General features: G+C 42.6%; 3 protein-coding genes across 11 annotated transcripts; 2 read left to right on the top strand and 1 right to left on the bottom strand.

Annotated features, from left to right (window-relative positions):
• On the top strand, positions 15764–77617 carry GPR1 (G protein-coupled receptor 1). 8 transcript variants are annotated; one of them, XM_013984415.2, is made up of 6 exons: positions 15764–16712; positions 19639–19694; positions 23579–23731; positions 44426–44510; positions 65953–66025; positions 75959–77617. In XM_013984415.2, the coding sequence occupies exon 6, from the start codon at positions 75987–75989 to the stop codon at positions 77052–77054; it is 1068 nt and encodes a 355-aa protein (XP_013839869.1). In that variant the 5' UTR covers positions 15764–16712; positions 19639–19694; positions 23579–23731; positions 44426–44510; positions 65953–66025; positions 75959–75986; the 3' UTR covers positions 77055–77617.
• On the bottom strand, positions 89166–92794 carry EEF1B2 (eukaryotic translation elongation factor 1 beta 2). Its single transcript, NM_001243524.1, has 6 exons — positions 92348–92794; positions 91737–91859; positions 90353–90479; positions 90014–90080; positions 89478–89603; positions 89166–89365 (listed from the first exon to the last, which is right to left on the bottom strand). The coding sequence occupies exons 1-6, from the start codon at positions 92425–92427 to the stop codon at positions 89211–89213; spliced, it is 678 nt and encodes a 225-aa protein (NP_001230453.1). The 5' UTR covers positions 92428–92794; the 3' UTR covers positions 89166–89210.
• NDUFS1 (NADH:ubiquinone oxidoreductase core subunit S1) lies at positions 92882–130969 on the top strand. 2 transcript variants are annotated; one of them, XM_003133603.5, is made up of 19 exons: positions 92882–93089; positions 96190–96254; positions 97473–97564; positions 99765–99872; positions 101627–101703; positions 102859–102940; positions 103032–103162; positions 103611–103796; positions 105451–105585; positions 106694–106808; positions 107805–107950; positions 108156–108284; positions 113262–113391; positions 116465–116625; positions 123565–123719; positions 126711–126886; positions 127653–127787; positions 128860–128932; positions 130584–130969. In XM_003133603.5, exons 2-19 carry the CDS (start codon positions 96194–96196, stop codon positions 130673–130675), a joined length of 2184 nt encoding a protein of 727 aa, XP_003133651.1. In that variant the 5' UTR covers positions 92882–93089; positions 96190–96193; the 3' UTR covers positions 130676–130969. The 2 variants fall into 2 exon arrangements, with proteins under 2 accessions (XP_003133651.1, XP_005672173.1); XM_005672116.3 differs by having other exon boundaries at positions 92895–93089; positions 96193–96254.

Raw genomic sequence — 131767 nt, 5'->3', positions numbered from 1 at the left:
TGATGAGCTATAAAAATGATTGGGGGAGTTCCCATCGTGGCGCAGTGGTTAACGAATCCGACTAGGAACCATGAGGTTGCGGGTTCGGTCCCTGCCCTTGCTCAGTGGGTTAACGATCCGGCATTGCCGTGAGCTGTGGTGTAGGTTGCAGACGCGGCTCGGATCCCGCGTTGCTGTGGCTCTGGCGTAGGCCGGTGGCTACAGCTCCGATTCAACCCCTAGCCTGGGAACCTCCATATGCTGCAGGAGTGGCTCAAGAAATAGCAACAACAACAACAACAAAAAGACAAAAGACAAAAAAAAAAAAAAAAAAAAAGAAATGATTGGCCCTGCATTCTACTCCAAGGACAAGGCAGGATTTTCTCTAGTTTGTTTCCCCTGGTGCTGGTCCTGTTATGTCAGCCACTACAAACCAAATGATCACACATGCCAGTGACTGTCTTAGGCAGATCAGTTTATAGGCTTCCTTGCCTAAGCCAGGGCCACAGCAACGCAGGATCCAAGCCGAGTCTGCAACCTACACCACAGCTCACAGCAATGCCAGATCCTTAATCCACTGAGTGAGGCCAGGGATCAAACCCGCAACCTCATGGTTCCTAGTAAGATTTGTTAACCACTGTGCCACAATGGGAACTCCAATGCTTACTTGCTTTTCATTCCATCTTTATAACCACACAGTGAGGTAGATCCTCAGAGTTTTTTGTTTGTTTCAAAACAAAGTTAACCCAGGTTACCTCACACAATGAGACTTTATTGTAGGTATAATGATACTTTGAATGATGAAGTTGTCATTGGATATAATTTTTCAAGAATTTTAGCAGAGTGTGGTGTATATAAGTTACAGTTTGGTTTGGCAGCATACCATAACAGCAGACTCAAACTAATAGTGACTTAAACACATAAAGGCAGCTGATATCTCTAAGAAACAATAAGCTTGGAGGTGGAAGATGATTGGCACTCGGTGCCTCAAAAAATTCAAACCTGAGGTCTCTAGGAGTCTAGGCTTTTTGTAACATCTCTCCTGCACCATTCATTCCCTGATAGGAGTTCCTGTCATGGCACAGTGGAGACAAATCTGACCAGGAACCATGAGGTTGCGGGTTCGATCCCTGTCCTCGCTCAGTGGGTTAAGAATCAGGTGTTGCCGTGAGCTGTGATGTGGGTTGCAGACGAGGCTCGGATCCCAAGTTGCTCTGGCTGTGGCGTAGGCTGGCGGCTACAGCTCTGATTAGGCCCCTAGCCTGGGAACCTCCATATGCCACAGGTGGGGCCCTAAGAGGACAAAAGACAAAAAAATAAAAAAAAAAATTCATTCCCTGATAGTTGCAAAAGCACTGCTGACACTGCAGTCATCTTGTCCACCTTCCAAGGCATGCCTCCAAAGCCAAGCCAGCTTTCCTTGAAGCTCCAGACTGTGTTTACCACGTCCATCTTAGTGGCCATTCTCAGCATCTAGGGAAGCTGCAAAATACAGTGTTTTATCAGGATACAACAAGACTATTTATTTCCTAAATAAAATTGTGGTTCTGATGATAAGAAAGAAAGAAGGAATGGATTTTGAGGAGGCAATTGTGGGCCCTGGCACAGATGAATAGGAAATAATAGCACTCAGTACAGTAACAGATAGTGTAAGTGAAAAGCACTGTGAGCAATTCATGGTAGGTAATACTAATACAAATACTACTAATACTACTAATGTCTTTATTAAGACTGTCTTTTTTTTTTTTTTTGTCTTTTCTAGGGCTGCACCCATGGCATATGGAGGTTCCCAGGCTAGGGGTCTAATCAGAGCTGTAGCCGCCAGCCTACGCCACAACCACAGCAACTCAGGATTCGAACCGCGTCTGCGACCTACACCACAGCTCATGGCAACGCCGGATCATTAACCCACTGAGCAAGGCCAGGGATCGAACCCGCAACCTCATGATTCCTAGTCGGATTCGTTAACCACTGCGCCACGACGGGAACTCTGAGACTGTCTTCTTGATGTGCTTTACATATACTATATTATTGAAACCTTACAACCACACTGTGATGTAAATAATATCATTATCCCTCTTCTCCAGATAAGGAAATCAGGGCTCGGCCATAAAAAATAATGAAATAATGCCATTTACAATAACATGGATGCGACTAGAGATTCCCATACTAATGTAACCAAGCCGGGCACTGTGGGACTCCTGGGCACAAAAACCTTTCTGTGTCCCCCATTTCTTGGAGTCCTCATTCAGCCACCACGACCTTCCATGAGTTCCTAGGGACAGGTTTAGAGTTGCTAATCAGGGAAGGAAGGGAACACAAAAACAAGGGAGGAACAAAACCAACAATAGCCTAGCCTTGGGGCAGGATCCTGGTTCCCTCCCAAGGAATATACATAATAATATAGGCATCTTGTATGCCTAAGAGAAAAGTTGTTCCTTATACTTCTTTTAGAAATGAATGCTTTGTGTGTGTGTGTGTGTCTTTTTCAGGGCCACGCCCATGGCTTCTGGAGGTTCCCAGGCTAGGGGTTGAATTCGAACTGCAGCTGCAGGGCTGCATCACAGCCATACCAACGCCAGGTCCGAGCTCTGTCTGCAAACTGCATGCACCGCAGCTCACGATTCTTAACCAACTGAGCGGTGCCAGGGATCGAACCTGTGACCTTGTCAATACTCAGGTTTGTTACCACTGAGCCACAATGGGAACTCCTAGAAATGATTACTTTCAAGTTGAACAGCTTAGAGTCCTTCCCTGTCCTTCTCCCTGGCTTAATTGCACCCTGAACACAATCACGCACAAGTTAAAGATTAGGTACCCTGAGCCCAATTGCTTGTAGGTTAAATATTATTGGCACATGATGCTTTTCAGGAACTTTCCTCGATTGCTATAATCTCTGATCTATATGCTCTTACTCCAAGTGAAACTAGCCCACCGGATCCTCAGGGCAGAGCTTCCGTGTCTGCCCACCTGCATTTCTCACAAGCGTCCTATCCTAATAAATCTATTTCTTGCTTGTTACTTTGCTCTCACTGAATTCCTTCTGCGCAGAGGCATGGAGAACCTGAACTTCAGTAAGTCCAGACATAGGGTGAGTGATTCTAATTTAAAACCATGGGTTCAAGTCCCAAAGTGGGTATAGGCTGGGTTTGAGTCCTGGCACATGGGTTCAAGTCCCAATCTGTGTTCTGGCTAGGTTCAGGCTGTTAGTGCTGTCAGGTTCAGCTGGCGGACCACGAAGGGACAGATATAAGGCAAGACAATGTTCAGAGTTAGGTCTTGGTCCTCTCTACATTCCTCCTTGATTCTGAGGGTTTTCCCCTGCTCTATTACTTTCTCCCATTAACCCACTTTTTATTGCCCAGCCCTTGTGGGTGCTAACACTTTATTCGCAGCTTGCAGCCAGACCAAATCCCTCCTGTCGGGGACACTGTCGGGGACACCTTCTGTCGGCAATTTCTCGGGCCCTAATACCTGGTTAGGAAACTACCTCAGAAGAGCTAACATCTGAAATAGTTAAGTGCAAATTGACCAAATTGTGTGGTGTATTTTGAATTTGGATAACACAGGAGTTAGAGGCATCACCTCAGGGTTGGGTCTGAAACGGGTCAGGCTGCATCAATCCCACTCAATACCCCTCTGGACAGTGAGACCCCAAAGGCCTCACTTAAGGCATATGTATCTTGGAGGGATAATTCTGATACAAACACAGAAGACATTTTAACTGACCCAGCTTATGAGGCCGTCCAAAGGTCAGCCCCTCCTGAGGAGGCGCTGTGGCCCAGGTGGACGTCTCCATGTCAACAGAAGCTGTGGAAGCCCCTCCTCCAGCTGAGGCTATTGTCCCAAGGGAGGATGGAGCAAGGGATGGAAAGAGGCTCCCTCCATATTCAGGAACCTCTTCTTTGTACCCTGAGTTACCCAAGGGGCCCATCCTTAGCCCAGCTAGCACTTGCAGTGGTTTAAATTACCACAACTGCCCCTGTGGATATGCCTCTGAGAGAAGTTCCTGATGGAACTCAGGGAGCCGTTAGAATCCATGTGCCTTTCTCAATGTCTGATCTAAGTATGGCAGAGGACAAGTTGGGAAGTTTTTCTGAGGATCCTGAATGATTTGTAAAGGGGTTTATGTGACTAGTGAGATCTTTTCATCTCAGCTGGGGGAATTTACAGATCTGACTCTCCCAATGCGGCACCCCTGAGGAGAAGCAGCATATAATACTGGCAGCCAGAGCCCCTGAAGACCAATGGCAGACCAATGGCAGCCTGGGCCTGATAGGGCCATGCAGTGCACTGGGTGGGGAATGATGCTGTTCCTGAGGCAGATCCACCAGGTGAATTCTGTTGATAAAGACAGGATCATATGATTAACTGTTTAATAGAGGCTGTGAAGAAACTTACAGTAAAACCTGTAAATTATGAGAAGGTCCAACAGAGACAGGATGAAAATCCTGCAGTCTTCCAAGGGAGACGAGTGCAGGCTTTTAGGAAGTGTAAAATGTGGATCTTTCCTTCCCTGAGGGACAGGCCCTTTTGGCTATGCATTCCATAGCCTGGTCTGCCCTGGATATCAGACGCAAATTTCAGAAAGCAACTGCTGGTCCTCAGACTCCAATGAACAGTTTACTCCAACTGGCTTATTTGGTTTTCAGTAACAGGGATGAAATGGCTGAAATGCACCCAGAGAAATATGCAGAAGGATACTGGTGCAGCCTTCTCGATCTTAACCCAAAGGATTGGAAACCTTGGTAATCATAAGGAGTATGTAATCATGAGGACTGTCAGGGAAGAGGCAAGGGCGCACTTTCCTGGAGCCCGGAACGTCAATGGACAGCTGCTTTTGCATTTTTTTCTGTTCGTGCCTGATTGTCCTCTCCTTTTATTGGGAAGAGATTAATTAACCAAGTTGGGGGTCACTCTCTTTCTCACGGAGTAAGGGACCCACCCTCATCAGGAACTGATTGAATCTGAAGCTGAGGTAGAAGCCTTAGTGGACCCTGGAGTGTGGAATATCAAGGGTCCAGGCTTGGCCAAAGATATCCAGTTGAGACCTGGGCAGGAATATACCTGCAAAGAGCGGTACCCCTTAAAATCAGAGGCAGAGGGGACTACTGCTAAGGCCCTAACTTGTTTATGGAGAGAGGGTTCCCCAAAGGCGAGGTGCCACCCACAGACCAGGAAACCATGGGAGTCGAGGGACCCAAAGAAGACAATGGTGCACCTGGTCCCCAAGGTTTCCAAGCGCCTCCTCCCCCCCCCCCCCCCCCGGTGAGCCTAGCACCTCAGGTCCCATGTGTCCCTGTGGTTCCCCTGACAACCCCCCCCTCCTTGGCAAGAGTGGTAAAGCTGGAAAGCTTGGAAGCCCTGGTGAAAATGGAGCTCCTGGTCAAATGGGCCCCCATAGTGAGAAATCACACTGGACCCCCTGGCCTTGCTGGTGCTTATGGAAATGATGATGCTATTGGTGCTGCTAGACCCCTCATCCCATGGGTGCCAGTGGTCCTTCTGGCTTCCCTAGTGCTGTTGGGGACATGGCTCAGATGGTCAGTGTTGAAAAATGAGAGGCATGAACAGGGGGAGATCTTGACAAGGCTCTTTACTTCTGCAGAAGGGCGCAGGTGCTCAAAAAGCAAACACAAAGAAGAAAAGACCCTCCCTATTGATCCCTAACGCAGGCGATGTACCTGTCCCCTTCCCATCGGTCAGGTCAGGGCTCACATTCTTCTCCGGTGGCTAATTTGAAACAAATGGTTACTGGGAGAAGAGGGAAAGAGGAGGGGGGTCTCAGGAGGGCATTTCAGCCGAAACCAGAGCAAAATGGAGTCACCAAGATTTCCATTGATGGAAAAGGCATTATGTTACTTCCCACAGTTCTAAGTGTGAAGTTGGTCTCTGAGGAGCCCCTCTGGACTTTTAGCACTAGCGGCCCCCCTGGTCCCAGGGGCAACAGCATTGACCCTGAGTGCTCCTGGCAGCAAAGGAGAGCCTGGCCCCACTGGTATTCAAGGCCCCCTGGCCCTGCTGGAGAAGAGGGCAAGAGAGGAGTCCAAGGTGAACCTGGACCTACTGGCCTGCCTGGACTCCCTGGCGAGTGTTGTGGACCGGGTGCTGCTGGAGAGCCTGGCAAAACTGGAGAGCGAGGTGTTCCTGGACCTCCGGCACTGTCGGTCCTGCTGGCAAAGATGGAGAAGCTGGAGGTCAGGGACCCCCTGGACTTACAAGCCCCACTGCAGGCAAACCCAGTGACCCTGGTGCTCCTGGCCCCTGTGGAGCAAGAGGCAAGAGAGGTTTCCCCAGCGAGCATGGTGAGCCTGAGCTCCCTGGCCCAGCTGGCTTCGCTGCCCCCCCCCCCCCCCCCCCGGTGCTAATGACCAACCTGGTGCTGAAGGTTATCCTGGCACTGCTGGTGCTAAAGGCGATGCTGGGCCCTCTGGCCCATGCTCCTGGACCCAAAGATGCACATAGACGTGCTGGTCCGATGTGCTGGTCCTCCTGGCGCTACTGGTTTCGCCATACGGTGTTTAATCTCTGAGGTGATTGGGAAAATCATGTTAACCAGAGCAGCATTGGCTTTCAGCCCTCCCAACAGAAAAGGGACAGTTAGCCCGGTGTTTTACTCCTTCCCTAGGCAGGCCTACGCCCTGTCTCAGCAGGAAGTAGTTACCGAAGGGTCACCACCCCATATCCCCTTTAGGCATAAAGGGGTAAAACACCTGGAGGGGGGAATGATAGGGATGGAGTAGGCCAGTAGTTGTAGAAGTCCCAATAAAGGATCATAGATAGAAGAAAATCTAGGGGACTTTGGGAGAATGCTGTAAGTTAAGAAATTGCTCAAAAAAGCCATCAGAACAAGGCAGGATTGCTGAGTGGAAGTGCGAGAATTACCTCGAGTCAGGTCGGGGTGGGATGAGGCCTGCATTCAGGTTCAGACCAAGGGCAGGAATTTGAGGACCACCCTTCTGCTAATTTGAATACATACCTTACCGGATACTTAGGAGAATCTGCTACTCCCAGAAAGGAAGAGGTGGGCTTTTCCAATCCCTACTCCCCCTGGATGATAGAACTGTAGCCCACCGGATCCTTGGGGCAGAGCTTCCGCACCTGTCCGCTTGCATCTCTCGCAAGCGTCCTATCTGAATAAATCTATTTCTTGCCTATCAATCACTTTGTCTCTTGCTGAACTGATTCTGTGCAGAGGCATGAAGAACCTGAACCTCAGTAAGTCCAGACACAGGGTGAGTGATTCTAATTTAAAACTGTGGGTTTGGGAGTTCCCATCGTGGCTCCATGGTGAATGAATCTGACTAGGAACAATGAGGTTGCCGGTTCGATCCCTGGCCTCACTCAGTGGGTTAAGGATCCGGTGTCGCTGTGAGGTGTGGTGTAGGTCATAGACCTGGCTTGGATCCCGCGTTGCTGTGGCTCTGGCATAGCCCGGTGGCTATAGCTCCGATTAGACCCCTAGCCTGGGAACCTCCATATGCCACAAGTTCGGCCCTAGAAAAGACAAAAAGTTTATAAATTAATAAATTAATTAATTAATTAAATGGTGGGTTTAAGTCCCAATGTGGGTTTAGGCTGAGTTTGAGTCCTGGCACATGGGTTCAAGTCCCAATCTGGGTTCTGGATAGGCCTAGGCCGTTAGTGCTGTCGGTTTCACAAGTGCTGTCATTCTAGGCAATGACCCAGCTGACCACCATCATGATGCTGCCAAGATCCCTGAGGTCAGCTTTGATGACCAAGATTCCCCCAAAGAATGCATGCCTGCCCCAATCCTGATTCCTATCTGAAAACCTGTTTTTCTCCTTTTTCCTATAAAACTCCCTGAAATTCTTCCCAAAGGAGGGCACAGTCTTAGCCTGTGTGACCCTCCTTTGCCTGGAAAAGCAATAAAAACTATCTTTTTCTCCTTTACCCAAAACTCTGTCTCTCCATTTCAGAATTCAGCACTGGTAGACAGAAACTGAATTTTGGCAACAAATTTGGGGAGCTCATCCAGGATCTGCCTGTGGGTAGGTGGCCCCGCAGGGCTCTCAGCTTGATCAGACACTCTAAGGTTTCTCTCCATGCCAGTCTCCCTTGGGGCGAGGGGAGTGGTGGAGCACTCTTCTCTGAGGCCAGATCGCTGAGTTTCCTGCCGCAGGGCGGAGCTGGGTGCTGAGCAGACCTGACTGGCCATCTCGGATGTTGGAACTCCTGGAAAAGTGGTCGGAAGGCAAGGGCCACCCCAGTAGCTGCTGAGGGTCCACTGGCCTTGGGGGAACTCCTTCTTTTCCCTCTGCTCCTGCTGACCAGAACTTCCCACTTCCAGAAGCCTTTTTGGGAAGGAGAAAAATAGTGTCTGGGACATTGTGACTCCTCTGCCAGCATCTGGGTAACTCCCCCGGGGTGCACTCCAAGGCCCCTTGGACCTTGTCCATCTGGGGAACCTTTGGCTCCCGTTTGGGGATTTTCCTTTTGGGAGATAGATCCCACTTGTAATTTTCTGGCTCCCCTTTGGCTGGCGAGGATTCGGGTTTTGCTTCAGGTTTTGTGCACGCATATTTAATCCATCTGATGATACCCTAGGAGAGGTTTTAATAGAGTTCCTAGCCTAACCCTCAGTTTTATGAGCTAAGGAAAAACAAAGCCAATCTGGGGAACATCTCTGAAATTCCATTAGGCAGTCCTCTGGGGAAGATCATAGGCGACTATATCTGGGAACCAATGACTAAGATACCACAGCTTTCTTGGTTGAAGATACTGAGGGGTCTGGGCTGAGTGTTTAGGTAAGAGACTGATCTGACACTTTTCCTCAATTCTGCTGTCTTGATGGAATTTGTCAGGGTGAAGATGAAAGTATTACATTCCTGTCCCCGAAGAAAAGGGACAAGGAGTTCCCGTCGTGGCTTAGTGGTTAACAAGTCTGACTAGGAACCATGAGGTTGCAGGTTCGATCCCTGGCCTTGCTCAGCGGGTTAAGGATCTGGCATTGACATGAGCTGTGGTGTAGGTCGCAGACGTGGCTCAGATCCCGCGTTGCTGTGGCTTTGGCATCGGCCGGTGGCTACTAATCCAAATTAGACCACCTTGCCTGGGAACCTCCATTTACCGCAGGAGTGGCCCTAGAAAAGGCAAAAAAAAAAAAAAAAAAGGGACAAGGCTCCTTCTGGCCGGTTATCATTTTCTGAGTTGACTGAGAAATTTAATGGGGGTGGTGGAGGCCGAGTCCTCACGCTGTGCAGTGGTCTCATAGGGAAAAACCCACTCTTTAATTAAAACCTGCTAAACTGGGAATTCAAATAAGAACTGGCCATTCAGCGAGCTGAGCACCTGTGGTGTCCTAGATGCCACTGGGAGACCCGAGACACTCTCAGTAAAAGGGAGCTGAAGCAACTCTGGGCTAAATCCTAGAGGAACTAAGCTCTGAAGCAGCATTGTCCCACTGCATAATGTCATTAGTAAACTTTATCCCTGACAAACTCAACTTTAAAATAGGAAATAAGAGTTCGCATTGTAGCACAGCAGAAATGAATCCAGCTAATATCCATGAGGATGCTGGTTCAATCCCTCGCCTCACTCAGTGGGTTAAGGATCCATCATTGCCTGAGCTGTGGTGTATGTAGATTACAGGTGCAGCTCATATCTGGCATTGCTGTGGCTGTGGTATAGGCTGGTACAGCTCTGATTGGACTCCTAGCCTGGGAACTTCCATATGCCACAGGTGCAGCCCTAAAAAGCAAAATAAATAAATAAAATGGGAAATAGAGTCTCAAACAGAAAAATGAGGAGATCCAGAAATCCATCTTCCAACTAACACCTCAGCCAGATTTATGTATGTACAAAACTTATACTTGCAAGTATCCACTTAATTGAGTATTAAAGGAAAAAGTTTTACCCTAAAATTAGTCAGGAGTTGCCATTGTAGCTCAGCAGTAACGAATCTGACTAGCATCCGTGAGGATGCATATTTGATCCCTGGCCTTGCTCAGTGGTTTAAGGATTCAGCATTGCTGCAAGCTGCAGCATAGATTGCAGACAAGGCTCAGGTCCCGTGTTGCTGTGGCTGTGGTGTAGGCCAGCAGATACAGCTCTGATTCAAGCCCTAGTCTGGGAACTTCCATATGCTGCTGATGTGGCCCTAAAAAAAAAAAAAAAAAAAAAAAAAAATCAAAATAGTCAAAATGGGCTGTTTTATTTCATATGCAGTTATTAGAGAAAACTACCTTGGGAAAAAAAAAACTTTTCAGAATTCTCAACTCTGGTGGGATATCCCTTCTTTGCCTTGACTGACATCCCAACCACTCAGGGTTCTTGAGGACCTGGGTCACCCGCCAACAGACCAGACTCAGCGGCCACAACTGGGACCTGGTCCCCCCGATATATGGAGTGCTGGCCAGAGTGCCCCGAATGGGTAAGGAACAAGAGATTCGTTGAACTTTCCCCTTCCCTCTCCCTTTCCTCTTTTCAAACTCAAGCTGGCCTCTTTTCCTCTCTTTGAAACCTTTGAAGACCCAAGATATTTCTTGTTTCCTGTGTTTATTAGTACTTGGACCTGAAGGTTCCATATCTCTGTAGGTTTTCTGATAGACTGCAACCTTGGATTAAAAGAAGTGTCTGATTAGGACGGCCATGCCTGTGTGAATTGTACTTTATGGGGTTTTTTCATTTGTTTTTTTTTTGTTTTTGTTTTTGTTTTTTGCTTTTTAGGGCCGTACCCGTGGCACATGGAGGTTCCCAGGCTAGGGGTCTAATTGGAGCTGTAGCCACCAGCCACAGCCATAGCTACAGCAATGAGGGATCCAAGCCGCATCTATGACTTAAACCACAGCTCATGGCAACGCCGGATCCTTAACCCACTGAGCGAGGCCAGGGATCGAACCCACAACCTCGTGATTCCTAGTCAGATTCGTTTCCACTGCACCCTGATGGGAACTCCAGGATGTGTGTTTTCAGTAAAGAGGAATAAAGAATGGAATTGCATTTTTTTTTTTTTTTTTGGTCTTTTTAGGACTGCTCTCATGGCACATGGAAGTTCCCAGGCTAGGGGTCAAATTGGCGCTACAGCTGCTGGCCTGTACTACAGCCAGAGAAGTCTGGGATCTGAGCCACATCTGTGACCTACACCACAGCTCATAGCAACGCCAGATCCCCGACCCAGGGATTGAGCCTGCATCCTCATGGATACTAGTCAGATTCATTTCTGCTGCACCATAATGGGACTCCCTGGAATTGCATTTGATTGAGAGAAGAGGAAGTAAGTCTGCCGTATAGCTTATTGTTTTGAATGGAAAAATAGGTATAGAATAATATGGATATAGAAAGTGATGGAAAGTTTATGGGAAGTGGACACTGAGAAAATTGTTTTGTGCATGGTCAGGACTAATCGAGTAAATTAATTCTATTTATTTATTTATTTTTATTGCTTTTTAGGGTAACATCCCAGGCACATGGAAGTTCCCAGTTAGGGGATGAATCAGAGCTATAGCTGCTGGTCTATGCCACAGCCACAGGCCAGAGCAACTTGGGATCTGAGCCGTATCTGTGACCCATACTACAGCTCACGACAAGGGGAATATTCATACTGAAAAAGATGTAACTTAAAAGGGCTGTTTCCAGGCTAGAAGGAAGCCCCTCAGTGGGTTAAGGATCCAGTGTTGCCATGAACTGTGGTGTAGGACACAGATGCAGCTTGGATCTGGCATTGCTGTGACTGTGGCATAGACTGGCAGCTGCAGCTCTGATTCCACCCCTATCCTGGGAACTTCCATAGGCTGCAATATGCCTAAATTAAAAAAAAGAAAAAAGAAAAAAGATAGAATAGATAAACAATGAGGTGCTACTGTGTAGTGCAGGGAACTATATCTAGTCTCTTAGGATAGACCATGATGAAAGATAATATAAGAAGGGAGGGAGGGAGAGAGAGAGGGAGAAAGAAAGAATGAAAGAAAGGAAGAGGAGTTTCATCATGGCTCAGCAGAAATGAATCTGACTAGCATCCCTGAGGATGCAGGTTCGATCCCTATCCTCGCTCATTGGGTTAAGGATAAAGGGTTGCCTTGAGCTGTGGTGTGGGTCACAGATGCTGCTCAGGCCCTCATAGCTATGGCTGTGGTGTAGGCCAGCAGCTACAGCTCTAAGGCCTAGGCTGGGAACTTACAATGCGGCAGATGCAGCCCTAAAAAGACCAGGAAAAGATGTAAGAAAGAAAGAAGGGAGGGAGGGAGGAGAGAGAAAGAGAGAGAGAGAAAGAACGAAAAAAAAGAAAACCAGGGCTTGAAGAATTTTAGAAACTTGCTTAATTTAGCCTGTCAGTGAGGGAGCATTTGGAATTAGAATCTAGGTTCTCCCAAAGCCCAATATTTTACAGTCAGTATGTGGTAGATTCCACTCTTCCTCTGAAATGGGCATCTAATGACAAAATTGAGAGTCTGTCCTAGAGAAGAAAGACTTCTAGGGCACATGTAGTCATACCCTTCTTGGGCCCTTTATTTCTCTCTCTCTCTTTTTTTTTTGTTTTTTGTTTTTTTTTTGTTTGTTTGTTTGTTTATTTTTAGGGCTGCACCTGTGGCTTGGCAAGTTCCTAGGCTAAGGATCTAATCAGAGCTATAGGTGCTGGCCTACATTACAACCACAGCAACTCGGGATCCAAGCTGCATCTGCAACCTACACCACAGACCAAGGCAAAACCGGATCCTTAACCTAGTGAGCAAGGCCAGGGATTGAACCCATGTCTTCATGAATACTAGTCCGGTTCCTTACCACAGAGCCACAACAGGAACTCCTGGGTCCCTTTATCTCCATGTGCGATGTTAATCAATCTAACTCTGCTTTTTGTGCCATTGAGTAATTTCTTCAATGCCATTTAGACTTTCTGTTTTGGTCATAAATGTTTTCATCTTTGTTTTTTGGGTTTTTTTTTTTTTTGCTTTTTAGGGCCGCACCTGCGGCATATGGAGGTTCCCAGGGTAGGGGTCCAATCAGAGCTACAGCTGCCGGCCTACACCACAGCTGTAGCAATGTGGCATGTGGCATCTGAGCTGCATCTTCGACCTACACCACAGCTCATGACAACGCGGGATCCTTAACCCACGGAGCGAGGCCAGGGATCAAACCCGAATCCTCACAGTTCCTAGTCGGATTCATTTCCACTGCACCACAACAGGAAGTCCTGCTTTCATCTTTGTATTTATCATCCTTATGAGCATTGGTACCATAATAACTTGTTTCTGGTTTTGTTTTTTTCAGGTAACTTTCCAAGTGTGATATTTATTGTGACGTTTTAATAAAGAAAATAAAAAACATTGAATATGCTTTTAAAATTATGCTTTCGGAGTTCCCGTCGTGGCGCAGTGGTTAACGAATCTGACGAGGAACCACGAGGTTGCGGGTTCGGTCCCTGTCCTTGCTCAGTGGGTTAATGATCCGGCGTTGCCGTGAGCTGTGGTGTAGGTTGCAGACGCGGCTCGGATCCCGCGTGGCTGTGGCTCTGGCGTAGGCCGGTGGCTGCAGCTCCGATTCAACCCCTAGCCTGGGAACCTCTATATGCCGCGGGAGGGGCCCAAGAAATAGCAACAACAACAACAACAACAACAAAAAGACAAAAGACAAAAAAAAAAAAAAAAAAAGCATAAGTGATAAAACATTGAAAAAAATAAAATAAAATAAAATTATGCTTTCGAATGCCATAAATTTGTGTCCATTTGGAGAAGGCTCACGGACTCTAACTGAAGCTATAAACGTGCAACTCTTGCCAGCTGACTCTGAAGGATGTAAGAGAATATTTTCTTTTTCCATTTCACTATGCTTATAATTCAACATTTCTCCCCATTTTTCTTCTTGAGTTTCATAACATTTAATTGGAAAATATTAACTGGCTTAATAACTGGGCCCCACCAAATAGCATGCTTGGCATGACTTAACGTTTTTAAAGTCTCATTATATTAAATGTCTCATTATTGTAATTACACTGCTACAAATGTAGTGGATAGCACATAACATCATTATTTAATTTTAGGGAAAAGCTTTCTAAGTTGTTTATTGACAATACCGGATGCTGTTTATATTTGCCTAAATTGCAGCCTGTAGTAGAGTTTTATATTTCACTTTCATATTTCTTAAAATGTGCTTATCTTTGGGACCCATATTCATACACTTCATTTCAGCCTAAGATGTACCAGGAATTGCCTTGAAGACACGTTTGACAGAACTGCAACTTTTGTGTTCTAGAATGGCAATAAACTTGCCATTTTTTTAAATGCCTGAAAGAGCATTTGTAGAATGTGCTATTATGAGGTCATTTAAAAAGCATGTTTTTAAATAACCTACAGTAACATGAAAAAATCCTCATGGTGGAAACAAAATAAGCAGGTTATAAAATTGCAAGTGCATATAACCACTATGGAAAACAGTATAGAGATATCTCAGAAAACTGAAAATAGAACTACCGTATGATCCAGCAATCGCACTCCTGGGCAAATATCCAGACAAGACTTTCATTCAAAAAGATTCATGCACCTCTGTTCATTGCAGCACTATTCACAATAGCGAAGACAAACAACCAACCTAAATGTCCATCCACAGATGAATGGATTAAGAAGATGTGATATATATACACAATGGAATACTACTTAGCCATTAAAAAGAACAAAATAACAGCATCTGCAGCAACATAGATGGAACTATAGACTCATACTAAGTGAAGTGAGTCAGAAAGAAAAAGACAAATATCATATGATATCACTTATATCTGGAATCTAATATGCTGCACAAATGAACCTATCTACAGATAAACAAATTCATGGACATAGAGACCAGACGTGGTTGCCAAGGGGGATGGGGAGGGAGTGGGATGGACTGGGAGTCTGGGATTAGTAGATGCAAACTATTGCAATTGGAGTGGATAAGCAAAGAGGTTCTGCTGTATAGCACAGGGAACTATATCCAGTCACTTGTCACTTGTGATGGAATATGATGGAAGATATTACGAGAAAAAGAATGTATATGTGCGTATGACTGTGTCACTTTGCTATACAGCAGAAATTGACATAACGTTGTAAATCATCTATAATTTTTAAATTGCAAGTACAATCTATTCTAACATATACATATTTTTGTCTTTTTAGGGCCGCACCTGTGGCGTATGGAGGTTCCCAGGCTAAGGGTTGAATTGGAGCTGTAGCCGCCGGCCTACGCCACAGCCACAGCAACTCGGGATCCGAGCCATGTCTGCGACCTACACCACAGCTCACGGCACCGCCAGATCCTTTAACCCAGTGAGCGAGGCCAGGGATCGAACCCGCATCCTCATGGTTCCTAGTCAGATTCATTAACCACTGAGCCACAACGGGAACTCTTCTCTTCTCCCTTTAAATAAACACTTAATGCCCTCAGTACCCTCAGTCTCTCTGCCAAATTCTTTCTCCAAAGGGACAAAGTGCTGGGGACTTACATCAAGGAGTTAAAGTTCAGCATTCTGCCCCCACGGCTACCCGAGAACATGCAGAGGCCGCATTTCGGCAACTGGAGGAGTAATCATCACTGATGTCTAGAATTGCTGACGCACAGCAATCACACACAAAAAAGAAGGCTTTCGCTGGTCTTATTATTGGTGCTAAGTTCCCCAAAGACAGTGCACTCCCTTATTGCCTGCACGGGCAGATCTCTCATTGCTCCTCCTTTCATGCATCAGCGTTCCATAGTTAAGCTGGTCAAAGCTGGTTTCGTTCATTTAATCATTTTATAATGCATTCAGGTTTTATGAGGGAAGCCTTGGGGATTCATATTTTTTAAGTGACCAAACTTAAAACTCCTTATGCAAGAAAAATGATTGCCCAATGACTTATCTTTCCGTTTACGCAGTTGTCCTAACTTCAAGAAACTCAACAGGAAAAGAATTAGAGAGGGACCTCAAGATTATAAGTGCAAACTCCCTGAGGGTCCATATGGAAGTGGTCCATGAGTGAGGAAGATGGAGAGCGCAGTGTGGGTGAAAGATGTCAAAATGGAAAGAAATGCCTGCCAGAAGTGGCCAGGTGGCACTGGGAGCAGCCAATACTCAGCCTCCTCCAAGGATATACTCAGTATATCCTTGTAGGGCACAGGCCCATTGCCACTCGGATCTGGCAGTTTTTCCCTAGGGAGCCAACACTCCGATGTCTATAGAAGGTCCCCTGATTTTTAAATGATGGAAATTAAATCAAACTCTAGAAAATACTTCATCGCAAACAAAACACATCCACAGCTGCAGTACGCCCGCCTTTTCCTAATGAAAAATGTAAGCAGTGATGGAACCAATTACAGGAGTCAAGAAAATACGCTTTATTCCCCAATCCCTTCCTTTTCTCCAAATGTGACATTTTACAAAAATCCAGATACACTTACATCATATCCATAGTCTGCAGTTTAACTGAGAAAGGCAGCATAATTAGGATAAATAGTTGGGAGTGGCCTGAACTCCAGAGCCCTCCTTTCTCTTGAGTCAGGCCCAAGTATAGTGTCACCCAGATGCCTGTTGCCTAAGTGATATATACCAGATTTATTTAACCATGGGCAAACCACATTTTTTTTCCTAGGGCAGTTACTTAAAAGACTATTTACCTCCCTTAGTTACAAAAGAGGAAATACTTCTTCCAAGACTCAGAGTAGCCGCAGCCAGTGCTCCCGGAGAAATTATGAACCACAAAGATTCCGAGCCCTGAAGCCTTTGCCCACCCACCTCCCTGCAGCTGAACGGCACAGACACATTCAGAGAGGTGAGTGTTTGCCTAGCCCTCCAAAACTTTCAGGCCCTGAGCATCTTAGATCATTTGTTAAGAACACCATTCTAAATCCCTATATGTAGATCTCTTCTGATTTGGCTTTTGGCATATCAAAAGAGCAGGGTTTTTTGAATGAAAGAAAACCTTAAAAGCTGTTCTCCCCCAATTCCACGGGTAATTAGATCTTTGTGTATTTTCGTTGAAAAGCTCTATGCTAAATCCTCTAACAGATTTATAGACAATCCTCAAGGCTCAGTTCCTGCAGTGGCCATATAGAAAGTGAAGCAAGAATTTGGAGAAGGGAGTTCCCACTGTGGTGCAAGGGGATCGGCAGCATCTTAGGAGCACCAGGACGCAGGTTTGATCCCCAATCCCTGGCCCGGGACAGTGGGTTAAGAATCTGGCATTGCTGCAGCTGTGGCTTAGATGGCAGCTATAGCTCCGATCTGATCCCTGGCCTTGGAACTTCATATTCTGAGGGGCAGTCAAAAAAATGAAAAAGTTTTTTGGAGAAGGCTTTGTCCTCTGGTTTAAGGGGCATGGAGGTGGCCCTATACAACCAGGCTGGCATGGCTCCTTGGTGTGACCTCCCAGAGGCCCCAAGTCTGCCACTGTGAGTCCCTAGGAAAGGCTTTGCATGGGTCCAGACCTCTGTTGATTCCACTGAAGTTCTAGCCTCCAACTCTGCTTACCCCGAAGAGACGGACCCAAGAAGGGCATTTACACAAGCCGACAACCATCTTCCTGCACGACAAGAGGAAAAAAACAGTCTTTCCCTTTTTCACGATTCAGCCACTTTTAAAAGAAAATGTCCATCTGTATCATATTATCTCTTTTCCAATGGTTATGTTCTGTGCCAGTTCTTTTTCTTTTTTTGCTCCTGTTCATGCTCCTGTTCCTGCTGCTTCTCCTCCTCACAAACAATAACGAAAAGATTAGAAATAATCAGTAACAAAACTCAAAATGATCCTATTGGATTATTGGATTCTGCCAAGTAGCTACTTCTGAAATTTCTTTCTTTTTTTCATTCTTTCTTTTTTTTTTTTTTTTTTTTTTTTTTTGCTTTTCAGGGCCACACTCTTGGCATATGGAAGTTCCCAAGCTAGGGGTTGAATCGGAGCTACAGCTGCCGGCCTATGCCACAGCCACAGCAGTACAGCATCCAAGCCATGTCGACCTATACCACACGGCAATGACAGATCCTTAACCCACTGAGTGAGGCCGGGGATCGAACCCACATCCACATGGATGCTAGTCCAGTTCATAACCTGCCTGTTGAGCCAGAATGGGATCTTCTGAAATTTCTATCACCAGAGTATTCAGGTGTTTGGGGCAAGTATGCTGTTTTAACATCAAACGAGAAAGGAAAAGAATAAGGAATTTCTTTTTTTTTTTTCCTTGCCTTTTCTAGGGCCACTCCCGCAGCATATGGACATTCCCAGGCAAGGGGTTGAATCTGAGCTATAGCTGCTGGCCTACGCCACAGCCACTCAGGATCCGAGCCGAGTCTGTGACCTACACCATAGCTCACGGCAATACCAGATCCTTAACCCACTGAGCAAGGCCAGGGATCGAACCCACAACCTCATGCTTCCTAGTCGGATTTGTTAACCACTGAGCCACAACGGGAACTCCAAGAATTTCTTGATCATATCAAAAGATGGGAAGCCAGGTTGCTGACCCCAATTTTTTGTGGAGGAGTTGAGGTGGGAGAGGAGATCTTAACATCATCCAATGTATTCTAACTCTTAGAATAGAATCTCTTTGAAAGAACAATTGTCTAACAGTGAAATTTCTAGCATCAGCGGAGGAAAGCTATTTTTATTTAATTTATTTACACATTTATTGGACGGGAGTTCCCATCATGGCTCAGGGGAAACGAATCTGCCTAGGAACCATGAGGTTACCAGTTCCATCCCTGGCCCCTCTCAGTGGGTTAAGGATCTGGCATTGCCGTGAGCTGTGGTGTAAGTGACAGATGTGGCTTGGATCCTGAGTTGCTGTGGCTGTGGTGTAGGCCGGCGGCTACAGTTCCAATTCGACCCCTAGCCTGGGAACCTCCATATGCCGCGAGGGTGGCCCTAAAAAGACAAAAGACAAAAAAAAAAAAAAAAAAAAAAAATTTACACATTTACTTTTGGCCACAGCATGTAGCAGCTTGATGTGGGATCTCAGTTCCCAGGCCAGGGATCAAACATGGGCTGAAGCCTGAAAATGCCCAGTCCTAGCTACTAACCTACCAAGGAACTCTCCAAGAAAAGCTATTTTTTTTTTTTTAAAAAAGACCCCATTTCCCAAAACACTATGATAGAGACGCTATGTATCTTCTGCTCCAAGCCCAGTTGGCTCTACAGATCTGCTTATACACACATGCCTCCCTCCCTCTCTCTCTCTCCCCCTTGAAACCCTAACCACAACAAGCTTCAGAGAACTTACAGTGATTTAGAAAGTGCAGGAACTCTCCTGAAAGCACTTTTTCCAGCAGAAGTCATTCCTCCTAGCCACTCAATTCTGGAAACATCTCTTCTCATGGAAAGATGGATAGTTTAATGATTTTTTATTTTTATTTATTTGTTTGTTTATTTTTGGTCTTTTGCATTTTTAGGGCCTCACCCACGGCATATGGAGGTTCCCAGGCTAGGGATCGAACCAGAGCTGTAGCTGCCAACCTACACCACAGCCAAAGCAACTCGGGATCAGAGCCACGTCTTTAACCTATACCCCAGCTCACGGCAATGCCAGATCCTTAACCCACTGAGGGAGGCCAGGGATCGAACCCACGTCCTCATGAATACTAGTTGGGTTTGTTAACCACTCAGCCAAGATGAGAACTCCTGGGTAACTAATGATTAAATGTCTTAAGAGCATGGTGTTAGGAATCAGAACACCTGTGACTAAACTCCTACTCTGCAATTTACAGGAGAGTCTCTCTTAACAGATCTCCAGTGAACTGACTCACCAGCTTCCCCAGTGCAGGTAAGTTATGTCAAAAGTAGTTAAAGCACTCCAGGGAGTTCCCATCGTGGCGCAGTGCTTAATGAATCCAACTAGGAACCATGAGGTTGCGGGTTCGATCCCTGGCCTTGCTCAGCGGGTTAAGGATCCGGCATCGCCGTGAGCTGTGGTGTGTGTCACAGACTCGGCTCAGATCCTGGGTGGCTGTGGCATAGGCCAGCAGCTATAGCTCCGATTCAACCCCTAGCCTGGGAACCTCCACATAGCGCATTTAACTGCTTTTGAATAAAGGTCAACCATAAGGCAAGTCTTAGGATGTGGAAGGGGAGCTCCTCAGACATACATCAACTATAGGGCCGATTAGGAGAGAGATTTTATGTACTGTCCTTGATTTGTGGGGACCAGTTTCAATGCTAAGTAAGCATGTGTTACAATTCTGTTGTTTTAGGTGGTAGCTAAAACTTAAAAATAAAAAGGCTGACACTTTCCTGGATTTCAGTGTGAGCTGTGCTTAAACTCTGCTTGACATACGGGTAAATTCTTAAGAAATGTCATTTCTCTTGTCTTTTTTCTCTGCCCTTTGTTACTCAATGCTTCACACGCTAAACCAGGTAAAATAACCAGAACTTCCTGAAATTCCCTTCAAAAATGTCTTTTGTGGATGAAATTATACTTTGTGTGATTATAGAAGACAGCATTAGTATAGGAACATAGCTAATGCCAAGGGGTGGGAACTGGTGACTGGATATCTTCTCTAGCAGATGGGTTACTATGACCTCACCAAGTGACCTACACTCAGATGACAGTGACAAGAAATATGCCAAGATGAGGAGTTCCCACCGTGGCTCAGTGGTTAACGAATCCGACTAGGAACCATGAGGTTGTGGGTTCGATCTCTGGCCTTGCTCAGTGGGTTAAGGATCCCGCGTTGCTGTGGCTGCGGTGTAGGCCAGCGGCTACAGGTCCAATTCGACCCTTAACCTGGGAACTTCCAAATGCGGCAGGTGTGGCCCTGAAAAGATACAAGACAAAAAAAAAAAAAAGTTGTGAATTATATTCCATCCTGAGCTAAGCAAAGGGACAGGGCCGGGGGGGTTAAAGGTCGAGAGAGGCAATTCACGGAAAGTAAAAGAGGAAATATTTGGTAAACACAGGTGGTCAGGCAGCTGAGCCTCTCAGAGGAAAAAGTGTAATAGCAGCATCCCGTGCCTCGGGCCCCCTTTCTAATGTAAATTTCCTTTACAGAAGTAAGATTTTCCTTACAAATGGTAACTTTGCCTCTGTCCACAGCTTCTGTATCCGCCCTTCCTCAAAATAAACAGCTCAAATTTCTTTCTCTCCAGAGAGGCTTATTTTGAGGTGGCATATTCTGCTAAGCCTTCAGCCTTCACAGCAGCCAAATACAAACTGGGGGTTCCTCTAGCAGTTTCATCTAACAGTTGTTCAATGAGTTGGCCTCATCATGTTTTATGATCTAACAAGGTTTGGCTCTCATATCACATGGCTAAGCTGATATTAGACTTTAGGAAGATCTGGTTAGCTCCGCAGAGGGAAAGCTGACCACCCCAAGGCTGCCTCCACACGTCTCAAGAGTTTCTGAATTCTGTGCCCTGCATCAGGTACTTCCCCACATGTGCCCTCATCTGCCAGGGTCACACTTGAGATGAGAGAGGAAAATCAAACCTTTCATGTCCCCAAAGCCTGGAAAATTCTCTCTCAATCCACCTAAGTGTCGACTTAAAAAAAAAAAAGCACAAACTGAAAGTTGAGAGTGAAGTTTTATCTGGGGGGAAATTAAGACTTAAGCCCAGGAGGTAGCATCTCAGGTAGCCCTGAGAAACCACTCCGAGGATGTGAGGGGGGAAGCTAGGATATATGAGTGTTTGCAGCAAAGAGAAGGTAGGGAGTTCCTGTCATGGCTCAGTGGTTAACGAATCCGACTGGGAACCATGAGGTTGCGGGTTCGATCCCTGGCCTTGCTCAGTGGGTTAAGGATCCAGTGTTGCCGTGAACTGTGGTGTAGGTCCCAGATGCAGCTTGGATCCCGCATGGCTGTGGCTGTGGTGTAGGCCCGTGGCTACCTGGGAAGCTCCAAATGCTGCCCTTGAGGCCCTGGAAAAGACAAAAAACAAAAACAGCAAAAACCAAAGGGAAGGTAGTAGAACAAAAGATTTACAGATATCCGGATTTACAGAAAATCAGTTTCTGTAGGAAGATGTAAAGGTCTGGACTTGCTGGAATCTCTCCTTTGATATGCACGGCAACTGGGGGCCAGTCTCCTTTGTTTCTTTCCTGAGTTCCCTCCGGGCTCACTGGCCCACCCTTGGGAGTGGCTGTTCTCACAGATGACCATGATAGCTTTTGTTTTGTTCATTAACTACAGCCAGGAAAGGGGAAAAATCAAGATCTAAGTCTTAAAGGTGAAGGGGAAGTGCATGCAGCCATCCACCCATTTTACAGATGTTTGCTGCTGGTCTTATGAAGGTTACTACTAGTCATGACATCACCATGAAGGGTTTTCAGAGTTTTTCTAGATATGAGGAGATGCAAGAATTGGGCGCATAAAATCTTCTCCTAGGAGTTCCCGTCGTGGCGCAGTGGTTAACGAATCCGACTAGGAACCATGAGGTTGCGGGTTCGATCCCTGGCCTTACTCAGTGGGTTAAGGATCCAGCAATGCCGTGAGCTGTGGTGTGGGTCACAGATGCGGCTCGGGTCCCAGGTTGCTGTGGCTCTGGTGTAGGCCGGGGGCTATAGCTCCAATTGGACCCCAAGCCTGGGAACCTCTGTATGCCACGGGAAGCGGCCCTAGAAAAGGCAAAAAGACAAAAAAAAAAAAAAAAAAATCTTCTAAAAACACCTAACTATCTGAACATCTATTCTTCCAGTTTTCCTAGAGCACAGAGTGCCTCACTCCTGGTCTTCATCCAGAGCTCCGCTCCAGGGGTGCTGCGGGTCGGCAGCTGCAGTGGCTCATGTTTTACTCCATGTAGAGGCTAATGGCAAGTGCCAAACTTCAGTTCCCATAAATAAAGAAATAAAGGAGTTCCCTAGTGGCCTAGTGGGTTAAGAACCCAACCTCGTCACTGCAGCGCCTCGGGTCACTGCTGTGGCGTGGGTTCAATCCCTGGCCTGGGAACTTCCGGGTGCTGCAGAGGAGGCCAAAAAATAAAATAAAATAAAATTAAGATACATATTTATTTATTTATTTATTTTTGCCTTTCCTAGGGCTGCTCCCACGGTATGGAGGTTCCCAGGCTAGGGGTCTAATCAGAGCTGCAGCTGCCGGCCTACACCACAGCCACAGCCATAGCCACACAGGATCCTAGCCGGGTCTGCAACTTACACCACAGCTCAACGCCGGATCCTCAACCCACTGAGCAAGGCCAGGGATCGAACCTGCAACCTTATGGTTCCCAGTCGGATTCGTTAACCACCAAGCCACGACGGGAACTCCAGATACATACTTATTTAATAGGAAGTTCCAATTCCTCTGTGTTGGAAATACACTGAAATCCAGGAAATAAAATCTCTCTCTCTCGATGAGCCTTCTAGTTGCACTTGAAGAGTTCTCCTTTGACATTCTAAGGTTCTTTGCATCCCACCCCGTTGACAGGCAATTTAATTTGACTTTTCTTAAGTGAAAGCCAAACAAAGGAGGGATTGGTGCCTCCCCCATCACTGGTTTACAGCCTGCGGTGCTCAGCCAGCCGCTATGATTACCGTTCAAAAAAACAAACCTCCGTCACACACGTGTACACGCTGAGCTGAGCAAAAGAATTAATTTGTGCCGCGTGTTCCTTGCTTACTTTTCTCCTGCACTACATGGGGAATTTGTATGCAGGGGCGGGGAGGGAAGGAAGAGCCACATTCACGTGAAACCCAACATCATTCCCCCTCTACAGTCTCCTTTCAATAGCCAGATAAAAGCCAAATGAGGAGGCTGGGAAAAGAGTGTCCAACGTAGCTGCCCTGAAAACCATCCTCCATTTCATTCTGGAGCGGGGAGGTTACACCCAGACATCACAGAGGCTTCTCTCCCCACCGAGGATGAACTGGTAAGTGCTTTCGTCTTTGTTTTCCTTGCACTGACACGTTTGCAGCCGACCTGAGGAGGAGGCCTGATGCTGATTTTCTTACATAGCCAAGTGTTTGGACTAACTACCAGCTGGCAGAAAAAAAGGAAAAGGACTCCTGATAGTTTAGAAAAAGTGCTCTGAGCAGATTCCTATTCTTGGTCCTGTCAAGTGTTTGGGAAGCGAGTTGGCGACAGCTGTGATTAAATCGAAAACCCTCAAAGAGAGACCTCAAAGAGAGAGACTAGGAGGAGGTTGCGAGGGTGGGGGTAGGGTGTGCGTTTACCCTGGAAAATGACAGCTCACAAATGTAGTCAGCCCTCGGAAATGTCAAACATCATTAGAGGGAAGCCCGCTGCAGCAAAATGGGGTGGCAGGAAGTGGTCCTCCGAGGTGGCAATTGATTTTGCCCTCCTTCGATGGCAGAGTGGGAAGAAAGTTCTAAACTGAGTTGTAACGTGGTTGGTTTCTTTCCTTCTCTCTTTGAAAGATGAATAATAGCCTGTGGTTCTTCAAAACAAACATTTTTGGTGGTTGCCGCACTTTTGAAATCTGTCCGAGTAACTGGCCTCCGGGCTGGTCTAATGAAGCACCAGTGGCTAATTGAAACGGAAGCCTGTGGGAGAAAAGGTTCAGCTAAGGTGACTGTGCCTTTGGTAGTCAGATGACTGAGAGCCAGTTTTTGTTGGTGGTTATCTAATAGTTGATCGTTTCCTCCACATGAAAACTAAGGAAAAACAAATGAAAATCTGATAACAGATCTTTCACCAGCAAATATGCGCTGAAACTGGCCCTTCGCACTGGAAAGAAACTCATTTTCCCAAGCGTCTACAAACTTATTGCTAAATTAATCCGCTTGGATTTTTTGTTTTGTTCTGTGAAAAAGCCAAAGAACCTCTCTTCAATCTCAGATTACCTAGGTCAACTCATTCCTCTGAGTAATTCTCATCAGGCTTGCACATCTTCCAGACACTAAATGATTTTTAAGTTTTTTCATGGCTTTTATTTATGATTTTACCTAAGGCTTAAGCCCTTTAGTTTATAAAAGAATGTCATACATTCTGTAACTTTAACTGTCATCTCCCCAAAATAGATATTTAACCCAACATGCCCCTTTCAAAGTCTACAGAAATTAAAGCTAACACACATGTAATTTTCAAAGGAGAAAAGTTTTATGCTAAAAGATTTTTTTTTCTGAATTGGTTGTAGTTGAAAAAAATCAAAATCAATCTAAACATCCAGTAGTAAGAAACTAATCAAGAAACTTCTTACATAGTATCTCAATGAAATATTTTGCAGTCATTAGGAAATCGTTAATTTGGAGGCTTGTATAGCGTCATGGATGAATGCTCATATTATGTCAACAATTATAGTTATGTTATTATCTGTATGTTATAAAAGTATTTACTTTTGTAACATATAAGATTATATGTTACAAAAGTAAATACAGTTGGAGTTCCCGTCGTGGCCCAGTGGTTAGCGAACCAGACCAGCATCCTTGAGGATGCAGGTTCGAGATCCCTGGCCTCACTCAACAGGTTAAGGATCTTGTGTTGCTGTGAGCTGACAAAAGACCAACCAAAACAACAAAAAAGAGTAAATACAGTTGAAAAAAAAATTGGAAAAAAATATGCAAAATTGAAAATAGTTGTGTTACGTTGGTAGCGAGCTTATGGTGTGCTCATAGTGAACTGTGTGTCAGGGAGGAAAACCTTTTGCTCTACCCTCTTAAATTCAGTTTCTGAGGGCTTGCACATTAAACTGACGAGTGACAGATTAGCAAGAGATAATACGAAATTGAATCATGTGTTTTTGAAATTGAATCATGTGTTTTTGTTAACCATCCATGTGAGGGTTCATAGAAAAATGAGACTCAAAGGGATGGCTTAGAATTGGGGGCTTGTATACCATCTTAAGGGGAAGGGAAGCAAGAAAATGACACAGGAAAACTGGTGACTTCTTAATAAGGGAAGGGGGAGAATGGGCATTTGTGGGAAAACAAATGACTTTTTAGAAAGATAAATGGACCTTTCGGAGAATAGATGGGCGACATGACAGTTTTTGTGACAATATCTGTTTAGGTCCATTTCTTTGTTGTTGTTGTTGTTGTTGCTATTTCTTGCATTTCTTTTTATTTTATTTAATTAACTAATGTATTTATTTTTGTCTTTTTTTTAGAGCTGCACCCGCCGCATATGAAGGTTCCCAGGCTAGGGGTCGAATCAGAGCTGTAGATGCTGGCCTACACCACAGACACAGCAACGCCAGATCCGAGCCATGTCTGTGATCTTCAGCACAGCTCATGACAATACCGGACCCTTAACCCACTGAGCGAGGCCAGGGATTGAATCTGCGTCCTAATGGCTGCTAGTCAGATATTCATTTCCAACATCTAAGTCTAATGTGGAGACTTTAATCTCTGGTAATAAAAGTCAATGTTTCCTTGTTGATCCTGCAGAGATTTATGACAATTGAGTTCTTTTGGGACTTCAAATGCCATCTGCTCCAGATAATTTTTTTTTTTTTTTTTTGCTTCTTAGGGCCACACCTGCAGAATATGGAGTTTCCCAGGCTAGGGGTCAAATCGGAGCTACAGCTGCCAACCTATGCCACAGCCACAGCAACGCCAGATCCAAGCCATGTCTGTGACCTACACCACAGGTCATGGCAATGCTGGATCCTTAGCCCACTGAGTTAGGCCAAGGAGTGAACCTGCAACCTCATGGTTCCTAGTGGGATTCGTTTCCACTGCGCCACGACAGGAACTGCCTGCTCAAAATAATTTTTATACCACAGTGGCATATGCTGGACCCCTTAAGGTGATATGTCCCTTCTTCTTCCCCAGACTTTCTCTAACAGTCTATTACTTGCATAAATTTTTTTTTTTTTTGTCTTTTTGCCTTTTCTAGGGCCGCTTCTGTGGCATATGGAGGTTCCCAGGCTAGGGGTTGAGTCAGCTGTAGCCACCAGCCTATGCCAGAGCCACAGCAACCTGCAACCTACACCACAGCTCATGGTAACGCCGGATCCTTAACCCACTGAGCAAGGCCAGGGATCGAACCCTCAACCTCATGGTTCCTAGTTGGATTCGTTAACCACTGCGCCACGACGGGAACTCCTACTTGCATAATTTTAAAACTTTATAATATTGAAAATTCCCATCTATTTTTTCTTCCTGTCTCAATTTTCATAAAAGCCCCCAAAAGTTAAACCCTTCAATCTGATGAGGGCTCCTCAGTTTTTTTGCCCGGTTTCTTTGGTGACATTAACTTTAGTAAAGGTTTCTGCCTCATAAAACTTCTCATGAATGTAGTGGAAGCCAAGACCACAGTAAAAACTGATAGTATGGAGTTCCCATCGTGGCACAGTGGAAACGAATCCGACTAGGAACCATGAGGTTGCGGGTTCGATCCCTGGCCTCACTCAGTGGGTTAAGGATCTGGCTTTGCCACGAGCTGTGGTGTAGGTCGCAGACATGGCTCGGATCCCATGTTGCCATGGCTCTGGTGAAGGCCGGCGGCTGCAGCTCCGTCCGATTAGACCCCTAGCCTGGAAACCTCCATATCCCACAGGTGTGGGCCAAAAAGACCAAAAAAAAAAAAATTAAAAATTAAAAAAAATAAAAACCGATAGTATGAAGGTGTTCAAGATAGAATAAGCATAACTGGCTGATGAAGATTAATAACACAGCATTGTTTTAAATTGGACAGTTTTTAAGCTTGCCCCAAATCTGTGGTTGCACAATATACTTGCTGTTTTTATTTTGTTTGTCACTCCAGAGTTTAATCCTAACTCAGCCTTTAACTTGTTTCATGGCTTGGGACAGAGCAAACTTTCTCTCTCTCTCTCTCTCTCTTTTTTTTTTTGCTGCACCTGCGGCATATGCAAGTTCCTGGGCCAGGGCTTGAACCCTCACTGCTGTCATGGCCTGTGCCAAAGCTGAGGCAACTCAGGATCCCTAACCTGCTACACATCAAGGGAATTTCCTTCTTTTAGTTTTAAATAAATCTGATGGGCTAGGTTCCTTCCAGCACTCTAATCTTCCCATTTCTGCTCTTTTTTTTGGGCTTTTTAGGGCCACACCCGAAGCATATGGAGGTCCCCAGGCTAAGGGTCAAATTGGAGCTGTAGCTGCCGGCTTATGCCACACCATAGCATCGAAGGATCCAAGCCATGTCTTCAATCTGCACCACAGCTCCCAGCAATGCCGGATCATTAATCCAGTGGGAAGGCCAGGGTTCATACCCCATGGATACTAGTCCGATTCATTTCCACTGAGCCACAACGGGAACTCCATTTCTGCCCATTTTTAAACCAACTTCTGCTTATTAAGTCATTGCTCAGTGTGGCATATGTAATGGATTTCTAACACATGCAGGGGACACCTAATAAATATTTGATGAGACACATCTTTTGACTTTTTTTTCTGTCTTTATTATGGCAGCACCTGCGGCATATGGAAGTTCCCAGGCTAGGGCTGGAATTGGAGCTGCAACTGCCAGCCTACACCACGCCAGATCCTTAACCCACTGAGCAAGGCCAGGGATTGAACAATGTTCTTCATTGTTCTTGCTCAAGAAAATGGTGTCAGTAGGAACAAAGTGAACAGGAGGTAGGCACAAACTTTTTGCTAGAAATTATGCTGTTCTTCCTTAGCCTAGTGAATATAATTGGCCAGATGATGAGTTAGAGGGTAGAAGGGGTTAAATGGGGCCTGGCTTTGCCGTGGAAGCTTTTCTCGCTGTGTACAGCATATTGACCCAGGAAAGAGCCAAGCTTAGTCTCGCTAGTTCAGCCCCTAGTTCAGCGAACACAATCAACTAGCCCATGTGAGCTTGAGTGTGTGAAACACTGCATACGGCAGCAGTTCTTTGCAGGATGAGTGCAGCTAAAACTTGGCTTGTGATAAAGGAATTTATCGCATCGAATAAATAAGGTATGTTAAGACTTTCTGAAGGGTTTACACTTTTTTGTTTTGTTTTCCTCTTAATTTTAAGCAAAGGAAGATGGGAATTGGAAAATTTGGTTGCTTATTTGAAATTGTGCTATTTTCTGTTTTTGCGGGGAGGTGAAGGAGGTTGTTTGTTTATCATTAACTAAGAGAAGCCATCTGACATGTCACATTCAATCAAGCAAATATTGACTGAGCCTTTGGAGGGTTTGGTGGGAGAGGACGCAAGGATTTTAATGGAAGTTCCTCACCCTCAGTAAGTTTAGAGTTCTGCTGCCTGGAAGACAGAATTAAGTTACTAAACTAAACATATATATATATAGTCTTTTTAGGGCCTCATTGTGGCATATGGAGGTTCCCAGGCTAGGGGTCTAATCAGAGCTGTAGCTGATGGCTTCTGCCAGATCCACAGCAATGCGGGATCCAAGCTGCATCTTCCACCTGCACCACAGCTCACAGCAGTGCTGGATCCTTAACCCACTGAGTGAGGCCAGGGATTGAACCTGTGTCTTCGTGAGTGCTGGTCAGTTTCGTTAACTGCTGAGCCACAACAGGAACTCCTAAACTAAAAAGTTTTAAAAGTGCGTCGTGCCTACTGGAGTTCAGAAAAGGGAGGGAGGGATGTGGATGGGAGTATGCAAGTTATCAGTTCACGTAGGAGGTGTGACAGTGAGAGAGGGGGTACTGGTGTCCTATCATGGGTCAATCAGAAGTCAAAGTGAGATGGCAAGATGGGCTGTTCCCACCGGAAGTCCTCCTTGGCCTGAGGAGGCGTGTGGAAGAACTGCTAGCAGCGTACAATTAAAAATGCACAACAGAAAAAAAAAAAAAAAAAAAAAAAAAGGAGTTCCCGTCGTGGCGCAGTGGTTAACGAATCCGACTAGGAACCATGAGGTTGCGGGTTCGGTCCCTGCCCTTGCTCAGTGGGTTAACGATCCGGCGTTGCCGTGAGCTGTGGTGTAGGTTGCAGATTTGGCTCGGATCCCGCGTTGCTGTGGCTCTGGTGTAGGCCGGTGGCTACAGCTCCGATTGGACCCCTAGCCTGGGAACCTCCATATGCCGCAGGAGCGGCCCAAGAAATAGCAACAACAACAACAACAACAACAACAACAACAACAAAAAAAATGCAGACCTGAAGTTCCCTGGTGGCCTCGAGGTTAAGGATCTGGCATTGTTGCTGCTGTGGCTTGGATCAGTTCTGTAGCTCAGGTTCGATCCCTGGCCCAGGAACTCCCGCTTGCTGTGGGCATGCAGCCAAAAAAAAAAAAAAAAAAAAAAAAAAAGGTGAGTCGTTTCCACTAAAATATCAGAGCACAATCAGTCCTATTTGGAGCCTCCACTAATAAAAAAACATATAATGGAAAGAATTCTCTGGCCCACTACCCTTATTTCATCCCAAAGCTCTCCCCAGCTTTGACAGGGCAAGTAGCCCAGCACTTTAGCAGCACACCTGATGGAGTCTAGGGGCCCAAGAGGAGAAACTTGTACACAAACATGTAATTCACCTTCTGGAGGCCCCGGAAATACTTCTCAGTGACCTCTTCTCAAGTATGACCTCTTTATTGCACAGTGAGTATTGTATCAGCCAGTGGGGACACCCTAATAAATCCTGAATTAAAACTCTAAATGCTACCTCATTTGTGCCCACTGTCAACCGGCCATACTTTCAAGCTAGAGTAAAAATATATTTATATGGCACTTTACATTTTTCACTGTGCTTTTTTGGACCACACTGTGACCTCTATTCTCTAGGAAATCCACGGCTAATTAAATTCCGCAGTGAAAGTTCTCAAGTTCTGAAAACCCATAATACCAGTGTTGCTGATATACGTACAATATGTCCGAATTCAACAAAGCCAGATAAAACAGGGGTACTCAATGCCAGGCTAACCCAATTTGGTTTTGTTCATTTATTTTTTTCTTTTTAGGGCTGCACCCTGCGGCATACGGAGGTTCCCAGGCTAGGGGTCCAATCAGAGCTACAGCTGCCAGCCTTCACCACAGCCACAGCAATGCGGGATCTAGGCCGCATCTGTGACCTACACCACAGCTCACAGCAATGCCAGATCCTTAACCCACTGAGCAAGGCCAGGGATCAAACCCTCATCCTCATGGATACTCGTCGGGAACTTCCAGGCTGACCCAGTTTGCATCAGGAAATTCCCAAGTGGACCTTGCTTGGGGTGTAGTTTTTATTTATTTTGGGGGAGAGTGTAGTTTTTCAATCAAGGATTGAGGTAGAGTAGAAAAATATTCTGGCTCACCAGTTTGTTCTTAGAACACCCAAACCAGGAGACTTGCTGGTTGGTATTGCTGGCAAAAAAGCGACCACTAACTAGATGACAACATTCAAAGCATGGTGGAGCCAAGAAAATAATTTATTTCATGAAGTTTAGCATATAAAGAGTCCGATGAGGAGAGGACATAGTCTTCTCTCAAGCGCACCATGCAGAAGCAAAGCTTATTATGTGCTCTTTAAGGGCCTCAAGGGTTACTCTCTGAAGTTCCAATTTTGTGTTTCTTTTTATGCAAGAAACAAAAATGTTATTTAAGAACCGTCCATGGTCAACCAGCCAGTCGCTTAGTATAATTGAATCAGTTGGGTACTTTTTTTTTTGTCTGCACCCATGGCATGTAGAAATTCCTGGGCCAGGGATTGAACCCATACCACAGCAGTGGCCTGAGCCACTGAAGTGACAGCACTGGTCCTTAACCCACTGCTCCATAAGGGAACTCCCCAGTTGGGTATGCTAAGGTAGAAAACCTTTCCCTTTTAAGTTCTTCGGTTGGTCTAATAATTTATTTCTTCTTATAATTAAATTGGCATAAAACAGACTAACAGGAGAAAAACAAATTTAATATTATATGGGTGGCAGTCCATGTAATGTGAGATTCAAAGAAGTAACCAAGACAAGCAGCTTTTATCTTTTAAACAAAGAAATAAAAAGTTTGTGAAGATTGACAATACAAAGAAGTTTGCATTTGGGGTAGTAAATTAGTAAAGAAGTAACAAACTTTGTTTATACAGCTTCTTGGCCCTAAGTTCTCCATTTCTGGTGATAAGGGTAACTTCTACCTTCCTGGCACAAGAAGGGTACCTTTCATGTAGGAGATTTCTTTTTTGCTTTCAGAAGGACAGAGGAGGGACAGAGTACCTTTCTTGTACGAACCCTTTCACAAGTAACTTAAATTCAAAATAATCGACATGGGAGTTCCCTGGTTGCCTAGCAGTTAAGGATCCAGGCTTGCCACTACTGTGGCTCCGGTCACTCTTGTGGGGCAGGTTCAGTCCCTGGCTTGAGAACTTCCACATGCCACAGGCATGGCCCAAAAAAAACCTAAAACAAAACAAAAATAAATCAGTATACAAAGTGGCATTTTGGGGGGTGGCATACTCTGCTCCCCTTCTGTATATTTCCTTCATTTTAAATGCTTTACACAATTGCTTATAACAGACCCCAATATCCAACAAAAAGTGATTGTTATAAACACATGTAATATAATCATTACAAAAGTATTTGAGGAACACTAGGGGGTGCATCAGGGCTTGGGATAAAAGAGATAATACTAAAAACGGAGGACTTCATTGAAAAGGACTTTTGCAAGGAAGTATGCAAGCTGGCAGCTTGGAAAAGACAAAATCCAAGCTGACTCTAATAAAATGTACTGGGTTGAATTTTCATCAGGTCCTAAGGGAATGCATGATAATTTGTATAGGAAATTAGATCATTAGACTTAGAAGAAAGTACTCATAGATATGACATCCTTAATTTTTCACAAAACTGTCTTTGGCAGTTTATAAAAATAAACCTCTATTTGAGTGGAAAACATCTGGTAATAGAGTATTCTACGTAATTATGTAAGAGTTGACATAGTTTGTTTTTGTTGTTGTTGTCCTTTTGTGGGGGGGCCATACCTGTAGCATATGGAAGTTCTCAGGCTAGGGGGTCAAATCAGAGCTACAGCTGCCAGCCTACACCACAGCCACAGCAACGCAAGATCTGAGCTGCATCTGCAACCTACACCACAGCTCACGGCAACACTGGATCCTCAACCCACTAAACGAGGCCAGGGATTGAACCCACATCCTCATGGATGCTAGTCAGATTCATTTCTGCTGAGCCAGGAAGGGAACTCCTGTTTTGTTTTTTTATTTTTTATTTATTTATTTTTGTCTTTTTGCCTTTTTCTAGGGCCGCTCCCGCGGCATATGGAGGTTCCCAGGCTAGGGGTCGAATCGGAGCTGTATTCTCCGGCCTACACCACAGCCACGGCAACCCAGGATTCAAGCCGCGTCTGCAACCTACACCACAGGTTTTGTTTTTTTAAAATCAGGTTGTACTGTTGCAGGAAGGGGGACCCGAGAATGAACTCGTGCCTAACACTTGTAAAAAGCAAAAGACTTTATTGGAAAGGGGCACCGGGTGGAGAGCAGCAGGGTAAAGGAACCCAGAACTGCTCTGGGGAGTTCCCGTCATGGCGCAGTGGTTAACGAATCCAACTAGGAACCGTGAGGTTGCGGGTTCGATCCCTGGCCTTGCTCAGTGGGTTAAGGATCCAGCGTTGCCGTGAGCTGTGGTGTAGGTCGCAGACATGGCTCGGATCCCGCGTTGCCATGGCTCTGGAGTAGGCCAGCGGCTACAGCTCTGATTAGACCCCTAGCCTGGGAACCTCCCTATGCCGTGGGGGCGGCCCTAGAAAAGGCAAAAAGACAAAAAAAAAAAAAAAAAATCTGCTCTGCCATGTGGCTCTCATGCAGTCTCAGGTTTAAACCATGGGACTGGGGTTAGTTTCTGGGTTGTCTCTGGCTGGTCGGCTCATGCTTGGTCTGTCTCAGGGCCCTTCTTGGTGAGGACATCTCTCAGCCAAGATGGATTCTGGCACCAAGGATCCTGGGAGGTTGGTCATCTCCTCCCTCGTATTGGCCCCTCCCAGATCCTCCTGGTTAGTCTTCAGGGCAGCACCATGTTCCTTACTGGGGCCTCCTGTTGGGAGACAACTCCTGCAAGCAGCGATTATCATGCCTGGCCAAGGTGGGCAGTTTCAGTCAATGGTCCCCTACAGTACGATGTAAAAGTGCTGTTATTTGACATTGAGCATTTTTGACCTAACAAAATGGCAACGTCTTATGCCTCAATGTAAAGTATGGATTACTAATTCAATAAACATAGTAAGATATCCTTATCTATATTATTTGTTTTCATATAGAAATTCTTGTTAAATGTGTGCATTTTATTTATGCACGTTAAAATAGTTAATATGTTTAACATTAAAACTATACTAAACACACTAGAGTTTTGAGGCTTGAGAAAGCACTTCCTACTAAACTTTTGTTGAATACCTATTATGTTCTTTTTTTGCTTTTTTATTATTACTCAATGAATTTTATTGTATTTATAGTTGTACAACAGTTATCACTCCCCAGTTTTATAGCATTTCCATCCCAAACTCCCAGTGCATTCCCCCACCCCTCAACCTGCCTCATGTGGAAACCATGTTTTTCAAAGTCTGTGAGTCAGTATCTGTTCTGCAAAGAAGTTCATTGTGTTCTTTCCACACGTAAGTGATAGCATATGATCTTGGTGTCTCACTGTCTGACTGACTTCACTTAGGATGATAATTTCTAAGTCCTTCCATGTTGCTGAAAATGCTGGTATTTCTTTCCTTTAACGGCTGAGTAATAGTCCATTGTGTATATGTACCGCATCCTCTTTATCCATTCATCTGTCTGTCAATGGACATTTAGGTTGTTTGTACGTCTTGGTTATTGTGAATATTGCTGCAGTGAACATAGAGGTGCATGAATCTTTTTGAATGAAAGTTTTATCCAGGAGTGGGATTGCTGGATCATATGGTAGTTCTATTTTTACCTTTCTGAGGTACCTCTATACCGTTTTCCATAGTGGTTGTATGGACTTGCAATTTTATAACCTGCTCATTTTGCTTTTTTCTGGGGTGGCGGTGGGGGGAGGGTCACGCTTGTGGCATATGGAAGTTCCCAGGCTGGGGTTTGGATAGGAGCTGTAGACGCTGGCCTACGCCACAGCCACAGAAATATCGGATCCTTAACCCACTGAGCAAGGCCAGGGATCGAACTTGCGTCCTCATGGATGCCATGCCGGGAACTCCTTGCAACCTATTATGTTCTTGCCCTCTGCTCTGTACTTGAGATAGAAGGAAGAGTAAAACTTAGTCCTTGCCCTTGAAGCTATCATCATTTAGCAAGACCATAAACACATTAATAGATGATTACTACAGAAAAGTTGTGTATAAGCGTTGAGAAGGAAGTCCCTGTGGTCACACAGATCCAGAAGTCTTATCTGGGCTTCATCACTTTTGCTAATTGCCCAACCTCTCTTGGCCTCATAGAAATAATAGTAGTATTTCATAGGGTTGTTGTGAGAATTAAATGTGAAAATGCATGTGAAGTTGCTTGGCCCTGCAGCAGTTTAACAAGCACTCGGTATTACTGTTTGTGTTAAATGGTATTACATAATTAGGTATGCTTGGTATTTGCCTTTATTTGTTTTTGTTGTTGTTGTTGTTGTTTGTTTTGTCTTTTGCCTTTTCTTTAGCTGCTCCCTTGGCATATAGAGGTTCCCAGGCTAGGGGTCTAATCAGAGCTGTAGCCACCAGCCTACACCAGAGCCACAGCAACGCAGGATCTGAGCCACGTCTGTGACCCACACCACAGCTCACGGCAACGCCAGATCTTTAACCCGCTGAGCAAGGCAAGGGATCGAACCTGCAACCTCATGGTTCCTAGCCAGATTTGTTAACCACGGTGCCACGACGGGAACTCCGGTATTTGCTTTTAGAATGTAGTTAGGTGAACTGGTTTTAATTATAAACACGACATTAGACAACTGGTTTATAGTGAAGTAGTTTGCTCCTGATAACAATTTGGAGAAAAGTCTTGTCATCTTTCCCTGGAAATGGGACCTGTTGTCAATCAAAAGTCTCAGTCTAATGAAGTGTCCAGAGAGATTTAACACAACTCTGAAGAGTGAGAGTCAACATTCTTTTAACACCTTTAATATGAAAAAGGAACTGAGAACAGGAACTAATGGATTCGATAGTAATTAAGAACTTAAAATCCCTTCTCAAACTTACCTTTGCCTTCTGAGACAAATATGTTAGTTTGTTGCCAAAATGCCCATGGGCATGCATGCCTTTTATCAAAATCCACTGAATAGTCATCTGCCAGTCAGTAAATATTATTAAGTTCTATTCTTTGCCTGACAACTGTGCTAGGTTCTGGGGTATGAAGGTAAGCAATACTACAGTCTGGGAGTTTCTGCTGTGGCACAGTGAGTTAGGTGCGGGTTCAATCCCCACTCCAGCTACTGCTGGGATTCAGTCCCTTGCCTGGGAAATTCTGTATGCCATGGGTGCAGTCATAAAAACGAAACAAAACAGGAGTTCTCGTGGTGGCTCAGTGGACTAGGATCCATGAGGACAGGGATTCCATCCCTGGCCTCGCTCAGTGGATTAAGGATCCAGCTTTGCCATGAGCTGTGGCGTATACCGGCAGCTGCAACTCTGATTTGACCTCTAGCCTGGGAATTTATAAGTCTTGGGTGTGGCTCTAAAAAGACAACAAAACAACCAAACAAAAACTACAGCTGCTGGGGGAGACACATTCATCAAATAAGCATTCAAATATATAACTAAAATTTCTAAGTGAAGAATATAGAGCAGGGACCGTGATTTAGGTTGGGGGGTAGGCTTGTGGAGGTCAGGGAAGAGTGCATTTAGAAAGTAATATCTAAAAACACAGCTTGTGGAGTTCCCATCGTGGCGCAGCGGAAGTGAATCCAACTAGGAACCATGAGGTTTCAGGTTCGATTCCTGGCCTTGCTCAGTGGGTTAAGGACCCGGAGTTGCCGTGAGCTGTGGCATAGGTCGCAGATTTGGCTCAGATCCCATGTTGGTGTAGGCCGGCGGCTACAGCTCCAATTGGACCCCTAGCCTGGGAACCTCCATATGCTGCTGGTGTGGCCCTGAAAAGACAAAAAGACAAATAAAGAAAGAAAGAAAGAAAAATAGTAATAATAATAAAAAAAAACCCCACAGCTTACTCTTTAGAGGAACTGGTGATTTTCTCCTTAATTCCAAACCATCAGCAAGTTCAGAAAATAAGAGCTTGATCAAATCAATTGTTTGGTTACCTTGTGGGAAATATGAAGTTTATATAAATTGTTTATTCTGTTACCCAATTATATAGATAATACTAAATATGACTTTTCTTGTTGATTGTCATTTGGCCTGATATGGGCTTTCACTTCATTTAACTGTATTCAAAATACAAGCACTCCTCTGGGGTGCTTTTATCATTATCAACACACTCACACACAAAATGTGTACTTTTTTTTTGTCTTTTTAGGGTTGCTCCCACGGTATATGGAGGTCCTTAAGCTAAGGGTCAAATCAGAGCCACAGCAATGCTGGATCCAAGCCGCATCTGCAACCTACACCACAGCTTACGACAGCGCTGGATCCTTAACCCACTGAGCGAGGCCAGGGATCAAACTCACCTCCTCAAGGATGCTAGTCAGATTTGTTTTCACGGAGCCACGATGGGAACTCCCAAAATGCATACTTAATTCAATTCTTCACAAGCACCAACCGTGCAGATGGGAAAATGTAGACAATAGTAAAATGACTAAGGTCTTCCTCCCTTATCTGGGGAGCTGTCTTGCTCTGGAATGATATTTCCGTGTAGAAGCGTGGCTTTTCTCCTTTGTTTGCATTCTGTTGTCTGAGAGCTTGGACAAGGAAGGAGGATTGAACATGCTTAGAAAGGCTTCTCTTTTAGGAGAGATTATAACATACCAAACACTACCCAAAAGTGGTATTTCCAGATTCCCTCAGAAATGTATTATATCCCCTGGAACAGGGAGGGAGTAGGGGGAAGATTGTGGAGGGTGTCTCTCCATTTTAACGTTGTATTAGGTTTTTGTTGTTGCTGGTGGTGGTGTTGCTTTTTTTTTTTTTTTTAGAGCTCCCTGTTAGATTGAGAACTCCCTATTAGATTATTTACAAGGATATTCACACTCATTTAGGTCAGCCTTCATTAAACAAAAGCTTGATTTGTTTAAAACAACAACAACTAGATCTAGTTTCAAGCCATGTCAAGTGGCAGCTGTTCAAGTCCAGGGAGTCCACTTCAATAATTTTTCTGAAAATGACCAGTTCTTCCTTTTTATACATTTCTCAAGCAGTCAATAAATAACTCATTTATCAAACTTAAAGGAATGCACAGAGAAAAATTCTTTGGAAAACCTCGTGGGGGTTTTTTTGGTTTGTTTCTGTGGGGTTGTTTGTATGCTGAACCAGACAATCGATGTATTTTCTAGCCAGTTGGATTAGAGCAAATCAGTGTGATTATAGCAAGAAGCCCAGCTACCTCATTCTGATCATCACAACAAATGAACTCATTCACATGAATCATTTGGTATAAAATAAACTCCTTTAAGTGGAACATTATTATGGGATCAGAATGTCTCACTTTGGAGAGGAAGGAATGAGCATGATGTAGCTTTACTGTAACAGCAGGAAACCATTATTTTATTTCTTTTTCTTTTTTTTCTTTTTTCTTTTTGTCTTTTTGTCTTTTTAGGGCCACACCTGTGGCATATGGAGGTTCCCAGGCTAGGGGTCTAATTGGAGCTGTAGCTGCTGGCCACAGCAATGCCAGATTCGAGCTGCGTCTGTGACCTACACTACAGCTCATGGCAACGCCGGATCCTTAACCCACTGAGCAAGGCCAGGGATCGAACCCGCAACCTCATGGTTCCTAGTTGGATTCATTTCCGCTGTGCCACGACAGGAACTTCCCACTATTTTATTTCTCCCTGTGGTCTCTTTCACCTAGTATTTTCTTTAAGGATGAAACATAAATCCAAAAGGTTACCTAGGCATTCCGGTGGTGGCTCAGCAGAAACAAATCCGACTAGTATCCATGAGGACGCAGGTTCGATCCCTGGCCTCGCTCAGTGTGTTAAGGATCCAGCGTTGCCATGAGCTGTGGCGTAGGTCGCAGACACAGCTCAGGTCTGGCATTGCTGTGGCTGTGGTGTAGGCCAGCGGTTACAGCTCCAATTTGACCCCTAGCCTGGGAACTTCCTTATGCTTCGGGTGTGGCTCTAAAAAGGCAGAAAAAAAAACTGCAACAGGACAAAAGGGGTGTGAGCCAAGGATGGTAAACAGGGGGACCTAGCAAGGGATTCCTCTCAGCATCCATCCTTCCTTGTAGATAAAGAGGCTCCTTTCCTAAGGGTACTGGGAGGGCACCTCTCACAGGAAGATCTCATGTCCTGACTCAGGGCTGTTTCTCCTACTCCTTCACCTTAATATTGCTATGCAAAGAGCCATATTTTGGATGGACGTGTCTTGAATTTCATCAATATCCGTGTTGGATTGAGAGGGGAAATGAGAAGAAGTACCTACAAATAAGAAATAGGAAATAGAAGTATACTACAAACAGGGAGGATAGGCAATAGGAGACTGGAAACTGGAGACAGAGAAGATTATGGTAGTAATAGATGCCTCTGTATCAGACACTGAGCTTCACTCCATTGTCTCATTTCGTCCTCAAAGCTGCCCAATAAAGGAGATATATTTTTTTTCCCCTGATTTTTAGGGCTGCCCCCACGGCATATGGAAGTTCCCAGGCTAAGGGTCAAGTTGGAGCTGCAGCTGCTGGCCTACATCACAGCCACAGCAGAGCCAGATCTGAGCCGCATCTGCAACCTACACCCACTACACACCGCAACACTGTATCCCCGACCCACTGCCTGAGGCCAGGGGTCAAATATGCATCCTCATGGATACTAGGGATTCGTTTCCACTGCGCCACAACAGAAGCTCTGGCGATTTTTTTTTTTTTTTTTTTTTGTCTTTTTGCTATTTCTTGGGCCGCTCCCGCAGCATACGGAGGTTCCCAGGCTAGGGGTCGAATCAGAGCTGTAGCCACCGGCCTATGCCAGAGCCACAGCAGCGCAGGATCCGAGCCGCGTCTGCAACTTACACCACAGCTCAACCTACACCACAGCTCACGACAATGCCAGACTGTTAACCCACTGAGCAAGGGCAGGGACCAAACCCGCAACCTCATGGTTCCTAGTTGGATTTGTTAACCACTGCACCACGATGGGAACTCCTCTGGTGATATTATTTGTTTTTTTGTGTGTGTTTTTTGTTTGTTTGTTTGTTTTTGTCTTTTTGCTATTTTGGGGGTCGCTGCTGCGGCATATGGAGGTTCCCAGGCTAGGGGTCGAATTGGAGCCGTAGCCCCCCGGCCTATGCCAGAGCCACAGCAACTCAGGATCCGAGCCGCTTCTGCAACCTACACCACAGCTCACAGCAATGCCGGATCGTTAACCCACTGAGCAAGGGCAGGGATCGAACCTGCAACCTCATGGTTCCTAGTCGGATTCGTTAACCACTGCGCCACGACGGGAACTCCTGGCGATATTATTTGTATCCCTATCTTTACTATGAAGAAATGGAGGTTTAGAGCTTTTGACAGACTTCCCTAAGCCACACAGGTAGATGGTAAGTGGCACTGCAGCTAGAAACCAAGGCAGTCTGACTCTAGGGCTCAGTTCTTAACCACCATAAAATGCTGCCCAGGAGCTCTCTTCTGACTCAGCGGGTTAAGCATCTGGCGTTGTCACTGCTGTGGCTCTGGTCGATGCTATGACTCAAGTTTGATCCCAGATTTAGGAATGTCCATGAACCTTGAGTGTAGCCCCCCCCAAAAAAAAATTGCCCAGAAAGGCTTGTGATCTGGATTATATCAAACCATGGGGTGAGGAGGGAGTGGCAGGGAAGAGAGAGGTTTAAGCAGGGTGACAGAAGACAGACATAGAAGACCGGAAAGAAATGTCAGCTCTGTATAAACAGCCCGATGGGTTAAGACTTCCCAAAGGAGCTGAGTCAAGAGCAGGTGCCCAACAGCTGAAACTGGAACTTCTTGGGGAGGGGGGTGCTGCTGGAACTTCTCCTCACCCCACTTGGATGAGGCCAATCGTGTATCCTCAGGCCCAGGAGGGCATTCTGTGTCTTCTAACTGCGACTTGATCAGGCAAAGGGCTACATCTAACCAGTTATTTTGGAGTTTGGGGACGCCTAGAACATTGGCCTGAGTAGCAGACAAAGGGACTCTATCTGACTGCAAAAAAAAAAAAAAAGATAAAAAGAAAGCTGCACATATTTGGATACTGTGTTAATGTTCTGGCTGTGTAGAAGGATTGTGTTAGTCTTGCTTATTGGTCTTCCTATTCCAGCAGTCATATTAAGGGCCTCGTTTGTAACATACTGTCCTTTAGAAGAACAGATAGGCGTGGATGAAGGGAAGAGAGTTTGGGGTCCCTAAAGAAAGGATTTGCCTCAGCAGTACAAACTTGGGGTGGTATCAGAATTCTCGCTCTTTCTATCTTGAATCACAGAGGTACACCTTTGATATTTATTTTATTTTATTTTATGATTTTATTTTATTTTTGGCCATGATGGGTAGCTGCTTGATGTGGGATCTCAGTTCCCATACCAGGGATTGAACCTAGTGGTGAAAATGCCCAATCCTAACCCACTAGATCACCAGGGAACTCCATGAATTCTCTCGTCTTTAGCCCTTCCTGTTTGCTTAGTATTGCATGTAAAAGCCCCAGCCCATGCCACCCATTCCTCTAAATGAGCGCTGCCCCCTGTCTTGATGTCTAGTTCCATCATTATCCTAAGAATGGCAGGTCAATAAGTTTTGGAAATTGAGGGATCAAGAAAGAAACTTCATATACAATTTTTATACATCTTTGCACAAACTTTTACACATCTTCATACATCTTTAATGGCTAGGCCACCAGGGAACTCCCTTACCTATTTTTTTAAAATGATCTTTTAATAGGTCTTTAGTCCAAAAGTCTTTGACGTTCCATGGTGCCCATGCAGTTAAGGATTCGGCATTGTCATGGCTGTGGCTTGAGTTCAATCCCTGGCCTGGGAACTTCTGAATGCATGCCACAGCACAGCTAAAAAAAAAAAAAAAAAAGTAGAGTATAACACACACAAATATAAAGTTAACCTGTTTCAAAGGTTTTATTTAATGCATTTCTTTTCTTTTCTTTTTTATTTTTTTTGTTGCTTTTTAGGGCCGCACCCACAGCATATGGATGTTCCCAGGCTAGGGGTTTGAATCAAGCTGCAGGTGCTGGCCTCCGCCACAGCCACAGCAACATAGGATCTGAGCTATGCCTGCAACCTACACCAGATCCTTAACCCACTGAATGCGGCCAGGGATCGAAGCCACAACCTCATCGTTCCTAGTAGGATTCGTTTCCACTGTGCCACGACGGGAACTCCTAACGCATTTCTTTTTGATAGAATCAATAAGATGTTACAATGTGTTAAAAGGAGAAGTGTAAGTATCACACATGTACAGGCCAGCAGGAACATTGAAATAGATTTATAAAGAGTTGCAAAACTGGTAGACTAGTCAGTATTTATATGGCAATAATTGATTGCATTCCACTAAATGCAATTCATTTGTATTTCTCTGCACAAAATTATTTGCATTATTATAAGTTGTTTATAACTTGCACAATAGTAAAATGTACAAAAAAATGACAGGCAGAGAGAATCTGAAATAAAACCCAACCATAAATCATATTTTCCAGAATGCCTATCATAGGAGTTCCCTATGATAGGGAACATTGTCACTGCTGTGGTGCGGGTTCCATCTCTGGCCCTGGAACGTCTGCATGCTATGGATGCAGCCAAATTAAAAAAAAAGCCTACCTATCCTAAATCAGCTCTGACAGTGTACCTCTGCATTAAGACTGCTGTATTGGGGAGTTCTCTGATGGCCTAGTGGATTGAGGCTCCTGCGTTCTCGCCACTGTGGCTCTGGTTGCTGCTCTGTATCATAGGTTAGATCACTAGCCCAGGAATTCCCACATACAGCCTGTGTGGCAAAAAAGAAAAAAAAAATGCAGAGAGAGAGAGAGACCTGAAATAAACATTGCAATGCTCATTAAAAAAAAAAAAAAAAGACCACTGTATTGATTTTACTTCCAATGTTCCACTTCAGTGTGTCAAGAAGTTAAGGAATGTGGCCTTTTTTAAGCTGTATGATAAGATGTTATTTTGAAAACACTTTGGGTTATCTTCTGGTGTGTTAGTTAAAAAGGATAATTTTTTACTATTCAATGCAAAGTAACTAATTACAAATTTAAACAAATGATTGGATAAAAGTTGCCTAAGGAGCAAGCAGCTTGCTAGATTTGAAAATGTGAAGATAGGCACTGGATAGGAGTATAAAGAAAAATTGAAGGTTCTTGGTGATACTTTGCTCGATTTTCTCTGATTCTGAGCTAGAAATGGATATAGTAAGGATAGTAAAGTAGAATTTAAAGGGTGCCCTGAAAGAACAGCAGTGTGTGCCTGGGGCGGGAGGGACACTCGCCAGGCAGGACGGAGCCCCCATTAACCTCCAGCATCATCAGCAAGCCCCCAGTGTTTGCCAGGAGGTCATGATCACGGGAAGGCTGCCCTTGGCTAACACTTGCACCCAGGTCCATGAAGGGAAACATCCAAATAGGACCAAACTGATGTCCAGTGACTACGCCTGATTTCCACGTCTCTTTAGGTTCCTCTTGGTTCTTGTTCTGGTCTTAATTTCTGCATTCTGACTCCTGGCCACTCTGTCTCCTGCAGCTTTTTCTCCGGGCTGACTGAATATGTTTTGACACTTTCCTGTATTCTCTGATGCATGATTTCACAGAGTCTCCTAACTTCATTCCTCCACATATTCTGGAACAATGGTTTTTCTGGTTCCAGGTCAGTTCCATCCTGTGTGGTGGGACCGCCACTCCAAAGCTCTTAGCTGTGGTTGCTCCTCTTTCCTCAAGGTCATTCCGAGGACCCAAATGGGCTTGCATTTAAAGGCTCTCTGCCGCCCCCTCTAGGAACCCAGAAGCATTACCTCAAATGACTTCCTGGCTTAGCCGCACCCAGATGAACTACTTGGTAGCTGAAATAATTCCAGAATTCTGGTTCTCCCAACTTGCAGTAAGAAAGAGAAAATAAGCAAAAACAGTAAAAGCAAGTTGAATTTTGGCCTTAATGATAAGAGTTGCTGTTTCGTTATTAAAATTATGAATTTAGGAGTTCCTGTTGTGGCTCAGTGGTAACAAACCCAAGTAGGATCCATGAGGATGCAGGTTCAATCTCTGACCTTCCTCAGTGGGTTAAGGATCTGGTAGTGCTGTGAGCTGTGGTGTAGCTCGCAGTCTCGGCTCGGATCCCATGTTGCTGTGGCTGTGGTATAGGCCAGCAGCTGCAGTTCTGATTTGACCCCTAGCCTGGGAACTTCCATATGTCTTGGGTACAGCCCTAAATATATATATATATGATTTTATGCCATATATATGGCATCACATATATATGATTGTATACTAAGATCATATTTATTTTAGATCTTCCTCACTTGTTCTTTCAGCAGGTATTTACTGAGCATATTTCATGTGCTAGGAATTTATCTAGCAACCAGGACATGACAGAGAATTAAAAAAAGACAAAGTTTTGTAGTCAGAGTTTATAGGGAACATCTAACAGGGCTTCTTAAAGTGAGGAGCCAAATAATTAGTGATTTAAAGAGTTCTACTTAATAGAGGGGGAAACTTTGTCTCATTGGTTTGCTAATCTGAGTTCTCTGTTCATCACAGATAGAGTATCAGAAAACTCACAGCAACAGCAACTGGAAACAAAGGTGTTGTCTCCAAAAGACATAGTCTTGCAAGCCCTAAAGAGGTAAGCCATAGCAAGTATCCTGGCCTGTATTTTCTTCCAACTTTTTATTATGAAAATTTTTAAATATTCGGAAAAGTTGATAGAGTAGTACAGAAAACAACCATATACCTGTAATGTAGATCAGTTGTTAGCATTTTGCCTTATCTGGTTGATATGCAATTACTCATACATGTATATATACATTTTTAAATTTCTTGTTTGAAAATAATTTCAAGCTTATAGAGAAGTGGCGGGGAAAAGACAAAGAATCCTTTTTATATCCCTTTTACTATGATTCACCTATTGTTAAATTTTTGCCCCATTTGCTTTTATATTCTCTGTATTTTTGTATGTAGTTTCTAGAACCATTTGAGAAGCTGCATTGTGTCCCCATTGCCTTATATTTTTCAGTGTCTATTTCCTAAGAACATTCTTCCACATAACTACTGTATACTTATCAATTACAGGAAATTTAAAATTGGTGCAATACTTTTTTACCTCATCTACAATCCATATTCCATTTTTGCTAATTATTCCTTTTGGCCTTTTGTTTTCCTCTAGTACAACATGCAGTCCAGCATCACATGTCACATTTAATTGTCCTCTCTCTCTAGTCTCTCTCTCTCTTCTTTTTTTTTTTTTTTTTTGCTTTTTTAAGGCTGTACCCATGGCATATGGAGGTTCTCAGGCTAGGGGTCCAATCGAGCTACAGCTGCCAGCCTACACCACAGCCACAGCAACGCCAGATCCAAACCGTGTCTGCGACCTACACTGCAGCTTGTGGCAGCTCTGGATCCTTTAACCCACTGAGTGAAGCCAGGGATTGAACCCGTGTCTTCCTGATCACCAGCCAGATTCGTTACCACTGAGCCACAACAGTTCATTGTCATGTCTCTCTACTCTCTTTTAATCTGGAGCATTTCCACAGCTTTTCTTTGTCTTTGATGACACTGACATTTTTTTTAAGTAAACAGAACTATAAAAAAAATGTTCCTCATTTTGAGGTTGCCTGATATCCAGCTTGTGTCACAGGTTCAGCCAGTTCTCCTAGAAGATTTTGAGACAGAGTTTTAATGATCAGATGTTTGCTAGGTTGTGCCCTTAGGATCAACACCTGCGTGTGGGATACGGGAGGGGAAACAACACAACTGGGCAGAGGGACAAACCGAGTTGCAAGGTAGGACTGATGGCCCTTGCTGACTCTAGACGGACCTCTGAAGCGAACAAGAACCCATCAGAATATCTCCCACTGGGCCAAAATGGCTAGACCTATCTATTTCCACCTCAATCATCATTGGAAGTTGGCAACCCTAGAAGGGCATGTCCTTGGGCAAAAGGGCTCGATGTAGTAGTAGCAGTCTCTAAGGGCTGTTAGGTGGAGACTCTCTTTTGACAGTTCTCCCAGGAGCTGGGGCAACAGATTTGTTCTTAAATGGAGATCTGGACAATGCATTCCCATTCACCACATATCATGATTAAAATCAGGTTATACAGGAGTTCCTGTTGTGGTGCAGTGGTTAACGAATCCGACTAGGAACCATGAGATTGCGGGTTTGATACCTGGCCTTGCTCAGTGGGTTAAGGATCCATCGTTGCCATAAGCTGAGGTGTAGGTCGCAGAAGCAGCTCAGTTCCCACATTGCTATGGCTCTGGTGTAGGCCAGCAGCAACAGCTCCGATTAGACCCCTGGCCTGGGAATCTCCATATGCCGTGGGAGCGGCTCCCCCCCCAAAAAAATCAAGTTATACATTCCCAACCGGACAATTACTATGAATATATATTTTTTCTGAATCTTTTGAAAGATAAGTTGCAGACTTCGGTCCTAAAAACTTCAGCATACACTCACAATAACAATATTAATATTCTACAAAGCAAGATCGTTAACATATCTAAGAAAATGAAAAAATATCTTAATGACATCCAGTTCATATTGAAATTCCCCCAAATTATCTTTATAAATTTTTAAAATCAGTATCTTATCGTCTTATTAATTTTTTTTTTGTCTTGTTTAAACTGGAACAATCTTTTTAAGAAGACTGGGTGTGATAAACCTTCCTATTTTTCAGTTTTGTTTTTTTTTTCCAAATTTGAAAGTCATAAGATTTACTGTCATGAGAGCTGAGGAAAACACCTTGTGCTTTTTCTTTTTCTTTTTTTTTTTCAATGTGGTTTTTTTTGCTAAATTTTTAGGTCCTCACCCTCGGCATATGGAGGTTACCTGGCTAGGGGTTTAATCGGAGCTACAGCTGCATGCCTACACCATAGCTCACGGCAATGCTGGATTCTTAACCCACTGAGCAATGCCAGGGATCGAATCCAAAACCTCATGGTTCCTAGTCAGATTCTTTTCTGCTGCACCATGACAGGAACTCCACCATGCGCTTTTTCTTAGATGATTTTGAGTATTAATACAGATAAAATAATTTTAAAGATGTGCACTATTTTTGTTAGAATAATAATTGAATGCCTGCTTTTATATCCATTATTAAGGAGAGTGATAGAGAAGAGATAAAATATAATAAGAGATACCATCTTATTATATTTTTATAAAGTTGAGTTACCTCAGTATTTGTGCATGTATGTGTTTGTATAAAAAAATAGCCAGGAGTTCCCGTCATGGCTCAGTGGTTAACAAATCCGACTAGGAACCATGAGGTTGCAGGTTCGATCCCTGGCCTTGCTCAGTGGGTTAAGGATCCGGCGTTGCTGTGAGCTGTGGTATGTATCGCAGATGCGGCTCAGATCCTGCGTTGCTGTGGCTGTGGCGTAGGCTGGTGGTGCCAGTTCCGATTCGACCCCTAGCCTGGGAACCTCCATATGCTGCAGGAGTGGCTCAAGAAAAGGCAAAAAGACAAAAAAAAAAAAAACAAAAAAAAAAAACTTTCGCATCTTGTCTAACAAAATAAAGCGAAATAAAAAGCTGCTAAGTTTTTTTGTAATTTGCCAGTGAGAACAGGAAATGAAAGTCATGTTATCTTATACCATCATATTATATTGTCTCATTATCATATTATATTACATTGCTACTAAAGTTTCTTTAGTCCTTTCAATGTAGCACTCGAATTGTAAGCAGCTCTAATCCTCTTAAAATATTTATGATTCAGTCATTATAACATTAAGAAAGACGTGAGACACAAGAATCTTTCCAGGTTATTTCCAAACAGGCTTCTTTAACTAATGCCCTTTAATTGAACTAGTTATGAGTTTTCTGGTGAAAAATAAGTATATCTCTGCTAGGTATTTGTTAAAATACTTCCAAACTTATCAGTGGCCACTGCCTTGACAACTGACAAAAATGTCATCTTGGGAGTACCCACTGTGGTGCAGTGGTTAATGATCCGGCTTGTCTCTGCAGCATTGCAGTTTCAATCCCTGGTGTAGCAGGTTAAGGAGCTGGAAGTTCCCAGGCCAGAGAGTGAATGTGGCTTGGATTGATTCCTTGGCCTGAGAACTTCCATATGTCTGGGTGCAGGTGGAAAAGGAAATACAATTTCCTTTCTTCTTCTTTTTTTTAATGGAAAGTACTTACTGCTTAAACTATGCTATAGGACTTATTTTTACCCACACTAAGATATCTTCCATAAAAATTAAAGGAAGTGAGAATCTTTGATATAAAAATATACAATTTTTGTCTGTGCAGCAACATGTGGAAGTTCCCAGGCCAGAGATCGAACCCATGCCACTGTAGTCACTAGAGCTTTTTAAGTGACAGTGTCGGATCCTTAACATGCTACACCATAAGGGAACTCCAAAAGCATACTATTTTATGTGGGATAAATGTATAACTAAATGTTTAATATTATGAATTGGATAAGATATGCCAGAAAACAGGTCATTTTTGTCTGTTTTGAGCCAATCCATTTTGGTTCAGCACCATTCCTTGAGTACCCATTATGTTTAAGTTCCTGCAATGGACAATTAGGTGAGTTACAAATTTAATTGATTCATTCATTTATTTATTCATTCACTTTTATAGTCTTTAGGGCTAAAGCAAGTATAGGAAAGAGAGGGAAATAGTGGGAAAATATGCTTTTTTTTTTTTTTTTTTTTTTTTTGCTTTTTAGGGCCGCACCTGCAGCATATGGAGGTTCCCAGGCTAGGGGTCAAATGGGAGCTACAGCTGCCGGTCTACACCACAGCCACAGAACACAAGATCTGAGCAACATCTGTGACCTACACCACAGCTCACAGCAACACGGATCCTTAACCCACTGAGTGAGACCAGGGATCAAACCTGCATCTTCATGAATCCTAGTCAGGTTCATTAAAAGCTGAGCCACAAAAGGAACTCCTACATCTTTTTCTTTTTTTTTGTCTTTTCTAGGACCAGCCTGCTGCATATGGAGGTTCCCAGGCTAGGGGTCTAATCAGAGCTATAGTCTCCGGCCTATACCACAGCCACAGCAACTCAGGATCTGAGCCACATCTGCAACCTACACCACAGTTCATGGCAATGCTGTATCCTTAACCCGCTGAGCAAGGCCAGGGATCAAACCTGCAACCTCATGGTTCCTAGTCGGATGCATTAACCACTGAGTCACAACAGGAACTCCTCCTACATCTTTTTCTATAGGAGTTTATTAAGTGGTCTATATTTCTCTTCTTAGATTTCCTAAGCCTAATTTTTTAAAGAACACCATGCTATTAGGGCCAAATAGTTTCCACTCACACAAAGCATGTCAGTTCAAACTCCCTATCCAGATGACATCAGCAAAAATAGTGGAGTAAAAACCTCAAAAAATTCCATAGAAGCAACAAGAAACTGACAAAGTGGTCAGAAAATCAAATTTTGCAGAACTCCGGAAATTCCCTGAAGGCTTGCATCAATCTGGGTAGTGTTTATTTAAAAAAAGAAGAGGAGTTCCTGTCGTGGCACAGCAGAAATGAGTCCAACTAGGAACCATGAGGTTGCGGGTTCAACCCTGCGCTTGCTCAGTGGGTTAAGGATCTGGTGTTGCTGTGGTGTAGGTTGCAGACGCTGCTCAGATCCTGCATCGCTGTGGCTGTGGTGTAGGCCGCCAGCTACGGCTCTGATTAGACCCCTAGCCTGGGAACCTCCATATGCTGTGGGTGCATCCCTAAAAAGACAGGAAAGAAAGAGAGAGAGAGAGAGAGAGAGAGAGAGAGAGAGAGAGAGGGAGGGAGGGAGGGAGGGAGGGAGGGAGGGAGGGAGGGAGAGAGAGAGAGAGAGAGAGAAAAGAAACGAAGAAAAAAGAAAAATAATTTAAAAGAAAAAAAAGCTCCAATCTCAGTGAAAGAAATGAGTTTTGCAGCATTGTCCTAGTCCTATCTCAGACTTAGTAATATTCTTGAAAACCAACAGCCTGCATTCATGGTGAAGACCAGCAGCCTGACAGCAACCAGAAGGAAGATAAAGTGGCTGGAGTTTCTTCAGAGCTTCATCCCCAGAGAATTATTATATGATTTGTCTGTTGGTTCCCTGGAAAATCCTACTTACAAAGATCATCTATTTGATTTAAATCAGAGCTCATTCAGTGTGAAAAGCTTTCTTCCCCTAGCTTTTGTCAGAAACAATTACAGACAATGACTTAACTTTGCAGCCATCCTGAGATGATGGATACCAGTTGAGATAAGGCATTAGACTAATCAAAAAATTAAAGAAAAACTGAGAGTGAGGTGTAAAGAGGGCTTTGGGAAGCTTCTGATTCAAGAAAGCCGCATGTCCTGGGTTGTGTTCATCCCCAGGGCTCTGTTCATTGCCTAGAAAGACCTGAAAAGGCCCTAAAGCTCTTATCTCTGGATGACACCGAGTCTCTGTTCAAGGAAAGTGAAGGCTAAGGCAGAGTGGAAAATGTACTCCCAACATGCACACAAAGCTTCTCACCAAAACCTGGGATACTTATTGGTTCTAGGCATTTAAGGAAATTTCCAGGGCCTACATCATAACTTTTGACAGTAACAACAAAGGAAGGGTTTGTGGGCCAGAGGACAGCCCATAACTTTGATGTCTCTCTGGATTCTTGCTTCTGTTTCAGTTCAGGCCACTAAGGATTTTCCTTACTTTGTTGACAGGCCATATAATTAAAAAAAGATGATTTTTACATTTAGTATAGTGGTTTTAAAGGTTTTGTAGTGAAAAGTTTCAAAAGATTATCTAAAATACCATATTGCCATAAATATAACTCTGCTTAGCTTTTGAGATATTACTTTTCCATTCTTGTCTTTAGGAAGGATCTACCTACACTGTGATTTCACATCTGACTATATAAGGAGGGAAAAATTATTATGTTGACTGCAGTAATGCATTGCTGGGGAATCTCACTTGGCTTTTTCTGCTGTTCAGCCTCGGAGCCTGGCTTTGAACCAGCTGCCATTTTCTCTTATCTTTAAGGGGCCCCCAGAACTCAGACAATTCCTTCTCCCTCAGTAGCTGACTCTACCTACTTTTCTTATTGCAGTTCTCTCCAACTTCTATCTTCTTTGCTCCACAAAAATTAATTTATATCTTAAGCCCTTTACTTTTTTTTCATGGCCTCACCTGCAGCATGTGAAAGTTCCTGAACCAGGGATTAAATGTGCGCCACAGCTGCAACCTAAGCTGTGGCAATGCTGGATACTTTAACCCATGATGTCAGGCCAGGGATCTAACCCATGCCTCCGCAGTGACCCAGGCCACTGCAGTTGGATTCTTAATCCACTGTGCCACAGTGGGAACTCCTTCAGGCCTTTACTGGGGGTTTTTTGGTTTGTTTGTTTGTTTGTTTGTTTGTTGTTTTTTAGGGCCACACCCATGGCATATGGAGGTTCCCAGGCTAGGAGTCAGAGCTACAGCTGCTGGCTTACACCACAGCCATAGCAATGCAGGATCCAAGCCACATCTTCAACATACACCACAGCTCACAGCAACACCAGATCCTTAACCCACTGAGTGAGGCCAGGGATTGAACCCACAATCTCATGGTTCCTAGTGGACTCTTTTCCGCTGTGCCAAGACAGGAACTCCTACTGTTTGTTTGGTTTAATGATTGTTATTTTTTCCATCAGAGGGCCTTTACTGTTAATCACTAGAGGACAATATTAGGTAACAGAAATGTGATTAATATGAGAAGTTTATAGGCATTACATAATTTTACAAAAGGTCTTATCATCATGGTCCTGATTTCCTTCTAGGATGAGTATTTGTCTTCCAATTTTATTTTCTTTAGGAGTGTGCCATATTTAGGTGAATACCACAGGGATCCTGTTTTTAAAAATGACTGTTTCTCCTAAACCAAAGATGCAAGGACTTGTGGATGCTATCAAGACAGACCAATAAGTGAACCCTCTCCTCTCCAGAGGGTATTTGGCACCTCTGAGAATCACCAGATTGAGTGATCCTCAAGTTAGTCTTCCTTTGTCTTGATTAGGACTGTTATGGGAATTGCTTTATAGTCCTCTATCATAGGACCAAAACTTCTGAATTCTACACCTGGATTCTGATCGTGGACCCGCTTTTACCTACCAGGTTAACACAAGGCATTATCCCCTTCTGAAACTCTGAATTGATGTATGTTAGATCATCTTATTCTTTGCGTCTCATTTTTTAGCCTTTCTTTCATATCTTCTATCTCATTGTCTCTTTGTGCTACATTTTGGCTAAAATTTTCAGATATGTCTTCTAGTTTACATTCTCCATTCATCTGGGTCTAAGCTATAATTTTATGCATCCATTAAATTAAATTTCAAGATTATCTTTGTAACTGCTAAAAGTTCTGTTTGATTCTTTATAAAATTTCCTTACCCAAAGTAAATATTCCACCTAAAATTCTGGGGATTCTTGGTGCTTCTGCCTTTATTTTATTTATTATTATTATTATTATTTTTTTTTTTTTTTGTCTTTTTGCCTTTTCTAGGGCCGCTTCCTGTGGCATATGGAGGTTCCCTGGTTGGGGGGTCCAATTGGAGCCACAGCTACCGGCCTACGCCAGAGCCACAGCGCCAGAGCCACAGCAACGCGGGTTCTGAGCCGTGTCTGCAACCCACACCACAGCTCACGGCAACGCCAGATCCTTAACCCACTGAGCAAGGGCAGGGATCGAACCTGCAACCTCATGGTTCCTAGTTGGATTTGTTAACCACTGCGCCACAATGGGAACTCCCAGATGCTTCTGTCTTTAGTATTCAGATCTTTTAAAATGATCTGCTAAATTTCTGTTTTCTTGTATATAAAATGAAGAGACTAGATTATCTCTAATATCTGATCTCACTTTAAAGACTATGATTCTATGAAAAAAAAAAGACTATGATTCTATGGTTTTTAGCCATCCTGATTCCATCCTCCTTCAAAGAGATTAAAGAATTGAAACTGGTTTGTAAAGTAAGACCTCCCATTCCCCAAGTGATAATGGCAAGTTGAAAAAGAATAAAAGTAGTAGAAATGACAACCAGATCTTTAGGGGTGAATTTGGGACATAAAAAAATTGTTTCCCTTCACTGTACATAACATATGAAAGAACAATTACAGTGTTTTCTCTCTTTTTTTATTTTTATTTTTTGTCTTTTTAGGGCTGCAGTTGCAGCATATAGAGGTTCCCAGGCTAGGGGTTGAATTGGAGCTGCAGCTGCCGGCCTACACCACAGCCATAGCAACATCACATCCAAGCCACGTCTGCAACCTACACCACAGCTCACGGCAACAGTGGATAACCCACCGAGCAAGGTCAGGGATTAAACCCACATCCTCATGGATACTAGTGAGGTTTGTTAGCTCGGAGCCAAGCCACAATGAGAACTCCCTATATAGTGTTTTCTCTTGACCCTCTATACAACCTCATCCCTCTAAAACACTTAGCAGAGGCAGCACTGCATACGTGCATTGATTGATAGGAGACCATGGCTAAGCTGCAGAATCAGAACTGTACCTCCTGACCCATGACCAGGAGAGCCGTCAGAGTGCATCAAGCATAACAGTAAAGTTACCAAAACAGTGTTTCAGAGTTGGCAGTACTTTAGACATGAAGTTCAGTCACATTTGATGCTGGGAAAACCTTCAGTTTATGGTTGTTTCATGAAACATCTCCAAGTATGAGAAATGTGCCATCATCTGACAAAGCTTTGTGTGAAACTGACATCTCCATGGCGTCAGTTCATTACTATTCATGACTGTTTCACTTGGACCTAGAACATGTAGTAGATACTCGGAAAATATGTATTAAATGAATAAATGCCAAATTTTTTTTTTTTTTTTGTCTTTTTTTGTTGTTGTTGTTGCTATTTCTTGGGCCACTCCCGAGGCATATGGAGGTTCCCAGGCTAGGGGTTGAATCGGAGCTGTAGCCACCGGCCTACGCCAGAGCCACAGCAACGCGGGTTCTGAGCCGTGTCTGCAACCCACACCACAGCTCACGGCAACGCCAGATCCTTAACCCACTGAGCAAGGCCAGGGATAGAACCCTCAACCTCATGGTTCCTAGTCGGATTCGTTAACCACTGTGCCAAGACGGGAACTCCAATAAATGCCAATTTTTAACCGCAATAATCTTTAGAGAGTTTTGGCTTATGTTGAGCTAAAATGTCACTTTCTCTCGTATTCTTAGCTTTAGTCTCTGGCTAGATTAAACAGTTCCCTCCTCTGCATGCCAGCCCTTGACATACTGAAAAAGGTTACCCTGCTCTTTGTTTTCCAGGATAAATAGCTTCCACCAGTTTACTCAACACTGCCATAATGTCATTTTAAGGTTTCTCTCCATCCTGGTCCCTCTTCTGGACATGTGCTAGCTTACCATCGTTCTTCATAAACTGTAATTAGCAGAAAAGAACACAGTACACCCAAGTGCATTTTGACCAGCTCAAACAGGGTTGGATAAACACACCCCCAATTCTATTTAAACAGCCAGGGGCAGATTCACCTTTTTTTTGGGCTTTTTTCCTTTTCTAGCGCCACTTCCCACGGTATATGGAGGTTCCCATGCTAGGGGTCGAATTGGAGCTGTAGTCACCTGCCACAACCTACACCACAGCTCACAGCAACACCCGATCCTTAACCCGCAACCTCATGGTTCCTAGTCGGATTCATTAACCACTGCGCCATGACGGGAACTCCCAGATTCACCTTTTTTTTTTTTCTTTCTCTTTTCCAATGCCATATCTCTTTCTTACATTGAGCCCATAGTCAAGGAAAAGCTTGAACTGGGCAGAAATTGAGTATGCCCAGGGAGTGCCTTGATGGTGGGTGGGTTAAGGATCTGGCATTGTCATTGCTGTGATTCAGGTCATTGCTGTGGCGCGAGTTCAATCCCTGGCGCAGGAACTTGCACATGCCACAGGTGCCCCCATAAAAAGATAGAAAGAAACATAACCTGTCCAAAAGTCAGAAGAGGTCACCATAGGACACTAATCTTAGTACCTTTGGTGAATGGTGCACATACTGTGGAAATGCAGGTGAAGGTAGGAGATTGGGACACCCAGGTGCCTCATGTGGCCTACCTTCTCATGGATGGTGAAAAGGCACTGAATAAGCCATTAGTCCGTGTTACATATCTCTTTAATGTAGGCTTACCAAATCCATTTTAGGGAAATAATTCAGGGCCTGAAATTGCTGCCAAAACATATTACAGCTGGAAAAACCTGTTGGAGAAGATATTTTGCTTTGTACTGTAACTGTCAGAAATTTTACCTGTTAAGCAGGTGTTGCTTAACAAGAAAATTCTCAAGTGAAAGGAGACAGGTAAATTCTGAAGAATGTTCTGGATACTGCCTTTCAGTCCCTTTTTCCAGGTCAGTATGGTGGAATTAGATTCTTTTAGAAGTAATAGAATGGCTATTTTGAATATCTGAATATCTCTTTCTAGATCCTTCAAAACTAAAGTGCCTTCAACCCAAGATATCTAGGCTTACTATTAATATGACTATTCTTAGGTGGTTTTAAAGTTGAGCTTATGAGTTCCTGCTATGGGTCAGCTGGTTAAGAACCCGACATAGTGTCCATGACGACACAGGTTTCATCCCTGGCCTTGCTCAGTGGATTAAAGATCTGGCATTGCTGCAAGTTGTGGCATAGGTTGCAGATGTGGCTCGGATCTAGTGCTGCTATGGCTGTGGCCTGGGCCTCAGCGGTAGCTCCAGTATGACTGCTAGCTTGGGAACTTCCTTATGTTGTAGGTATAGCCCTAAAAAAAAAAAAAAGAAAAGAAAAGGGGGAGGCTGATAATTGCCTAACTTTTTTTCTTTTAATAACTAGTCATGTCAGTTTAAACGTAGTTTCAGGGAACTGGCCTTTAGGCGTGAAGTGATTTGTCTGATTTTGTCTCGTTAGAGAAGATCTGTGATGGACAGGAAAGCAGAGAACCTGTTCTAAAAGAGGAGAATTTTTAAAAAGAAATTTTATGGTATCAAGTGGTTTGCTACCGAGTTCCTTCCAATTTCCTTCTCAGGAAATAAGCTGCCTGCATTATGTTTTAATGACAGTATATCGTGTTACTTGCATAGGTGCCAAGATATTTTCTGGCTGCTTTCTTGGACTTGAGTCCTTGGAGAAGTGCTTGGCTTTTGAGTTATCCAAAGTACAGACTGTCCCCAACTTATGATGATTCAACTTGGGATTTTTTTGACTTTGCAGTGGTGCAAAAGTGATACACATTCAGTAGAAACTACTTCAAATATTGAATTTTGATCATTCCTCAGACTCTCGATATGCCGCATATAATGTAGCCATACACTCTGTCATGATTCTGGGCAGCCCCTGCTCCCAGGTGGCCACAGAATCATAGGGGTAAACAACTGATCCGCTTACAAATGTTCTGTAGCAGACAACCATCTGTTTTTCACTTGCAGCACAGTATTCAAAAATTGCAGAAGTATGCAACACTTTATTTATTTATTTTTTTTGTCTTTTGTCTTTTGTTGTTGTTGTTATTGTTGCTATTTCTTGGGCCGCTCCCGCGGCATATGGAGGTTCCCAGGCTAGGGGTTGAATCGGAGCTGTAGCTACCGGCCTATGCCAGAGCCACAGCAACACGGGATCCGAGCCGAGTCTGCAACCTACACCACAGCTCACGGCAACGCCGGATCCTTAACCCACTGAGCAAGGGCAGGGACCGAACCCGCAACCTCATGGTTCCCAGTCGGACTCGTTAACCACTGCGCCACGACGGGAACTCCGGCAACACTTTATTATAAAATAGGCTTTGGGTTAGAAGATGTGGCCCACCTGTAAGCTAATGTAACTCTTGTGAGCACATGAACTTAGGCTAGGCTAAGCTATGATGTTCCATAGGTGAGGTGTATTAAATGCATTTTTGACTTATGGTATTTTCAACTTATGATGGTTTTATCAGGATGTAGCCCCATCGTTAGTCAAAGAAGATCTTACTGAGACCACAGGGACAGTGCAGATATATGCCTACATCTACTACTCTTCCTTGTGAACTTCCAGACTAATAACCTTTAGAAGGTCACTTTTATTTTCTGCAGGTGTCAAACCTGTTTCAAGGCAAAGTAACACCAAATATGAAAGGAACAAATTAAATAAGTTAAAATTATATGGAGTTCCCGTCGTGGCGCAGTGGTTAATGAATCCGACTAGGAACCATGAGGTTGCGGGTTTGGTCCCTGCCCTTGCTCAGTGGGTTAACGATCCGGCGTTGCCATGAGCTGTGGCGTAGTTTGCAGACGCGGCTCGGATGCTGCGTTGCTGTGGCTCTGGCATAGGCTGGTGGCTACAGCTCCAATTAGACCCCTAGCCTGGGAACCTTCATATGCCGCGGGAGTGGCCCAAAATATGCCAAAAAGACAAAAAAAAAAAAAAAAAAAAAAAAAACAAAAACTTATTTACTGTGTTCAGAACCAATTTGCAAAATAATATTCCCTGGCCTGGGAACTTCCGCATGCCACTGGTGTAGCCAAAAAAAAAAAAAAAGAAAAGAATAAAGAAAAGATTTCTTAAAATATAGTCATGGAGTCCCCATTGTGGCTCCGTGTTAAAGAACCTGACTAGTATCCATGAGGACTCGGGTTTGACCCCTGGCCTCACTCAGTGGGTTAAGGATCTGGTGTTGCTGTGAGCTGTGGCTGTGGTGTGGGCCTGCAGCTGTAGCTCAATTCCACCCCTAACCTGGAAACTTCCATATACTGCAGGTGCAGCCCTAAAAAGATTAAAAACAAAAAACAAAAAAACAAAAAAACCCCCCAAATCAAACAAAAACCCCCCGAAAATATAGTCATATGTTTTACCAGTGTCTTTTCTTGCCTCTTTCCTCTCTCCTCCCCTTCCTCCTTCCCTCTCTTCCTTTCTTTTTCTTTCCTTCCACCCTTCCTCCTCCCTTCCTTCCTTGGCCAAGGAAAGAAGAGAAGAAAATAAAAAGGAGTTTGGGCTATATGCACAAATACTGTCTCTCCCTACTTTCCAATTGCACAAACCTAAATACAGACAACCAGTTACTTTCTCTTTCTTCTGCAATTCTTTCTTACAGCCGTTTTAGGAACTGCTGCATGTTTATAACCTTTTTCTCACAGATGTTACATTTTATAAAATGTGACTCATCGGGGTGGTACTGGTATCTTTAGATGGAAAGAAATCTCTGAGGGATGGATGATTACACAGTCTGGTTCACTCAAAACCTAAAATATTTGAACAGAATATTTCCTGTGGTAAAAAGGCAATGAGATTTTGCCATACTTAAAAGAATCAGAAAGATCAATGGTTTCAAATTCATTCTTTTCTTTGAAAGGAATGAAGGAGGGACGGTATTCTTGTTTGGGGAGGTTTTGTTTTCATTTGCAGTATGATTTTAATTTGTGCAGTCTTTGTTTTGGACTTTGGTCCATATTTTCGTTCCTATGTTCAAAAAAACATTTACTAGAACATTTTTTGAATACCTGCTCTGTGTAAAGCACTGGACTTGGTGCTACTTGCAGGCACAGAGAGTAGTACAAGAGCTAGAATATGTTGTCCTGCTATCTTTGAGCTTCTCTCTCATAAAAGTTTAAACTAAATGCCACCTGTATTTTTCAGATTTGGCACCTGGGGTCCTAAGTAAGAAGGTGACTCATCTAAAATCATACGGCTAATGAAATGTAGAACAAAAACTTAGAGAATCACCTCTCCCAAGTTCCAATGCTCTTTCAACACATCAGGCTGGCTACCTAGACCGTGGACGTCAGTGGGGTCAAGTGTCATGGCAGGGCTGGAACTAGGGTGAGGTAATTGTGGCGAAATTTAACACGCACCAAAAATTTCAGTAATCACAATTAATGCAAAAAAAAAAAGAAAAATACATGCTGAACAAAATATCATAATTTTAAGTGAAGTCAGGATCTGACCCTGTGCTTGATCCAGCTTGCCTTGCCGCACCCTAATCTTGGCCTCACGCCATGCAGTCTAAACTCGTAGGTGAACCAATGGGGAAAACCAACAAGAAAATATTCCTATGGCTGGGATAATTGTAAAAGCGTCCTGGAATGGATAGAGTGGGTTGAGATGTTCAGAGATGGATCGCATATGATCTACAGTAGTGTATTGAGATAAAATAGCTCTCCTTTCTTTTAATAAGAAACAGACTGAAGACCAGATGAACATCTCGAGATGTGATGATGGGCCATGATGGCCTCTAGGGGGCGCTGCTCGCATGATGAACCCTGTTGCCCTCAAGGGCTCTGTTATGGAGAGGACAAAATGGAATCTTCAGAACCTCACAGTGGGGTTTGGTTGGAGGCTTTGATGGGAACTAGAAACAGGTTTAACTTTGCTTCCTTTCTTCTTTCCTTTTCTTTCTTTCTTTTTTTTTTTTTTTTTAGGGCTGCACCGGAGGCATATGGAGGTTCCCAGGCTAGGGGTTGAATTGGAGATGTGGCCACTAGCCTGTACCACAGCTATAGCAATGCTGGATCTGAGCCATATCTGGGACTTAGACCACAGCTCACGGCAATGCCAGATCCTTAACCCACTGAGCGAGGCCAGGGATCAAACCCACGTCCTCATGGATACTAGTTGGGTTTGTTACCAATGAGCCATGAGGGGAACTCCCCATTCTGATTTTCTTCTCTCTCACCCATATCCTGCGCCTGTGTTAAGCCAGGACTTGGATATGCATCCTTTGAAATTACCCTTGCCCTACTAAGGCCAAGAAGAATCAGAGTGGTGTCGCAGAGCAGAGGAGGGGCTCTTGGGAAAATGTAGTCCATGTGTGGTCCAGGTCATCAAGAGAGACCACGATTTGAGACTTAACCTGCTCTGGAGCAGAAAAAGAGATGCATTTGCCTGAATGTCCTCAGAATCCAGCTGTAATGGCTGGATGGGAGTTGGTTTAGGTTCCTGATCTGGTAATTTGGTTCTTCACTTTTCCATATGTATAGTATCTTTACCAGCAGAATCAGAACAGGCCCAGAGATAGACTAAATTCTGGGCCTTTGACACAGCATGACAGGAACTCAAGGTTAAAAATTGTTCTCACAAACTGGGTCCACAGGGCATGGAGGGTGGGAGGTGAGGAATGATGAAAAAGGGTGGAAGTAAGAAGTAGCTGGAGTTCCCATCATGGCTCAGAGGAAACGAATCCAACTAGGAACCCTGAGGTTGCGAGTTTGATCCCTGGCCTCGCTCAGTGGGTTAAGGATCTGGCGTTGCTGTGGCTGTGGTTGTGGCTGGCAGCTGTAGCTCCAATTAGACCCCAAGCCTGGGAACCTCCATATGCCGTGGGTGCAGCCCTATAAAGGGGAAAAAAAAAGAAAGAAAGTAGCTTTCTTTCTCTTATATCACTCTGAGCCTCCTCCTGTCTATCTTCCTTACTTACTGAGACAAGTGTTTGATTTTTGTCTTGTTTGTTTTTTCATTCAGCTGCAAGTACAGCTCTATGAAAGTAAAGTGGAATTGTTAAGTTCAGTATCATCCTCAGAAACTACTGCTTTAACCACTCTTGAGAAAGAATTTCTGTGCCTGGGGTGGCTAGAGAGTGAGAACTTTTACATTTACAAATTTGGATAAGAATCTAACCACGCCAACCTGCCAGCTGAATGGTTTTTGCAATTTCCTTAAGTTTCCTTACCTTCAGTTTCCTAATCAGTATATAGAGAATAAGAGCTCAAAAATTATGTCTATTCTCATGGATTCTGGCCCTTAATGGATGAAGTTTAAGGCCCCCTGAGTGTAGGCATCAGTGCCTTCTAGGGTATCCCCACCATGAGCCATTCAGACTATGCCCAGGCCCCCTAGCACCTACCCAATGCAGTATCTTTTTGTTTGGTTTGTTGTTGCTTGGTAGGTTTTAAACAGGTTTTCTAAGTTCTTGGTTCTGCTAAGCCAAAATTTTCTTGCCAACTGATTTTTTTGCCACAGCTCCAATATTGCAACCACACAGAATAAACACATTCCTTTATCCCTCATCTTCAAGTATCTGCAAACAGCTCTCAGACTCCTGCAGTCTCCCTTTCTCGCTGACTCCTTCCACGGTTCCAGCAGACATCATTTCAAGTCCCTTCACTCTCCAGAGTCCTTTGCTTTGCACCATTTCTTTCTCCAGAGGTCTCAAAATCTGTTTTTTGCAGACCTCAACCAACTTCACTGTACAGACTGACCATGACAAAGTGAAGGGCTGAGGTTGTTAGCTTTACTTTTGTCACCATCAAGCGATTTAAAGTGTTCATGAAGGAGTTCCCCTCGTGGCTCAGTGGTTAACGAATCCGACTAAGAACCATGAGATTGTGGGTTCGATCCCTGGCCTTGCTCAGTAGGTTGAGGATCCGGCGTTGCTGTGAGCTGTGGTCGCAGACATGGCTCGGATCCTGTGTTGCTGTGGCTCTGGCGTAGGCCAGCGGCTACAGCTCCGATTGGACCCCTAGCCTGGGAACCTCCATATGCCGCAGAAGCGGCCCAAGAAATGGCAAAAAGATAAAAAATTTAAAAAAATTTAAAAAAAAATAAAGTGTTCATGAAGAAGGTCTCCAAACCATCACAATAGTGATTTTGTCTCTCCACTGTGTGGTTATCATCACTGGGTAAGTCTTTAAACTGGTGCTTTTTGTCTTGTCTTGCACGACTGTTTTATCTTATACTCCCATCTGTCTCCTTCTAGGTATAAAAAAGACGGAAATATTTTCAGGTGTCATCTTGTAGGAATGGGAGGAAATTCTCAAATTGTAGCCCTTCCCTTCTCCCTGCCCCACCCCCACACGTTTTGCTGCTGTCTTGAAAAAAAACATGACTGTTGCTGCCAAAACAAATTTCCCTTCCATCGGCTTTACCAAGTTCACTAACTACCTTTCTGGATGAAGAGTCGTATTGTTTTGTGAAGTGGCTGCAACTTCAATATATTTTGCACGTTCCTCGAGTATCATTCCTTCTCCATTAGGAGACTAATCTCTTTATTTTAGAAAGAAAATATCTTGATACAAATTAAAATAAGCATATAGTGGCTGCCAATTCATTTTCTATCCTAAACTGGATTTTCCTCCTAGATGTCTGTGAATGTCATCGACAGTATATGATTATGACCAAAACATCTTTGGAGTTCCCACTGTGGTTCAGTGGGTTAAGAATCCGACTGCAGTGGGTCCAGTCACTGTGGAGGCATAGGTTCTATTCTGTCCCTGGCCCAGCACAGTAGGTTAAAGAATCTGGCGTTTCTGTGGCTCAGATTCAGTCTCTGGCCTGGGAACTTCTTTTTGCTTGTTTGTTTGTTTGTTTTGTTTTGTTTTGTTTTCCCACTATACAGCAAGGGGATCAAGTTATCCTTACATGTATACATTACAATTACATTTTTTTCCCCCACCCTTTGTTCTGTTGCAACATGAGTGTCTAGACATAGTTCTCAATGCTTCTCAGTAGGATCTCCTTGTAAATCTATTCTAAGTTGTGTCTGATAACCCCAAGCTCCCGATCCCTCCCACTCCCTCCCCCTCCCATCAGGCAGCCACAAGTCTTTTCTCCAAGTCCATGATTTTCTTTTCTGTGGAGATGTTCATTTGTGCTGGATATTAGATTCCAGTTATAAGTGATATCATATGGTATTTGTCTTTGTCTTTCTGGCTCATTTCACTCAGTATGAGATTCTCTAGTTCCATCCATGTTGCTGCAAATGGCATTATGTCATTCTTTTTTATGGCTTAGTAGTATTCCATTGTGTATATATACCACATCTTCCTAACCCAATCATCTGTTGATGGACATTTGGGTTGTTTCCATGTCCTGGCTATTGTGAATAGTGCTGCAATGAACATGCAGGTGCATGTGTCTCTTTTAAGTAGAGTTTTGTCTGGATAGATGTCTAAGAGTGGGATTGTGGGGTCATATGGAAGTTCTATGTATAGATTTCTAAGGTATCTCCAAACTGTTCTCCATAGTGGCTGTACCAGTTTCCATTCCCACCAACAGTGCAGGAGGGTTCTGTTTACTCCACAGCCCCTCCAGCACTTGTTATTTGTGGATTTATTAATGATGGCCATTCTGACTGGTGTGAGGTGTATCTCATGGTAGTTTTGATTTGCATTTCTCTTATAATCAGCGATGTTGGGCATTTTTTCATGTGTTTGCTGGCCATCTGTATATCTTCTTTGGAGAAATGTCTGTTCAGGTCTTTTGCCCATTTTTCCATTGATTGATTGGCTTTTTTGCTGTTGGGTTGTATAAATTGTTTATATATTCTAGAGATTAAGCCCTTGTCCGTTGCATCATCTGAAACTATTTTCTACCATTCTGAAAGTTGTCTTTTTGTTTTCTTTTGGGTTTCCTTTGCTGTGCAAAAGCTTTTCAGTTTGATGAGGTCCCATGGGTTTATTTTTGCTCTAATTTCTATTGCTTTGGGAGACTGACCTGAGAAAATATTCATGATGTTGATGTCAGAGAGTGTTTTGCCTATGTTTTCTTCTAGGAGTTTGATGGTGTCCTGTCATATATTTAAGTCTTTCAGCCATTTTGAGTTTATTTTTGTGCATGGTGTGAGGGTGTGTTCTAATTTCATTGCTTTGCATGCAGCTGTCCAGTTTTCCCAGCAATGCTTGCTGAATAGACTTTCTTTTTCCCATTTTATGTTCTTGCCTCCCTTGTCAAAGATTAATTGACCATAGGTGTCAGGGTTTATTTCTGGGTTCTCTCTTCTGTTCCATTGGTCTGTCTGTCTGTTTTGATACCAGTACCACACTGTTTTGATGACTGTGGCTTTGTAGTATTTCTTGAAGTCTGGGAGAGTTATGCCTCCTGCTTGGTTTTTCTTTGGCCTGGGAACTTCTATATGCCGTGGGTGTGGCCATTAAAAAAAAAAAAAAAAGGACCAAAACATCTTTTGTGTCAAGTATGATGAAATAGAAAACAGAGGTATTTTATGGTAGCAGCACAAACTTCCATTGTGTGTCCCTGGCTTTTCTGAACATCTTTGTCTGCAGAGATTTCAGGTCATGGTTAAAGATTCTAGATGCAGACCAACATAGTCACGGTCAACCTTTTTTTTTTTTTTTGTCATTTTTTGTCTTTATAAGGCCATACCCACAGCATATGGAGGTTCCCAGGCTAGGGGTCTAATCGGAGCTGTAGACGCCAGCCTACGCCAGAGCTACAGCAATACCAGATCCAAACCAAGTCTGCAACCTACACCACAGCTCATGGCAACACTGGATCCTTAACCCACAGATCGAGATCAGAGATCAAACCAGCAACCTCATGGTTCCTAGTTGGATTGGTTTCTGCTGCACCATGACAGGAACTCCACATTCAACCTTTTTTTGTTCTTGTTTTTTAGGGCTGCACCTGTGGCATATGGGAGTTCCCAGGCTAGGGGCGGAATTGGAGCTGCAGCTGCCGGCCACAGCCACAGCCACAGCAATGCAGGATCTGAGCCGTGTCTGTGACCTACACCACAGGATCCTTAACCCACTGTGTGAGGCCGGGGATCTAACTGCATCCTCATGGATACTTGTCGAATTTGTTTCCATTATGCCACAACAGCAACTCCTAAGAGAAGTTTTACAATCTGGTACGTATTCTGTTGTGACTGTTGCTTCCAGAATCATTTCTTCAGTAGATAGCATTGCCCAGAAGACATTAAAAGGGATTGAAGCTTTAGTTTTGACTGCTTATATGTCTGAAAATATCCACAACGTAACTCGAACAACTCAGATCTCCCATAGCTGTTTAGTCATGTGTTCTTCAGAAAGAGTTACAGAAGTCCTATTTCATCAAGATTTCCAAATTAAGTGCCCACTTCTTCCTGCTAAACATTTTTTTGCATACATAAAAATTCCTATTTAAGGAAATGCTGATTTAGGGATTTCTCTCTGCTCTGGCCAAGTCTGTGAAACACTACATTGTTAATGGTGGTGATTCTTTCCCAGATTCTAGATAAAATTTGGAGGAAAGTGAGATAGAGACCTAAATCTTTAACAAAAGGTGAATAAATAGCTTTTTATAGAAAGTAAGAGGGGAGTTCCCGTCGTGGCACAGTGGTTAACGAATCTGACTAGGAACCATGAGGTTTCGGGTTCGATCCCTGGCCTCGCTCAGTGGGTTGGGGATCCAGCATTGACGTGAGCTGTGGTGTAGGTCGCAGACACGGCTCGGATTTGGTGTGGCTGTGGCTACAGCTCCGATTAGACCCCTAGCCTAGGAACCTCTACATGCCTCGGGTACAGCCCTAGAAAAGACCAAAAAAAAAAAAAAAAAGAAAGTAAGAGAAAGATAACCCTTTACAATATTCTATTTTCTCAGCATGCTTGGTCAGATATGAGAATAATTGTGGCATTTGGGGGCTCCCCCAACTGCTTTCAGGAGGCAGGCATCTTACAATGTGTGAACTCCAAACAGATTTAATGTTTTTCAAAATATAAAGCACGTGAAACAAAACGAGTTTTAAAATCTCTACTTAAATCTTCCACTCGTCTGAAGTAACATGCAGCGGAAATGAATCTGACTAGGAACCATGAGGTTTCGGGTTCGACCCTTGGCCTCTGCTCAGCGGATTAAGGATCCTGCGTTGCTATGGCTATGGCGTAGGCCAGCAGCTGTAGCTCCTATTGGACCCCTAGCCTGGGAACCTCCATATGCCAAGGGTGCCGCCCTAAAAAGCAAAAAAATAAATAAATAAATGAAATGAAGTAACACGGAGAAATCCCATTCTCTTTCTACTTGCCCTCTAGCCCCCTCCCCTCTCTCTACTGCTTTTAGTCTTAAACTGGTAGTAATCAATAGCTATAATTATTGAGCATGCTTTATGAGGCAGGTACTTAGCTAACTACTTTTCAAGGATATCCTTAGGTGATCATCACAGCAACCCTACGATTTAGAACTATTATTATTGTCATTTTATAAATGAGGAGACAGGTTTCAAGGGAGTAGGTGATTTATCTAAGATTCCACAACCAGGAAGAGACAGGACTGGGATTTGAAGGCAGACATTCTGATTCCAGAGGCTATAGACCACCTTATGGCCTGATATTTCCATTTTATCCATGTGTTAATTATCTTAAAGTCTTGCAAAGGAATTAAGCCTAAAAGTTTCTCCCTGACCCAAAGTTAACCATTCACTCTTGTTTTCCTCCCAGCAATCAACAGAGCCATACAGATTGTCCGCATCAGGACACTAACTTCTGGGTGAAGCATCAAATCAACTGGTTCGTAAGTAGATGATGACCTTTCAAATGTGTGCTGTGTCCTCTTAAACTGTCCCAGTGAAATATGGGGGTTAGAATATGAAAATCAGCCTACATGTACCTTTTATGAAAAGACCTTGATCCCAGGACTGTAAAAATAGGTGTCATTTCATATCCACTCCAGTCAATTGCATTTTTTTTCATAAAGAAAAAATGTTTTTGGAATTCCTTGGTGGCATAGTGGCTAAGGATCCAGCGTTGTCACTGCTGTGGCGCAGGTTCAGTCCCTGGCCTGGGAACTTCCACATGTACAGCCAAAAAGAAAAAATTTTCTCTTTCCCAACCCTACTCCCTTTAAAGAAGACTGAAACATTAGTATGCCTGGCATAGGCTAGGTTTCCTATCCAAGGTTGGTTTTCTCTTTTTTTTTTTTTTTTTTTTGTCTTTTTACTATTTCTTGGGCCGCTCCCGTGGTGTATGGAGGTTCCCAGGCTAGGGGTCGAATCGGAGCTGTAGCCACTGGCCTACGCCAGAGCCACAGCAACGTGGGATCCGAGCCGCGTCTGCAACCTACACCACAGCTCACGGCAACACCGGATCCTTAACCCACTGAGCAAGGGCAGGGACCGAACCCGCAACCTCATGGTTCCTAGTCAGATTCGTTAAACACTGCGCCAAGACGGGAACTCCCAAGGTTGGTCTTCAATGCTGACTCAATAAAAAAGTTACTGTGAAGTTGGCTAAGCTTCCTGAAAGATTCTATTAATTTCCTTAATGAATATCTTTCAAATAAGTCTCCCTCATCTCCATTCTAACCTCATGGCCTAAGGCCCTTCCCTCTTTGACTTCAACTGCAGCAATATCTCCCAAATTGTTGCCAGATGACTTGACAAAAACAAAAATACAGCGATTCCACTCCCTGCTACAAACACTTTTATTTGCTCCTAACTGACAATAGAATAAAATCCAAATGCTGAAGCATGACAGTTCAAAGGCCTTCATTACCAAAACACTCCCTTTTTTTTTTTGGTTGTATCTTTTCCAGATAAACCAAAGTACTTTCATTTATCCTAATGTGCCAAGGAATATTGTCATTTGTCTTAATGTATGGCATTCAGCAACAAATGGCAGGGATCTACAGACAGACCAGATGCTTCCCTGTGCAAGGACAGGCTATGCCACTTGACAACCACCATTCTATCACACACACACACACACACACACACACACATGCCCCATCCCAGGAACCATCAATAATAGCACACCCCACCTTCGCTTTTCATTTAAATTTCCTTTGCTTCTCTTGGGGGAATAAACAGGGAATCTTTATAAAACACTGTTGTGCCCCAACACCTTCCAAGTGGAGAGTGTTCATCCAAAGGGCAGCAAAATATCCTACGGGTGCCAAACATCTTGAGCACAATCTGGGGTGTGGAATACAGTTTATATTTGATAGTGGAAAATATTGAGCAATGACTGCAAATAATCCCCCCCAACACACACACACACACACACACACACACATCCTTTGCAACAAGATTTCCTTAAATAGACAGCTCTTGAAAAATAATATTGGTTGACCCTGTATGTTTGTTGGGTGATGGATCGGCCATTTTCGCCCAGAGTTTCTCATGTCCATTGATTCTTTCTATTCATTCCTGCCATCCAATCAGAAGGAAAGTGTAGGTTCCAACAAGGGCCCTTGTGGTTTTCATGGGAAATACATTTCACAGGAGATACATTCTTGAGTTCTTTTTTTATCAGAGTGTATGGGGAACTCTACACAGGCAATCCATATAGACAATGGTCAGCAACATGAAATCCTTCTCTCTGTGCAATGCAGATTAGAGCTTAAATTTTCTTAAGATTCTCTTAGGTATACATATTTGCAATGGTCCATGAGAACCCATCTAACTCAACAATATGGAACTAAATTAAACCCCTCTGCCTTCCCTAAATGTTCTGCCAGAAGGAATCGTTGTATTTCATCAAGGCAAATAAACAAAATGTTTCCCTCTACAGCCAAACCTCATTTAAAACCACATTTAAAAGTTTAATGAGGCATTCCCATGATGGCTCAGAGGAAACAAATCTCACTAGTATCCATGACGACGCAGGTTCAATCCCTGACCTCACTCAGTGGGTTAAGGATCTGGCATTGCCATGAGCTGTGGTGTAGGTCGCAGACTTGGCTTGGAGCTGGTGTTGCTGTGGCTGTGGTGTGGTGTAGGCCAGCAGCTACAACCCCTAGCCTGGGAACCTCCACATGATGTGGATGTGGCCCTAAAAAAAAAGTCTAATGGCACACATTTCTCTTTTTCTTTCTTTCATTCTTTTTTCTTTTTTTTTTTTTTTTTTTTTTTTGGTCTTTTTAGGGCCAACCCCACAGATTACGGAGATTCCTAGGCTAGGGGTTGAATCAGGGCTGTAGCTGCCGGCCTACACCACAGCCACAACTCGAGATCCAAGCCTCGTCTATAGCCTACACAACCATTCACGAGTTCATGGCAACACCAGATCCTTAACCCACTGGGGAAGGCCAGGGATCGAACCCAAGTCCTTATGGATGCTAGTGAGGTTCGTTTACCACTGAGCCACGATGGGAATTCCATGATACACATTTCTACCAGATGTCCTTCCCCAAAATCATCTGGATTTTATAGACCATCACTATGCTTTCTGACAGAACACTGGAGTAAATCTATTTATTCAGAAAAGAGTTTCAGCTTTACTATCTCTTAAGTCTGAAAGGTCAGAAACCAGTTTGTTTAACTCAGTAAATAGTTCTGTGCTCCAGAACTAGACACTTGTCAGTGGAGTGTCGAAGCAAATATAACCCAGGAATGTCATAACTTGGTGCTTTACAGCAGCTGCGTCCCTGGGTAAATATGCCTCTTCATGTTCTTTGGCAATAAAACCACAAACTTCAGGGATGCTTCTCTGAACTTTGCTCCACACCAAGCATTTTTCCCACATTTTTAATGGACTTGGGTGCTCCCGTTTATATTCATTTCTGCAATACAGCCTCAAAAGATTTAAAATCGCATAGATCTGTATTAGTCCTTATTTCAGTCAGAAATATTTATTTGCCTTTCAGCAGCACATATGGTTTAAGACAAATACAGTAGCTATTTCCTCTCTTCAGACAAGTTGAAAAGCCTCCTCCTGGCAGTGTTATTGTGCTCTTCCAAGCACTTCCCATTTTTTTTTTTTTTTTTTGGTCTTTTTGCCTTTTCTTGAGCCACTCCCGTGGCATATGGAGGTTCCCAGGCTAGGGGTCGAGTTGGAGCTGTAGCCGCCGACCTACACCACAGCCACAGCCAACACAGGATCCAAGCTGCATCTGTGACCTACACCACAGTTCACGGCAATGCCGGATCCTTAACCCACTGACCAAGGCCAAGGCTTGAACCCGAAACCTCATGGTTCCTAGTAGGATTCGTTAACCACTGCGCCACGACGGAACTTCCAAAGCACTTCCAAATTGAGAAAAATATACGATACCTCAATGGAAAGTTACTGCCAGCCAAGAAAGACAGTTTGACTTTTCCTGTTTAATAAATGATGTTTCCTTTAAACCTGAATTTAAAGACTTAAATTCACCCACTACCCATCTTTGTTTCTGGTTACTGCCCAGCAAAGCTTTTTTCCATCACCCAGACATCCCTCTAGTTATACCAATGAGTCTTTACTAACATCGTGCTATCACTTCTCCAAAAAAAAATGTATATGTGTATATGTGCATATGTACATTGTGTGTGTGTGTCTACCCACTAGATGCCAGTAGCATTCCCCCCCTTATCTCCCATCCCCTGTTGTGACAGTCAGCAATGTCTGTAGACATACTGTCAAATAACCCTGGGAGGCAAAATTGCCCCTGGTGGAGAACCACTGATGTAGATTTTGGTGGCAAGAAGGGATGGGAATTGGTGTCAGACAATGTTTCTTGGGGTACTAAGTGAGTCATCTAACCAAGGTGGGAGAGAAACCTGGATCCTCCCAGAGAGCAAAGGTGAGGAGTCATGGAAATGAGGTAACAGACATCAGTGTTCTCCAGAGAACCAAAAATATCACAATCTGAAACTGGAATTCAGAGGCAAGGATGAGGAACAAGGCAATAACCCAGTTGCCCAAATCAAAATAAAGTAGAGGGGTTCCCGCTGTGGCCCAGTGGGATCAGTGGTGGCATCTTTGCAGCATCAGGACACAGGTTCGATCCCCACCTGGCATAGTGGGTTAAAAGATCTGGTGTTGCTGCAGCTGCAGTGGGAGCCAAAAAAGAAAAAAGAAAAAAGAAAAAAAAAGAATGGAGTAAAGATAGAACCATGAATCAGGATGACTGCCAAGTTATACTTCAAATGAGGAATGTAGTTGAGTTCAAGTTTGGGGCAAGGGCAGAGCTTACAAGTGAGAGTTGAAAGACCCCAGCTGTATGGATTAGAACACTGACGAAGCGGGAACATAGGGTCTTCTAACCAGAGATGACAGAAAGCAAGATGAAGGTCATTTATCAGGGAGTTTACTCACCATTCCCTCTTAAGAACCAGAAGCTTTGTTACAGCTCCGAGGAATAGCTCTGGTCCTAGACATCCATCCATTATTCTGCTTTTCTTACCATGGTCCTCCTTGGTAACTAATAGAAACCCAGTCAGGAACTTGTCTGTGGCATTTTTTTTCCCAGAAAAAAAAATTCTGATAGTCAACTCTGTCTCAATTCTGTGTCAACTCTGATAGTCAATCTCCTATATCCACTGGTTAAAATGAGGTCTGTGGTGAAGCCCCAAGTAGCATAAAATCTTCTGGTTGCCTTACTGGGACCAAGGAGCAAATCATTCTCAGAGGCCAACTGAGAGTTCCTCTTTCTTTTTTTTTTTTTTTTTTTTTGTCTTTTTGCTATTTCTTGGGCCGCTCCCGCGGCATGTGGAGGTTCCCAGGCTAGGGGTCTAATCGGAGCTGTAGCCACCGGCTTATGCCAGAGACACAGCAACTCGGGATCCGAGCCTCATCTGCAACCTACACCACAGCTCACGGCAACGCCGGATCCTTGACCCACTGAGCAAGGCCAGGGATCGAACCCACAACTTCATGGTTCCTAGTCAGATTCGTTAACCACTGTGCCACGACGGGAACTCCCCGAGAGTTCCTCTTTCCATTTTAATGTAGAGCCTCCTTCGTTGTTGAAAAGCTCAGAGTTATCAAAGAGTTTGCCTTCCCCAGGGGTCACAAATTCAGAGCTGGGCTGAATATGGCCCACATTTGTTTTAAAACAGTATAGATTAGAAGTTGGAAACATTTCACTTTAAAAACATAGATTTAAAAAAAAAAATAGATACTTAGCCATTCTTCAAAAACTCTGGCAACACAAAGCCATCATTTCCCGCATGAAAACAGTTGGCTGGAACTGAGTAGCTGGTCTCCACTGAAAGCAAGCCCACTGCTCTTTGGTTCACCCAAATCCCATCATCTCCTCAACTTGGACAACTGCACGAATTAAGCTACTTGCACTTGGGACATTTAAATTATGAAATAAATGGCAGAGGTCATTTAACTCTGTCCAAATAACATAGGCCTGTTATCAACACTACTCTAGATCTGCCTCTCGTTTCCTTAGAAAGCAGGAGGCTTGGGACTCCCCTTTGTGGCTCAGAGGAAACAAATTCAAATAGCGTCCATGAGGGAATCTAGCATTGCCATGAGCTGTGGCGTAGGTTGAAGATGCAGCTCATATCCTACCATCCTATGTTGCTGGGTCTGTGGCCAAAAAAAAAAAAAAAAAAAAAAAAAAAAAAAAAAGCGGGAGCCTTACCAGCTCACCATAGTCAGTTGCAAAACTCGCTCATGGCTCTGCCTTCACGGCTAAAAAGGGTGTTCTTTAAATTGTTCCTTGACCCTTGCTGGGGTAAGAGAGATCCTCCTTCCAAAGCCAGCTTCTTCCTCTTTCTGTTCTCCCTAAAGGAAGCTCCCCTCTCTCTTTTTTGAAAGACATGACAAGGGTTAGGAGTAGCTCCTACCTCAATTGTTTTTTTCTTTTCTTTTCTTTTTCTTTTCTTTTTTATCTTTTTAGGGCCTCACCTACAGCATATGGAGGTTTCCAGGCTAGGAGTCAAATCAGAGCCACAGCAACGCAGAATCTGAGCCACGACTGTGACCTACACCACAGCTCACAGCAATGCCAGATCCTTAACCCACTGAGCGAGGCCAGGGATTGAACCCTCGTCGTCGTGGATACTAGTCAGATTCATTTTCGCTGTGCCACGATGGGAACTCCCAAAAGCATTTCTTGTAACATCTTTTCACAGGAGATGAGCACTGCCAGGTCTCCACCACACTGCTTAAAGGAAACGCCTAGAGAAGCTATATTAGTTAGGGTACAGGTGCACCTGCTTTAACAAAAGCCCAAAAGAATAGTGGGGGAAATATTTTCTCACTTTGTAATCCAGAAAGAGGTGAGTCTAGAGAACAAAGCAGGGCCGCTCTGCTCCATAAGGTCACCCAGGGACCCAAGCTTCTATTTTGTGAAAAATTATGTTTTCCTCATCCACATGATACATGGTGACTCACCACTGCATCCTCATCCAGCCAATGAAAAGAAGAGGAAAAGGGTAGGGGAAGGCCTGAGACTCTGGCATAGAATGAAGAGGTCAAACATCTTGTGTTGCATGTACAAGCCAAGGACTGCCAACATTTGCCAGTGAACCATCAGAATCTAGACAAGAAGGTTCTCACCGAGAGCCCTCAGAAGGCAACAACTGTGCCTACCCCTTGATTTCAGTGTTTTCCAGACTTTGAGATGATAAATATCTGTTATCTGAAGCTACTCCATTTAGAATACTTTGTTACAACAGCCTTAGGAAACTAATACAGCTAGTCTCTAGATATTTGGGGTAGTCTAAGCAAGATTTGGAAACTTAACTTGATCTGGAGGTGCCTAGAAATTGGAAAGCAGTATACCAATATCACCCTCAAGGGTTAACTGACCAACCAAGGACTTGGTAGGGTACTTGCTGAATTCTGCCTTACTTCTCCTTTTCTCCATCCCACCCCTCCCTCTCACCCTCACCAGCACAAAAACATCTGCTCTAAGTCATAGGGGAATTTCTAGCTTATAGTTCCAGTGAAGGGTTCAGCTAGGCGGTATTTACCTTCTCTTGAAGATCTTTCTCCAAGCCTGAACTGGTCAATGCATCCAACCTACTCTTCTGCTTTCTAGATTAGGAACTTCTCTGAAACAGGGCTTTCTTTTTTGTTGTTTTTGTTTTAAGTTTTACTGGAGCATAGTTAATCAGGAACAGGGCTTTCTTCTTTTTTCTCTTTTTTTCTTTTTTCGGCTATGCCTGTGGCATGTGGAATTTCCTGGGTCTGAACCTGTGCCACAGAAGTGACTGAGCTGCTGCAGTGACAATACCGGATCCTTTGGATTTTTTTGTTTGTTTGTTGTTTTCTTTTGTTTTGGGGGGCCCCAGGTGTGGCATATGAAAGTTCCCAGGCTAGGGGTAGAAATGGAGCTGTAGCTGCCGGCCTACACCACAGCCACAGCAATGCAGGATCCGAGCCACATCTTCGAACTACATCACAGCTCACAGCAGTGCCGGATCCTTAATGCACAGAGCAGGGCCAGTGATCGAACCCACATCCTCATGGATGCTAGTCAGGTTCGTTTCTACTGAGCCACAGCAGGAACTCCTACGCCGGATCCTATAACTCGCTGTGCCACCAGAGAACTGGAGGAACAGGGCTTTCCCTTTGAAGGGATTCTGTTCAGAAGGATCACTCATCCTCAAGGTACCCGCTTGCCCTTCCCCAAGAGAATTGGGAAGAGGGGTGGTTCATCAGGTCCTGTGACCATTCTGGCCCTGCAGGGTCAGAAATGACATTGGAAGGGGGAAGCCTCTGCCTTGGTGAGGATAGTGATTGTGTGCAATTAAATGTCCTCCACTGGCTTTTTCTATGTCTGGAAAATGAGGTTCTCTCTACTCACTGCTTGGAGTTTTGTAAGGTGACCTCGGGCCATTTTGCTTTATAATTGCTAAAGATCAGGTCATAGGCACCAGGAAGGTAAGGGAGTCCTGGTATCCAGTCAGAAAACCAAGACAGGGAGTTGGAGATTAGGCTGGAAAGGGCTCGACATGGCAGAGGGTCAGCCACCAGAAGGATGAGGAGGGCAGAGTAAGAGCCTACACCTGGAAGAAAGAGGCAGCAGAAAAGAAGCCAGTTTGGGGACCCATGAAAGAAAAGACTTGGTGGCAAGAAACAAGGTTAGATCTTGAAGGTAGAACTGTGGGTCAAGGTCCGAGAGATTCTGGCATGAAGTGACTTAAGGGTGAACTCACTTTCACCCAAGCCTTTAAAATTACATTTGGTTCTGAACAGAGTTCACAGCAGAACCAAGCATTTACTGAGCGCATGTTGAGCACCTGTGATATAGGTTAATATACAACCTGCATGAGACTCTGGAGGGGGTGGTTGTAGAGATGACAGTCGTTCTCCAGGAGTTCACAGGTTGGTAGGGCAGAAATTAGAGACACATGCACAACAGTGTAGTGTAGTAAGTACAATCAGAGGAGTAGGACAGAAGAGGGAATGTTGTCGGGGTTAAGAGCTCAGGATCTGGGTTCAGCAGATCTGAGTTTAGATCCTGACTCTCCGATTATCAGTTGTGTGATACTGGGAAAGTCACTAGGCTTCTCGAAGCTTCAGTATTTTTTCTTATAAATAGGAAAAATAGTACTTACTCACTTAATATCCTTCTTTCAAGGATCAAATTAGATCATACATGCCTGACATCTAGCAAATTCCTAATAGCATTGACTATTGGGTATAATGATAATGATTAATATGTATTATAATTCTCTGGGGGAAGGTAACATCAGATAATCTTTCCAGGAGTTCCTGTTGTGGCTCAGCAGGTTAAAAATCTGATTAGTATCCATGAGGATACAGATTAGATCCCTGGTCTTGCTCAGCGGGTTAAGGATCCAATGTTGCCATGGACTGTGGTATAAGTCGTAGATGCTGCTCCGGCCCTAAAAAGAAAAGACAGTGTTTGCGAGAAAAGATGGCACTTGAACCTAATATTACAAATTTTAAAAAAGTTGGCTGGGTCGGGGGTGGGAGCATGCTAATGAATTGCTTTTGTTTTTTGAGTTTTTTTTTTCCCTTAATTTTTAAGGCCTCACCTATGACATATGCAAGTTTCTGGGCCACGGATTGAATCCAAGCCACAGCAGCAACCTATCCACAGCTGTGGCAACACTGGATTCTTTAACCCACTATGCTGAGCCAGGGATCAAACCCTCAGGGATTCTTAATCCACTGCACCATAGAAGGAACTCCAAATTACTTTTTTTTTCTTTCTTTCTTTCTTTTTTTTTTTTTTTGCTTTTTGGGGCTGCACCTGCAGCATATGGAGGTTCCCAGGATAGGGGTCAAATCAGAGCTGAAGCTGCTGGCCTACACTACAGCCACAGAAACTTCAGATCCAAGCCATATATATCTTCGACCTACACCGTACCTCATGGCAATGCCGGATCCTTAGCCCACTGAGTGAATCCAGGGATCGAACCTGCAACCTCATGGATCCTAGTCAGATTCATTTCTGCTGAGCCACGATGCCAACTCCATGCTTTTGTTTTATTTTTATTTTTTTTCTTTTTTGTCTTTTCTAGGGCCACACCTGAGGCATACGGAGGTTCCCAGGCTAGGGGTCTAATTGGAGCTGTAGCTGCCGACCTATACCACAGCCACAGCCATAGCCACACAGGATCCTAGCCGCGTCTGCAGCCTACACTACAGCTCATGGCAATGCCAGATCCTTAACCCACTGAGCAAGGCCAGGGATCGAACCCGAAAACTTATGGTTCCTAGTTGGATTCATGAACCACTGAGCCGCGACGGGAACTCCAACATTTCTTCTTCTTTTAAAAGTTGTTTTTTTTTCCTTATAAATTGGCTTCCACAGGTTTCTTCATTCTGCACTTAGCAAGGCCATGGAAGATCTAGAGGAAACGTTATTTGAAGAATTTGAGAACTACTCCTATGCCCTGGAATATTACTCTCCAGGGACCGACTTGGAGGAGAAAGCGCACCTGGGAGTCGTTCACTGGGTCTCCCTGGTGCTGTATTGTTTAGCGTTTGTCCTGGGCATCCCGGGCAATGCCATCGTCATTTGGTTCACCGGATTCAAGTGGAAGAAGACGGTCACTACGCTCTGGTTCCTCAATCTAGCCATCGCGGATTTCATTTTTCTTCTCTTCCTGCCCCTGTACATCTCCTACGTGGCCATGAGTTTCCACTGGCCCTTTGGCATCTGTTTGTGTAAGGCCAATGCCTTCATTGCTCAGCTGAACATGTTTGCCAGTGTTTTCTTCCTGACGGTGATCAGCCTGGACCGCTATATCTACTTGATCCACCCTGTCTTATCTCATCGGTACCGGACCCTAAGAAATTCGCTGGTTATTGTCATAGTCGTTTGGCTTTTGGCTTCGCTAATGGGTGGCCCAGCCCTCTTCTTCCGGGAGACTCTGGAGTCCAATAACCGCACCGTTTGCTATAACAACTTCCACGAGCAAGATCCTGACCTCGTGTTGATGAGGCATCATGTGCTGACCTGGGTGAAAGTTATTGTGGGGTACCTCTTCCCTTTGCTGACCATGAGCATCTGCTACTTGAGTCTCATCTTCAAGGTGAAAAAGAGAAGCATCCTGGCCTCCAGTAAGCACTTCTGGACCATCCTGGCTGTGGTCCTGGCCTTTTTGATTTGCTGGACTCCTTATCACCTATTTAGCATCTGGGAGCTCACAATTCACCACAATAGCTATTTCCACCAGGTGCTGCAGGCTGGGATCCCCCTCTCCACTGGCTTGGCCTTCCTCAATAGTTGCTTGAACCCCATCCTTTACGTCCTAATTAGCAAGAAATTCCAGGTGCGCTTTCGGGCCTCAGTTGCTGAGATACTAAAATACACACTGTGGGAAGTGAGCTGTTCTGGCACAGTGAGCGAGCCGCTCAGGAACTCTGAAACCAAAAATCTGTGTCTCCTAGAAACAGCCCAATGAACTCTTACTCTTCTGCAAGTCAGTATACAGCTTTTGTGTGAGGCCCCTGACAGATGCTTTCAGATTATTTGTTTCTGAGACATAGAGCTGACTGTATCTTCTTTTTATTTTTGGTCATTTTATTGGCATCACCTTTTTCTGTGGATATAAAACATAAGAAGGATCTTCATCTTTTTCTCCTGCCACTGAAATTATCTGTGTTATTCTTACGAAGTATAGTGTAAAGGAGTTATCAACACTACTTTTTCAATTTAATAACTTTTTTGAAGTTCTAAATCTTAATATTAAAGACATGACTAATTTTAAAAATGTAAAAATAATGTGCGCTTAAGCTTTAATTTTGCATAAGTAACCTATTAACTTATTCTTTCTTTCTGAGGCATGTGGAAGTTCCTGGGCCAGAGACAAAACCTGCCCAATAGCAGTGACAACGCCAGATCCTTCACTGCTGGGTCACCAGGGAACTTCCCGGACTAGTTCTTAAAATGCAGTATATGTACTTAATTTCTTTATTTCATGTAATCTGTGTCTGTGCGTTTATGAATTAAAGTAATAATTGGTTATAGTAGTTTAAATTTTTTCCAGTTAACTATGAGTGCTTAGTAAACTGTCCCAAAATCTAGTTGCCTAAAACAACAATTTATTGTAATTATATCTCACAATTCTGAGGATCAAGAATTTAAACAAGGCGCAGAAGGGAGGTCGCCTCTCTGCTTCACAGTATCTGGAGCTGCAGCTGACCTGGGATGACCTAACCAGCTGAGGTTTGGAACAGCTGGGGACTGGCTGAGCGGCCCACTTCCCCCTCTATCTCCTCCTCCCCCTCCCTTCCTCTCCTCTATCTCCTCCTTTCTTCATGGGTATTCTGGCATGGCATCTCAGGGTAGGTAGACTTGTGTGTATGTGTGTGTTTTCCCCTTTTTACTTTTTTTTTAAAGATTTTTATTTTTTCCATTATAGTTGATTTACAGTGTTCTGTCAATTTTGACTGCACAGCAAAGTGACTCAGTCATACATATATATATATATATATATTCTTTTTCTCACATTCTCCTCCATCATGTTCCATCACAAGTGACTAGATATAGTTCCCTGTGCTATACAGCAGGACAGACTTCTTATATGGCAGTAAGTAGGACTCGAAGAGGGTGGAACCAAGATGCTGCAGTGACAACACCAGTTCCTTAACCTGCTGAACCACAGGAAAACTCTAAGTGTAAGTTTCTACTTTTTTTTTTTTTTTTTTTTTTTTTGCTGAGGCAGTAGCATGCAGATTCCTGGGCCAGGGGTTGCACCCACACCAGAGCAGCCACCCAAGCCACAGCAGTCATAACACCTGATCCCTAACCCACTGGGACACCAGGGAACTCCAATACTCTTAAAAACTATGCCAGACACTGGCACAGTATCGCTTCCACTGTACTCTGTTGGTCAAAGCAGTCGCTGGCCAGCTCAAATTCAAGGGGAGGGGACATGGACCCCACCTCTCGATGGGGATATGTACCCATCATGATATACCATGATATCACCATAAATACAAATATTTTGGAGAAATTCTGGGTATGCACCGGTACATATAAGATTGCTATAAACATGAAACGCTGAAATCCAGATAGTAGATAGGCCAGCCCAATATCAATGATTTCAGGAAAAGAAAGTTCGTATGATGTACTGAGATTTTCACTTCTGTTCCTATATTTATATGAATGGCAGTATAAAGCCAAGAAGTATACCTTAAAGTTAGTGACTTCTTCTTGGTGCATATCTGTTGCATTTAATACTGCAATAGTATTTTGACTTCTATTCATTTATCCCTTTAGCAAAGAGAGGACTCTGAGTTATACAGAACCATGGTAGATTGATATGTGAGATGAAACTTGAATAAAAAGAATCCTAAAACAAAGACAGTAATAAGTGCCCTAAGAACCAGGAATATTGTGGACTGTTCAGAGAAGAAAAGATGGAAATGAAGAAACACTGGAAATCTGTGTCCTTGCTGTTGCTGTTTCCGTTTCCATGTCTCTGCCACTACCCTTGTCTTTTATGAATATAAACTCTGCTACTCACTGCAATTTTATTTTTATTTTTTGGCTGCACCTATGGTATGTGGAAGTTCCCAGGCAAGAGATCAAACCCGTGCCACAGCAATGACCCAAGCCACAGGATAGTGCCAAATCCTTAACCTGCTGAGCCACCAGAGAACTAAAGCAACTTTTAAAACATATTGTCTATAATATCTTGATTTTATTTTGAAAGTTTTGAGGGGAGCTATGCTATTTCTTGAATTGATATCCTTTTCATCTCATCTCTTATTTTTTTGTTTTTTAAGATTTTTCTTGTAGTTCCCTTTGTGGCTCAGCGATCAATGAACCCAACGATTATCCATGAGGATGCAGGTTTGATCCCTGGCCTCACTCAGAGGGTTAAGGATCTGGTGTTGATGTGGTTGTGGTGTATGCCAGCGGCTACAGCTCCAATTTGACCCCTAGCCTGGGAACCTCTATATGCCACAGGCACGGCCCTAAAATAGCAAAAAAAAAAAAAAAAAAAGGTTTTTACTATTATAGTTGATTTACAATGTTCTGTCAATTTCCGCCGCACAACAAAGTGACCCAAAAGTGACCCAGGCATACATATATAATATTCTTTTCCTCACATTATCCTCCATGATGTTCCATCACAAGTGACTACATACAGTTCCGTGTGCTATCCAGCAAGATCTCTCCACTTTATTTCCAAATGCAATAGTTTGCATCTACTAACCCCAAACTCCCAGCCCATCCCATTCCTCCCCCCTCCCCCTCGGCAACCACAAGTCTATTCCCCCAAGTCCATGAGTTTGTTTCTCATCTTTTAGTTTTTATAAATGCTGCTCTCAGATCATTTATTGGCCATGTACTTTACTGTTAGCCCCATGCAACAATCAGATCTGGTTTAGAAATTATTCCTTGAAAAAACATGTGGCGCATCTCAGCATATCCCAAACTTCTGTGGCTCCCAAGCTTCCTGGCTTCTGCCGTACCCAAGATGGGTTAAGGGGAGGCAGAGAGAGGAAGGCTCATTGTGAGTTTCCAGCCCTTTGTGCAGCCTTAACCCTGACCCTTCACCACAAGGGTTTGCAATATTCCACTCTGGGGTCCCCGTCAACCCTCAGGGATAGTTTCCCAGGATCAAGAGAAAAGATGCAGGACCCAAAAAAGAAAAGAGAACTCTGTAAGCTCATCCCTAGCTTAGCAAAGAAAGGGACCCTCAAGGCTCGGGGAGAAAGAGGAAGCCTGAGCAGGAAGGAAGGGGATTAAGCAACCAAGGGCAAAAGTACATTACGGAGCCTGTGGTCTGAAAGATACATTTCTGGGTGCTGCTTCCCAAGCTTTGTGAGTTAGGAACCTATGCAGAGTTGTTCGGTTTTTTTTTCTCATGCTATAGACTAGGGGCACAGCGTCCAGGGCCTGTGGGCTTTCCAAGGGCCTGTGAAAATATTTGAGATCCTGAAAGATATTACTGGCTCTAGCATATAAAAAGGAAACTTTAAAAGTCAAAGTCAATAAATACTCTGAATTCATTTGAAAATCTAACAGCAGTTATGGGACCCTTCTACAGAAAAATGCTTTTAAATAGTTTCAGGGAGTCCTTGTACCCTAGGCTAAGAACTGGTTTCAGTGGCTTTTTTTTTTTTAATGGCACGCCTGCAACATATGGAAGTTCCTGGGCCAGGGGTCGAATTTGAACTGCAGCAGCTGGCTTACACCACAGCTACAGCAGCACCAGATTCGAGCCTCATCTGCCACCTACGCTGCAGCTTGCAGCAACGCTGGATCCTTAACCCACTTAGCGAGGCCTACTGGCATCTTCACATAGACTACATCAGGTCTTTAACCCACTGAGCTACAATGGGAACTCCTGGTGGCTTTTAAAATAGTTAATAGTGGAGTTCCCATCATGGTTCAGCAGTAACGAACCCAGCCAGTATCCATGAGGACACAAGTTCGATCCCTGGCTTCGCTCAGTGGGTTAAAGATCCGGCATTGCCATGACATGTAGTGTACGTCGCAGGTGTAGCTCCAGAGCCCACACTGCTGTGGCATAGGCTGGCAGGTGCAGTTCCTAGCCTGGGAACTTCCATATGCCATGGGTGCAGCCCTAAAAAGACAAAAAAATAAAATAAAATCAAGTCAAATGAAATAGCTAATGGTGGGACACAACTTCCAGGACTCTACTAGTAGAAAGTAGCAACCAGCATAGTCACTTTCCAGCAGGAACGTGTTAATGTTTTATTTTCAGCTTGAGGGAAGATCCAAAGTGCAGCATAGGACACAAGCCTGGACCCAGGATCGGCATTTCCAAGCCTCCTCCCCTGGCGGTTGGAACCTGGATGGAAGGGTCTCTGGGGGTCCAATGACTGAGAGCAGGATGAATGATTGAAAAGACAGAGGGGTGGAGAAGAGGACGGCACTGGGGCAATTTGAGGAGGAAGCAAGGATGGTGGATGCCTAGTTGGCACAACAGTGAAGAATCCCAGCTTCCTCGGACTGGAGCACAGACCCACCCACACAGACCTGACTCCTCACTGGAAGGAAGCTCTTCCAAGGACAAGTTCCAGAGCCTCCGAGGCAGGTTATCTGGCTTTGAACTATGGCTCCAATATATTCAAGATCTGTGACCTTGGCTGAATTAATCCAAATTTTTAGACCTCAGCTTCCCCCATCTGCAAAATGGGATCACAATAGCAGTACCTGCTATGTAGGATTACTGTAAAAATGAAGTGAATTGACACAGGTAAAGCACTTTAAGTGATGCTTAGCCCTATAAATACCTAGCACATATTAGCTGGTACTATGCTTATTCAGTGAAACTCCTGGCACCTTCTGACAGCAATTGTTTCATCAGCATTAGATCCTTTCCTCCTCTTGAATGAACATAAAGATCTTGTAGGAAAACAAGGGAACTTACACAAATAATTTTATAAGAAGGCCATTTATAAATTCTATATAAAAATATTAGGGGTCACTAATGGCCTAGCTGTTAAGGATCTGGTGTTGTCACTGCTGTGGCTAGGGTCACTGCTATGGTGTGGGTTTGATTCCCTAGCCTAGGAATATCCGTATGTCACAGGTATGGCTGAAAAGAGAAAAATAATTTATGGGTTAGGAGGCTGAAGGGGCAGGAAAAGCAGAATGAAAGACTTTTTTTTTTTTTTTAATGGCTGTACCATAGGCATATAGAAGTTCCTGGGCCAGGGATTGAATCCGGTTGAATTTAACCCACAACGCTGGGCTGGGGATGAAAAGTGCACCTCTGCAGGGATCCAAGCCACTGCAGTCTGATTCTTTTTTTTTTTTTTTTGTCTTTTTTTTTGCATTTTCTAGGGCCGTACCCATGGCATATGGAGGTTCCCAGGCTAGGGGTCGAATCGGAGCTGTAGCTGCTGGCCTATGCCAGGGCCACAGCAATGCTGGATCCAAGCCCCATGGTTTCTAGTCAGATTCGTTAACCACTGAGCCACGACAGGAACTCCCTGCAGTCTGATTCTTAACCCACTGCACCACAATAGGAACTCTAAGACTTCTTAAAAGAAATAGTTTAAACCCATCTTGAAAAATGGCCATAATTTTAACAAGTGCAGGTGAAAAAAGAGGCCATTTCAGGTACGTGCCATAGCAAGAACAAATGTTTAGGGGTTGGAAAACAGGCTGTGTTCAGAAAAGAGAATAGTCCCATTTTATAGATACAAAGTGAGGACAGAAGATTCACAGGTGAGCATCAGGCTAGAATGGCAATCCATAGTTCAGTATTCTTACATATGAGCAGCCGTTCCTTGAGGGGTGGGGTTTTACATGTCTACATATAGTTTCCTTTGATTTTTTACTTTACTAAAAGCTATTCAGGCCAATAACATTCCAAATGACAGACTTCCACTTGGGACATTTTCCTAATGCAATTTTTTTTAATTTTGATTTTTTGCTTTTTAGGGCTGCACCTGTGGCATATGGAAATTCCCAGGCTAGGGACTGAATCAGAGCTGTAACTGCTGGTCTACACTGCAGCTCACTGCAATGCTTGATCCTTAACCCACTGAGCGAGGCCAGGGATCGAATCCACATCTTCATGGATAACTAGTCAGATTCGTTTCTGCTGTGCCGCTATAGGAATTCTCTCAATTTCCATTTTAAGTTTACCCTTGTGTGATATTATCTTCTTACTCTTCCTAATTGAGGATATGAAGCAAAGGTTGTACTGATGAAACAGGATCAAATCATCTAAAGGCAGGGATGAAGAACTTTCCCCATTCTATCGCCAATACTTTATCTGGTCCATGAAGACCTAGGCTGAGTTCCTCCTCTCTCACTTACTAGATGACCAACTGGGGGTCATCTTTCAGAGTTGTGTCCTCATTTATAAGTAGTGATAACAATGTCTGCTTTGTTTATCTCACAGGCTTATTATAATGCGGTTCATATTAGACAATGTATGTGAGGCAAGCATTTTTTTTTATTTTTTTATTCCAAGGATAATACCTGCCATTGCCAAACTGTGTTTGTTTGGGAAAAAATATATAGGCATATCCCAAAACACTAAAGCAACTCTTCACATTTGTATCTTTGTCCATAAGCTTATTTTTCAGTTACAGCCAATGAAAAAGAATAAGCATTTTTCAGTGTTGCTGTTAAACTGGAAAAGCTTGTTGGAAAGTCTCCATTACTTTCCAAAGCAAATATGTTAAATTTATAAAATGTTTCACATATGCCATAGTCTAGCCGTTTCTGTTTATTAAAACCTAACAGTCCTCTTATTTCCCTGCTTCTATCAGAATCACCTCCAGTGCATAGTTCTGCCTTTTTTTTTAAACAGAAATATAGTTGGCATACAATATTAATTAGTTTCAGTTTACAACATGGTGATTTGACATTTACATACATTAAAATGTTTTTAGTATACACTACAAAAAGTGTAGCAACCATCTGTCATCATATAGTTACTATAATTTTATTAACTGGAGTTCCCGTCATGGCGTAGCATAAACGAATCCGACTAGGAACCATGAGATTGCAGGTTCATTCTCTGGCCTCGCTCAGTGGGTTAAGGATCCAGCATTGCTGTGAGCTGTGGTGTAGGCCACAGACATGGCTTGGATCTCAAGCTGCTGTAGCTGTGGTATAGGCTGGCAGCTACAGCTCCGATTGGACCCCTAGCCTGGGAACCTCCCTATGCCATGGGTACCGCCCTCAAAAAGACAAACGACAAAAGAAAGAAAAAATTAACTATATTCCCTATTCTGTACATTACATTCCCATGACTTATAACTGGAAGTCTATCCCTCTTAATCCCTTTCTATTATTTCACCTCACCACCCCCCAACCCTTTCCCCCCATCTATGCTTTGCCTTTTCTTTTCTTTTTTTTGGTCTTTCTGCCCTTTCTAGGCCCGCTCCCACGGCATATGGAGGTTCCCAGGCTAGGGGTTGAATCGGAGCTGTAGCCACTGGCCTACACCACAGCCACAGCAACGCGGGATCCGAGCTTCATCTGCAACCTGCACCACACACAGCTCACGGCAACGCCGGATCCTTAACCCACTGAGCAAGGGCAGGGATCAAACCCACAACCTCATGGTTCATAGTCGGATTCGTTAACCACTGTGCCACAACGACGGGAACTCCCTGCTTTGCCTTTGTCTTTGGCTTGGAAACCAGCCTCACCATTGTCCTCATACAATAACCCAGACTGTAACTCAGATGCTTCCACAATTTAGCCTCACTCTAATCCCAAACTGACACTGCAAAATCCAGCTAAACTTGTCTAATTGCCTCTCACAATCTCTAATCTCATTCTTGCCTTTCTTCTTTTTTTTTTTTTTTTTTGGAATCTGAACCTGCACCACAGCAGCGACCCCAACCTGCAGTGACAAAACCAAATCCTTAACTGCTGCACAAGATAACTCCCCTATTTTTTTTTTTTTGGTTTTGCTTTTACTTTTTTTGTTCTTGCCTTTATCATTCTGTCTTTTTCACCACCCTAGAATAGTTTTTCTTTTTTTAAAAAAAACTAATCACCAATTAAGGTCTATCAAGCTCAAGTCCCATCTCCTCTAAAAAACTGTTATTCAATTCTAGCCTTTCCTGAGCCTATGGACTTTTGGATTAATCAGCCTTCCTTATCTGTAGGTTCTACATTTGCAGATTCAACCAACCATGGATCAAAAATATTTGAAAGGGAGTTCCTGTTGTGGCTCAACCAGTTAAGAACTCAACTAGTACCCACAAGGATGCAGGTTCTATCCCTGGCCTCACACAATAGGTTAAGGATCCAGTGTTGCCGTGAGCTGTGGTGTATATATAGGTCACAGACCAGCTTGGATCTGGTGTGGTTTAGTCCAGCAGCTACAGCTCCAATTTGAACCCTAGCCTGGGAACTCCCATATGCTTTGAGTGTGGCCCTAAAAAGGAAAACAAAAACAAAAACCCAACCAAGGAGTTCCCGTCGTGGCGCAGTGGTTAACGAATCCGACTAGGAACCAGGAGGTTTCGGGTTCGATCCCTGCCCTTGCTCAGTGGGTTAACGATCCAGTGTTGCCGTGAGCTGTGGTGTAGATTGAAGACGTGGCTTGGATCCCGCATTGCTGTGGCTCTGGCGTAGGCCAGTGGCTACAGCTCTGATTCGACCCCAGCCTGGGAACCTCCATATGCCGCAGGAAGTGGCCCTAGAAAAGGCACGACAAAAGACAAAAGACAAAAAAAAAAAAAAAAAAAAAAAAAAAAAACAACCAAAATTTAAGACCCAGAAGTTTGTGTTGTATGCTACAATTAGTCTTTAAGTATGCTTAGACTAGCTCTGGAAAGACATAAGAACCTGAGCATAAGTGAATGCGAGACCTGGGGAACAGCAGGGACTTCATTGTATAACCTCTGGAACTTTGAACTATGTTTTTTTTGTTGTTGTTGTTGTTGTTGTTGTTGTTGCTATTTCTTGGGCCGCTCCCGCGGCATATGGAGGTTCCCAGGCTAGGGGTTGAATCGGAGCTGTAGCCACCGGCCTACGCCAGAGCCACAGCAACTCGGGATCCAAGCCGCGTCTGCAACCTACACCACAGCTCACGGCAACGCCGGATCGTTAACCCACTGAGCAAGGCCAGGGATCGAACCCGCAACCTCCTGGTTCCTAGTCGGATTCGTTAACCACTGCGCCACGACGGGAACTCCTGAACTATGTTAATGTGCATATTTTCCTATAAAATTGGATTGTGATGATCATTGTACAACTATAAATATAATAAATTCATTGAGTAATTAAAACAAAATAAATATATTTTAAAAAAATGATAGTAAGGGAGTTCTGTCGTGGCTCAGTGGTTAACGAACCCAACTAGGAACCATGAGCTTGTGGGTTCGATCCCTGGCCTTGCTGTGAGCTGTGGTGTAGGTCATAGACAAGGCTCGGATCTGGCGTTGCTGTGGCCATGGTGTAGGTCATAGACAAGGCTCGGATCTGGCGTTGCTGTGGCCGTGGTGCAGGCTGGCAGCTGCAGCTCAGATTCAACCCCTAGCCTGGGAACCTCTGTATGCCTCAGGTACGACCCTAAAATGCATTAAAAAACAATGATAAAATTAAAAAAATTTAAAAAATGTGATAGTAAAAGATACATCAAGTTTATTTTTTTATTCAAGGCTATGGAGTCAAGATTTTAAAGTCACATACTTCTAAATAAAATTTATGACAGCTGTGGTTTAAATAAACTAAATTTTTAATTTCCTTTTTAACCAAACTTGTAATCATTTTTTTTTTTTTTTTTTTTTTTTTTGTCTTTTGTCTTTTTTTTTGTTGTTGTTGTTGCTATTTCTTGGGCCGCTCCCGCGGCATATGGAGGTTCCCAGGCTAGGGGTTGAATCGGAGCTGTAGCCACCGGCCTACGCCAGAGCCACAGCAACGCGGGATCCGAGCCGCGTCCGCAACCTACACCACAGCTCACGGCAACGCTGGATCGTTAACCCACTGAGCAAGGGCAGGGACCGAACCCGCAACCTCATGGTTCCTAGTTGGATTCGTTAACCACTGCGCCACGACGGGAACTCCCATTTTTTATCAATAATTTTTAATATTTAACACTTTGGTCAAGCTCTTTGGGACTCAATCCCTTTAACATGTTGACAATTGTGAATTATTTCGGGCTGTTCACTGGTTACTACACTTCTGCTTTTTTCCAGTTCTTTCAGTATCTCCAGGCTCTCCCGTTCTCCAGAAAATGAATTGCTGCCCCCTGCTGGCTCTCATGACACCGACAACCTGAAAAATCTCTCCAGTTACTTTAGACCAGGTCTGTTGGACTGAAGATGATTTCATTCACAAAAATGTCTGACTGAATATATTCTCTTTAGAATTTAAACAAATTCCCACATTCAAGGTGGTCACAGACATAGGAAATCAGATTGAGGGGAGAAACAGTATTACCTGTTTTCTGCTAGGGTAATCCTGATCTCAAACATGTAATATCTTTGGCCTAGAGACTACAAAATGGAGGCCAGCCATTCCCAAACTCTGCTTTTGTGAAAACTACTACTGTGAATATATTTACCTGTAGCACCACCTCAATACTGAAGGCCCCTCCATCCCAGTAGGCTCAATCAGACTTACAATCCAGGTAAAATGTCCGACCTCTACACCCAAGCCAGGCTTATGAACTATAGCCTAAGGATCAATCATCCATATAGCTTTCCTTCCAGGGCACAATAAATACTGATTACAAATCACATCCTGCCGTGGCTCAGTTAACGAATCCAACTAGGAATCATGAGGTTGCAGGTTCGATCCTTGGCCTCTATCAGTGCATTAAGGATCTGGCGTTGCTGTGAGCTGTGGTGTAGGTCGTAGCTGCAGCTTGGATCCCAAGTGGCTGTGGCTCTGGCATAGGCTGGCAGCTGAAGCTGATTTGACCCCTAGCCTGGGAACCTCCATATGCCTAGAGAGTGGCCCTAGAAAAGGCAAAAAGACCAAAAAAATTTAAAAAATAAGAATCATATCCTCAGGAGTTCCCATTGTGGCACAGAGGAAACGAAGCTGACTAGTATACTTGAGAACATGGGTTTGAGCCCTGGCCTTTTGCAGTGGGCTAATGATCCAGTGTTGCTGTAACCTGAGGTGTGGGTTGCAATCGAGGCTCAGATCTGGTGTTGCCGTGGTGTGGCCCCTAGCTTGGGAACGTCCATATGCTGCAGGTTCAGCCCTAAAAAGAAAACAAAAAACAAAAAAACAAGAACAAAAACAAAACACCACATGCTCAACAGTTTTTCCTGAACAGTTACAGGAGGCATTATATTTGCAACATCTACCTTGACAAATGGTTGTAAATCATGACAAACTCTGGGAATCCTTTCCCCCTTTGGGTTAGGTGTTTGTAGTCTAAACATTGCACCCTCCATTGTCTAACACTTAGCATTATTTTCAGGTGGGATTTTAACTCATTTTTAAGTCACAAGTAACCCCTAACTTGAAGATGCTAGGTCATAATAAATTTAAGTCACTGGTTACTATTAATGAGTCCTGCCATTTATCTTATCTCCATGTTTCCTCATCTGGCAAATTTAACATTATTCCTTATGTGCCCAGTATTGCCCTGAGCACTATACCTTTCTTTACTCATTTCTCTTGATTCCTTGAGGTACTCCCTACATTCTCACTGAGGAAAACCAACTCAGATAATAGGTAACTCTATAACCTCTTGCAAAGGCCAAAGTCTTAAACCATTCACTATAAACCTATGGGGCTAATAATTATCTAAAATCAAAACTCTCACTACAAAATTTTCAGTGAAGTTTATCTCCCTGATTTCTTTTGAAAACAAAGCAAACATAAAACTTGAAATACTGTAGTGAAAATTAGCATCACGCAGTGAAGACATTACTAACGGGTACAGAAGTTGTCTATTATTCATCAAGTCTACTGGTGAGATCTGTGTAGGCACAGTATAATAGGTAGTTCCCTCCTTGTTTGGGCTAAACGTCGAACGAGAATGCTGATCCAAATTTATATTACTTATGAATTATCTAGTCATTGAATTTCTTCCCTCAAAATAGAAGGAATATAAATACCAACCCCCAACTTAGGAGTCAAGAGCCAAGGGTTGTCTTTCAAACTTTTATTGAAGGGCAACAGTCCACGATGGATTTTAGATTTTGTTGAACGCGGCCACATCCATAGACTGCACATAGTCCTCAAAAGCAGTGATCTGCTCCTCCAGCATATCTGTTCCAACTTTATCGTCTTCAACTACACACTGTATCTGAAGTTTTTTAATTCCATACCCCACCGGAACTAGTTTGGCTGAAAAGAACATCAAGAAAAATCTTAGTTAGCCAAGTCCTAATGGTTGACAAAGCTTGAAACTGTATGCAAATTACAGATGCCAGTGTCAAAAAGCAAAGATTAAACTCACAAGAGCCCCAGACCAAGCCATCTGCTTGAATGCTTCTGACGCACTCCTCTAGTTTTGCCATATCTGTCTCATCATCCCAAGGTTTCACGTCTAATAAGATGGAAGACTTGGCAACAAGTGCTGGTTCTAAAAAGTGTAAGAAACAACATTATTCAAATACCTCTGCTCTACTATTTTTACCCTACTCCAAGGTGCTTAATGGAATCTTAATGTCTCTAAATGGATCCTCTCCTCAGCCATATAGTTATAGAAAATACATCTTGTGTTTGTCACACACATGCCCACTTTCTGTTTGGCTAAGAAAGAGGTGTTTAGTTGTGTAACAGTTTTTTTCCCACAGAGGAATGCTGCAGTTGCTACCATGCGAACAGCTGCAGACCAGTAGCTGTGGAAGTTTTGAAGCTCTGCCTCAAAAGAAGATATTGAAATATGTATTCAAGGAATGTGGAGGAAACTTTGGGAATCAATCTTTGGAAAAGATTATTCATGTTATTACGAAAAGAATTAAGTTATATACAAATTATAAAATGACCTACTTTTGGCTTTCTTTGACTCATACTGTGCAAGGCGTTCTTCTCTTAGCCTCTTAGCTTCTTCACTTTCCTGTGAAGAATAAATTTAATATATTTCACAAAGCTGGTTGTTCCCCGCCTTAAAGCTGATGGGATCATCACAAAGACCAGCTTTATCAGAAAAAAGCAAATCCATCAGGAGCTCAGCCGAAAGATGGTGATTTGATTTTATTCATCATGTAGCTAGTGAGGATTTTCAAAAGGCAGGTAATAAAGGGAAGCTGGGATTCGACCCCAGCCATTCTGGCTACAGAGACTGTGCTTAAGCACACTGACACACACACATGTCAATTTATGCCATACCTCCTCATCATCGGATCCAAAGAGGTCAATGTCATCATCATCTTTACTGTCTGTAGCTCCACTTTCTGTGGTGTCTTCCACATTGGCAGGGCCATACTTGCCCAAAGCTTTCTTCACTCCTGGCAGGCTTAAAAAAATTAATCAACTGTTAGGATGGTATGATATCCCCCTTTATTTATTTATTTTTTGTCGTTCTGCCTTTTCTAGGGCTACTCCTGCAGCATATGGAGGTTCCCAAGCTAGAGATCAAATCGGAGCTGTGCTGCGGGCTTATACCACAGCCACAGCAACATGGGATCCAAGCCGCGTCTGCAACCTACACCACAGCTCACGGCAATGCCGGATCCTTAACCCACTAAGCAAGGCCAGCGATGGAACCGCAACCTCATGGTTCCTAGTCGGATTTGTTAATGACTGAGCCACAACAGGAACTCCATGATACCCCTTTTTAGACAATACATGAGAACTTGTTTTCATTACAACTTATCAACCGGTCCCTTTTGTACTGAGAACTTACCCTTCAACGCTCCCATGTAAATACCTGTGCATGTTTTAGGTCCTCACTCAAACATTAACAGCACGTGACATGTCATATTCAATATGCACAATGGTTTGCTTTTAGGATGAGTATTTCTGTTTGAGGTTTCATTAAGCACACTCAGTGGACTGGAGCTCACTCCCCCACCCCCACTCCATTCTTGTTAGCAGTTTCAGAAGAAAGGCAAAGGACTAAAAGAATGAGCCACCTGCTAACCCAGAGGTGAGTCCCCCAGATCAGGGTTAGACGCATTAGCAGGGTAATGTGGGGAAAAGCTAAATTGCTATTGTTGAAGTAAAATCATATCTAATGGCAAGACAATAAATAATTAAACATAAAAATTTTCTCTCCCCAGTTTGTGCCTCCTCTCTCCCCTTTTATGTATACTGTGCATCTGCATTAACCAAGCCTCCTTACAGGTAACATTCTTTCCTAATCTTGGGCCACCATGACCCACAACAAACTATTTGCTTTGCACCTGTAGATTTGGATTGTATAAACTGTTAGTAACATGTCATTCAACATACGGCCCTATCTCAAGAACTTCTATGGGTGGAACAGTTCTCAGATGTTTCTGAGGGGCTTTTCACAAGTTGTAATTCTCATTGTGGCTTGAGTAAAACTTTCCATTTCACCTGATTTGCTTTTTATCAAAATTGTTCATGTCCTACCTGTTACATGAAAAAATGGAGAATTCCAGTCTCTTGGTCTTCTAAAGTCACAGAAATTTAGCTTACAATATCCCAACAAACATGAAGTCGCCAGAATCCTAATTTGTCACGCGAAAATCCCAAGTTTAACCTTAAAATCAGTCCATTCTTCAGATGAACACAAAGATAATTTTACCTGGCCTTTTCTTTTTCATAAGATTTGATGTGATTATACCAACGTAGGGCATGACACAAGTCAGCAGGTGGTGGGCCGGAGACTGCTTCAAAAACTGCCACATCTGCTTGTGATGGCACATACCTGTCCATGATACAAAACTAGTTATACACACCTCAAAAAAAAAAAAAAAAAAAAAAAAAGCTACGAACACCAGCAAATAAATGACAAACGCTACGACCCTCAAATTATTGAATGAGAACGCGCCCATTTGTTAGGGGGCCCTAAGGTGCTTTAGCTATTTGAGAAAAGGAGAAAAAAAAAAGCTCCTTAGGATCAGGGATTATCTACTCAGTTCTCCGCGCTATCCTGAGACATGCCTGACACTTAGTAGACCTCGGAAATTGCAATCACTAACGCCATGTCTACAGGCTTCCATCTGTTAACTGAGCAAAACGCAGAAAAACCTAGTTGAATCAAGTAATCGAAAAGAAAGCACCTCTTTAACCCTTCTCTCTCTGCAGCCCCTTCCCCCGGGAGAGCCCTGGGTCCAGGCTTCCTTTCCTCCAGCAGCAGCCGAGGCCGCGCCACGTGGCCCCACCGCACCCGGCCGCCCCTGCCGGTCCGCTCACCCCTCGATGTAGCTCTTGTCTGCCAGGTAGTCGTTGAGCACCTGGAGGCCGGCGGGGCTTTTCAAGTCTCCAAAACCCATGGCGATTGTCGATCTGGGAACTGGGCCGCAGCGGAGGAAAAAAGGAGCGCAGGCGAGGGAGCCTAACGCTAAGAGGAAAAAGGCCGCAAAAAGCCCGGAAATTCCTTATATAGAGACGGAGGCGTTTCTCTCCGATGCCCCTGGCCGGAGGTTAGAGGTTAAAGGTTAAAGCACTTTACGCTTCCACAATGTAAAAATCAAGGGCTCTGAAATAGGCCGACAGATTGCCCACCGGTATTTCTCTGTGTTTGCAAATCATTAATAAAATGGATATTTCTCAAATTACTATCGCCAAGGGCTTCGGAAGATTACAAGAAGAGCCTTTTGAAGCACCGGAGATGACCGAAGACGTTCGGCCTGGGCCGCCAGGCCACTTCCGGCGGAACTGCAGGTCTGAGCCAACCCTTCTACCCCGCCCCCGCTCCCGGCTGCAACGCCCTCCGCCCCGCCCTCTGTCAAACTGACGGAAGTTGCTGAACTCAATCTACGCGGGAAGTTGTTGAACTGGGGTTTCTGGTCCCTCCCGGCTTTCCGTTCTTGCAGGACTGGCTGACGGAGATGCCCGAGGCCGCCATATTGAATAAGCAAATCGGCCTTTGAAGGGGTCGTTGCGGTGTAGACGGTTCTGCAGAGCAGCCATCCTCGGCGGCTCCAGGGAAAAGGTGAGGTCGTGTTTGGGTGAGAAGGCTGAGGTACCTTGGCCCTCGGAGTTTGTTCCTTGATGAGACTCTTTCCTTTGGTCCAACCGACTCATTTCTCCTCTTGTCCTTGACTGGGTACCCCGTTCCACCCTGCCTCCTGGGGAACCCTCAGAAAGCCGGCAGGTGAGGTCTGTTAGTCAAGGTTTCTGGTATGATGGAACAGAGAGGAGGAGAGGTCTGGAGGCCCGGGGGGAGCGCTAACCCGAATGCAGCCTTGTGGGTGACCTTCCTTCTGCAAGGGAATGCAGGACAGTCCTCTACCTGGAGAGAAGGCCGTATTGTTCCCCGAGAGAGGACCTGTGCCAAGTGACATGGGCCTAAAGACGGAGCATTTTCCACCAAATTAGCACAAAACCTGGTACAGTGCATCTTTCGTTGCTGTTGCCTTAGCAACCGTACATGCCTCTTATTATTTGGTTATGTTTATGGATTGGATAACACTTATTAACTCTTTCACTGGTGGGGAAACTGAAGAAAAGGACATTTTAAAATTTGTCCCAAGGTTGCAGTGCGAATAACAAAAAGCTACGTTGTTTAAAAGTTTGGGGGAACTAGTACATGTACTGTAAAATCGTGTATCAGAGACGACTCTGCTCAAATACGAATTGAGGGTGTAGGAAATGTAACGGTGAACTGTTTCTGATGAATAAACAGCAAATTAGTTTTTTATGGAATGTCCTTTTTTTCCACCGAGTTGTATGTGCATCTTTAAGCGGGGTGTTATGCGTTTGCCAGAACACCTGCATTCTTTAATAGCAGAGAAGTGACATTAAGTTATGGCCAGAGAGTGGAGATAGAGTTCATTTAGCAGACAGTTATTGATCGCCCACTATAAGCCAGAAATGAATCTACTAAGAAGAATTAAATGGTGATATGACTGGGGAGTAGTTAGGACATTTTAGCTGGGCTGGTCAAAAAAGTCTTCCAGCGTTTTTACATCGTTGTATGAAATACTGATTTTTGAATTTGAATCTGTCATTACTCTAATTCAGCAAATTCATTTTTACCTTCATATCAATATATTTTAATAGGACAGATTCTGCATATTCTGGAATTTGGTGATATCCACTTTTTTTTTCCTCAACATTTCACTACATGTATTTCCTCTTATGCAGTCTAAGCTGAGAATGCCATATAAATGGGTCACTGTGAAATGTGACAGTATCCACGGTTTGGGTGTGAGGTTTCAACAAACCTCAGATCTTGTAATTGTATTATTTACTTTTTTTTTTTTTGTCTTTTTGCCATTTCTTGGGCCCCTCCCGTGCCACATGGAGGTTCCCAGGCTAGGGGTCCAGGCTATGCCAGAGCCACAGCAACGTGGGATCCGAGCTGCATCTGCAACCTACACCATAGCTCACAGTAACGCCGAATCCTTAACCCACTGAGCAAGGCCAGGGATTGAACCCGCAACCTCATGGTTCCTAGTTGGATTGTTAACCGCTGAGCCATGATGGGAACTCCTATAGTATTTACTATTGAAAAAAAATTCACCTATAAGTGGACCTGCAAAGTTCAAACCTATATTGTTTAATGGTCAACTCTATTTGATGATTATTTTCTCAAGGGCACCATGCTAGGTCTTCAGAAAAGGAAGATGACCAAAGTGCACCCTTCCTTTTCAAGGAGCCTATAGTTTAGTAGGTACTGAAGTTGTTTACTAACCTGTAGTTTAGTAGGTGGAATAATAAAGACACATATATAGTGTGTGCCAATAGGAAAGAGAAGGAGCACAAAGGAAAAAAAGCACTTTAAAACTGATTTTCAGTGGGTAGTACTGCCTAATTGATTGAGTTCAGCTTCTACTGGTATTTATTGAGCCGCCTACTGATAATACCTAGCCTAGGATTGCTTTCTTCTTTAGATAAGGAAGCAGAGACTCTGATTTACCAAAAAGCCACTCACTAGAAGGTGACAAATGTCTGTAAGTTCAATATCATAAATTCTGAATTAATGAATTTCATGAGTTATTGAAGCTTGAACTAATGAAATTTCCTGTTATATACTATCTGTAATAGGTACCTGAAACCCTATGCTTAAAACTTATATATATGTACTATTTTCCCCCTCCTTTAACCTTTGAAATTCTTTATGTGATACATTCCGATCACATAATTTGCATTTTCAAGAGTTCCAAATGAAAAGTTAGATGCTTAGCCCATATAATCAAGTAGTAAGTTCATTGCTTAGCCAATACCATCAAGTGAATGGATAAAAAACTCTGAAAGGATAACTTTTCTGTCTGTTTTTTATGTATGTCAGTTGGTGTTATATGATCTACTTCCATTATTTCCATTTATTTCAGTAATCAGCAAATCTTTGAGAGAGGGTTTCTCATATTCAACACTGTTGACACTCTAGACAATTCTTGATTATAGGAGACTCTTCTGAGTATTGTAGTCGTGACAACAGATAAGTTGTCTGGACATTGTTAAATGTTCCCTGGGAAGCAAAATTGTTTCTTGTTGAGAACCACCGTTTTAGAGCTTACTGTATTCCAACCTTGGGGGTAGATACTGAGGATAGAAAGATTCAAGAAGTTTATAACACAGTGTGTGTAGAATAGGCACATAAATAGGTAATTGCAAATTTGTAAGATAAATTACTACTTGGCCCAGAAAATAGCACTCCAGACACTTAAAGGCTTGGGCTTGTGGGCCAGCTCAGAATATCTTGGGAGCATTTAATAGATAACTGCTCAGAATATCAACGAAAATTAGCAGGAAATCAAAGCAGAAAAATAGGCTTTATCTATTAATGATACGCTCACTTTTATTATGTTTCAAGTTTGATCATTTGTTTATAGTTAAGGACAACAAAACTGCCCTTTTATAGAATTAGAAGGCTCAAATTTATATGCTGGCTGCTCCTTCTTAGCTTCTTGATGATGTACAAGTCAAGTTCTGTCTAAGGAGAATTTGAGGAAAAATATCAGGACTGATAAATATTCAGTGAAATAATGTGTATAAAGTGCTGTAAAACCATAAAATGTTACCAAAATGTTTGTAATTAGAAGGTTTTTCTCCTATGATAATATATTTCTTCTTTGTTTTATTCTTAGCAGTATGTTAAGGATACCTGTAACAAGGGCCTTAATTGGCCTTTCTAAGTCTCCTAAAGGATGTGGTGAGTATTTTTTTTTTTTAATTTACATTTGTGTGTACTAGACTTTCTATCTTTGTGAATTCATAGATCTATGGAAAATGTTTCTTGAAAGACCCTAAACCCATATTTTGTTTTAAATAAAAATAGAAACAGTGGCATTTCCATTGTGGCTTAAGAACCCAGCCAGTATCCATGAGGATGCTGGTTTGATCCCTGGCCTCATTCAGTGGGTTAAGGATCCAGTGTTGCTGCAGGCTGTGGCATATGTCACAGATGTAGCTTGGATCTGGTGTTGCTATGGATGTGGCTGTGGTGTAGGCTGGCAGCTACAGCTCCGATTTTACCCCTAGCTGGGGAACTTCCATATGCCATAGGTGCAGCCCTAAAACAACAAAAAAAAATTTTTTTTTTTTTTTTTTTTGTCTTTTTGCCTTTTCTAGGGCCGCACCTGTGGCATATGGAGGTTCCCAAGCTAGGGGTTGAATCGGAGCTATGCCAGAGCCACAGCAACTCGGGATCCGAGCCAGGTCTGCAACCTAGACCACAGCTCACGGCAACGCCGGATCGTTAACCCACCGAGCAAGGGCAGGGACCGAACCTGCAACCTCATGGTTCCTAGTCGGATTCGTTAACCACTGTGCCACGATGGGAACTCCCCCAAAATTTTTTTAATTAAAGAAATGGAAACAGTGACTGAAGTTGAATGGAATAATTTTCAAAATATAACTTTATGTTAAACAATTTATAGAAATTATCGTGGAGTTCCCACTGTGACACAATTGGTTAAGAATCTGACTGCAGTGGTTCTGGTTGCTGCCGAGGTACGGGTTTGATCCCTGGCCCGGGAACTTCATTTGCTGTGAGTGCGGCCATTAAAAAAAAAGAATAAATTATCATGGAATAGAAAGTAGAATGAACTGCCCATCAGTGCCAAAATGGAAAGAACAGTCATTCTGCGTTTGAGAAGTGGTCTTCCCATGAACATATTTTCAGTGGTATTAAAAGTTTCAACTTAACTGCTATTAGAAGTAGACAGTCACATTCAATTTGGTATTCAGGATTGGTAAAACTTCCTTGTTATTCAGTATATTTAAAGTTTGCATCTAGAGAAATAGAGGAGAATAGTCTAAAATGAACAAAATTTAGGTATACAGGTTAGAGTTAATTGATCCATTATCTTCTACTATAATAAATTGAACTCTCTTAATTTCTTTTTCACTTTATTTTTTTGATGGTCAGTTCGAACAACTGCCACAGCAGCAAGCAACTTGATTGAAGTATTTGTTGATGGTCAGTCTGTCATGGTGGAACCAGGAACTACTGTCCTCCAAGTAGGCATATGTTTTAATTCTTTATTTTTGTGTATGTTCTGATTTTTTTAAAAAAAACAAAACAATTTATTTTCTTTATACTTTTCATTTAGTTTAAAATTTTCAAGATTCCTTGACAAATGCTCATTAAAGAACTGTAGATAATAAAATTATATGAAAATAAGTTTGACTGGAAATCTTGGCATTTCAGTGAGCTATCTTTTACCTGTTTCTGACTTTGTTAGTGAACAATGGTAGTTCTTTTGTTTCACTTCTACCTTACAAATAAATGCTTATCTAGACATTTGTTTTCTAGAATAAATTATTAGTTAATATAAGTAAGTTTAGGGAAAAGTAACCTTTCTTTGTTTTGAGCCTGCTTGATGCTTCTCACTTTTATGTAGCTTTCTATTTTTTGTATTATTTCTAGGAATGTGTCTTACAAAGTACGTGAATAGAGGTTCTCAAATTCAGGCTCTAAATACTTAATTTCTCTGAATTCCTTCAAAACTAAAAAAATTGGTCATGGAGAATAATGCTTCATTCCATCTGTAAATTATTTCAGAACTAAATGTTCTTTATTTACTTTAGCAATAGTTTCTAGACTATCTGCCAGGCACAGACATGCAAATAATAAATATATCATGTAACAAAAGTATGTTCAAGGTACACTATAGAATTTTGGCCTATCTAGGAGGTGGTAGAAAGAGATGTTGGGAGCATCTCACGTAATCCCTGAGGAGATTTTAAAGGATGAGCAGGTGTTTATATGCGGACAGTGAAGTTCCAAGTAGTTTGGTATTGATGGGACATAATGTGTACATAGAAGAGGAGATGACAGGAAGTCAATTTATTCTGGCAGAGAAAGTCTAATCATGAAAGAAGATATATGCAGTGTTAAAGAGCTTGTAGTTTGACCCATCGAGCATTTTCATGGCCTTAAGCAGTATGACAGTGACTGTAGCAGATGCTGTCTTAGAGAATAGTAAGACTGGAGTGAGAGATGGAGAGAGTATATCTTGCATTAGCGGAGCAGGAGATGAAAGGGCAGTGGGACTGAAAACACAAGGGTGTATTCGAGGGAGAGTGAGATGTGGATACACAGGCCTTTAGGAATTTTGAAGAGCAGAGGAATTTTTGTAATTTCTGGCTTTGTTGCCTTATTTGGAGGTATATAATAAGACAGAAGTAGGTGGTCTGTGGAGCATAGGCATGCAAATACCTATTTAAATTTAAAGCTTGAAGAAGTGGAGGACTCTCAGGGCTGCAGATGGAGGTCTGGATGTAATCATGAGGTAGTGTCAGCTAGTATGAAGGTTGAAAACACAGTGGACTGACCCACTGCAGTCTAGCACTTAGGAAGACGATATGTTTTTGATATGTTTTTGCTAAATAGCTAAAATTGATGAGATTGCTTTAGAGTGAAGGCTGAGGATGGAAGAACTAACTCCATAGTATATTCGAATACATTTATAGGCTCAGATAATTGGTAGAGCAGAACAGTCTCCCTCACTACTCACTAGGCATTTGGTAACTAGGAAGAGCTTCAGCCAACAGTGGGAGTAAGAGTCCTGGGTGTAATATATGGAGCCAGAGATAGAACCAGGTCACTCCCAGCTAGACAATATGAAATGGAGTCTAATCCAAAGGAGAAGAGCTAGGAATTCCCATTGTGGCTCAGTAACAAATCCAACTAGTATACATGAGGACGTGGGTTTGATCCCTGGCCTCCCTCAGTGGGTTAGGGATCCGGCGTTGCTGTGAGCTGGGTGTAGGTTGTAGGCTGGTAGCTATAGCTCCGACCTGACCCCTAGTTGGGGAGTTTCCATGTGCCTAGAGTGCGACCCTAAAAAAAAAGAAGAGCTAGTCAAAGAGGATGTCCAGGTATGAAGCCACTAGGACAGAGTTTGTTCACAGTAGAAAGGCTTAAGGAGTCAAGCCTTCAGCATGGTCTGAGGATACTTTATCCATTTTCTTCCACATAGGGTACAGACATGGTGAGGATCTTTAAAGAGGTAGCTTCAGAGCAGACAGAGGTTAGAGTCAAGAGCAAAGAAAAGGAGCAAATGTCTTTGGGGATGATGTAAGAATGGAGATGCGGATATTTGTAGATAGGTAGGGGGTGGCCTCATGTTGTAGTCTTTTTTCTTTTACCTTTTTTAGATAAGACAAGGATAAGATCAGGTTATTCTAATGCAAACATTCTTTACTTCTCTTCTAGGCTTGTGAGAAGGTTGGCATGCAGATCCCTCGATTCTGTTACCATGAAAGGTTGTCAGTTGCTGGAAACTGTAGGATGTGCCTTGTTGAAATTGAGAAAGCTCCTAAGGTACTTAATACGTAAAATTCCACACTACGTTGTAGAAGGTAGAAAACTTTAAATCTTGCAGCAAACTTTATTTAGAATCAATATTATTATAGTGGAGTATCTAGTCCGATTTACTTTATCTATAAACTTATTTTTTGTGTGATTGATTCTGTTCATTTCAAAACTGGAAGCACATTGATGAAAGTGCTTATAAATACAAGTACCATGTAATTGTAACATATAGAAATAAAGGGGTCTTTTTTTAGAGCAGTCAGTATTTCCAAATGGCTGTATGACACACGACTAGGATATGGAGTTGCCAGGCAGCACATTATAAGTGCTATGCCTGGGAGTTCCCACTGTGGCTCAGTGGTTAACAAACATGACTATTATTTATGAGGATGCAAGTTCAATCCCTGGCCTCACTCAATGGGTTGGGGTTCTGGCATTGCCGTGAGCTGTGGTGTGGGTCTAAAACGTGGCTTGGATCCCTAGTTGCTGTGGCTGTGGTATAGGCCAGTGGCTGTGGTGTAGGCCAGCAGATGTAGCTCTGATTCGACCCCTAGGCTGGGAACCTCCATATGCCGCAATAAGGCCCTAAAAAGACCCAGAAAAAGTGCTATGCTCTGCCTTTTTCACTAGAGAAAAGGTTATAGTAGAAGGTTTATTTTGAGTTTAATTTCATTTTGGCTTATGCAATTTTATTTTTTATTTTTATTGTCTTTTTAGGGCTGCACCGCAGCACATGGAGGTTCCCAAGCCAGAGGTCAAATTGGAGCTATAGCTGCCAACCTACACCACAGCCACAGCAACACCAGATCCGAGCCACATCTGCAACATACACCACAGCTCATAGCGACATGGGATTCTTAACCCACAGAGCGAGGCCAGGGATCAAACCTGCGCCCTCATGGATACTAGTCAGATTCATTTCTGCTAAGCCACGACAGGAACTCCCGGGTTATACAATTTTAAATCAGTAGTGCTTGCTAATCAAAACACAGTTATTTGATATTCTGTTTCAGAGTCTCTTTCCCCCCTGCCCCTCTTTTTAGGGCTGCACTTTTGGTATATAGAAGAATATTCCCAGGCTAGGGGTCAAATCAGATCTGTAGCTGCTGGCCTACGCTGCAGCTTGCAGCAACACCGGATCCTTAACCCACTCAGCAAGGCCAGGGATCAAACCCACATCCTCACAGATTATGTCAGGTTCTTTTTTTTTTTTTTTTTTTTTTTTTTGTCTTTGCTATTTCTTTGGGCCGATCCCGAGGCATATGGAGGTTCCCAGGCTAGGGGTCAGATCGGAGCTGTAGCCACTGGCCTATGCCAGAGCCACAGCAACGCGGGATCCAAGCTGCATCTGCAACCTACACCACAGCTCATGGCAACACCAGATCGTTAACCCACTGAGCAAGGGCAGGGACCGAACCCGCAACCTCATGGTTCCTAGTCGGATTCGTTAACCACTGCGCCACGACGGGAACTCCTATGTCAGGTTCTTAACCCACTGAGCCGCGATGGGAACTCCTCAAAATCTCTTTTAAAAAATTGCATTGATTATTAGAATAAAATTAGGAAGATGTCTTATTTGTTTCTAGGAGAAATGTAAAGTGCCAGATTATCATATTGTATGTTAAAACTAAAAAACTCAGTCTTCAGAAATACTCTATTCTTTCCTTGTTTTCAAGTGTATAATTTAATGCTTTTATATATTAGGTTATTTATAATTGCAGATAAATATAAATACTTAACAGATTTTTGCACTAACATTTCAGGTTGTAGCTGCTTGTGCCATGCCAGTAATGAAAGGTTGGAATATCCTGACAAACTCAGAGAAATCTAAGAAAGCCAGGTATCTTTATTGTTACTCAGCATAGTGACTTTTCTTACATCAGAAAATTGTGTGTTTCAGTATGTACATCTTCCCTTAGATGAGAAATTCAGTATCAGATTCTGAAGAGATTGGCATGCTTGGCTTCTAGAAGCAGTGGAAGTGAGTACCCATAGAGGAGGTGAAGTTCATAGTTTTGAGCCTAGAGTGGAATCAACAGTTAAAATCCCTTGTTTAGAACCTTGCTCCGCTTGTGATGAACAGTGAGTCTGGGGGCCTGATGAACTGAGATTGTTGTGATGATATTGTACTGTTGTACTGGCACTGACTTTTTTTTTTTTTTTTTTTTTTACTTTGCATTTGTAGGGTTTTTTGGGGGGCAGGCCAACGGTGGGGCATAGGGGAGTTCCCAGGCTAGGGGGTGATTTGGAGTTCCAGCTTCCAGCCTATGCCACAGCCACAGAAATGCCAGATCTGAGCCATGTCTCCAACTTGCATCACAGCTCACAGCAACATCGAATCCTTAACCCACTGAGCGAGGCCAGGGATCAAACCTGCATCCTCACGGATGCTAGCTGGGTTCGTTTCCACTGAGCCACGGAAACTGCTGTGTTTTTGTTTTAAATTAATGCAGATGTTTTCTGGGGACCATTCGGCACCTTTTGGCAATTCTATGTTGTTAACAGTTATACTTTTACTTTTCTAGGTTTCTAATGCCATTTTATTCTAGGTTCTAATTATATGTTAATGCTTTTAAGATGGTTACATTAACCTTCCTTCTTTTTTTTTTTTTTTCTTTTTAGGGCTGTACCCTCAGCATAAGGAAGGTCTCAGGCTAGGGGTCGAATTGGAGCTACAGCTGCCGGCCTATGCCACAGCCACACCAACACGGGGTCAGCGCTGTGTCTGCAACTACACCACAGCTTGTGGCAACACCAGATCCCTGACTCACTGGTTGAGGCCAGAGATTGAACCCACGTCCTATAGATAATAGTTGGATTCGTTTCTGCTGTGCCACAACAGGAACTCTTCATTGACATTTTTGATAATAAATGTAAAATCATTGCTAACTGTATGAGAACATACATCTGTGACAGTTATGTAAATAGCCTATATGTAAACCATTTTGAATGCCAGCTTTTTACGTCACTTTATGTGTTACAACTTTCCATGCAGAGAAGGTGTGATGGAGTTCTTGCTGGCAAATCACCCGCTGGACTGTCCTATTTGTGACCAGGGAGGTGAATGTGATCTGCAGGTACCTAGACTAATTTTGTAAATCTTTTTAGCTGTCTCAAGTTTCAATTTTGTTAGCAAAATTAGGTTAATTCTTTTGTAATCTACTTAAGGACCAGTCCATGATGTTTGGAAGTGATAGGAGCCGGTTTTTAGAGGGGAAACGTGCTGTGGAGGACAAGAACATTGGGCCTTTGGTAAAAACCATTATGACTAGATGTATACAGTGTACTCGCTGCATCCGGTAATTATTTTCCTTCTCCTTTCTGGGGTATCACTTGTATACTTATTTAATATTCACAGAATTTGGTGGAATAACAGAAGAAAAGATGGCAACTTTTATTTGGTGGGAAAAGAGGGATGTAGTTTTCAGTGTTTTTTATATAAGCCAATAAAATGAATAATTTTTCACTTTTAGTTAACATCAGCTTCAGTTGGATTTAAAAATCAAAACTGTAAGCACCAACTTTGTGATAACTTGCTGAGCTGTACACATGATTTGTGCAGTCTTCTTTATGTGTGTTATACCTCAAATGCAAACATTTATTGAATTAATTTTTATTCAGAGACTACATTTATCATGGAAAATGTACTCATATCTTTTTAGTGTTTTGAAAATCATCTTTGTGATAGTAGGAAGGGATATAATTTTACTGAGTTTGACCATTTGATGGTACATTTTTATTTTGTAGGTTTGCAAGTGAGATTGCAGGAGTAGATGATTTGGGAACAACAGGCAGAGGAAATGATATGCAAGTTGGCACATATATTGAAAAGATGTTCATGTCTGAACTTTCTGGGAATATTATTGATATCTGCCCTGTAGGTGCCCTGACTTCTAAGCCTTATGCCTTTACTGCTCGGCCTTGGGAAACAAGGTATTTTTCATCACTGTATTTTCTGTGCTTTTTTATTTTCTTTATTTCAGCTGTGCTGAACTTCCATATGCTGTGGGTGTGGCTATAAAAAGAAAAAAAAAATTGGTTCTTATTAGACATTTAGCTAGCTTATTTCTTTATAATTGCAAATCTTTGATAAACATGTTATTTATAAATTTTATTATATCTCTGATTCTTTTGATTAAACCAAGAAATGGAATAGGTAGTTGCAATAAATTTGAATATTTTTAAGGTTGTAGAAACATATCATCAAATTGCCCTGTAATTTTAAACTCCTACCAGAGTATATGGAAATATCTTGAAATTCCATGCTTTAAACCGTGTATTTATTATACGAAAGGTTTAAGGAGTTCAAGGCAGAAAGGAGATAGTATGTAACATAGAGATTTTTTTTTTCTCCTTTTCTAATACATATGTTTCTACACTTAATGTTGTGCTAGAGGTCTCTGAGACACTTCATTTTTCTTAAATCTTTTTTTAATCTTTGCTGTTCAAATTGAATGAATTCTGTTGATCTGTCATCAAATTCATTCTTTCTTTTGCCATTCCAAATCTGCTATTCAGCCCCTATGGTAAATTTTTTATTGTAGGTATACTTTTCAACTCCAAAATTTCTATTTGGTTCCTTTTTTTAAATAATTTCTGTATACTTACCGAGACTCTTGTTGATTCATGGTTTGATACTTCCCTTTAAACATGATTTTTCTTAGTTCTTTGAAGCTGTGCTAATAGTCTTGTTTTATTTTTAAGCAAAGCTTCTCAAGGGTTGCTCTTGTGTCTGCTGCATAGCTTTCTAGTTAGATAATGACTGTGCTCAAATTGTTAGAGCTAATAAAGCTTTCATTGTCTGTGTGACTAGAAGGGCATATTCAAAGTTCAACCTGTTTTCAGGACTGCCCAGCTTATACCTTACACTGGGCTTTTTTGGCTTCTGTGTTGTCCAGGAGCGTATTAATAACCAGGGCTCTCTCTTGTGCAGCTTCCACTAAGAATGTCCCGAATATGAGTAGCCTCAGACTAGTAGACCCTTTGCTTTCCTCAACTCAGTGACCTACGAGATATCACTTATCCCATTTCTCCAAATCAAGTGAGTCTGTCTGTAGGAAAGAAGCGCCTATCTTCATAGCTTGTCCCATCCTGACAGAATTTCCAGTTCAGGGTAGTGGGAAAAGGGATTAAGAATAGTCCCAAGCCAAAACATCTCTGATTTCCAGTGTTCAGCAATTTTTCCACATATAAAAGCTTCTCACGATGTATGCTTTTGTTCACTCTTCAGAGAGCTGAATCAACTTTGTCTAGCTTTATTTTTGCTTTTAGGGGGAGGATTTGTCAAGCTCCTCAATCAGCCATACCCAGAAATCTTGCTTCTCTTATTATTTATTTTGATACACAGATTGTTAGATTTGGCTATTTGGGGTCCTTCCAGATGGCTTCTGTTTAGATAACAATTTTAAAGACCTCTGTTTTTGTGTTATGGTCTGCTCAAATATGAGAGTGTGAATATATATGTTATTTTTAGAAATTGAGAAAGGAAAGTATTTGTCAAGTTTTTTGTTTTTGGTAACCCAGGTAACAGAAACCTTGTCTTTATTCTCAAAATCAACATAGTAAATATATGTGTTTATTTTCTTAGAAAGACAGAATCCATTGATGTAATGGATGCAGTGGGAAGTAATATTGTGGTCAGCACAAGAACTGGAGAGGTGATGAGGATTTTGCCAAGGATGCATGAGGATATCAATGAAGAGTGGATCTCAGATAAAACCAGGTATATGCTATATTGTTGCCCTTAACTTTTGCAATTGATTTAAAGGAAGTTGTATAATAATTTTGGATTTTAAAGAACAATTTTTATATTTGCAAAACATAAAACCATTGAAATCTGGACTGTTTATATAAAGAATTGAACAGAACTGACATTAATAGTCCTAGGTATGTCACTGGCTTTTATTTTTTTTTTTATTTTTTTGTCTTTTTGCTATTTCTTGGGCTGCTCCCTCGGCATATGGAGGTTCCCAGGCTAGGGGTCCAATCGGAGCTATAGCCACCGGCCTACGCCAGGGCCACAGCAACGCAGGATCTAAGCCACGTCTGCAACCTACACCACAGCTCACGGCAACGCCGGATCCCTAACCCACTGAGCAAGGGCAGGGACTGAACCCGCAACCTCATGGTTCCCAGTCAGATTCGTTAACCACTGTGCCACGACGGGAACTCCACTGGCTTTTATATTGAAACATTTTTTTCTCACAGTTGGAGAAATTGAAGTAAATTAAGATGCTCAATCTATTTCATTTCGTCTCATTTTGTTGGAGAATAGAAACTAAATAAAGTTAGAGTTTGTATGACATAATTTTGATGAAATACATAGAGATACTCAAGTTTTATGAATAAAAATGATTTGGTTTTCTCTGCTATCAGATTTTTTTTTTTCTTTTTTGGCTGCCTTCTACATATGGAATTCCCCGGCCAGGGGTCTGATCTGAGCCTCAGTTTCGACCTAAACCACAAGTGTGGCAATGCCGGATCCTTAACCCACTGTGCTGGGTACCCTAGGGCTCCCAAGACGCCGCTGATCCCATTGTGCTACAGTGGGAACTCCTGACATTTTTTTTTTTTAATGTTGTAATTTTAAGATTATTGGGGTAGTTTATAAGAACTCAGCATTTTAGATGGTATTTCAGTTTTAAGTGGTGTTTGTAATATTTATTCATTTCTGAAGAAACCTGGAATGATTATTTGTATCCAAGTATTTATTATCGTATTTGACCTTTTACCAGTACTATATTTAAATAATTTCTTGTAGATATTAAACTTGAAAATTATAGTTGCCTCTTTATCAAGATTCCACAAATGGTATAATTTCTATTATCTAGATTTGCCTACGATGGGTTAAAACGTCAAAGACTTACCCAGCCGATGATCAGAAATGAAAAGGGGCTCTTAACATATACCACCTGGGAGGACGCACTCTCTCGTGTAGCTGGAATGGTAAAAATTTGAAATAGAGAATACATATCTTTGTGATTTACAAAGCACATCTTTCTAATGAAGGGAGAATATGTTTCTCTTCTTTCTTCTTGCCAAGATTACCTTTTTTTTTTTTTTTTTTTTTTTTCTTGTCTTTTTGCCATTTCTTGGGCTGCTCCCGCAGCATATGGAGGTTCCCAGGTTAGGGGTCGAATTGGAGCCATAGCCGCCAGCCTACACCAGAGTCACAGCAATGCAAGACCCGAGCCAGGTCTGCAACCTAGACCACAGCTCACGGCAACGCCAGATCTTTTAACCCACTGAGCAAGAGCAGGGATCGAACCCGCAACCTCTTGGTTCCTAGTCGGATTCGCTAACCACTGAGCCACGACGGGAACTCCAAGATTACTTTTTATTTAGCAAACATTTATTGAGAGCCCTATACCAGACGTCATGCTAGATGTGGGGATATAGAGACTCCTACAGTCTTACAGTAGGCAGTTACATATGCTGCTTTGGGTAGTTGTGCAGAAGATGGTATATGAGAGAGCACGTCGGAGGGATGCCTAATCAGGGCTAGTATATTACCTAGAAGGTGACTCCTTGGGCAAAGTCTAAGCATGAATTCAAGCTTTCCAGAGCAAAAATAGGGGGAATGGCTTTCTGGTCAGAGAAAAGCAACATACGTTAAGGGCTTGAGGGATCAGATACTTCCGAAGAAGTTGTATTTAACTATAACTCCATGGTCTTCAACTTCCAGAACTCATTTTGAGTCCCCTTTGTTCCTATTTTAAAACAAAGAGCTTTATTTCAAGCTGATGTTATTAACCTTGGTTCCATATACACTGTTTCTCACTCTTAGATTAATAATTGGTATAAAGCTTTTCAGTCAGAAGTTTGTTGCCTTTTTGTTGTTGTTGTTCTTGAAAATGACTGTATTATTGTTTTCTGAACAGTTCATAGTGATCTTTTGCTGAATGAGGGTTTCTTGCTGATATCCTTGTCACCTGTTTTTAGTTGCAGAGTTTTCAAGGCAACGATGTGGCAGCAATTGCTGGTGGCTTGGTGGATGCTGAAGCCCTGGTAGCTCTCAAAGATTTGCTTAATAGAGTGGACTCTGACTCCCTATGCACTGAAGAAGTCTTCCCTACAGCAGGAGCTGGGTAAGAAATTTGAAGCTAGGATCTAGGCTTTCTTTCTTTTTCTTTTTTCTTTTTGGTTACAAGTTGTTTAATATGTGACAGCTTGGACACTCCAACATACCCACCAATTTATTTTCACACCGAGACCAAAGTCAAACCAAGAGCTGTTAGAGAATCTAATTATTAACAAGTATCTGAACACCTTGATGTAATTTTGTGTTTCCAGCACAGATCTACGTTCCAATTATCTTCTTAATACTACAATTGCTGGTGTGGAAGAGGCAGATGTTATCCTCCTGGTTGGTACAAATCCACGTTTTGAGGCACCATTATTTAATGCTAGAATTCGAAAGAGGTTAGTAATAATATTCAGGGTTTTAAAACATTTATATAGTAATTTGTTTTATATATAAAAATGACTATTTTAGCTGATTCCTAATAGTGTTATTGGGAGTGAGACTCAAAAAAAACTGGAGGGCAGTTTCTAACAGGTCCATTACCCCCTTCTCCCCCTACTGATCTTTCCATTTTATCTTTTTAGTTTGAAATAATTTAAGATATTGAAATGGTCTTCGTATACCCACTTTTGAGTAATATTCACTCAGATTAATCAGTGTTAATACTTTATATATTTTTTATTATTCTCTCTCCATGTGTATATTGGCATAAATATAATCATTTGAAAGTAAGTTGTTGGAGTTCTCTTGTGGCTCAGTGGGTTAAGTATCTGGCATTGTCACTGCAGAGGCTTGGGTCACTGCTTTGGCCGGGATTGATCCCTGGTCGGGGAACTCCCGTGTGCCACGGGCACAGCCGAAAAAAAAAAGAAAGAAAGAAAAATGTTGACATGGTGCCCTTTTTATCCCATACTAAGTACTTCTGTGTGGATTTCCTAAGAACAAGGGACATTATTTAAAAATGTGATTCTCTGTTTAATCAAGAATTTAGTATTGGGGAGTTCCTGTTGTGGCTCATTGGTTAACGAATCTGACTAGGAACCATGAGGTTGAGGGTTCGATCCCTGCCCTTGCTCGGTGGGTTAAGGATATGGCGTTGCCATGAGCTATGGTGTAGGTCACAGAAGCAGCTCTGGCGTAGGCCGGCGGCTGTAGCTCCGATTCGACCCCTAGCCTGGGAACCTCCACATGCCGTGGAAGCGGCCCAAGAAATGGCAAAAAAAAAAACAAATCCAACTAGTATCCATGAGCTATAGCAATGTAGCTCCAATTCGACCCCTAGCCTGGGGTTGTCCATATACCTTAGGTGGGGCACTGAAAAAAAGAGAGAGAGAATTTAATGTTGATATAGTATTATCTAATCCTCAGTTTATTCAGATTTCACTGATTTTTCCATAGTTTCTTATATAATAATTTTCTTCCTGACCAGGATCCAGTCTGGAATTACACATTGAAATTAGTGTCATGACTCTTCAGTCTCTTTTTTTGAAATTTTTTTGAGAAGTATGGGAAAGTTATTTTGTAAAATACCTTGACATCTTTTTATATCTTAAAGGACTTATGAAAAAGTTGACCATATAATTGATTGTCTAAACTGGGACACTGCTAAGAGTAAAAGGGGAATTGTTAATTATTCCAGAATGACACGTAAAAATCACCACTGTCTCAGACAAACAAGAATATATGGTCACTACATTTAAAACTATTTTTGGAGGAGCTAGATCCATACTTCTCTGTCAGAGAGAATAGATATGTATGATGTGTAGAGTTTAAAAAATTTTTTTTTTTGCTGCACCCACAGCATGCGAAAGTCCTGATGTAGTTTGTTTTTATGAACTTGATTTAAATGGCCTTAATGGATAGTTAGGAGATAATTTACTCTGCTTTGTAAATATGGCAAAATTAAAACTCTAGATCATTTATTCTAAAATTAAAGTCTTGGGAGTTCCCATTGTGGTGCAGAGGAAACAATCCAACCAGTATCCATGAGGCCTCACTCACTGTGGGTTGGGGATCTGGTGTTGCCGTGAGCTGTGGTGTAGGTCACAGATGTGGCTCAGATCAGGTGTTGCTGTGGCTGTGGTGTAGGCCAGCAGCTGTAGCTCCAATTTGGCCCCTAGCTTGGGGACCTACATATGCCACAGGTACAGCTGTAAGAAGCAAAAAATAAAAAAGTAAAAATTTTAATTTTATTAAAGTCTTTGTTAATAGCTAGCTTAGAGTTAGAATTCTTACATAGCAAATTAATTCATTGGATTGCCTTGGTATTTACAGGCACACCTTGGTATTTACAGGCAAATACTGTATTTTTTGCAAATTTAACGTTTGTGGCAGCCGTGTGTTAAGGCTATTGGCACCATTTTCCAACAGCATTTACTCACTTTGTATCTGTGTCTTATTTTGGTAATTCTCAAAATATTTGATATTTTTTCATTATTATTTGCTACAGTGATTTGTAATCAGTGATCTTTGATGTTACTATTATAATTATTTGGAGACACCACAAACCACATCCATATAAGAATGGTGAACTTAACTGATGAATGCTGGTGTGTTCTGACTGTGCTGCCAACTGGCCACTCCTCCCTCTCTCCCCTTCTTGGGTCTCCCTATTCCCTGAGACACAACAGTATTTTTAAATTTTATGGCCACACCCTCGGCATATGGATATTCCTGGGCCAGGGATTGACTCTGAGCCACAGCTGCAGGAATGCCGGATCCTTTAACCTACTGTGCCAGGCTAGGGATCAAACCCACACCTCTGCAGTGACCCGAGCCAGTGCAGTCAGGTTCTTAGCCCACTGCACCACAGCAGGAACTCCTTCAATATAACAATATTGATAGGTTTCTAAGCTTTCAAGTAAATGGAGTATTCTCTTTAAATCAAAAGCTAGCAATGATTAAACTTATTGAAGGAGGCATGTTGAAAGCTCAGATAGGCTGAAAGAGACCTCTTGTGCCTGTTAGCCAGGTTGTGAATGCAAAGTATAAGTTATTGAAGAAAATTAAAAGTACCACTCTAATGAGCACAAGAACAAGGAGTTCCTGTCATGGCTCAGCCATTAGCGTACCTGACTGGCATCTATGAGGATGCAGGTTCTATCCCTGGCCTTGATTGGTGGGTTAAGGATCCGGTGTTGCTGTGAGCTGTGGTGTAGGTCACAGATGTGGCTCGGATCTGGCATTGCTGTGGCTGTGGTATAGGATGGTGGCTACAGCTCCTATTGGACTTCTAGCCAATATGGGAAACTCAATATGCTGCGGGTGCGGCCCTCAAAAGACAGAAGAAAAATAAAATTTTTAAAAAAGAATGATAAGAAAGCAAAACAGCCTTACTGTTGATACGGAGAAAGTTTGAATATTCTGTACAGAAGATCACAGCAGCCACAACATTCCCTCAAGGCAAAGCCTAATCCAGAGCAAGATCCTAACTCTCTTCAGTTCTGCAGGCTGAAAGAGGTGAGGAAGCTTCAGAAGAAAAGCTGAAGCCAGCAGAGGTTGGTTCATAAGACTTAGAGAGAAGTCTTTTCCATAACGTAAAGGTGCAAGGTGAAGCAAGTGCGTATTTAGAAGTCATCCGGAAGATCTAGCTAAGATGATTAATGAAGGGGCTACACTGAACAGATTTTCAGTGTAGACAGAATAGCCTTATATTGGAAAAACGTGCCATCTAGGACTCTCATAGCTACGGAGAAGAAGTCAGTGCCTGGCTTCAGAGCTTCAAAGGACAGGCTATTTTCGGGGCTAATGCAACTGGTGGTAACTTTAAGTTGAAGTGCTTAATTTACCATTCTGAAAATCCTAGGGCCCTTGAGAATTATGCTAACTCTGTTCTGCCTATACTCGATCAATGGAACGACAAAGCCTCGATGACAACATATCTGTAACATGGTTTACTGAATATTTTAAGTCCATTGTTGAGACCTACTGCTCAGGAAAAAAAAAAGATTCCTTTCAAAATATTACTGCTAATTGATAATAACACTTGATCACCCAAAAAACAAAAGCTCTGATGGAGATTGCAATAAGATTAATGTTGTTTTGTGCCTGATAACACATCATCCATTCTTCAGCTCATGGATCAAGGAGTGATTCAATTTTCAAGTCATTATTTAAGAAATACACTTTATAAGGCTGTAGCTGCTGCCATAGGTAGTGATTCTGCTAATGGATCTAGGCAAAATAAATTGGAAAACACCCACCATTCTCAATGTGATTAAGAACATGTGAGTCATTGGAAGAGGTCAGGATGTCAGCGCTGAAAAGAAGTTTGGAAGAAGTTGATTCCAGCCCTAAGAGCTCAAGACTTCAGTGGAGGAAGTAATTGTGGATGTGGTGGAAATTGAGATGTAGAGCCTAAAGATGAGATTGAATCACTGCAACCTCATGATAAAACTAATGGATGAGGAGTTGCTTCTTATGGATAAGCAAAGAAAGTGGCTTCTTGAAATAGAATCTACTTTTGGTGAAGATTCTGTAAATAAATTGTTGAAATTACAACAATGGATTTAGAATATTTTATAAACTTGGTTGTTAAAGCAACAGCGGATATGAGATGATTTACTTTCAGTTTTGAAAGAATTTTTACTGTGGATAAAATGCTATCAAATAGCACTTCATGCTGCAGAGGAATTGTTCATGAAAGGAAGTTAATCGATGCAGCAGACTTCATTATTGTCTCCTTTTAAGAAATTGCCACAACTACCCCAGTCTTCAGCAGCTACTATCCTGATCATTCATCAGTTTATCGACATTGAGGCAAGATTTTCTACCAGCAAAAAGATTTCAGCTTGCCAAAGATTCATATGATGGTTAGCATTTTTTAGCAGTAAAGCCTTTTTTTGTTTGTTTTCCTTTTTCTTTTTTTCTTCTTGTGGAAGTTCCCAGGCCAGGGATCAAACCCAAATCACAGAAGTGACAACCCTGAGTTCTGAGTTCTTAACTGAGAGGTCACCAGGGCATTCCTTAGCAGTGAAGTATTTTTTAATTAAGGCGTGTATATTGTTGTGGGGTTTTTTTCTTTGTTTGTTTGTTTGTTTTACGTAATGCTTTTGTATACTTAATAGACTTCAGTGCAATATAAACCTAACTTTTATATGCACTGAGAAGCCAAAAAATTCATGTGAATTGCTTTATTGGAATACTCACTTTACTGTGGTAGTTTGGAACTGAACCCACAATATCTCTGAGGTATGCCTGTATTTTTACATCACTGTATTTTGTAAGGTACACAGTAACATCTGTTAAATGTTCTGGGAGGGCTTTAGTGTTTTTTAAAATTTTGTAATTTAAATAGATGTAGCACTTAATTGGTAAGACCAATAACTATGCTAACTCAGTGACTTAGCTCTAAAAACTTGCTTTTTTAATTTCAGCTGGCTTCATAATGACTTAAAAGTGGCTCTTATAGGCAGCCCAGTGGATCTCACGTACAGATATGACCATCTGGGAGATTCTCCCAAAATTCTTCAAGACATTGCTTCGGGTAACCATCCCTTCAGCCAGGTGCTCTTAAGTTATATGTATCTACTGTTGTTGATTTTTAAGTATTATTTTAAAAATTATTATTTTTATAGTAACACAATAGTGATTGCTATTTAAAAAATCTAGAGAATAGTATATAAGAAAGTAAACAGTATCCAAAAATCTTACTACCTCAAATAAGTATCGATGAAACATCTCTTAGTCATTTTCCTATTCACAGATAAAGCAAGATGGATGGATAGGTAAACAAAAACAAAATCACACTTCACGTTTTTATTTATCAGAGTTTAATTTTACTTAAAGTTATCAGAAAAGAAAATGAAGTGAAACTGAAAGAATTAAACTAAACTTGAATGAACTCTTTCTTTACAGCAAGAGTTACTATTCCTAAGAACATTTTTCACTAGTCCTTTTACATGACTTTTTCATTACTGAGTTCTTATTTTATATTCCTTTCATTGCCATCTGAAGTCTAGAGGGGTTTTTTTGTTCTCCCACCCCCACCCCCGCCCAGAGATGTAGGTGCAACATTCCTTGAGTTCTTCCTTGCTTGAGAATGTTCATTTTATTCCTAAAGAGAGCCTTGGCAAGATGTTAAGTTCTAGGGCTATACTTCTTTTTCCTTTGAACTTTACAGACAGTGCCTTTTGTTACTCTGGAGAAGCCTAATGTCTAGATATTTTTAAATTGATATAATTCAGTAGTTCCCTGTGGCCCATTGGGTTAAGGATCTGGCATCACTGCTGTGGTTTACTCACAGCTGCAGCTCAGGTTCCATCCCTGGCCCAGGAAATTCTGCATGCTGCAGATGTGGCCAGAAACAAAAATACAACAAAAAAAAGTTACATCAGGCGTTCTCATCATAGTGCAGCGGAAATAAATCTGACTAGTATCCAAGAGAATGCGAGTTCTATCCCTGGCCTCGCTCAGTGGGTTAAGGATCCGGCGGTTGCCGTGAGCTGTGGTGTAGGTCCAGACTCAGCTCAGATCTGGCGTTGCTGTGGCGGTGGCATAAGCTGGCAGCTATGGCTCCGATTTGACCCCTATCCTGTGAATTTCCATATGACACCAAGTACAGCCCTAAGGAAAAAAAAAAAGAGTATTTCATACTTGATCTTTTTGGACAGTGCCATCGGCATGGAGAAGTCCCAGGCCAGGGATCAAACCCGAGCCACAGCAATGACAATGCCAAATCCTTAATGCAAGGCCACCAGGGAACTCCTTACACTTGATTCTTTATCCTTAAAATTTAGTAATTTCACCAGAATGTGTCTTAATGGTGATGGTTCTCTACCATTTTTTTCATGCTGTACCTTTTTGTTTGAAGATCCAAGATTCTCTTTATTTTAGGGTGTGTAGGTGTGTGGTGGGCTGGTGATTGTTTAAAGGATGTAAAGGGTTCCTATTACTCACACACCATGGTTCAGAAGGTAGGCAGTTTGGCAGATAGTGCTGTTGTCCAAGGATATCATCAAGGCGGGAGCCCGCCTTTCTGCTTTTTTATCCTTAGTGCATTTGCTCACTCACATGTGGTTGTGTGTGAGCCTCCTCGTGGTTCCAGGATGGTTGCTTCACTCACTGCTTCAGCTGTAGGCAAGCAGAAAGTCAAGTGCAAAGGGACAAAAGCCAAATCAGACTGCTTTGTTCGATGTTTTAAAACCATCAGTATTATTTGATCAAAAGTACTTTTTAGGAGTTCCTGTCATGGCTCAGTGGAAGCAAATCTGGCTCATATCAATGAGGATGCAGGTTCAGTCCCTGGCCTCGCTCAGTGGGTTAAGGATCCGGTGTTGCCATGAGCTGTGGTGTAGGTGGCAGACAGGCTTGGATCCCACATTGCTGTGGCTGTAGTGTAGGCTGGTGGCTGTAGCTCTAATTGGACCCCTAGCCTGGGAATATCCATATGCCTCAGGTGCAGCCCTAAAAAGACAAAAAAAAAAACGCTTTTAAAAAAATCTCTTGAAGAGGATCCCTCCCTGTTCCCAGAAAGCGATGAGTGTTCTCGAGGAAAGTTTTCTTCTACAATAGGTTTAAATGTATTGTCTTATTAATTAGTTCTGCCTCTTTTGTTAGGACCTCTCAACAGTGCAGATAGATATTGAATCCCCTCTTCTATCTCTTCTGTCATTTTTTCCTTTGTTCTTCTGTTCTTTTTCAGTTTGTTTTAATGTTTAATTTTGTTTTTCATTGTTTCTGGAATGAGGTTCATCTCTACTTTGTTTCTCTTCTGGTACTTTCCTGGATTGTCTAATGAGAATGTCCTAGTATATAATACTCTATTTTACTTCTCTGAGCTCTTTTTAGATAAAGAACTGTTTTTTTCATTTTCTTTGAGGCTACTGAAAACTGTTTCTAATTTTTTTGAGGCTATTGAAAACTTCACATTTCCTCAGGAAATTCCTCTTGTGATAAATGAATGTTCTTTTGTTTGTGTCTAGATGTAGTTCTCATGTTGATTTCATTGACTGGGCTAGCTGTTTATTGAAGAATGACCCAAAAGATGGGCAGAAAAGTGAACTATTGTAGTCTACAGCTTTACTTCTGGTTTTTCCAACCTCTACCCTATCTTTAGTTTCTTTAGCACTTGAGAAGCATTCCCTCTCAGTTTTGGGTGTTCAGGTAGTTACTATGGTTTAGAGCAAAGCCCTTAAGGTTTTAGGTTTTCTGCTCTGTGACTTAGTGGTCATTGCTTTCTCTGTCTCCTCCTTCCTGTCCAGGGCATTGAGAGAAGATGGAAGGCAGTAGTCCCGGTACCTCAGCATGGTTTCTCCTGTTACACTGTAGCATCCGGACCTCTATGTGGACATTCCCCAGTTTTCCTGGGACCTACCCATAGTCTTTCTGACAGAGGATGTTTGGCTAGGGTTTTCATTCCCAGTGCTTCCTTTTTGAAAATCTGTTTTATCTGATATTTGTTTAGCCATTTCATAGTAGATTGGCAAGATGTTTATGAGTGGGTCCGGCTGTACATATGTACATATGTTGACTAAGAGATCAAGAGATTCATGTTAGAACTAAAACTTTGGACAGCATTGTATAGATGCAAATTTGGTTAGGTATAGTCTTTTAAATCAAACTTCCTTTGTTTAAATAGATTCTGAAAGAAGCTAAAAAACCAATGGTGGTCTTAGGCAGTTCTGCACTCCAGAGAAGTGATGGGACAGCAATTCTTGCAGCGGTTTCCAACATTGCTCAAAACATTCGGCTGAGTAGTGGTGTTACTGGTGATTGGAAAGTTATGAATATCCTTCACAGGTATGTTGCGTAGTTGTTTTGAAGTCTCTAATTTTGTGTATATGTGCTCCTATTACAAGATCACATTTAGATTTACAGATAACTTAATATTTACCAACATTATCTCTGTGGCAGATATGAAATAGAAACTTTTATTTTGCGTGAAAAGAGCCCAAGATAATAAATAATAAAAATATCAAGGAGGGGAGTTCCTGTCGTGGCTCAGTGGTTAACGAATCCGACTAGGAACCATGAGGTTGCGGGTTCGATCCCTGCCCTTGCTCAGTGGGTTAAGGATCCGGCATTGCCATGAGCTGTGGTGTAGGTCGCAGACTCGGCTTGGATCCTGCATTGCTGTGGCTTTGGTATAGCCCTGCGGCCACAGCTCCGATTCCACCCCTAGCCTGGGAACCTCGAACCTCCATATGCTGCAGGTGCGGCCCTAAAAAGACAAAAGACAGAAAAAAAAGAAAAAATCAAAGAGGGAGTTCCCGTTGTGGTTAACAAACCCAACTGATATCCTTGAGGACACAGGTTTGATCCCTGGCCTCATTCAGTGGGTTAAGAATCTGGTGTTGGTGTGAGCTGTGGTGTAGGTCACAGATGCAGCTCAGATCTGGCATTGCTGTGACTGTGGTGTAGGCCAGAAGCTACAGCTCCAATTGGACCCCTAGCCTGGGAACCTACATATGCCACTGGCGTGGCCCTAAAGAGACCAAAAAAAAAAAAAAAAAAATATATATATATATATATATATATCTCAAGGAGTTCCCTCTGTGGCACAGTGGGTTAAGAATTGATTGCAGGAGTTCCTGTTGTGGCTCAGCGGTAATGAATCTAACTAGTATCCATGAGGATGTAGGTTCGATCCCTGGCCCTGCTCGGTGGGTTAAGAATTTGGCATTGCTGTGAGCTGTGGTGTAGGTTGCAGATGAGGCTCAGATCTGCCATTGCTGTGGCTGTGGCCTAGGCCAGCAACTGCGGTTCTGATCCAACCCCTGGCCTGGGAACTTTGATATGCCCCAAGTGCCGCCTTAAAAAGCAAAAAACAAAACAAAAAGAATCTGACTGCAGCACCTTGGATTGCTTCAGAGATGCAGGTTCAATCCTTTAACCCTGGTGCACTGGGTTAAAGGATCTGGCATTGTTGTAGTTGCCGCATAGGTCACAGCTGTGTCTTAGGATTTAGTCCTTGGCCTGGGAACTTTCACATGCTGTGGGTGTGGCTGTAAAATTTTTCTAAAAAATTTTTTAAATATCCAAATAGCAGCAAGTGCTAAGAAAATCTTGAAAATCTATATCATATGGATAAACCTTGATTCAAAAATTGCAATAAGTCCTCTGACTTTAAGCTAACATGAGAACTCACCTGAAATGAGGTTTTTCTGTGACAATGTTAACAATGCAGATTTATTTTAGAAAAGTTGGAAAGAAAAGAAGGTATATGAAAATGGAAATTATCCATAGTTCATAGTCTGTAGGTAATTACTATTCCTGTTTTTGTGTACTTTTTTTTTTTTTTTTTTTTTAGGCCACCCAAGGCATATGGAGGCTCTTGGGTTAGGGGTCCAATTGGAGCTGAAGCCACCGGCCTACGCCACAGCCACAAAAACTCAGGATCTAAGCTGCGCCTGCAACCTATACCAAAGCTCATGACAATGCCGGATCCTTAACCCACTGAGCAAGGCCAGGGATCGAACCTGAGTCCTCATGGATGCTAGTCAGATTCGCTAACCGCTGAGCCACGACTGGAACTCCTGTGCACTTTCTTCTGTTTTTTGGGGTTTTTTTTTTTTGTATATGTATAAATATTTTTTTAGTTACATAGTTGAAGTCATACTTGTGTATATACTTTTATGTCTTGATTTTGATTTTTGATTTCATTACCAGATAAAAATTTCCTCCAATGGGAATTCCCATTGTGGCTCAGTGGTTAACAAATCCGACTAGGAACCATGAGGTTGCTCGTTGGGTTAAGGATCCGGCACTGCCGTGAGCTGTGGTGTAGGTCACAGATGCCGCTTGGATCCTGCGTTGCTGTGGCTCTGGCAGAGGCCAGAGGCTACAGCTCTGATCAGCCTGGGAACCTCCATGTGCCATGGGAGCAGCCCTAGAAAAGCCAAAAAAAAAAAGACAAAAAAGACAAAAAAGACAAAAATTTCCTCTAGTGAATAGAAACTCTAATGACTATTTAATATTATGAATATATGTAATATTTTAGTGTTTCCTTCTTGTTAACATGTAAATTGGTGCTAGTCTATATTTATAAGTAATTCAGTGATATGCAGATATCTCTGAACTTTATTTCTTTAAGGTAGATTTCTAAAAGTAAAACTATTGGCGTGAATGGAATAAATATTTCTGAGGCTTTTAGTGCATATTTCCAATTAGTATTAGAAATGTTGTACTAACTTTACATTAGTGAATGAGTTTTCCATTTTCCATATTCCTGCCCACCTTAAGTATTATTTTTCAAATCTTCAAATTTGTTTAAAGATTGAGGTTAAGTATTATAGGCAAATTTTTTAAATTTAAAAATATTCAGGAATTCCCATCATGGCTCTGGTTAACGAACCTGACTAATATGCAGGTTGGATCCCTGGCCTTGCTCAGTGGGTTAAGGATCTGGAGTTGCCTTGAGCTATGGTGTAGATCGAAGACATGGATCCCAAGTTGCTATGGCTGAGGTGTAGACCAGCAGCTACAGCTCCAATTCGACCCCTAGCCTGGAAAGCTCCATGTGCCACACATGCAGCCCTAAAAAGACCAAAAAAAAAAAATTAAGAATATTCAAATGCATGCTTTTCTTGGCAGGGAATGTAAGTGGTTACTGTGCTCACAGTATGGAAAGTTCCTAGGCCAGGGATTGAACCCGTGCTATAGCAGTGAACTGAACTGCTGTAGTGACAACACCAAATCCTTAACCTGCTGTACCACAAGGGAACTCCTCAGATGCATCTTAAACACCGATTTCAGTGTCATATTGCCCCACTTTTTGGTTTAATTTGGCATTATAGATCATCATATAAACATTTCTTAAAAGTTTATTTGGAAAGTTCCTATGTGGTGCAGTGGGTTGAGGATCCAGCACATGCTGCAACTAAGGTATGGGTTGGATCCCTGGCATGAGAACTTCCACATGCCATGGGTGTGGCCAAAAAAAAAAAAAAAAAATCAACATGTTCTTGGAGTTCCTGTTGTGGCTCAGTGGTAACAAACCTGACTAGGATCCATGAGGACACGGGTTCAATCCCTGGCCTTGCTTAGTGGATTAAGGATCCTGCATTGCTGTGGCTGTAGCATAGGCTGGCAGCTGTAGCTTGATTTGACCCCTAGACCGGGAAGCTTCCGTATGCCGAGGGTGCAGCCCTAAAAAGCAAAAATTAAAAATTAGAAAAAAAAAGGTTATTTGTATAGACTATCTCTAGATCCTTTCTAGCCACACCTTTTAGAATTTTAGAATTTTTAGAATAGAAAAAAAGAGTACGGGATCCCTGGTGGTTCAGCAGATTAAAGATGGGCATTGTCACTGATGTGGCTTGGGTTCAGCGCCATGGCCCTGGAACTTTTGCAGGCTGCAAGTGCAGCCAAAAAAATTAATAGTTTTTTTTATACAACTAGGTATTTTCTTATGTTTAATTCACTTTTGAATCCATGCCTTTATTAATACAGTTTTTGGGAAGGGGCAATTTTGTTTTTGTTTTTTCCTGAATGAGTACTTAATAACTTTTTAAAAATATTCCTGAATGACTGACAGTGTGTTCTGGTTCCTTCTCACAAATAACCACATGGCTAGATCCAAAAATCACAGACTTTTTTCCTTTAACACTCAGTATTTTTTTTCACCATTCCTTCGTTATTTTAGAGAGATTTCATCTAATCTGAGTTTTGTCTGATGATAACTTGATTTTAGATATGTGTGTGTTTTTGTCTGCTTGTTATCCTTTGGATATATTCTTTTTTCTTTTTCTTTTTCTTTTTTTTTTTTTTTTTTTGGCTGTGCCCACAGCACATAAAAGAGTAGGGATTGGAGTTCCCGTCATGGCGCAGTGGTTAACGAATCCGACTAGGAACCATGAGGTTGCGGGTTCGATCCCTGGCCTTGCTCAGTGGGTTAACGATCCGGCGTTGCCGTGAGCTGTGGTGTAGGTTGCAGACGCGGCTCGGATCCCATGTTGCTGTGGCTCTGGCATAGACTGGCAGCTACAGCTCCGATTGGACCCCTAGCCTGGGAACCTCCATATGCCGCGGGAGCGGCCCAAGAAATGGCAAAAAGACAAAAAAAAAAAAAAAAAAAAAGAGTAGGGATTGAACCCATGCCACAGCAGTGGCCTGAGCTGCTGCAGTGACAATGCCAGATACTTAACTTGCTGAGCCACACAGGCACTCCTGGATTCCTTCTTCTTTTTTTTCTTTCTTTCTTTTTACAACCATACCCTTGGCATATGGAAGTTCTCAGGCTAGGGGTCAAATCGGAGCTATAGCTGCCGGCCTACACAACAGCTCACAGCAACACCAAATCCTTAACCCACTGTTTGAGGCCAGGGATCAAACCTGTGTCCTCATGGAAACTAGTCCCATTCATTACCGCTAATCCATGTTGGGAACTCCAGATTCCTTATTCTTGATGTTAAAAAAACTCTGGATTTCCCAATGTGTTGCAGCAAGACCCACGGCTTGGGAGTGCTGAGACGCAAGTTTCAATGCCCAGCAGGCACAATGGGTTAAGGGTCTGGCATTGCAGCAGCTGTGGCTTAGATGGCAGCTATGGCTTGGATCTGATCCTTGGCCCAGGAAATCCATATGCGGCGGGGCGGCCAAGAAAGGAAAAACAAAAATTCTTTTAGAATATAATTGGATGACATTCATTTGACATTACCTTTGCCTAGGAATAATAGAACTCTCCATTTTCAAATTAAAAGGTTTTTTTTTTGGCCACTGCTGCAGCACATGAAGTTTCACGGCTGAGGATCACCTCTGTTCCCCATTTGCAACCTTTGCGATAGCTGCAGCATTGCTGATTAAAAGATTAATTGTGCCTCTCTGCCACACAGGAACTTCCTCAAATTGAAATTTTCGATTTGGCTTTTTCTTGTAAGTTCAGAAAGAGCCATTTGGTTTACTTTCACATTGTTATTTGCTCTCTTAAGGAAGCTTCTGGGCAGTTGCCTTCTGGCTCAGGGCTAATGAACCCGACTAGTATCCATGAGGATTTAGGTTCAATCCCTGGCCTTGCTCAGTGGGTTAAGCATCCAGCATTTCCATGAGCTGTGGTGTAGGTCACAGATGTGGCTCAGATCTGGCATTGCTGTGGCTATGGTGTAGGCTGGCAGCTGCAGCTCAGCTTCGACCCCTAGCCTGGGAACTTCCATATGTCATGGGTGTGGAAGACCAAAAAAAAGAAGCTTCTTTATATTATGCATTGGTTGGTCTTTGACTTTCATCTCTTACATTTTCTGTCATAATTTTTCTCACTTGTTCTCTGTGTTTAGAGAGAATTTCTTATATTATCTTCTATTATCTGTGAGTTTTCATTATGGAGAGCACTGATACCTTTGTAATTTTTAATTGATTAACCTTTTTTTTATTTATTTCATTTCATTCTTACTTAAGATTTACTTCTCATGAAAATTTACTGTAGTTTATTAGGCTGTATCTTTTAATGACTGTTCAGAACATGAAAAATATATCTTAAAACTTTTTTGGGGGAGTTCCTGTTGTGACTCAGTGGTAACAAACTTGACTAGTGTCCATGAGGATGCACATTCAGTCCCTGGCCCCGCTCATTGGGTTAAAGATTGCATTGCCGAAAGCTGTGGTGTAGGCTGCAGAAACAGCTCAGATTCTGAGTTACTGTGGCTCTGATTCGACCCCTACCTAGCCTGAGAATTTCCATATGCCACATGTGTAGGTTGCGGATCCAGCTAGGATCCCGCAATGCTGTGGCTGTGGCATAGGCCAGCAGCTATGGCTCCGATTCGACCCTGGGGACCTCAATATGCCGCAGGAGCTGCCAAAGAAATGGCAAGATAAATAAATAAATAAATTTTTCCCTTCTGATTTTCAGAATCACCTAATTTTTCTCTAATGACTCTGTCTTACCAAGTCTTATTGTATTGAGGGAGTTTCCATTGTGGCTCAGTGGTAGTGAACCCAGCTAGCATCCATGAGGGCATGGGTTCAATCCCTGGCCTCGCTCAGTGGGTCAAGGATCCAGCATTGCCGTGAGCTGTGGTGTACATTGCAGACCTGGCTTGGATCTGGCATTGCTGCAGTGTGTAGGCCGACAGCTGTAGTTCCAATTTGACCTCTAGCCTGAGAACTTCCATATGCCACAGTGTGGCCCTAAAAAAAAAAAAGACAAAAAACCTTTTAACTGTATTGAATAAAAATCAACGTAAGAAATTGCAGTTGGTTGGAGTTCCAGTCGTGGCGCAGTGGTTAACGAATCCGACTAGGAACCAGGAGGCTGCGGGTTCGGTCCCTGCCCTTGCTCAGTGGGTTAAGGATCCGGTGTTGCTGTGAGCTGTGGTGTAGGTTGCAGACGCGGCTCGGATCCCGCGTTGCTGTGGCTCTGGCGTACACCGGTGGCTACAGCTCCGCTTCGACCCCTAGCCTGGGAACCTCCATATGCCGAGGGAGCGGCCCAAAGAAATAGCAAAAAGACCAAAAAAAAAAAAAAAAAAGAAATTGCAGTTGGCATAAAGTTCCCAAAATTATTCCATTAAGTTTTATTTCATGAAGAGAGAGTGTGCTAAGTATCTTGTTTCTTTGTCTGCCACTCTTAAAACAGTGAAAGATTGCTGTTTCTGGTATTGACGTCTATTTTAAATGGGTAGAAAAAGATGAGGGAAGGTCTTTTTTTCTTGCATTGGAAAGAGACTGTCATTTCAAGAATCGCATTTAATTTTTTATAATGAAAACACAGCAGGAATGCTAAAACTCACAATTGTTTTACAGAATTGCAAGCCAAGTAGCTGCTTTGGACCTTGGTTATAAACCTGGGGTAGAAGCAATTCGGAAGAACCCTCCCAAAGTGCTGTTCCTCCTGGGAGCAGATGGAGGTTGTATCACTCGACAAGATTTGCCAAAGGATTGTTTCATTATTTATCAAGGTTAGTAGCATCTATGACACTAGAAACAGAAAAGAATAGTACACTGTGTGTATTAGAAACTGCATGGTGGAGTTCCTGCTGTGGTGTAACTGGGACGCAGATTCAGTCCCCAGCTTGGTACAGTGGGTTGAGGATCTGGCATTGCTGCAGCTGCAGCTTACATCACAACGTGGCTTGGATCTGATCCCTGACCCTGGAACTCCATATGCTGTAGAGTGGCCAAAAATAAAAAAAAAAGAAACTGTATGGCAGTATATTTAGTCAATTAAATATTTTGCTTTTGAGAATTTCCCTATACACACAAAGATTTTAAAATATTTATTTATTAATGGAGTTGCCATCATAGCTCAGTGGTTAATGAACCCGACTAGGATCCATGAGGATGTGGGTTTGATCCCTGGCCTCAGTGGGTTAAATATCCGGCGTTGCTGTGAGCTACAGTGTAGGTCACAGATGTGGCTCGGATCCCGAGTTGCTGTGGCTGTAGTGTAGACCAGCAGCTGTAGCTCCAATTCGACCCCTAGACTGAGAACCTCCTAAAAAACAAAAAAAAAAAAAAAAATTATTAAGGAATTCTGCTGCGGCACAGTGGGTTAAGAATCTGACTACTGTAGCTTGGGTCACTACGAAGGTGTGGGTTTGATCCCTGGCCCCATGCTGTGTGCTGCAGCTGTAGTTGGAGTTCATTCCCTGGTCTGGGAATGTCCATATTCTGTGCGTGTGGCCATATAATTTTATTTTATTTTATTTTATTTATTTATTTTATTGTCTTTTGCCATTTCTAGGGCCACTTCCACAGCATATGGAAGTTCCCAGGCTAGGGGTCGAGTCGGATCTGTATAGCCACCAGCCTACACCACAGCCACAGCAGCATGGGATCTGAGCCATGTCTGCAACCTACACCACAGCTCACAGCAATGCCGGATCCTTAACCCACTGAGCAGGGCCAGGGATGGAACCCACAACCTCATGGTTCCTAGTCAGATTTGTTAATCACTGAGCCGTGACAGGAACTCCAGTCATATATTTAAAAAAAAAAAAGAATTACTAGCTCACGTTATTTAATAACAAAGAAGTAGAAGAAACCAAAGTGTCCCCAGTAGCAGTAATTTAAATTATAAAATATTATGTAACATTAAATTTAGTTTTTCAAAAAATATTTAGTATTATTACATAATCAAGGGAAGCACTTTTGTATAAACAGTATAAGAGTTAAGGAATCATGAGGTGTATGTTCATATAATGAATTATATTTAGCAATACTCCTTTGGTTTTTTATGTTTGACTTTTTTTTGGGGGGGGGGGGCTGCACCCTCAGCATATGGAGATTCCCAGGCTAGGGGTCCAATCAGAGCTGCAGCTGCTGGCCTACACCACAGCCACAGCAACGTGGGATCCAAGCCTCATCTGTGACCTACACCACAGCTCACGACAATGCTCTTCCTTGTAACCCTGGAGTTCCTGTTGAGGTGCAGCGGAAGCGAATCCAACTAGTAAACATGAAGATGCGAGTTCAATCCCTGGCCTCGCTCATTGGGTTAAGGATCCGGCACCTGTAGCTCCGATTTGACCCTTACTTAGCCTGGGAGCTTCCATATGCCGTGTGTGGCCCTAAAAAGTAAAAAAAAAAAAAATCCTGTACTAGTTCCGTCCAGAGATAATCATTGATGATGGTTGAAATACACATACTTCATACATATTTCTTTTTTTCTTTTTTTGGCATTTTGGTGCTGCACCCTCAGCATATGGAAGTTCCCAGGCTAGGGGGCCAAATTGGAGCAACAGCTGCTGGCCCACACCACAGCCACAGCAACATGGGATCTGAACTGCATCTACAAATTACACCTCACCTCACAGCAATGCTGGATCCTTAACCCACTGAGCAAGGCCAGGGATCAAACCTGCATCTTCATGAATAGTAGTCATAATCATTTCCATTGAGCCACAACGGGAACTCCCCATACATGTTTCTGTATATATGCAGACATGTACATAAATGAGATCAAGCTTTATATATTGTTATATGGCTTGCTTTCACTTGATTCAAGTTTCTATTTTCTTCCAACAAAAGTGTTGGAAGAAACTTAACGAGTGATAGTTTCTGTTATACATTTTTTGTTCCTCTACTATTTGACTTTACCAAATTTCACTAGCATTTATCTGAGCATTTCCACTTTGTAATCATTAAGAGAAATAATACACCTAGTTGCCCATTATATGTGTGTGCATCATGCTGTGCATGTCTGTGTATTTGCAAAAATTAATCTGGAAAGACGCATACCAAATGCTTTAAAAATAATTTTCTTTGGTAAAGAAGTTGAACTGTGGACAAAATGGGCTTTAATTTTTATTCCAAATGCTTCAATACTGATGTTTTAATTTTTTTTTCTTTTTTTTTTTTTGTCTTTTTTTTTTTGCCATTTCTTGGGCTGCTCCCGTGACATATGGAGGTTCCCAGGCTAGGGGTCAAATCAGAAGTGTAGCCACTGGCCTACGCCAGAGCCACAGCAACGCAGGATCCGAGCCGCGTCTGCAACCTACACCACAGCTCACGACAACGCCGGATCGTTAACCCACTGAGCAAGGGCAGGGACCGAACCTGAAACCTCATGGTTCCTAGTCAGATTTGTTAACCACTGCAATACGACGGGAACTCCAGATTTTTTTTTTTTCTTTTTAGGGCTGCACCCACAGTATGTGGAAGTTCCCAAAGCAGGGGTCAAATCATATCTACAGCTGCCGGCCTACACCACAGCCACAGCAATGTGGGATCCTCAACCCACTAAGCAAGGCCAGGGATCGAACCCACATTCTTATTGATTCTAGTCGGATTCGTTTCCGCTGTGCCATGAAGGGAACTCCCTGTGTTTTAATTTTTAGAACACTTGTAAAAATAGAATTTTGAAAGGATATATATTATACTCTGTTCACGTATAATACCTAATCAGCTTTGTGCTAAAATGTGGTTTGCCATTTTCCATCTTTTTATAGGACATCATGGCGATGTTGGAGCTCCTATGGCTGACGTTATTCTCCCTGGCGCTGCTTACACAGAGAAGTCTGCTACTTACGTCAATACTGAGGGCCGAGCTCAGCAGACTAAAGTAGCAGTGACACCTCCTGGCTTGGCAAGAGAGGACTGGAAAATTATAAGAGCCCTTTCTGAGGTATTGTCCTTAGTGATGCTGCTAAATGGGGTGTTTGACATGCTGGCTTGTCAGAATGATTTTCAAAGTCAAGGAATATGCAAGTCTGAAATGCAGAGATGATTTGAATAATCTTTGTAGGAAGAACATGTTCAGAAAATGGGGATTTGAAATTGGTGTTTTTATTTTTAACTTGTCTTTTGCCTAAAAAGACTTCTTTTAACTCCTATACTATAAAAAGAAGCATCACGATCAATAACAAGTTAGCAGAAGCATTCAGATTTAGGAAAGCATTTCTTTCTCCTTTTTTTTTTTTGTTTTGCTTTTTAAGGCTGCACCTGTGGCATATGGGAGTTCGAATTGAATGGGTTGAATTGGAGCTACAGCTGCTGGCCTACACCACAGCCAAGGTAGCACCATATATGAGCTGCATCTGTGACCTGTGCCAGATCCTTAACCCACTGAGTGAGGCCAGGGATCAAACCCACATCCTCCTGGATACTGGTCAGGTTCTTACAGTGGGAACTCTGCAAAGCATTTTTTAAATTTCATAATCAGTCTGTTTTTTAAAAATAAATTACTAATGTACTGACAGGTGTTTATGAATTAGAAGAATTAGTGACAATAGTGTTCCTACCCCACTTAACCACTTGCTTAATACATACAAATGGACACCAATATATTTTTCAATAGCACTGTATTATTTTACCGTGGTCACAGTGATATATTATTTGAAAATTTTAAGTATTAATGTTTTATTCAGTTTTTGGCGCCTGTTATATTATAGATTGCAGGTATGACTCTCCCTTATGATACTCTGGATCAAGTGAGGAGCAGATTGGAAGAAGTCTCTCCTAATCTTGTTCGATATGATGATGTTGAAGGAGCTAATTATTTCCAGCAAGCAAATGAGCTTTCCAAGGTAAAACCTTAGCTGTGTGCAGTTTTCTTTCTTTCTTTTTTTTTTAGCAGTTATTTCCCCAATACAGTTTTTTGTACTATACAGCATGGTAACCCAGTTACACATACATGTACACATTCTAATTTCGCACATTATCATGCTCCATCATAAGTGACTAGACATAGTTCCCAGTGCTACACAGCAGGATCTCATTGCTAATCCATTCCAAAAGGCAATAGTCTGGCCTAAATTAATTTCTGTTAACCTCAAGCTCCCAGTCCATCCCATTCTCTCCCTCTCCCCCTCGGCAACCACAAGTCTATTGTCCAAGTCCATGATTTTCTTTTCTGTGGGAAGGTTCATTTGTGCCTTACGTTAGATTCCAGGTATAAGTTATATCATATGGTATTTGTCTTTCTCTTTCTGACTTCCTTCACTCAGTATGAGAGTCTCTAGTTCCATCCATGTTGCTGCATATGGCATTATTTCATTCTTTTTTATGGCTGAGTAGTATTCCTTTGTGTATATATACCACATCTTCCTAATCCAATCATCTCTTGATGGACATTGGGGTTGTTTCCATGTCTTGGCTATTGTGAATAGAGCTGCAATGAACATGCAGGTGCATGTGTCTTTTTTGAGGAAAGTTTTGTCCGGATATATGCCCAAGAGTGGGATTGCTGGGTCATATGGTAGTTCTATGTATAGATTTCTAAGATATCTCCATACTGATTTCCATAGTGGTTGTACCAGCTTACATTCCCACCAGCAGTGCAGGAGGGTTCCCTTTTCTCTATACCCCCTCCAACATTTGTTATTTGTGGACTTATTAATGATGGCCATTCTGACTGGTGTGAGGCAGTATCTCATAGTAGTTTTGATTTGCATTTCTCTAATAATCAGTGATGTTGAGCATTTTTTCATATGGTTGTTGGCCATCTGTACCTCTTCCTTGGAAAAATATCTATTCAGGTCCTTTGCCCATTTTTCCACTGGATTGCTGGCTTTTTTGTTGTTATGCAGTTTTCATAATAATGTATCCTCTGGTGTAACACTGCTAATTTTCAATACTATTTTTGATCTTTTTTTGCAGCTAGTAAACCAACAACTTCTTGCTGATCCACTTGTTCCACCTCAGCTAACAATAAAAGACTTCTATATGACAGGTATGCCATTGTTAACATGACTACCAAATAGGAAATGTAGGAAGGAATAAGATCACTTAATTTGGCCTTAGGATTTTAACCTTTTAGTGGTAGTATTTGATATTTTTGATGTAGTAAGGTTTTCAAATATCAAAACTAATATAACTTTGGAGGTCCTGTCGTGGCGCAGCAGAAATGAATCTGACTAGGAACCATGAGGGTTGTGGGTTCAATCTCTGGCCTCGCTCAGTGGGTTAAGGATCCGGTGTGGCCCTGAGCTGTGGTGTAGGTCACAAACGCTGCTCGGATAGGGCATTGTGTGGCTGTGGTGTAGGCCGGCAGCTGTAGCTCCGATTCGACCCCTAGCCTGTGAACCTCCATGTGCCAAGGGCGTGGCCATAAAAAGACAACAAAAAATTAATATAACTTTATATTTTCTGATTTTGCTTTAATTTCTTTTCTTTTCGTTTCTGAAATGTAAGTTGATTTGAAAGTCCAAGAAGAATTAACAGATTTTAAATATAGATATTACTGTTAGATGTAAAACTGTGTAGCAATTTAGAAAGAATTTTAAGTGACAAAACAACTGCGAAGGTCTTTCTGAGAATTACAATAGAAGAATCAAAACACTAAAATGCGAAACATGTTAAGTGGTGCTTCTGGTGTAAATTGTTAAGAATGTTCTTAAGGAATGCAGACTAGCAAGCTTGTTTACTACAGATTTTACAAAACTTGATATAATGTCTAGGTTATGAGGTAGTTGATAGATGATTTAAAATAATTTTCTAAGATCAGATAGAAGTGTGTTTTTAAGTTTTTGGTATGGTTTGTTATCTAAGATTATTTTTAATAGGTTTTCTGATTGTAAAAAAGTTATGTTCATTTTAGAATACATACCTAATAGCACAAGAGCAAGGAAAAGTCACTGTGATTCTAGATCCCAGAAATAACTACACTTATGTTTTACATTTTGGTCAGTCATTCAGGGATATACACATATATTTATGTTTTTTTTTGTTTTTTTTTTTTTTTTTTTGTCTTTGTTGTTGTTGTTGTTGTTGCTATTTCTTGGGCCGCTCCCGCGGCATATGGAGGTTCCCAGGCTAGGGGTCTTCGGAGCTGTAGCCACCAGCCTACGCCAGAGCCACAGCAACGCGGGATCCGAGCCGAGTCTGCAACCTACACCACAGCTCACGGAAACGCCGGATCGTTAACCCACTGAGCAAGGGCAGGGACCGAACCCGCAACCTCATGGTTCCTAGTCGGATTCGTTAACCACTGCGCCACGACGGGAACTCCTATTTTTTAATTTTTAATTTTTTTGCTTTGTAGGGCCACACCTGTGGCATATGGAGGTTCCCAGGCTAGCGTTCAAACCAGAGCTACAGCTGCCGGCCTACACCACAGCCACAGCAACGCAGGATCCAAGCCACATCTGTGACCTATACCCCCGCTTGTGGCAACACAGGATCCTTAACCCACTGAGTGAGGCCAGGGATTGAACCTGTGTCCTTATGGTTACTAGTTGGATTCATTTCTGATGTGCCACAGTGGGAACTCCTCTTACAGTTCTTTTTGTTGTTGTTCCTTAATATGTGCAGCAGGAAAGTTTTACTGTGTGCTTCTTTTGAAGTTTTATTATCAAAACACACATTTTCTTGATATCTTTCAGATTCAATCAGCAGAGCCTCACAGACAATGGCTAAATGTGTCAAAGCTGTCACGGAGGGTATCCAGGCAGTAGAGGAGCCATCCATATGCTGAAACATCTACCAGGACCCAGTTTTGCTCCAGTTAGTTAATGGACAGTTATGTTGGAATGATCTCTTAGAGGTGTATCTCTTTAAAAAAATTATTTGGATGATGTAATATTTAAGGTTCTGCCCTGGTTTATTTGAAAAAGATATTGCAATTATCAAAGAATTTTGAGGTTTCGAAACATTTATGTATTATGTGTAAACATTGAGTAAATAGCTTAATAAGCATTATATAAATGTGCTTTCATGTAAAAGCATTGATAATCTTTGTGACATTAAAAACAATCCTTAAAAATATGAATTTTTATTTACGTTCATTGACCACTTATGTTTATAAAATGGATGAAATAAGAACAGCTTGCAGGGAGTTCCCCTCATGGCTCAGTGGTTAACGAATCCGACTAGGAACCATGAGGTTGCTGGTTCGATCCCTGGCCTTGCTCAGTGGGTTAAGGATCCAGCGTTGCCAGTGAGCTGTGGTGTAGGTTGCAGATGTGGCTCAGATCCTGCCTTGCTGTGGTGTAGGCTGGCAGCTGCAACTCTGATTAGACCCCTAGCCTGGGAACCTCCATATGCCGCAAGAAATGGCAAAAAGACAAAAGACAAAAAAAAAAAAAAAAAAAAAAAGCTTTCAGGGAGTTCCATGATGTCCTAAAGGGTTAAGGATCTGATGGTGTCACAGCTTGTGGCACGGATCACAGCTGTGGCATGGTTTGATCCCTAGCCCCAGAACTTTGGCATGCTGCAGGTACAGCTAAAAAAAAATATCTTTCATCAGGACCTGTTTTTTTCTATAGCTAAAGAAAAGATTTAAGTATTCTGTCAAGATGGGTAAATTGGAAAAAAAAAAAAATATATATATATATAATCATACATCAGATATATATCTTAGATAATTCTAATAATAATCATCATAATACTAATGATTCAGGATTTTTAGTGTGCTAAGCACTCTGGTTTTACATACATTAGGTAGTTCTGTCCTTCTTATACCCCTGTGAAACAGTATTATCTCATTTTATAGATGAAAATACTGAAGCCCAGGGATGTTAGATAGTTTGCTCAAGGCCACAGCAAAAAAGTCACTGAATCAAGCCTG

The sequence above is a fragment of the Sus scrofa genome, chromosome 15 (assembly GCF_000003025.6).
Source record: "Sus scrofa isolate TJ Tabasco breed Duroc chromosome 15, Sscrofa11.1, whole genome shotgun sequence".
Taxonomy (NCBI): domain Eukaryota; kingdom Metazoa; phylum Chordata; class Mammalia; order Artiodactyla; family Suidae; genus Sus; species Sus scrofa.
The sequence above is the reverse complement of the archived record's forward strand: the minus strand, read 5'-3'. Positions and strand labels throughout refer to the sequence as shown.

Bases quoted from the DNA above. Each gene is read 5' to 3' on its own strand.
- NDUFS1 (XM_003133603.5), top strand. From the start codon at position 96,194: ATGTTAAGGATACCTGTAACAAGGGCCTTAATTGGCCTTTCTAAGTCT. The intron at 116,626-123,564 runs GTATGTTGCGTA...ATTGTTTTACAG, and splicing joins GTTATGAATATCCTTCACAG to AATTGCAAGCCAAGTAGCTG. The intron at 123,720-126,710 runs GTTAGTAGCATC...ATCTTTTTATAG, and splicing joins TTGTTTCATTATTTATCAAG to GACATCATGGCGATGTTGGA.
- EEF1B2 (NM_001243524.1), bottom strand. From the start codon at position 92,427: ATGGGTTTTGGAGACTTGAAAAGCCCCGCCGGCCTCCAGGTGCTCAAC. The intron at 90,081-90,352 runs GTATGGCATAAA...TATTCTTCACAG, and splicing joins TTGGATCCGATGATGAGGAG to GAAAGTGAAGAAGCTAAGAG. The intron at 89,366-89,477 runs GTGAGTTTAATC...TGTTCTTTTCAG, and splicing joins TGGCTTGGTCTGGGGCTCTT to CCAAACTAGTTCCGGTGGGG.
- GPR1 (XM_021074585.1), top strand. From the start codon at position 74,224: ATGAAAGAAAAGACTTGGTGGCAAGAAACAAG. The intron at 74,256-75,958 runs GTTAGATCTTGA...TGGCTTCCACAG, and splicing joins ACTTGGTGGCAAGAAACAAG to GTTTCTTCATTCTGCACTTA.